Source organism: Eumetopias jubatus, unplaced genomic scaffold (genome assembly GCF_037043125.1).
Source record: "Eumetopias jubatus isolate StellerSeaLion01/CBP00866 unplaced genomic scaffold, mEumJub1_p1.0 scaffold_1, whole genome shotgun sequence".
Classification (NCBI taxonomy): domain Eukaryota; kingdom Metazoa; phylum Chordata; class Mammalia; order Carnivora; family Otariidae; genus Eumetopias; species Eumetopias jubatus.
Window position 1 is genome coordinate 162,525,155 of NW_028274807.1, and position 142,516 is coordinate 162,667,670.

Below are 142,516 nucleotides of genomic sequence, written 5' to 3' on the forward strand. Positions count from 1 at the left end.
GGAACCCTTAGGTTTTCAGATTTTAACTGCCTAGAGTCTCTTAGCTGATGAATCTGGCCTTATAAACCTTTTCTTGGCCCACATTAATGTGTTATAAATGATTTTTAATTAGGTGGAGAGCATCCTATTATAGGTACCATAATAGGAGTTGTCAATAACAAAATAAGACCACACTTAAGAAAAATTGGAATCATAAGAATGCTCTAAACAGACTCAGAGGTGGTTTGACGTTTTCCATGTGATTTTTAAAAAATGTTTTTTTGCAAAGCAGTCATTGCATTTGTAATGATCCTGGCAGTTCATTGGAAAATTTTCTCGTGCTTTCAAAGGTAATATGATTGGAGTAAAATTGCAAAAGAACACTTAGATCTTGCAATCTTGTTCTAATTAGTGCATTTACAAACTCAAACGCTCAGTGAAAAACGTTTTTGGAAAAATCAGCGTTAAGACCAGGGATTTGGCTTCCTGACTTTCCCCAGGGTTCATGGGCTGAATTTGATGATGCAAGATATTTGTGACATCATCAGAGCCCATCAACATTTTGGCCAAGGGAACTTGGGATGTGGGAAATATGAATTTAAAATTTATTTTTCATGTATTTTTTAGAAAGGCAATGATACTCTTCTCTAGGTATCAACTCATGATTTCACAAAGTCCTGTCCATCCTTCTAGCCAAATGTCCTGTCTAATGGCTGTTAATATCTATGAATCAGTTTGTCTTCCCCAGTATTTTAGAAGGGTCCAAAATCCTTTAGGCCTTCCACATGCTAGAGAAATATACATCCCAACTCTTTGCATCTTAAGGAAATCCAAGTAAGCTACTCTCTTCTAGAATGATCTAGAATGATCCAGAGAAAATCGAACTCTGGACTAAGCAGGCTGAACTTAAACCAGTGCAATATCCATGATCATAAACCTTTACACCATGGTACTTACACCTCACCCAGCAGGAGAGTCAGTGTGCCCAATATGCTTCTGTTGCAGGAGGTGTGCAGGCGGGAGCTGGGAATCTGCCACTGTTCCCTGCGCTCTGGTGGATCCAGCGCAGGAGGCCCATGGACCACACTTTGAGAAGCAGCTATTTGCAGCTCCTGTCTGTTTTTCCTTCAGTGCTAGGTGCACCAGTGACAGGATGATTTATGACTTTGTGGGTCACCGGAATGACATGCACACAGACATTTGTGGAATGTCATCGAAGGCATTTTCATGGAGACCCATCATGAAATGAAAATATGCACGCTAGTGTGGTAACACTAGCCCCAGATTTTAATGAAACCCCAGGCAGCCCTGTCTTGATTATTGGAGTTTTATTACCCATCCTGGCGTCTGAGAAGGCAAGTTCTTTTGCATCTTCTTCAGGCATGTCCTGGTTCTTCCTGAGTTCCGTGTAATTTTTTGTGTGTTATTTATGCTTTTAAAAAATTGCTATACAATTCACATTCAATAAAATTCATTTTAAAGTATACAATGTGGGCTCTTTCAGTATATTCACAGGCTTCTGCAACCACCACCACAATCTACTCCTCCAAATAAACCCTGTAGCTTTTAGCAACCACTTCCCATTGTCCTTTCCCTCAGTCCTACTTTCAGTCTCTATGTTAACCTATTCTGGAAATTTCTTAGAAATGGAATCATGCAATATGTGACCTCTGTGTCTGGCTTCTTTAATGTAGCATAATGCTTTCAAGGTTCATCCGTGTTGTATGGTATTTTAGTGTTTCATTCCTTTTTATGGTTGAATAATATTCCATTATATGGATATGTCATATTCTGTTTATCCATTTATCAGGTGCTAAAAAATTGGGTTGTTTCTGGGCGCCTGGGTCGCTTGGTCGATTAAGTGTGTTTGCCTCAGGTTGTGATCTCAGGGTCCTGGGATTGAGTCCATGCGGGCTCTCTGCTCAGCGGGGAGTCTGTTTCTCCCTCTCCCTCTGCTCCTCCCCCTGTTCATGCTCTCTCTCTCTGTCTCAAATAAATAAATAAAATCTTAAAAAAATTTAAAAAAAAAGAAAAATTGGGTTACTTCCACCTTTTGGCTCCGTGAATGGTACTGTTATGAACATTCATGTGCAGACTTTTTTGTGAACATGTATTTTCAATTCTCTTGCGTATATACTAGGAGTGGAATTGCTGGGTCATATAATGACTATGTTTACTTTTTAGGACCCTCTATGCAGTTTACCACAGCAGTGGCACGGTTTTATAGCCCTACTAGCAAAATCTGTCTGCATTCTTGCCCACACTTCTTGTTGTCCCAGTGGGTGTGAAGTAGAATCTTACCGTTTTGGTTTACTTTACCTTATGACTAATGATGTTGAGCATCTTTTCATGGGCCATTTTAACATCTTCTTTGGAGAAATGTTTATTCAAATTCTTTGCACATTTTTAATTGGGTTACTTGTCTCTTTATTTTAAGAGACTTTTATTTATTCTGCATATTAGACCCTTATCAGATATATGATTTGCAAAGTTATCCTTTGAAGCACAAATGTGTTTATTTTGATGAAGTCCAATTTATCTATTTTTCCTTTGGTTGTTTATGCTTTAGATGTCATTAAGGAACTGTTGCCTAATCTAAAGTCATGAAGATTTACACCTATATTTTCTTCTAAGGGTCTTACGGTTTCAAGTCTCATACTTAGGTCTTTGATCCATTTTGAGATATTTTTGTATATGGTATGAGGTAGGGGTCTGAATTCATTCATTTGCTGTGGTTATCCAGTTGCCTAGTACCATTTGTTGAAAAGACTATTATTTCTCCACTGAATTGTCTTGGCATCTTTGTCAAAATCAACTGGTCATAGATACATGCGTTTATTTTGGGACCCTCAAGTGATCCATATGTCCATCCTTATGCCAACATTACACTGTCTTAATTACTGTGGCTTTGTAGTAAGTCTTGAGATTGAGAAATGCGAATCCTCCAAAAATTTTTTTTAAAAATATTGTTTTGTCTATTCTGGGTCCCTTGCATTTCCACATATATTTTAGGACCAGTTTATCAATTTTTTTGGAAACAACCTATTTTTGTATATTGACCTTGTTTCTCTTAATCTTGCTGAACTTATTTATTGGTCCTAATAGGTCTTTTGTGTGTGTACCATGTAAAATTCATACTCAACTTGTCAAGGTTTCCAAAGAAACCTGTTGAGATTTTGATTGGAATTGTATTGAATCTATAGACAGTTTTGTGGTTGAATTGACATCTTTGCAATATTTAAAATTTCTTATCCATTATCTTTCCATTTATTTAGGTCATCTTTAATACTTTTTTGTTCAATTTAAATTTTCTGTATACAAGTCCTACACAGCTGTTCTTGGATTTATTCCTAGGTAGTGTGTGATTTTTTTTTTTTTTGCTTGATATTACAAATGTATCTTTAAAAAAATAATGCTTTGGGGGCATCTGGGTGGCTCAGTCAGTTAAGTGTCTGAGTCCTGGGATCGAGTCTTGCGTGGGGCTCCTTGCTCAGTGGTTAGCCTGCCACTCCCCCTGCTTGTGCACTCTCTCTCTCTGACAAGCAAATAAATAAAATCTTAAAAAAAAAAGCTTTGAAGTGTTTTTTGTTGATACATAAGCTACAATTGCCTTCCATATATTTATCTTATAGTCAGTCACCTTGCTAAACTTTCCCATTGTGCTTACTAATTTTTCTATAAGCTCTTTGAGTTCCTATTAGTCAAGGATTAAAATTAGTCTAATTCTAGGCATTTGGGGACTGAAAGGAGGGAAAGAGCCAAACCTGATATCAACTTAAGTAAAATATTGTTTGTTTTCTGATGGTATCACATTGAACTTTAAACACAGTCAACCAGGGATGCCTGGGTGTCTCAGACGTTAACCGTCTGCTTTTGGCTCAGGTCATGATCCCAGGGTCCTGGGATCGAGCCCCACATGGGGCTCCCTGCTCGGCGGGAAGCCTGCTTCTCCCTCTCCCTCTGCTCCTGCTTGTGTTCCCTCTCTCACTGTGTCTCTCTCTGTCAAATAAATAAAATCTTTAAAAAAATAAAATAAACACAGTCAGCCATACAATAATATGGTCTAAGCTATGAAATCTTCATCTTTATTGGTTTCCTTATTGATCATGGGCTTGGATATAATTCAAAAGGTACAAAGGCTATCTTCACCATGGGTGGAGATGAACCTCACATACAGGAAGCTGGACAAGAAGAGGTGAAGCATTAGTGGCCCTGAGTTTCTCCCAGTTAAAGTTGCAGGGGGACAATTAATGGTGTGAAATAGGAAGTGTCATGGTACCAAGCAATAGGGAATTCACTTGCAGTTAGCACACAAGCACTAAAAGACTCCTCCTCACATCTGTTGAAGACAGCTGTCTGTAGGTGTGGAGATTTTAGGGGCCATTGACCACAGCCATGGCCGATTCTGAATGAGGACATCCTTCTCTACTCCTCAAGCTAAGCCCCAGAATGTCTGAATCTGGGATCAGGGCCTGGATGGAGGAAGTGGATGGGGCCACTGCCTTGCATAACTCCAGTATGTTCTATCCACTTTGCATTCCAGAATTAGCATTTGCTGGACACTTCCTCTCCACCCAGCACCCCTTACTTAATCCTCCCCACAACCCACCATATTCTTCTTATCTCTGTTTGTATGGCGAGGAAACCGAAGCATGGAGAGATGAGAGAACAGGGTTAAAGTCATCCAGCTGGTAGGTGGCAGAGCAGAGGCAGATCTCAGGATCTCTGCTCTCAACCGTTATGTCATCTGTGCCTTTCCAGTCTGGAACAGAGATGTGCTCCAGAGAGAAGAAAAAGAGAGAATCGGCTCTGATTCCCTCAGAATTTCCAGGTCTTGGCTGCTTTTACTGATCAATCCTTCCAATAAATCACTTTAAATTCTACTATTTATTTATTTATTATGATTTTGCCTAGGCTCTCTCAAAGGGAATTCTATGACCTTGGTCTAGATATTATATACGGAAGCTTAAGGTCAGGGATGGAATTCTTTTGTATCTTTGTAGCCCTACACAGGGCTTGGCATCTGGTTGAGGCTGGGAATATTTATTGGAAGAATGAATGACTAATTCTCACAGGGATACTACTGAGATAAAACCAGCCCACAGTTTTTTGAAAGTTTACTCTGCATCAGGGATCACTAGTATTTAAAATGCAATAAACCACTTAGTCCTCACAACAACCCTACAATACATTACGGGTACATTATGACTTCCACTTTATAGATGAGGAGATTGAGACCCAGAGAAGTTCCGTCCATGCCTGAGGTACCAGCCACGGTAAGGCGGGGGCGGGGCCTGAGCCAGAATCAAACTTATGCAATCAAATCTGAAACCTGGCCTCATATCGTAAGACTCTGTGTCGCCTGAATCTTCCTCTTCCTCTTCAGCAGGGTCAGCCAGCCACTGCTTGATGTCTCCAGGGACGGAGGGCTTAGTACTGTGCAGGCCTGCCTCTCCTTTCCCACACTGGTTGTGCCCCTCCCAGCCCCTCTGCCACACTGACCTGTGTGAAGTTCTCTGAGGTAGAACCTCGCTGAGTCCTTTCTCTACCCACCCTTCTTCATGGAACTGCTTTCTCTGTCTGAACTGTCCAGCCACATTGTCTGGCTAGAAAATGCACTTCAAAATCTGGTGTATCATCAAAAACTAATGATGTAATATATGATTAACATAACAATAAAAAATTAAAAAAAATCTGGTGTATTCCTCTGACTCTAAAACATCACCGATTGTAAGATACACCTTTAGTTTATGTTCACTTGAGAAAGAAAAATTCCACCAGCTAAACTTTGACATAATGCTTTCTTATCACTTGGAATTTTTATTTTATTGTTATTGAAAGAAGCTCATTAGACAGAGTTTATCATTTATTACTCGTGTGCCTAAAAAAAAATAAGAGAAATAAACTGGGTAAGTTAGTCCTAAAACGTGTTCACATTCAGAGTCTGACTGTTTTGAATAATTTCCGACTTGGTCATTGATGCCTGTGGTTTTCTACGTAATGTTGTCCTCTGTGCCATCAATACCAAATGACACTGCAGCTTTTCTGGAAAGAGTGCTCCTTTGTTGTCCCTGAGGCTCTCTTCCAAACCTCTGACACCCATTCTGTGAGTTCTGAGTCAGGTGTTTTCTTGCTTGGTGTACCATGGTCAACCCTCTTGCATGTATCGCTAACAGAAAGTGACAGCTTCATCTGTTTGTATGGATCTTGGGACCCTAGAACATTCAGTGGCTGTTTTGCAAGAAAATATGGTTATTCCTCCGATGATAAACATATGTCACCTTTGTACTCTGTTCCCATGTCTTATTGCACACACATAACTTCTCACTTCAACGCTAAGTCCTGGTGTAATCTTGTTGAAGACATTTTAAATGGCAATTAAATGTAACACATGTCATTCCAACAACACACAGACCTCATCAGAGTAGTGACAAATGAACAGCCATTGACAAAGTTCACACAGGCTGAGGCGGTGACAGCCGTACCCCGCTGCCGCCTGGTGACCAGGATGGTGAGCTGCTGTGCCTTCTCAGAGATATCAAAATGAGAAGAACAAGTGTTTGAGCTCCCTGAGGCCAGGATGCCTCATTCCTCTCTGTAACCCCAGGGCCTGGCCCCAGGAAATTTTTTTTTGCCTAAACAGATGAATTGAATAAGACACAAGGCAGCTGGGGAGAGTAACAGTGTAGACGGATTCAGGAAAACATTAAAACACAGAGGTAAGAACTCAAATCACAGAAGGCTGGGGCCAGGTAGTTTGGGGGCAAAATGCCCACTTAGCCAGAGGTAGACCCTTGAAAGTATCACAGCTTCCTGGCACGGGAAACAGTTGTTCCTGGATGATAGAATATCAGATGTGACAGGGTCCTAAGAGATCTTGTTCAACTCCCAACAGCTAATTTATGGAGGAGCCAAGATTCAAACCTGAGGGGGTGTAGTCGCAACCATGAAGCCACCCTGCCGCCCCCCCTTCCTGCCAGGATGGGTTGCCTTGGGCAGCACAGAGCTCCCTGACACTTGAGGTCTATAGGGAGAAGCATGAAACTTGGAAACTAGACCCTGCTCCACCTCTGACAGTAAGGAAACAGGCTATGAGATGACCAGCATTTGGGAGCTTTGCCAAATCACCTCAGCGCAGTCTGATTTACGGATGAGGAAACTGAGGCTCATGGATTTCCTTTAGGACTCCTGTCCTTCCTCCTCCAAATACCTCTCTCTGTGCCCCAAGCCACTTGCCACCCTGTTAGCAGAGTGTGCCTGTTTTTCTGCCTTCTTGTATCAGTTATTTGTGTCTGGATTTATCTCCCTGACCACAAAATAAGCTTAGTAAAGATGCCATCCACTTAGGGTGGCCACATGATCTGGTGGAGGGAGGGTTGACTTTGAACCACTCAAAAAACTGTGGGATATCAGGGATGTTACTTAAAATATCCGTGCCTCAGTTTCCCCAGTCCATAAAATGGGGATGATGAGGATATTACCTGCCACATCTGTGGCTGAGAGGATTAAATGAGATATGGAACGTGTGCTAAGCTCCCAGTAAATGTTAGGTTTGAATGGTCATCATCATCATTATCGCCTCCAAGCCTTCTCCACGGTGCTAAACAGATGTTTGTGAATTCAAGGAATTTGTGTCAGTGTAACATCTCTACGGCCCTGCTCCCCATCCTCTGGTAAATGCCCACGGTCCTGGTGGGCTCCCTGCTAGCTCCCTGATCTTGGTCCATACCAATCTGTGCATCACTTCCCCAGCCACAGTGATTGGCTCCGGGGTTATCACATGACCCAGTCCTGGCCAATCAGAAATAGGAAGACCCAATGCTCGGTCTTCAAGCTCTTTGGCCCCCAGGGACCTAAAGCTGGCGAAGTGGAGTATTGACCCCTCTGCATTCCTCCCTTCACCCCAACAGGGGAGGCTGCCGGAGAAAAGAGCCAGCACAGAAGGGGTAGGTGAACCCCATAGAGGAAGAGAGAAAAGGGTGCCAGTGACACAATTTGACCCCTGCATTAAGCTATGCCTGAAAGCAGATCTACTCATTGCTTTTTTTTAATTAGTGAGAAAAAAATTCCTTGTATGCTTAAGCCAGCTTGGGTTAGGCATCTGAAAGGGTCCAAAGCAATAGTTACTCCAAGCCTGTGTGACATACAAATTTACAGATATTCCTAATAGCATTTTTTAGAAAGAACTTATTCCACAATTGAAGTCAGTGCTGAAATCATGATATTTGGCCTTATACATATAAATGCCTGGCTTCACACAGCCTTTTGAAAACCTGTGGGTTTACCAGCTTCCCTCCACGTCTTCCACACAGTCTGAGCCCGCCACCAAGCTGTGTGGGGCCAGCAGGGCTAGGGCCAGCAGTGGCTAAGCATGTCCCACTCAGTGTTTTCCCACAGCTTTCTACAGTGTCCCGGGGGAGAATTATTATCATCTCTCCTCTTGCATCTCTTTTTAGTTAGCAGCTCAGCTCACTTCAGGCAATTTCCTTAGACCTACACATGTTGCCCTTCTCCTTGTCCAATGCCTTCTGGAAATCACCCCCTCCAAACTCTTGCTCTGCCCCTTCTGTTTCTCTACCTGTTTATGGATCTCTCGCCCCCAAAGAAGCCCTACCCTTGTCCTTATGATTGTGAGGGCTTAAAAGTGCTAGTGATGTTGGTAGGGTTGTGATTTTGGGGGGAGCTCACTCCACCTCTCCCAAACCCTATCTCTGCCCCATCTCTTCCATTGACAGTGACACTCTGGGGACTGAGTAACCATCTCTGTTTCTTCCCCACCTCACTGACAGAAAGCCTGTCAGGGAGGAGACCCGAAAAGTGTTTGTCAAGGAAACACACCCCAAGGGCTTGGCTTGTGGGCTCTGTCTGATCCACATGCAGTGAGCCTTCTTCTGGGCTGACACCCCATGGCTTGGAGCTCAGACCCAATGCCGCCTCTTTCAATAAGTATATTGCAATGGTTCCTGTCCTCTCCTGAAGTCAAATTCATAGCTAACATTGCCTACTTGCAGCCTATGATTTAAACAAATCAATATAATGTCTTAGTTACAATATTACAGAGAAGTAAAAGGGAAATAATTTGTAACGAATAGCACATAGTTCATTACATGAATGCTTAAGGCGGGAACTACGCCAGAAGAGAGGATAAAGTTGTCAAATTATTGTGCCTATTTACAATGAATGTGTTTAGATTTAAGAGAAATAAGACACGCTTTAACGTTAATACACTGAAATAAGGGCTAAAACCTGTATTCACACACATGCATAGAATGTACCACGTATGCACCTGCAGACTCACACAGGTGGGGGCTGCAGGTGATGTTAGGAAAGAGTGGGCAACTCTTAACTCTTGGGAAAGTTCTGGGAAATAGAAAGCATATCCTTCCCTTGATTTACACAGTGGTTCTATTGTTGGCAAGTTCATGAGTACGCAAACACCTTTCGAAAAGTAATCAAACCACTTTTTGTTTAAATGCAAAATCGGGTGTGATCCTAGACTCTGTTAGTCACAAAAAGGGATGCTGACAGTTCTTGCTGGGTGGGACAGTCCTGCACACTGAGATGTCCAGTTTCCAGGAATCCTGTCTGCTGAATGGGAACAGCTCCACCCCCAACTTGTGGGATGAACATAAACACCTCATAAAAGTCCACATGCCCCTGGGGTGACAAAAACCCCTTTGAGAAACCCTAGTTTAGAAAAGAGTCTGGCAGCTTCAGAGCCCAAGGTTGACTATATCCGCGGGTAAACTGCTCCCTGAGGCTCAGTCTTCTCCTCTGTTAAATGGGGCTTTTGATGTTAGGTAACATGGCACATGGACACATGGCAGGTACTCAATGGGCAGGAGCTCTTTCCTCCATTGCACACATGCCTCCCCAGTCTTCTGGCCTCCAGCTGCGGCCCTCCAATCCATCCCTGACACCTTCTGCCAAAAGGACATCTTCCACCAATTTACTTGTATCTTTGTTCAGCTCTGCTTAAACCCTTCATGTCCCCAATCTCCTGCCGAGCTTTTAGATCCTGGGCGACTTGGACCACTGTTTGTTCTGGCCTCCACCGTAGGACTTCCTGCCCATACCCTGTGGTTTATTCATGTTTTCATTCAACACATATTTACTGAATACCTGCTGTATGCCACGTCCTGCCCTAGAGGCCAGGCAATTAGTAAAACCCAGGCAGAGAAATTCTTGATCTCACGGAACTGACATTTTGGTGGGGAGGTAGACAAGAAAACCCAAAAACATGAGATGACAATTGGAGTTAAGATCAGATAAGAAAAATGTAGCAGGGTCAGGGGACAGAGAGTAAGGAAGGAGTTTTCTTAAATATGTATTTTAAAATTTAAGGGTCTATCAGATACCATTTTGTCCTTCCTGGCTTAAAAAAAAGCCTATGATTTTTAATTAATCCTATGATCCTATGACAGTTTTGTGCCTAATTCTGAGGATGAATTTTGATTGGCCTCAGCTGATCTTGCCCGTCCCACTCCCTTTTGCCAAGGATTGGTCCAGGGATGGGCATGTGACTCCATTTTGGCCAGTAGTATTTAAGGGAAAGACCGCCAGAAGTGTCTGGGAATGCTTTTCCTAGGAAGGGTCATGCGGAGAGAAAGCCCTTTTTGCCATATCTCCCCTTTTCGGTTGAGCGGCTTTCATGAGGGGATGTGATGTTGGGAGCTGTGGCATCTCTCCTGTGGCCATGAGGGGCGATAGAATGGCATGCCAAGAGTGGCAGAGTGGAGAGTGAACCCTTGAACAAGCACAGGGTCCTTACTTTAGAACTTTTTGTTCAGTCAACACTAACATTTAAGATAAAACGTCCTATCGGTTGGTGTTACTGGTTCTCGGTGTGCTGCACTATGACTTCCCCCAGCCTCAGGCAGCTGAGTGGCTGGAGCTCCCAGGCTTATAGCCTCTGACCTCAAGCAGTGCCTTCTACTTCCCACAGTAGCCAATCCATGCCATCATTTCTCTGTATACCATGGAGGGGTGGGGTAGAGGTTGGGTATTCTTCACTGTTCCCCAGACTTTCCAGATCCCATCTAGCTTCATGCTTTGTACCTGCTGTTCTCTGCCCAAATGCCCTATCTAGAAAACTCCTACTCACCCCTCAGAGCCCAGTTAGAGATCAAATGTCGCTTCTTCTATGAAAGTTCTCCAAGCCCCCAAGCCTCTGCTCCAGTATCTCTTGTGTGTTTCCTTCTGCTCTACCACTCACTCCCATTGGCTGATGGGCTCTCCTGCTATAGACTGGACCTCCCACAAGTCCAGGAACTGGGTTTTCATTTATATGTGTGGTCCCCATTCCTAATGCAAGGAGCGGAGGGCTCAGAGCAGGGGCTAATGATTTTCGTTGGTTAGCTAAATGAGTAGGGTGAGGGCGTGAATGAATGAGTGAATTTTCCCAGCTTCCAGACTGAGGGCGGGGGCCAGATGGGCCTCTCCTCTCTGTGGGGGCACAGTGCAGAGGTGGTGCTGGCCCGGTGGTTGTTCCAGTGATTTGGAGGTGACTCTCCTCGAAGGTAGACCAGGTGGCCCTGCTGCTCACAGGGCAGGTAGAGGCCTGCCTGCTCCCAGCCCTCCCGCTTCCCCTAATCTCTGCTTCTTTCCCTCCATCTCAGGCAGGCAGCCACCCAGGGGCCAGTCCCACCCTCTTTCTCCCCCAGGCCTCTGCCAGCTCAGTTATCCTCTCCGCCATCTCCAGGACTCCCCGATTAGCAACCCCCTTCCTTCAGGTGTGCTTGGGGGCTGGGGTGGGACGCTGGAGAGTGAGACGGGTGACAGTCCTCGCTGCTCTGGGGAAAATTAATTAGCCTGGGTTCACAAATCACTTTGAAGATTAAAAAAAAAAAAAAAAAGCAAAAGCAAAAGAAAATACATGCACCAGTCCCTTATCGAGACGATTATTACCTTCAGGCTTACCTCTCCCCTTTGCTAGGGCAGGGTATGTCCCCATTCCACTCCATACCTGTTTTTCTAGAAAATCCAACTTCTGAAACTCAGGCGCTTTGGTGCACGGTGCAAGGAAAGGAGCATTTTGGCCCTTTCTGGGCAGGGTCCCCACGGCCGAAAACCAGTTCCCAGTTGCTGCTGGGATCTGGGGCTTCAAGATGTGGGTTTGGATTGGGACCTACCCTCTCTGAGCCTTGGTATTTCAGCAAAATGAGAATAGGTAATGCTTCCCTCGGGAAGGAGCATACAACAGGTGCTCAGGAAACAGAGCTCCTGCCTGTCTTGGGACAGAGCAGACAGAGTCCACACAGCCCCCAGGTAGAGGCTGGGCCTGTTGTCTGGGCTTGGTTCCCCAGGTACCTCCCCAGGGACCACCCAGCCAGCCTGCCCGCTACGGGGCAGACTCCAGCTCGGAACCGCAGAGACAGCTGACAGCTGCCGGGATACCGGCTTCCTCCCACAGTCGGAAGGGCCTCCCAGGGCCACGGCGGGCCAGGGGCAGGCCACAGAGTGGACCCTTGGCGTCACGCCCCCCAGCCTGCAGTCAGCTCCTTGAGATGTCCTGGAATGTTCCCGTTGCCCTTTCCTGGAGAGGAAACTGAGGCTGTGAGAGGTCAGTCTCTGGTCAATGGCTACCCGGCTGGGCTTCCTGGCTTCACACCTCAGCTGGGCTGGGGGAGGGGGTGGCTGACAGGCAGGCAGGTGAGGTTTGGCAGAGGGAAGGTCTGTGAGCTTTTATGGGGCTTCAAAAGTTTGGCATGGTTCAGCTTGAGGAGGGCGACGCTTCCTTCTGGAGGACCCCTCCCCCTCTCGGGTCCTGGCATACCTGCCAGGCAACAGGTGGGCCTCAGAACCAGCTCATTTATGGCTCCAGGTGAGTGATCATGGGGCCCCCCACTGAGGGGTTGGGGGAGGGGTCCTCAGGCTCCAGATGAAAGGCCAGAGGTGCCCCCCCATCTCTACCCTTCCCCACCTGGGGCCCCGGCTCCCGACCAGCTCTATCACCTGGAGCTCAGACACCTGAGGGCAACCTGGGAAACCAAAGCGCTTCTCCTTCATCCCCCTCCCCATGCGGGCCCCTGTCCTCTCCAACTGGGTCCCCTCTGCCTTGCAAGATGGATTACAAGTGCCTAGAAGGTGCCAGGCCTGCGGAGAGAATGGCGGTGTTGGCCGGCTTGCTCTAGAGCGGGTGCCTCCCCTCGAAGCCTGTTTCCTCTTCTGTAAAATGGGTAGAAGAACGGCCTCTGTCGCAGGGTGGCAGAGGGGAATACATGAGCTAGAGAAACAGCTGGCGCAGGGGGCTCGCACGTGTTGGTTCACAGCAGCCATGGACCCACTCTGTGCAAGCCACAGGGGATTGAGGGGGGGCCAGTGAGGTTGGGGACGCCATCTCCTGAGGGCGACAGGACCCTGTTGTTGGTGTCTACCTGCCGGCAGACTCCTAGCTGATCTTAGCCCTCGAGGAGCTTGCAAAGTAAGATGGGAGATGAGACAGAGATGGTGAGGATGATGGCAAGGACTAGCATCTATTGAGCACCTACTGTGTGCCAGCCCCTGTTCTAAATGCTCTACACGTTTTATCTCATCGAATGCCTCCACCACACCATCCCAGGAAGTTGGTATCTTGTGGCCGTTCTCAATTTCAGGAGGAGGACCTGAAGCACAGAGGGGTCGGGGCATGGCCTGAGGACACAACACACAGCTAGGAAGTGGCTGACCAACAATCTGAACCCCCAGGCTATCAGCCTGTAAAGCCACTACTTTTGACTGTGGAATTGTGCTGCCTTCCCAAGAATGCTGAGGATCTTTACAAACAAGTATAGGATGAATGTCAGAAAGGAGAAGGGGAGAGGAATCTGGAAGATGCCCCACTGGTCTTCCCAAGCTACAGCTGTCTTCTGCTCACACATCATCTGTGGCTCCCCAGTGCCTGCAGGACTGATGTAGGGCCCTCGGTTCCCTAAGCCCCATGTCCTCCTTACTTCCCACCACCCATGTCATCTACTGGCCACTCCCTGGTTGGCCTCATCTTCCTGAACATCTTTCTTCCCCCACTGCCCACCCTGCTCTCTGCCCTACCCTTTCCTCCCTTTCCACAAGTCCAGCTCCTGGCCTCCAGCTCCCATGCGGCCTTGGCTCCCTGGTCTGGAGGGAACAGTCACCCCTGTCCTGCCCCAGGCTGGCGAGGTCCTGGGCCTGCCAACCAGACACAGTTGCTCCAGGAGTTTCTAAGAAGTGCTGGACTTTAACACCATGATTGTTGTCACATTTTTGTTTTTTCTTTTTAAACCCCTGAGTGTACAGTAGAGATGTATGTACTGCAGAAAGTCTGGAAGATAGAAAAGCAGAAGGCAAACAAAGGCTCTTAGAATCCTGCACCCCACCCCCCTCCTCCAAGAGATAGCTGTTATGAATGCCTATGGGTCCTGCCAGCAGGCTTTTCTCTTTATGCATGATTTCAAAGCATTTATTTAAATCGGGAAGTGCCACGTTTTCCTTTCATATTTCAGGCTCTGTTCCTCAGGGGGTCAGTAAGTCCTCCTGCATGTAGCCTAAATGCCTCTCACAGGGTTCATCACAGGTCAGGCCTCCCAAAGCAGTGGACCCCTAAGAGACTGCCATCCTGGGTTGCAAAGGTGGGTGAGAAAGAGGGTCTTCACTGGACTCTGGTCAGAGGTTCTGGGAGCTCCATCAAATAAGGACTAGGGGGTCGCTAAGTAGCCCCAGCAACCTGGAAGGCCAGCTCCACAGGGCAGGTGCCTCTGTCTGTCTTGTCCACTCCTCTATCTCCATGACCTGCACAGTGCCTGGCCCAGAGTAGGTGCGCATGCTTGTGGAATGACCGTGGGAGTAAGTGCCATGTGCAGAGGTGGGGAGGTGGCACAGACCAGAGAGAAGAAAGCCTTGCGTACCCTCCAAGGCTTGACCATCAGAGGCTGGGCTGTTCCCAAGGGTCAGGGGGAGGGGAGAGCCCTGGGGCCAGGATAGGGTGGAGGGGCTTCTTGGCAGGGTCAGGAGGCCCCGCCCAGCCACCCGCCCACCGCTGGGGCACAGGAAGTGGAGGCTGCCATGTCCGAACCCTGAGGGCAGCCTTGCTTTGCAGCCATTTATCACCTGTAGCAATTCCAGGAATGCGGAGATAGAGGGGCCCAAGTCGGAGGGAGGTACCTTGGGGGGGCCGTCATCCCACCTTTCTCCAGGAAGCAGGGAACCCCGACCCTTGGCATCTGGGAAGGCATGAGTGTCTCCTGAAGACCCTCACTCACAGAACACTGGATAAGATGCCCCACTGGTCTTCCAAAGCTACAGCTGTCTTCTGCTCACACATCATCTGTGGCTCCCCAGTGCCTGCAGGACTGATGTAGGGCCCTGGGTTCCCTAAGCCCCGTGTCCTTACTTGGCTTTTAGGGAGGGCCCACTGCATGCTGGGCACTGTGGCAACCCTCACAGCAGTAGGTGCTGTTACAGTCCCCAGGGTCACACTGCTGGGGACACGCAGAGCCATGATTCACACCCAGCAGTCTGGGGCTAGAGCTTGCACACTGATGTTAGAGTGCTCCTGTTAGCATCCAAGCCAGGCGTGGTCCTGCTGTCTGCTCAGCACCCTGCATGGCTCCTACCTACTCGGAGGAAAAGCCAAAGTCCTCATGGTGGCCACAGTGTCAACTGAGCCAGTGCCTCTCTTGCCTTGCTCACTCGGCTCCAGAGGCAAACATGAGTTTGCACTTGCTGATCCCACTGCCTTGGGATGCTTTTCCCCTATTTAGATTCTTGGCTCACTCCCTGGCCTCCAGATCCCTGCTCAGAAATCATCTCCTCCAAGAAGCCTTCCCTGACCACCCTTGTATGACCTGCTCCCTCTAGACGGCTCTGGCTAGTACAGCAGCCACCAGCCACATGTGACTCCTGAGTACTTGAATCAATGTGGCAAGTCAGAATTGAGACGTGCTGAGTGTCAAATACGCACCAGATCTCCAAGACCTAGTATTAAAAAAAAAAAAAAAAGTAAAACATCTCATTAATAATTTTTTTGCATTGATTACATGTTGCCAAGATAATATTTTGGATCTATTGGATGAAACATACTCATAATATTAATTTTATCTTTTTCCTTTTTTCAAAGCAACGAGGAGAAGATTTAGAATTACATGGATGGCCCCTTCTCCCCAATCTCTCTCTTCCCGGCACTCACCCCACCTGGCACGTTACAGATTTGCTTGTCTGTGTGTCTGTCACCTGGGCCTCCCCAGCAGGACCGGGATCCCTGTTCCCACCGCTCTACCCAGCACACGCAGCGGTAGCTGTCGAGTGAACGAAGTGCCTGCTCTGTGTCCACAGCTGAAACTGGGCTTTGTTCCTGAGCATCTGAACTTGGAATGGGGGTGGGGAGTCAGGGGAGAAGTGTTGGGGTCCATGGCAGTGGGGGGCAGCACACTATGGGACAAGTGAGATTTGGATTTGGGTGCAAACACTGCCTCTGGCTCACTTTGTCCCTGTACATTTTACTGCCTGTCCTATGAGGATCTAGGTCTCTGCCCAGAGGTTCTGATGGGCTCCTGGAGGTTGTCCCGTGAGCCCCAGCAGGTGGGAGAGGCTGCGGAAGCTGCTGGACAATGAAAGAACCGCGCCCTAGAGGGGGACCACCACATCTCCCATGGCCTCATGGGAGGCAGTGGAAATGGAGGAGCGGGGCCTGGCTTGGGCAGGAGGTCCAAGTGCCTTCTGGGGCGGGGGAGGGAGCCAGCGGGACCTGGGGATGCACAGAGGGACATGGCATGGTCCGTGTCCTTGATAGGGATCTCAGAGAATTCCAAAGAAGCGAGGTAAAATGGCAGAGTTGGTCAGAGAGGGGCGTGGGATTCTAGAAGCAGAGGCGAGGGTGGGTGGGAAGGATTCCCAGAGGAAGTGGCATCTGGCCTGGGAGGGGAAGGCTGAGTAGGGCCTGCGCACAGCTGTGCAAAGGCCTGGGAGGTGTGGGGTGGGCCAGGGGATGGTGAGGCTGGAGCGATGGAGACCCTGGTGGTAGTGGGAGCTGGGCCAGGGGGCTGTCAGACCCCGGCCTGCCCCGGGCCTCTGCACTCATGGTGGGGTGGTGGCCGCTGCTCAGGTCTGCTCAGAATGGGACCAGAGGACCTGGGGCGTGCCTGCTGAAAGGATGCTGAGAAGTCAGTCAGCAGCCGTCGTCGGTTCATGCCTGGTACCCCGTATGGCAGGGCAGCCACTGCGGGCACATCTCCCTGCATGAGGCCCCCGCTCCTTCCAGGCAGCTCAGGACCCATCAATGTTCTCCAGGGGCGGAGCTGCATTTGCCCCTCCTGTGACCACTGCCCCCTCCCCCAGGTCTCGGCTCAGGGACACAAACGCTCCTGCTCTGAGTGTTCCGGAGTGCCCTGAAGAGCCTGGGCATGGTGACCCGGCCCCTGGTGGAGGCTGCTCTCTCCAGGCTGGACCGCTGAATTCTCTGCAGCGCCTCACGGCCCCATCTCCAGCCTCCCCTGCAGGGCCACAGGGTGCCTCTCCCCCTGACTTGTCTGTGACCTTGAGCACGTGATGACCCTTCTCTCAGCTTCTGTCCACTCTCTCCTCTCTCCAGCCTTTCCGCCTCTGGAAAGCAGGTATGTATCCCAGAGCTTGCCTCGAAGGGTAATGGAGAGGCCTGGCCCCAGTGGTGGCTCACTGGGCTCCCCTCTTTCCCAAGGAGCTGGGTTCTGAGGGTGAACTGCCAGGCGGGTAGGCAGGCAGACAAGCAGGCAGGCCTGGCCCATGGCAGGGTGGGGGGGTAGTGGTTAGGTCTGGCTGGCTCTGGAATGATCACACCCCTGCTGTCGGGGGGCGGGGAGGGAGGTAGAAGGGGGGGCAGCTGAGGAGCCAGGAGTGATTTAACACCTGCACATAATTACCAAATGATCCGCCTTCTGGAAATTATTTTTATCTTAATCTTTTATTTGGTTCCAAATAAAATGAGAGAGGGACCAGCAAAGTCTAGGAAAGGGGCAGCAGGGAGCTGCTGGGCTACCAGGAGGTTACCACCCTCACTGTCACCCGGCCCTGAGGCTCGCCTGACCATTGCAAGAGGATGTCCAACCACTCTGGGGCCTGCAGCTCACCTGGGGAAGGTGGGAGCCCAGCTGAAGGCAAAGGAGACCCTATACTGCTGCTTGGAGAGTGCGTGTGTGCACGTGTGTGTGTGGGGGTGAGAGAGAGAGAGGGTTGACATAGTACTGGGAAGGACTGGGTATGTGACTGAGTTTAGATTGGGGATATATCTGAGCAGATGGGTATGCATCTGTGTGTATCTGAGTGTGTTTGTCAGGGCAGTGTCTGTATACGTGTGTGTGTGTGTGTGTGTGCGCGTGCATGTATCTGAGTGTGTCTCGGAGGAGGTATAGCATTTCTTGGGGGTCTGACAGCAAAATCACAATGCAGAATCCTGGGCCCCACCCATCCCTGACGGATCCAATCCAAAACCCTGGGGGACAAAGTTCACGAATCTTCATCTTGGGCAATCCTAATTTTTAACTTCCTAATAGAAGTGGCCCAACGACTCGTATACATCTTGAATTTTGAAAATCACTGCCTGATTCTAGCATTGTAGAATCTTTGGCAGTTTGGGAACATTACAATGGTCAGATTCTTTGGCCTGTTAAAATCTTCAGAAGTCTGGAATATCCTGATCTTAGGGGGAAGGGAGAATGTTTAGAATTGTTACAACTTCCAGGTGTTTTCAGTTTTGAAGAACCATTCAAAGTCTAGAATGTTCCAACGCCTTAGAGCAGGGTGTTGCAAATGTCAAATACTCCTATACCTCTTCAAAACTTCTGCCTTCCCCACATCACGCCTATGTTTTTCTTCTTTTTTGTTCAGTCAGTTACCATTTATCTTCTTTTTTAAAAAAATTATTTTGGAGTAACCTAGACTTACAAAGAGAGTACATAGAATTCCTATGGAGGCTTCACCCAGCTTCCCCTGATGTTGACAATCTTGAGCATGAGTGCAATTGTTAAAACCAGGAAATGAACACGGATAAAAATGCCATTTACCATCCTGAGGACCTTAAGTGAATTTTTGCTATTTTCACTCCCTTGTCCCTTGTCTGGTCTGGAATCTGATTGAAAATCCCATATTGCTGTTAGTGGTCATGCCTCCTTCCTCTCTACCAATTTGGAACAGCTCTTCAGTCTTGTTGTCTCATTTCTGGTTTGTTTCAGGCTTTGAAACAATGCTGAGCAGTTATTTCGTCTAATACCCTTCAGTTTGGGTCTGTCTGGCATTTGTTCTCTAATGACTGGAAGGAGGTTATACATTTGGGGCCAGAATGCCACAGGAGTACTCCTCGGGGCATCATATCAGGGGGTACATGTGTCTTTCTACTCTCTGCCTCTGCTGTCATCTGTGTTTTTATTTAAACAGATCCCCTTTTTTTAGTTCACTACCTGATTTTATCCAACCATAAAAAAACATATCCCCCTGGTTGTGATAGGTTTGACGCTATAGCTACTAAAATGGAAAATCACCTAAAATCATATCGATGACCTCCAGGACTTTGTGCACCACTTTTGACAAACGTTGCTTTAGATTGTGTAGGATCTTTGGGACCGTGCAATGCTGATTTGGTTTATTTTATTATTATTGTCCTCAAAGAGTCTTCAGAACCATCAGAACTCTGCCTGTTGATCCAGTCCATCGAGAATTTTTGGAAGATAAGGCCCAAGTCCTACATCTCTGCATTCCAACCTGGCTTCCTCAGCTCCCTGATTGCCTGGGGGGCTGTGGCTTGTTAAAACTGCAGATTTCTTGGGGCGCCTGGGTGGCTCCTTCGGTTAAGCGTCTGCCTTCGGCTCAAGTCATGATCCCAGGGTCCTGGGATTGAGACCCGCGTAGGGCTCCCTGCTCAGCGGGAAGCCTGCTTCTCTCTCTGCTCCTCCCACTCATGCTCACGCGTGCGCGTGCTCTCTCTCTCAAATAAATAAATGAAATCTTAAAAAAAAAAAAAAAACCTTGCAGATTTCTTGGCACCAAGAAGTCTTAGCTTATTTAGTATCTTTGGGATGAGGCCCCAGACTCTGCCACTTTATCGGGTCCCGCACGCATGGATGAGACCGCCAGCCATACTGAAGTAGCCATGTCCCTCTGCCAACCTGCAGACGTATTTATCACTTCTCAGCTGATACATGAGCCTCCATATAGGAAAAGCACAGAAGTCTGGGAAGTTATGGGGTCTGGCTCCCCAAAGTACACCGCAACCTGGGATCCACCATGTCAGCACAGGTCACTGCACCTGTCCCTGCCACGCCCTGGCCACAACTACTCTGCTCCTCATCCTATAGGAATACCACCGGCTGGAAGCTCTTCACCACACCGGGCAGGGAGGGGATCCTGCAAAATACTGTCCCCAGACTTTGTGGTGTGCTAAGGTGAGCAACGGGCAACCCAACACAGCTATGTTGCGTCCAGTCAACATTCTAAGGACGCAGTTTGACCATATTACCTTTGGAATAAGACCATGACAACACTGCATTTATACCAAACCCAGGGCAACTGCCCTTCGGCCCACTGAAGTCATGCTCTGCCTGTCCCCCAAGGGGGAAGCAACATCTCTGATGTCACCGGGTCCCTTGCAGCGGGGCCGCATGCCTGTTTGATGCTGAGATACGGGGTTACCGCCGTCAGTGTACCTTACGCCTTGACAGGATGGAGATGGGAGAGGAGGCGGAGAAAAATAATGACTTACTATGTACAAGTATATTCATATGAAAGCAGAAGAAAATACACAAATTCTACAGTCTGCCATTAGTCACGTGGCCTCGACTGCATTTATAATTCCTTCTTCCCCTCCTGAGCCCATTTCCCCTTGGTCCTCACCTGAGCTTGGTTCCTGGCCTGGGGGCTGCATTCCCGAAGGGGCTGTGCTGTTAGTGGTTCTACCTATGTGCGCTGCTACAGTTTTCTGTTCGCTACAGGACACGGGGTACCCGGCAGGGGAACCCTGATCTCCAGGGGCCTGCACTGTGACTCTGCTATCAACATGCCAGGAGGCGCTCAGAAACCTCTGTTTTAGGGATCCCAAGGTGCCATCCCACTTGGCCCAAGGGGCAGGGACCAGCCCGACCTGGAAGGGGTCATATGGGAGCAGAAGATGGGGCTTTTTCTGGTGGGTGTTGAACAGCAGCCCAGCAGACCCCATCGGTGCCAGGTTGGAGCCCCAACTGCTCCAGGGGCTGGAGGGGGTAGACGGGGGTCTCCGGGGACTCAGTTGAGCCTCTTTTATCCCACCGTACCCCTGAGCCCTGCCCAAGTGCCACTCAGGAAGTGGGGCCAATTCTGGGGCTGGAGTGTGTGGGGAGGGCAGCCCGGCACGGCCCGCAGGAGGCATGCGCATGGGGTCGGGAAGGAGCCAGGGCGCGAGGGCAGGCTGTAAGCAGTGCAGGGCCCGGGCATGCAGCAACAGGCTGTGGTTGGAGACACAAAGCGCCCATTCACTGTCTCCCAGGGCAGTGGCGACTCGCAAGGGAATCCCTCAGCAGCCTGGGGGTGTGGGGAATCCAGTTCCCAGGAGACAGCTCCATGCCCGTGTGGCATGACATCTTGGGTGGGGTGAGACTCATTGGACCTCCCCTCCAAGACTGTCACACCCAGAGCCCGCAGCCTAAGCCCCTGCCCCGAACAACAGTGCCAGGCACTACTCTCAACCCCTTACCTGCGCTTAGCCACTGAATTTTCACAACAACCCTGTGACCTGGGAACTATTAGAAATGGGTGAAACTGAGGCGCAGAGAAGCCAGGACTCAAACCATGAAGTCAGGCTCTGAAATCCACAAGCCTGACCCACTTGCTGTGCTGCCTCCATAAACCTGGGTCTCATGGGGAAGTGAATACTCATGCATCAAGGGCCCGAACTCCAATCCTGCGCTGGAATTTGCTCCCCGGCACCCCCGCAGGCTTCCCTCTACTCCTGCTTGCATTCCCCTGCACCACTGACCCACATACCTTAGGCAGCCCATTTAATCCCTACATAGCTCTAACACTAAGGATGTGCTTTCTTGCAAGGAGCTGGAGTCTGACTCCCCGTGACTTCCCTTATAGTCCTGGCTCCTCCCAGGCTGGGGTCTCCAGCCCATATCCTCTCCTTTTCTGAACATGCTTTAGGATATTCCTGCTTCACCTTCCCAGTGGGACTCAGTTCCTTCCAGGAAGACTCTGCATAGTACAGAACAGAATTGAATGATCACCTCCCTTATGCTGGGTATAGGTCTTTGTTCATATGACCTCAACCAGGTACTTCCTTCTTTATAGGCACGGTCCCGTTGGTGATTTCAATTAGTTCTCAAGGAGGCCTTAAAATACGTTTCACTTGACATAACTATGACTTCTAAGTTTTGAGAATTTTCCTTTTGCCTCTTTTCAGCCCCATCATGCTCAAGGGCATCAGGAGGGCATCTTGGGGGTGGAGGCTGGCTCTAATGACTTCACCACAGTGATAACCAACACCAACACCTGCTTTTCCCACTGGTATCTCATGAACACCCCACAACCACTACCCTGGGAAACTAAGGCTCAGAGACATGGAGGGACTCCCCAAGGTCGGTCACATAGCCAGAGAGGGGCAGAGCTAATGGTAAAGCTAACTCACACTTTAAAAAAAAGATTTTATTTATTTATTTGAGAGAGAGTGAGAGAGCACAAGTGGGTGGGGGGGGGGGGGCAGGCACAGGGAGAGTGAGCAGGGAGCCTGACTGTAAGGCACAAGTTTCGGCTCCAAAAATGATGCTGGGTCAGGCTGGTCCCCTTCAAGGCATGCTTTCTTCACTGTGATTTGGGGATAACAGTATCTTCCCCATGGGGCTTGGGACAATATCCACATGGTGTTGGCTGACCACTCAGCGCAGAGCCCAGCACTCAGGGATAGAGAGTTTACAATGAAAGAAAAAGAAAAGAAATGTTTTAAAAGCCTTTTTGGAGTTAAGATTGCCTCCCAGGTTCCTTCCAGTTTATCCATTCATTCCTTCAACCAATATTTTTCAAATGCCTGCCAAAGTCTCCCTGGGGCCTCCAAGCTCCCATGATCTGGAAACTGTGACTTGCCTCACCTCATCCCCTGCACTAAAGCCACATAGTCTGCCTGGCTACTCCTTGGCTTTACCTGGCACACTGGTGCCCCAGGGTATTTGCATCAGCTGCTCTTGCTCCTGGAAAGCTCTTTCCCCAGATGCCCCTTTGGCTCACTGCCTCATTTCCAAAGACCTTTCATTTCTCAGGGAGACCTCTGTCTACCATGTCTAAAATTTCAACACGCTCTTCCACACAACATGTCACGTCTCCCATCCCAGCTCCATTATCTCTCTTTAACCTTTATGGTGCTCTAAGACACCACATACGTTACTCATTTTTGTGATTATTGTTCTTTGACTATCGGCTCCTCCGGAGTGGGGATTTTTGTCTGATACGTTCACTACTGTAAGCTCAGCACCTAGTGAGTGCCTTGCACATAGAAGGTTCTCAATAAACACATTTGGAATGGAGACACACTGTGTGCTTGGAGTAGATCTAGAGGAAGCCATCTTTGTTCTCAAGGACCTGACATTCTTGTGAGTGATGGCAGATGCCCACGCTGGTGACCACCAACCGGGAAGTGGTAGAGCCTCTGGCTGAAGCCAGCCCAGGGCCTCAGAAAAGCCCAAGTAGGCCTTGGGCCCGAGGCTGGCGGGAGAAGGACATCAGAGTTGGGGGAGGGGCCGAACGTAGAAATTTGACATTAATACCTCAGGACCTAATTCATAAAAACATCTAATTACAGGGTGCCAGTGTTTAATTGTCATTTAGGTAATGACCTGCAACTGCATACAAATTATAGGGTAATCAACTCAAACGTGCTTACAGCTGCTGTAAATGCCATTTAATCTAACGTGGAGCTCCCCAGCCAGTGTCTCCAGGGCTCAGGCAAGGGCAGGGTGCTGGGGACATCCTCCCTTTGGCTTGAAATGCCACAACGAGGTGAATCGCGTGATGCTGGGCTGCAAATGAGTTTCTACCCACCCCCCACCCTGCCCATGAACGGTGGCTTCCTCATAAACCCCAGTGTGAACTGCGGCAAGAGGAATTGAGGTTCCTGAATCTGTAAGGGGAAGGTCGGCCTCCTGGTTGGCTTGGGGCAGGCGGGGAGCCCAGAGAGGGGGCATGGCTGGTTTGGCTCCCTCTCTACCAGCAGAGATTGGACCCAATTAGAGGTCAGATACCGATGGCCCCTGTTGTGTTTTCTCTGGGCCGCACAGGGCTCTGGAAGAAGGCATCTGAGAGCCTCAGACGGGGCTCACACCCTCCTGTACCTACATTCCCTGCTGTTCCCTATCACCTCCCCTGAAACCCACTTGCTTTCACCTTCCCTTGTACCTTTACCACCTGGGCGCTGTTGGCCCTGAGTTGCCTGCCCCGTTCCAGAAGCAGGTGCCCGTGGTAAGAGCAATGTGGGCTTTGGAGCCGGACACCCAACGGTTGCTATCTGTACTTTGTCCCTTTGCCAGCTGCGTGGCCTTGGGCAAAGGGAAAGCATCTCTCTGAGGCTCTCCACGGGCCAGAGAGACTATGCACATATATAAAAATACGCAGTTTGCAGGGTCTGGCCCACACATTTTCCAGCTGCAGGAGACAATACAATGTACTGGTGAAGAGAGTGGGCTCTGGTACCGACTGCCCAGGTACCCAACCCAGCCCTGGGACCTGTGAGCTTCCTGAACTTGCCTACACTACTTTACCACTTAAAGTCCTTGCTTCTCCAGCTGTAAAATGGGCGTAATGTAAAGAGTGCCACCTACCTCCTAGAGTTCATGAATATGAAGTGCTGAGAATAGTGCCCAGCACAGAGTGAGCACTCGAGAAGTGGTAGCCACGAGTACATACCCCGTGCTGAGGAACTGTAGATAGAGTGGAGGGCATTGTAGCCCAAGTTCCTGCCCACGTACACACATGCACGTGCACACATGCACACACATGCACATACATGCACACAATGCATGCCATACTCTCTCTCCTCTCCCTCGCCTTGAAAACTCTCCCTTGCTGATCTGTCTGAAGAACTGTTATTCATCCTTCAAAACCCAGCTGGCTTCTCCTTCTCTGGGGCAATATCTGGTAGATGCTAGCTGCTCTTGGCTTGTCTCTGTCTCCGAGTGGGAGTGTTTGGGGGGCTGGCATCATAAACACCCAAGGCACGGCACTCAGAAGAGCTTCCTAATGTTGGGTAAACTGATCCTATTGAATCAGCAAACAAGGAGGACCCTCGGAAGAAAATATATGTATTTTCATGGGGAAAATAAATATACAACAATAAAAAAGTACCTAGGGTAAAAGTAAAATTTTTCCTTTTCAACCTCTTGAATTTTCTAGAGGTAGCCAATGTGCATAGTTTCTCATACTGTGACGCAGGTATATTCTATGCATCTACACACAGTATATCTTTATCTCCAAATGGACCCCTTTGTCTGCATCTCTTTTTACACTTGCTACTGTTTCTCGAACATCCTTCTATTTCAAATTTCGCAGACGTCCCCCATCTGTTTTAGTGGTGCATGGTGTTCCAAGGTGTGAATGCCTGCTGATTTACGTAGCTGTCCCCTATTTAGAGGCATTCGGGTGGTTTCTGATTTTTTGCTAGTGCAAGCCAGGCTGCACAAACATCTTTGTGCACACACCTTGGCATATGTTTGTATCTGCGAGTGGTGACGTGTTCAGTGGCCACAAGCTCCCCTGAACTAACTAGGCCAGACCCCCCACCACGGGGCCTTTTGGTTGCTTCCAGTCCTTTGACATTTGACTCGTCTTTTGGGTGCTGAGTGCTAATTCTAGACTGCTTTAGAAAGAGCCTTATCCTGAGGGCTTCCTGCCCCTGTTCAGGAGCTCCAAGGTTTTGCTGGGAAACAGCATCAAGAGTGAGAAGACAGACAGACAGGCACCCTTCTCTGGCCATTCTCCGCCCCTCATCACCCGCCAACCAACTCTGACAGCTCTTCTTTGCCCGGTTTTCTATGGATTTTTTATTGTGAATGTGAGTTTCTCAGCTACAAAACCATGTCCAAAGGCATTTGTTTAGTCAGGGGCCCCCTTCCCCCCCATGTTGAGATCCAGGGAAACTGAGGCCCCGGGACAGGTGCTTTGTGCATGTGAGGCCCTGCCCTGGCTGGGGCGGGCAGCAGCCGACACCCACCTTTCCCGGGCGACCCCCATCGGGGGCCTTCAGCCCTGTCCCTTGGCCTAATCCCGTTTTCTGCCCAGCTGAACAGTGAAGGAGGCTTATTTCTCATCCCATTTTAATGCAAAGGAGGCTGCCAGGCCTGGCTTGTTCTGAGTGTGGTGACAGTGGCCGTGAATGGGGACCCCAGTAACGGGGACAAAAATGTGACAGGGCCCTCCATCATGGCATTGTCTGACAATCGGGACATTATGGTTGCTCCTTGAGCCCTCTCCGGGAAGGGACAGGGGCCCCCGCCTAGTATGCTAAGCAGACAGAGGCCAGGCCTGCCTTGGGCCACCCGGCCTTGGCCTGGTCAGTAATTTCATTGTGTCAGGCGCTTGGACCTGAGCAATTCAAAGCATCCCCCAGCTGCCTTCCTCCCTCTACCTCCCGCCACCGAGGCCTGGACGTCTGGGGTGTGGGTGGAGGGGCTCCCAGACCCCGCCTTGGGGAGGCTGCTGGTCCCACTGCCCTGCTGCGTGACCCCAGGACAGGAGCTTCCCTCTCTGGGCCTCAGCGGGTAACAATAGCGATGACAACAGTGACAATCACCCACAACGCTGGACATTTCTGTGTGTTCGCTGTAAGCACTTGACAGGCATTCTCTCTACTAATGCTTACAGTAACCTTGGGACGGAGCTTGGCCCACCCCTAGCGTACACCCCGAGGCACCCTGGGAGAGGTAATCAGGCCCAGCGGGGGAGGGAGCGCAGCACAGTTTGGCCGGGGGACCACAGGACTCAGCAATGCGAGGGTGACACGGTGCCACCCAGCAGAAACACAGCCACATATGTTAAAACCAAGTTTTCTGGTTGCCGTGTTAAACAATGTAAAAAGAAACAAGTGAAATGAATTTTAATAATATAATTTATGTGCCTCTACCCAAAATATTATCATTTCAGCCTATAATCTATATTTAAAATACTATTAATAAGACATTTTATATTACTTTTCTTCGAACTAAGCCTCTGGAATTGGGTGAATAGTGGACACTCACAGCACACCTCAATCCAGACTTGTCATATCTCAAGTGCTGGGGGGCCACATATGGCTGGTGGTTGTCGTGCTGGACAGCACAGCCAGCTCTACAGGGGGCCGACTGGCCGAGTGCTTCTACTCAGCCTGGGCTGCTCACCTGCTCTGAGACCCCAGGCAGGGCGCTCCACCTCCCTGGGGATCAGTTTCCTTCTCTGAAGCTCCCTTCACAACCTGGATGATGGAGAGGAAAAAAAGTGATGCCCAGAGCCTTCCCTGGCTCACGGTTACTTGGGTGTCGGCACTCTGGCAAAGCCTCTTTGGGACCCTGGATCGTTGGGCAGCTCCCCAACAGGGCCCTTCTCCCAGACCCTGGCTGGGGCAGCCCCTCCTCCTTTCAGGCCCAGCAGAGCCCACGCATCTTCTGGGCATCACCCCTCTGGAGTACTGGGATGGGGGCCATGGGGTATGGCTGGTGGGGGGTGCACTAAGTCAGGGGCAGTCCCAAGACTGGTTGCCTTTACTCAACCTCCCCATGCTTAACCCATTTTGCAGAAGTGGAGACAAAGGCCCACTTACCCAAAGACACAGGGAAGCAGTGGCTGAGCTGCATGTTCACCGGCCTCTTGCAGAAATTTAGCTAGGAGAGTCCTCCCCACTCCAATTTCTCCAAAAATCTATGAGACCCTTCACTTACAAATGAAAATGCCACTCCCCAGAATGAAACCCACGAGAGGCAGCTGGGAAGAGTCTGTGGTCAGGAACTGGGTCTGCCCAAACTTAGTTCCGGCTGGCTCTGTATGATGAGCGACTTGCAGTAAATCACTTACCCTCTCCACTGGGTTTGCTCACGGGCGAGTCCAGGGTCTCTGCATCAAGGACAGGAAGGTGGGCCCGTGCAAACGGTTCCAGGTCAGGGGTGGAAGGGCAAAGGGAGCGGGCATAGAGACAGCTTCTTTCTCTCCCCCTACACCACCTCCTCCAGACCCCATTGATCAGAGGAGGCTCCTGTCCTCAGAACCACAGGCCGGCCAGCTCTGCCAACCCCCGGCTCCTTTCCATTTGCGACTGGACAACTTCCAGGGCCGGAGTTGGGACAGGCAGTAATGGACCACAGAGTGAGTGATGGAGCCCGGGGAGCAGACTGGGGGGAAATGGGGGCTGGGGTGGCAGAGGACAGGGCCGTGGGGGCCTCCGTGCAGCTCAGGAGCGGTGTGCCTCCCGTCCTCCCCTTCCCCCATTCGGCGCCTCCCCCATGTCCCATCCTCCTCTGAGCCTCCCTCCAGCCCTCTCTGGTTGGCACAGCAGCTCCATTTTCCAGAACTGGAGACTGAGGCCTGGAGAAGAGAAGGGGCTTGCCCTCGGTGACACAATAAGTGAACTCTAGAGTCCCAGAACCTTCTTCTGCTGGTCCAGAGGTGCCTAGGGACCCTCCCGGCAGCCTGTGCCATGAGTCCTCCCTATCTGCTCTGGTACTTCGGGGTCCAGCCCTGAGCCTCCCAAGTCTGCTCACTCTCTGGCCTGGGATTGGGTCTGCCCGATTCAGGATGCTGGTTGCTTCCCACCTTATGTGCCACGTGACTTTGGCCAGGCCACTTCTCATTGAGTCTCAATTTCCTCATCCACAAAATGGGGAGCAGGGCTTTTGCACCTGTTCCCAGAGCAGTTGGGAACAATGTGAGAATAATTATTAGGGCCTTGGCCCTTCAGGACATGCTTGTCTGAGCCTTGACACTGGGGCCTCCTGTATCCTGGAGCCCGCATTCAGACTAGGGGTCCTGATGAGGCCTGGGCTAGCCCCGAGAAGGATGAACCTGCAGCCCCTCCCCTGAACTCCAGAGCTTCTGGGGCCCCGACCATGGAGTTGCCTCTTACCACAGAAACTTTGTGGGCTCTGCTGTGCCTGAAGGGAAGAAAAGCTGCCCTAGCCATAGCATGGGGGAGAGGCCCCTGGTGGGGGTTGCACGATGAGCCAGTGGTCCCAAGAGAGGCCCTGCCGGGGTGCCTCCACCTGAGCAGCCACGAGGCAAGGCTCTAGGAATCACTTTGCTCCTCTTCATCACCAGGTTGTGAAGGGAGCCTCAGAGAGGAGGGGGGAACTGATCCTGAGAGGGGCAGAAGGCGGGTGAATGGCCCAGGCAGAGTGCGAGTGCATCCCCTGGCCCTGATGCTGACGGTCTGACACCTGTCTGCAACACATAGGGAGGATGTGGGAGCCACACACGCGTTCTTAGAGCATTCACTGAGCACTTGCTGCGTATTGAGCACCAGGTGTTAGGGTAGACCCAGCAAAGCAGTCCCAGGCCTGCTCCCAGGAACACCCAGCCCACTGGGAACCTCATCGAGCACCTAAGGATAAAGGAACAAAAGCTGGGGAAAACCTGCATCAGCGATAGAGGAATTGAAAACCATGCAGGGGTAGAAAAATCACTGAGCTTGGGTGGGGGGCAGTGGGGTGCAGGGGACTCACCCGGAGCAGCTTAAAGAGACCCCTCTGAGAGGAGACTAGAGCTGACTCAGGGCAGCATAGCTGGGAGAAGCATGTCCCAGGCAGGGCGAACAGCTAGGGCCAGGGTTCCGAAGGAGGAAGAAGCTTTGGGGAGCCCAGGAGTAGGAAGGGCCGGTGTGGTTGCAGTGCAGGGGTGATAGGAAGGGCAGGAGTGATTCTGGGGACTCAGTGAGGCCCAGGTGAGGAGTCACTGGGGCAGGGAACATTGGGCTGTTCCAAGCAAGGTAATGACATGTCTGATTTCTTGGTGGGAAGAGAAGCCAGGAGACCCGCCAGGAGGCTCTTGTAGCCACCGGGACAAGAGCTGATGGTGGCAGGTCCGGGGGGGCGGGGGGAGCAGTGAAGGAGCAGGGGAGCAGTAGATGGATGCCAGAGCTATTTAGGAGTGGGAACAGTAAGCTCAAGGATCAGGCATGGAAGATGAAGAAGAAAGACAGGTGAGGAATGATGCTGAAGTTTATGGTCTGAGCAGGAAGATCTGGGATGGGGGATAATCAGGAGTTCTATATTGGCCTCATGGAATTGCCTGTGAGACCTTAGAATGGATAGGACACAGGTGGTGGGATGCCTGATTTTGTGGGAGTGGATGTTTCATACCAGTGTATGTTCACCTGGAGACAGACACAGAGAGAGCAGGGAGGTTGGGCCCATGGTCAGGCCAACTTGACCTTAGGTCCTATTAATCAAGGTCTATACCTAGAATGAGGGAGGTGACATTTGTGCTTTATGCTGCTCAGACTCTTCCTGGATCCTGTGCCTGGGACTGGTTGAGAGGAACCAACCAGGATTGGGAAGAGTCTGCAGACACTATTCGGTAAGTGGGACTGGGGAGATGCCACGCTTCATCTTGAGTCTCTGCAGGCTGCCCCAGGCAGGGGCAGGAGGTGGCGCTTATGGCTCCAGTGGCCAGAGCAGAGAGAGGCAGGCTCCAGTGTGATGTGAGGGAGAATTTCCTCCCAGACAGGTTCCACAGACATGGAGCAGGCTGACCAATAAGGAGGGAGCTCTGCGTTAGGGGAGCTATGTGAGCTGGGGATGGACAGCCTCGCAAGGAGGATGTTGCAGATGGTCTCTTGCATTGGGTGGGGGTAAGACTCTGGGATCCACAAGGCCCCTCCTACTCAGCGATGCGGCCTCCAAAGGGGAACAATGTTCCCAGGGAGCAGCAGAAACCACTACTGATTACAAATTGCTCTGTGATTTTTCTCTCGTTACCAGGGCGACGGCAGGCTGAGCATCTTAAGCAGCAGCAGGATGCAGCCGGCTCTTTTAAAGCCATAGATGATTTCCCTTCAGGGTTCACTTTCTTCACTTCCTCATCCTCCCCTTCCCCTTGCCCTCCTGACTTCTTCACACCGTTCCCTCCCTCCCTCCCCCCACCCACCCTGTGCTTGGCATTAGGGATCATACCTGTTCCCTACTCACTTTCTAAGTAAGTGCCTTCTTGTAACTCATGCCGAGGCTTCTCACTCACAACTTCTCTGGGCCTTGGTTTCCCCATCTTCGGAACAGGAAGGACATAAGCCTGGATGACCCTACCCATCCCCGCATCTGCAAATCCAGCTCACCTGTGGATGTCCAGTGCTAATAGTACCTCTGGCAGGAAGACGATTGATTCCCCCGCCTGAAGCATGTTTGCGTGCGTGGCATGCACTCATCAGCCAGCACCGGCCAATGCCATCGCCACAGGCCACAAGGGACTACCGAGCCCTTGACATATGACCGCTTATGTTTCACGCGCTCAAACTTTTGAGATGTATTGGGTTAAATGACATTAAAGCGAATTGCACCAGTTTATTTTTACTTTTTTAGAAAAGCTTGTAAGGACCTACGTGGCTCGCATTCTATCTCTATTGGAAACGACATTAAGCGGACATTTGTGAATGCGGAGTCTCGATGACAATAGCAGCTGCTGTGGACAGAGCTCGGTGCCTCATCTCATCCTGACAGAGCCCCGTGACATTCTGTTTGTTTTCCTATTTAGTATTCCTATATGATGGGGGGAGAAACAAGAGGCCTGGAGAAGGAGCCCCGTGTCTGAGGGCACACGGCTCAGGTGGTGGTGGTGAAGCCCCCCAGTCTCCGTGGGAGGCTTGAGGAAATCCAGCTGACAGGCATGGCGATTGAGGCAGAGGCCAGGAGGTTTCGCAGCTGGATGGGCGGGTGGCGCAGCTTCTCGTGGCGGGCATTCAGGTTGCTGGCAATGGCCAGATGCCATCCGGGCGTCCAGGGTGTCAGGTCGTGGTAAGCCCTGAGGGGTTCATCACCAAGCCTTTAACCCCCTCTCAGTGCATTGCCCTGAAACTCTGGCGTCACCACTCCATCCAGGTGGATCTGACATTCAGGTGCCACCTGCCATACTGCCCACAGGTTACACAGAAGTGACGTGGCCCCACACCAGCGTAGCCCCATTGTAGCTTGTACAACAGCCTGGTCTGTAAGCGTGCCTGGTCCAACGTTTCTGAAGCCACAGGTCTGTAAGATAGGGAGGGAGTAGGAGGGCCACAGCCCACCCCAGTGGGGGCTGCCACCCAGACTCAGTCTAAATAGCTCCAGAGATCTTGGTCTTAAACACCCTGACTGTTGCCCACTAGGCTGGCTGTTCTTCTTACCCTACCCCTTTCACTCCCTGCCCTTCTCTACCCTGCTCGGCACCCAGAGGCTGACCTCTGGGGACCCCATCATCCAGGTTCTGTTGCCCACCTGCTCCCGCTGGGCTCGGCCGGTGGAAAGGCAGAAGAAGGGCATGGGTGCACTTAGTCCCCATCTTTCTCTGTCCAGGGTCACCGTGGCTGCCTTTCTCTATAGCTGCAGCTCCAGGCATGAGGCCCCCCACCTGTGGCTCCAGCCCTTTCCTGGGAACCACTCCCTGCCCCGCCCCCAGGTCCAGGGTGGTGTTGGCACTCCCCTGTGCCCAGCCCTGGGCGCTGCTCCGACCCCGGAGGTTCCCTGAGTCCTGCCCAAACCCTGTAAGTCAGGCCTCCATCCGGGGCTCTTCAGGCACCCTGCTGAGGGGACATCTGTGTCCAGCCCGGACCTGCGTGAATCTACCTGGGGCTCCTCCACAGCCCGGAGCTCGGCTGGCCCCCTGGCTCTGGCTCGCTCTGACTCCTGCTGCAGTCCAGCCATGGCAGCCCCATCTCGCTCTCCCTGGCCCTGCAGACATCCCCCTACATCTGCTTTGCTGCACATTCTGCTTCCTCTTACTTCCTCTGCGTCTTGGCCTCTTCACTGGGTTCTGGCCTCTCAAGGCCTACAGCTCATTATCGCTCAGTGACAGGGTCCTTGACCCAGCTCAGGGGCTTCTAGAGACGTGGCTCTGCATCCAGTTCTTTCCCCATCGCCTTTATCCAAGGGCCTGGCACGCAGGTGACCCCAGTACATTTCGTTCAATGGCTGAGTAAATGAAGTAATACAGAATACCCACAAAGTCTGCCAGCAAAGACAGATACATGTATGTGTATGTGAGTGTGTGTGTGCGACACATATATGTATGGACACACGTATCTAGTGCATATATACATGTCTGCATATACATGCATATTCACACGCAAACATACACATATACACATTCACATATATACATATGTATATATGTATATAAAATGTCGTCAAGGACATCTTCAATTTGTAAAACCATTTTAAAATGCCATGTAAGTGCCAGACTCTGGCAACTCCGCACCCTGCAGATGCCAACTGGATGCCTAGGGGGTAGAACACTTTCTGCAGGCTCCACATCTTCTGTGGTTTACTCTGTCCAGCAGAGCATCTAGCGTAGGGCCTCCTGCACACTCAGCATGAAGAAATGGTTGGTAAATGGACAAATAGGCCCTTGCTAGATGGAGGCAGGATATCCTTGGGACTTTGTGTCATTTCTGTGGCCATGCCAGGCATGAGTGGTCCTCAGGCAATGCAGCGAGCTAGTGGCCCGATGGGAAGCCTGGGTAGTGCGTGCACTCTGCGGGAGCCCAGGCTCTGGCATTCACCAGCTTTGGGGAGACAGCAGCCTGCCTATTCTCCATAAGCCCCTCCAGATCCACTCAAGGGCCCTGCTCTGTGCCCTGGGGGCTGACCTTGAGTCTGCGTCCATGGCCTCCCAGCCCACTGGCTTCACCTGGACTGAAAGGGATCAGAGGGTGAGGGGGCCCCCTGGCCCTCCTGCTGGGTGGCAGGTGGCGGTGGCTGCAACCCCCAGTGCCTGTGGCTCCTGTCCGGCAGCCACCCGTCCAGCTGCAGCTGCCCGCAGCAGGTTCCTGGAAGGGCTGTTCTGTGCCCCAGGCCCCAGGAGGGAGCAGTCCCCCACTGCTGGCAGTGTACTTCACGGTCCCTGGCTGGTTTCTCTGACCCTGCCCACGTCTCTGTAACCGGCCCCTTCATTAATTACCCACTTAACTGCTGTCTGTTCCCTGCTATGACCTTGCCTCATTTTCCAGGCATGTCACTTCCCAGAGTTGAGTCTTGGCTTCTGTCAAATGGGAGCAGCCTCCAGATAGGGTGGTTGAACAGGTTAAATGAGAGAGCTCACCTGGGAGCATGGCCAGCTCATTGCTAGTGCACAGGAAATGGCTGTTATTTCACCATACTAAGGGGGGCAGGGGGAGCAGGGGCTGGGGGCAGGGTAGAGTGGTGCTTAGTCACACAGACTCTGCAGTCAGATTGCCTGGGTTCAGATCCCAGCTCTACCCCATCACAGCTGTGTGACCTTGGGCAAATTACTCAGTCTCTCTGTGCCTCCTCTGTAAAATGTTACTATCTATCACACGAGGGCTGAACACATTAACAGCACAGAATACTCCAACAGCAAGGGCTGTGACTGCCACTGCCCAGAGGCCACAGAATCCCCACGTGTGCTGGCTAGGAGGTAAATGTTAGCGGTGGGCCCCGGCAGGCTCCTACCAGCGCTTACACCAGGGCCATTGGCAAACACTACAGATGGGCGTCTCTTCCGCTCCCTGCGCACGGTTTAATTTTCCCACATTTTCCTGGACTTCGTCTTTCGTGTTGACCGTTGGACGCATGTGGTCAAGCAGTTCTGCACAGCATGTTCGTGGCCTCTCCCGACGGAGTAGGGGGGGTGCCCCATGATCCCTGACACCCAGCACGCACCCCCGCGGCCTCACGGTCCTCACCCTGGGCGGATCACTCCACCCCGTGTGCCGTGGACATGCCGGGGGGGCCTGCAGCCGGACCAGCAGCTCCGCGGGCCCTTCCCGGCCCGGCGCCCCCGCACCCCACCCCGGGCCTGGCTCTGTAACTGGAGCCGCGGGCGGTGGAGCTGCCCCCGGCCGCCAGATCGCACAGGTATCGGCTGACCGCCCATGTCCCGTTTTCCTTCACTCGAGGCGCAGGTAACAATGGCCGACAGTCCTCACAGGGGGCCCGGCCCCCCCAGGGAGAGGCCCCGGTGTGCTATCGGGCCACACGATCTCACCCCTTAAAAGGCCTGCCCTCCCCGCCGACATACCGCACAAACGGGGCCTTCACTCGCTGCCAGCGACCGTCTGCCGCCCTGGGAGTGTGGGCCGGAACCCGGGCCCCCGTGCCAGCTGGGCCTGCACCGCTCGCCCTTTCCCTCCATGTGAACCTGCCTCTCCATACACCTGACCATTCTTCTCCCCTCGGCCTGGATTACACCCCGTGAAAGCCCTTTGTTCCTCTGCCCTGGTCGAAACTGGGTCTGGCCCCACGAGGGGCTGCCCTGCCTCTTGCCAGTGTAGCCATCTGCCGGTGGGCAGCCCCCCAGGGCCTGGGCCTCTGCGAGCCCCAGGCTGGGGAGGTGGCCTGGGGGTGTGGGCGGGGCCGGGGGTCCTGCTTTTGTCTCTTCCCTGCCTCAGGCTGCCAGGCTCCTCTGCTTGCCAGATTGCTGTGCAACAGCACACAGAGGCCTGGCCGAGTGGTCTAGTTCTGCCCTGCTTTCCTGCATGGACAGGGAAGCCTCTGGCGCTCACGGAGTCCTCTCTTCCTTATCTCTAAGGTGGAAATAATGAGACCCACCTCCCTGTGTTATTGTGAGGACCGAATGTCCACAGCTCGCGGTGGGCCTTCCAGGATGCTGGCTGGCATGGACGTGCAGGCCTGTGAGAGCTGCGACAAGGCAGGCCGGCTGACACTGGGCTAGAGACCATTACAAGGGAACCCGCACAGAGGGGTGGGGAGGGGAGGCTAAGGAGGCCCAGTTTCAGGCCAGGTCTTGGGGTTCTTGAGAGAGAATTCAGCCTAAGTGAAGTCACACCAGCCATATTGGAAGGACTCCGTAGCCACGTTTGGCCCGTGGCTCCCACGCGGGGCAGGGCAGCTTCAGAGCATTTCCAGCACTGCCGAACGTTCTCTTGGAGGGCGCTACTGTAGAGCCTGGTGGGTGACTTAATTCAGCACACACTTGTTGAGCCCCTACAGTGTGCCAGGCCCCACCCGGGCTATCCACAACCTACCAGTCACAGGGGCCCTCTGAGCTTTCACTGCTTGATCTTCCCACACACATTAATTGGGCGCGGACCGTGGGCTGCCACCAGAGGGAAGGGCATCTGCGTTCTGCCCTTGGCAAGCTCGCAGCGGGCAGGGGAGGGAAAGCTTGGATGCACATCCCAGGGACACAAACCTGGGTGTGAGAAGTCCCCTGAGAGCCATGCTGAGGGAGGGCCCTGCTGGTGAAGTCACCCCCACTAGAACAAAGGATGCTTCCATTTCTCCATCTAGAAGCGTGCCAGAGTGTCTGAGAATAAGCTTCTAGGTCTTCAGATTCTGAGTTAAGCACCCATGACTCCCATTGCCAAGGTTTTGAGTGGGCCTACGATGTGCTTCCATACATCCAGGGGTGGGGAGCTCATTATCTCCACTTTAGCAAAATTTAGCCTAACCTACTGGTGGTAGGCAGGATAATGCCCCCCAAATATGGTCATGTCCTAATCCCTGGAAACTGTCGGTGGCAAAAAGGATGGTGAGCATGCGAACAAATGAAGGATTTTGAGATGGGGAGATTATCCTGGGTTATGCGGAAGGACCTAATGTAATTGTAATGGTCTTATATGAGGGAGGTGGGAGGGGGGCAGATGTGATGACAGAAGCAGAGATTGGGGTGATGTGGAGCAATGTGCTCTGAAGACAGAGGAAGACGTGAGCCAAGAAATACAGGTGGTACTAGAAGCTGAAAAGTCAAGGAAAGGGGTTCACCTCTCAGAAGTTCCAGAAAGATCCAGCCCTGCCAACAGCTCAGTGTTAGCACAGTGAGACTGATTTCAGACTTCTGACTCCCAGAACTGTAAGGGAATAAATCTGCGTTGTTTTAAGCCACCAAGTTTGTGGTGATTTGTTACCGCAGCCAGAAGAAACAAATATACTAGCATCGTGGTTAACATCATGGATTTTAGCACTGGACTGAAACAGGTTTGAATCCCAGCTGCTACCTTTTCTAACTGGATAATCTTGGGGAAGTAGCTCCATTTCACTGTGCCTCAGTTTACCTTCCCTGATAAATGGGGCTCATGAGACCCACCCAATAGGGTCACTAAGGGACTTGAGAGAAATCATGAAAGCAGATTATTCAGAAAGTGCTCCCTGGTGCTATCATTATCATGACCTCTTGAAAGGCAATGTGTGGTTTACTGAGAGTGTAGTGACCAGAGGCAGACCATCTGGGCTGTAAAATTACTCAATCCTGCCTCCGTTTTTTTCACTTGTAAAATTACAATAGTAATGGGGGGGGTGTTACAAAGATGACGAGAAATACTCTGCATACGGCACTGAGAATAGAGCTGGCTCCTGGTAAGCTTTTAATCAGCACTAATTATTATTATCGATGTTATTGTAATCGCGGCCGGGGTGCCCCATCCTGAGGACCACCCCCCAGGCCTGGCCCCCCAACAGTCAGGCCTGTAGGCCAGAGCCCAGGTTGCGGTCAAGTAGGCTGCATGGCAAATGCCCTACGGGGGGCATAGGCAGAAGGGGCCTGCGACTGGCCAGGCCAGGCCAGGTTCTCTGTTGCTCCACTTTCTCTGCCCCCCACGCCCCTCAAGCTGTCCAAACACGGGCCGGGCGCCTGAGGAGGACTCCCAAGGAACAGCTCTGGGAAAGGTTGGCTGTCCGCAGCATGCGGCTGGAGGAAGTGGCCCTTGTTTGCTTTCCTGCGGCCCCAGGAGCTTCCTTCCTTCTGCGTGTTTGCTTTGCTTTCCAGCAGCTGCCTGCTGTGGAGGGCTGGTCGCCCAGTGGACCCTGGTCCTGGAGCCCCAGACACTTCCAGACCTGGAGAAGCAGCTTAGAACAATAGCCCAATCCCTGGCCTCGGCTCCCAGAATCAACACTCGGACTGCCAGCCCTCGAAACTAATGGAAGAACAACGACAGCCAGCATTTGCTGAGCACTCACTGTGTGCCAGGCCCCCTTCTCAGCCTGAGTATCCACGTGCATCAGCTCCTTGAACCCTCGCTGAGACACTTTGGGCCAATACCTTGCTATCTGCATCTACCAGCCAGCAAACTGAGGCATGGTGCTGGCAGGCAGTGCGCCCAAGTTCTCAACACTCGTAAGAGTTGGATTGGGTCTCCAGGAGCCCCGCTCCAAAACCACCTGCCCTGTGCACCGCTTGGAGCATTAACACAGAATCAGAGGCTCGGAATCACGACATCAGAGCATTTCAAAACAGAGTCATAGAATGCAGGCACCAGATCACAGAAATTCTCATCAGTATTACCGGATCTTGTAGTAAAATCAGAGATCCTTATTCTCAGGCTCATTACCTCTCATTGCCGGGAGACCCTAAATGTCCTATGCCCCTCCTTCTTCTCAGTCCCTCCTAAGATGCATTTTCTTGCGCACCCCCAGTGTGGGGCTCTCCTGCCTCCCCGAGCCTGCCCATCCTCCCAGCAGCTTCCATCCCCCCTCCTCTCCCTCCTCCTTGCCTGCATCTATTAACACCCCTGCCTCTGAACATCTGGTGACAAACAGTGGCACTGATTACAAGGCTGCGCGTTTCTTGCGCAGATTTCACAGGACTGTCCCAGGGGAAGATGGGGGAGTTGCATCCTCAAGCTGGGGGTTGGCGGGAGGCTGCTCTAGCTCCCCCAGCAGGCCCCCAGGAGAGGGAACTTAAGACTGTGGCCATGAAGGAACCTCATACGATTCTCAGCCAGGATCAGCCCCAGAACGTTTGTACGGAAATAAAACATGCTAGTGGGAAAAAACAAGGGTTGTCCAGGGCAACCCAGAACTTGATGGAGGAGTCCCCTCTGCAGCACCCTGGTGGGTGCTTGTCTAAAGCCCCTGGGATTCCTCCAGCAAAGGAAAGCTCCCTACCTCCTAGGTTTTCCACGGTTTATCCAGGGTCATCCCGCAGGATGATCAACCCCCTTCTCGGGGGAATCCCTCAACATGTAAAAGCCAACACTGTTTGACCCAGAACCCCCACTTCTAGGAGACAAGAAAACTTTGCAGCAAGACTCACACCAGTGCTGAAAGACAAATGTTCAAGGACCTTTGTTACCATGTTGTTGGTGATGGTGGAAAAAACAACAGAATCCTTGTCCAGATCCATCTACAGGAGGTTGAGGAAAAAAATTGGGGTACCTCCATGTTATGAAATCCTCTATGACTGTTGAAAACAATGAGGCAAGTCTACTTATGTGTAATGTGGAGTTGAGGAAAATACCTTGGGGAAGAAGCATGTCTCTGGAACATATATGTATATGTTCGCATTCACATACACCAAGTGTGGGCCTAGAGGCTCCCTCTGGGGAGCAGGATTTTGGAACATATTTCTATCTTTTACTATAGACACTTCGGTATATTTTTAAACCAGGGAAGGTGTAATGCTTTTGTTATTAAAAGCTATGAAAGAAGAAGACGTCCTTCTTTATCCCGAGGCAGCATGCCTGGAGAGAGCTCCAAGCAGGAAGGACGGGCTTACCAACTCACATCTATCAGCTCATTTGCTGAGACTTTGGGCTGGACACCTGCCTCTAGCTACAGATGGACATGGCTCCAATTTTACTGTTCTAGTTGGTAATTCCAGTTGCTCTACCAGCAAAACCTGGGGATCTCAGTGGCTTAATGCAATCGAAGTGACCCCTTGCATTTCAGCGGTCTGGAGTGGGCGTGTGGCAGGAGACAGGCCCAGGCTCCTGCCACCTTATGACTCCTCTGTCAGAACCCACCGGCTTCTTCCCCACGTAGGCCTGGATATGATGCATATCCCCTGCTGCTCCTGGTTCACTGGGGGCAAGCGGTCCTGCAGAGCTGTCTCCTAGACACAGGAGGGCTGGGGCCCCCAGGAGGTGGCTCTGCTCTGAGGCAGTGAGCACAAATGCTCCGGACTGCTCTGCCTCCACCACCAATAGCTCTTCTTATGCAGATTAAGCGCCTTGACTTCGAAGCAGGCAGTGGGACTCAGGAGAGAAATTAAGTGGGTTCACCTGAATATCCAGGTGGATCTGAGTTAAAGCTGCCCCAGGAGCTATGTCTGAGTGGTGCTGAGGAAGGTGCACCGGGTCTGTTTGGAGGTTCCTGCCAGGGGCTACCCTATGCTTGCTATGGGCTTGGCATGTGCCAGCTTCTTCACCTCTAAACACCACTGAACAAAAACATGGGGGCGCCCAGGGGGGCGCAGTTGGTTAAGTGTCTGCCTTCAGCTCAGGTCATGATCCCGGGGGTTGAGCTCTCTGCTCTGTGTGCAGCCTGCTTCTCCCTCTCCCTCTGCCTGCCACTCCCCCTGCTCATGCTCTCTCTCTCTTTCACTCTCTCTCTCTCAAATAAATAAATAAAATCTTAACAAAAACAAAAAAGGAAAACACATGCAGCGGAGTGACCGGTGTCAGTAAGTGCTGGCAAGAAAAATAAATCTGGGTCCAGGGTTACAGGGCATGAGGTAGTGGTGCACTGGTATCTTAGGCGGGGCTGTCTTGTCGGGGTGGCCTCTGGGTGGAGGTGACTTCTGAACAAGGACCCTGCCTGCAGGCAGGGAGCCATGCGGCATCCCCGAGGTTGTGGATGAGCATGGCAGTTCAGACCCGGCCAGGAAGTCTTCGCTTGAGCCAGTGAGCCAGCCAGGACATCAGCAGAGGTCAGTGCAAGCTGATGGTGTGGACCCTCGGGCTGGCCATGGTGTTTGAATCTTATTCCAGCTGTGCTGGGAAACGATGGGTGAATGAATGAAGCCGGAAAGTCACAGGGTGGGGAGAATGCAGCACAGACAGGCCAAGTGCAGGGAACTGCAGGTGTCCCCGGAGCCCTGTGGATGTATGGCTGTGCAGGCTTCCTCAGGACAAGATGCCTGTGGAGTGGGAGGGCCTGGCCAGGTAGCAAGCTCAGAAAAGTCTTCCCAGGTAGTGGGCCAAAGACATAAATAGACCATTTACAGACGAGAAGACCGAAAAGGCCAAGAAGACCACAAAGAGATGAGCAAACTCATTAGTAGTAACCAGAGAAGCCCAAGGTATCACTTTGTGATGATTAGACTGGCAAGAATTGAAAAGCCGGGTACTGCCAAGTGCTGGTGTGGGCACGGGCAGAGAGGACCCCCGGTGCCCTGCGTGGGGATGGCAGCTGGTGGAGCCAATCAAGACAGCCACCTCCCAGGGCTCATGCAAATGAAATCACACCTACCCCAGCCTCCAGGACACAGCAATTCTGCTCCTGGATACTTACCCGAGATGGTCTCATCCAGGTCCCTTAGGCGACATTTGATGTGTAAGGAGGCGCCCTGCAGTGCTATTTGGGGCAGTGGGCTTTGCCGTATGGATGCCCACCTCTCAAGAGTAGATGGCCATGTCCTGAGCGCCTATTTGCAAGACACGGTGTGGCACACTTGACCTCATTATTTCATTGCAGAAAGAGTCCCTTGTATCCCTGTTTACTGCTGAGGAGGCTGAGGCTCAGCAGGTGGAAGCCTGGCCCGAGTCACAGAGTTCGCAGCTAAGGTCTGTGTCACTTTGCCTCCCCCAGAGTCAGCTGTCCTGGGTGATTTCGCTCAGCTCCCTATTAAAGGGGCAGCTCCTGCAGAGATGGTGGCCAGGAGGCTGGGCAGGACCTGGTCTTGCAGGACACATCCTGGCTACCGTCAGGAGCCCGGCCGTGTGAGTCTTGGCTCTGCTTAGAAGGCCCATGACGTCAGACAAGTCATCCCTTTGCTTGGCATCCTCAGGCTTCACACTTGTGAAATGGGTACAGTGAGACTGACATCAGAGACCTTGGTGAGGCTTCTCAGGCCAACGTTTGCTTCCCTTCTCCCCATCACCCAGATGCATAGGGGAAATCTCTCATCACCATGCCAAATTTCAATAAAGAAGGCTTCTCAGAGGGGGCGCATCTAATCATGGAGGCTGGCTTTGCAAAAGTTAGATCCAGGCAAACCGAGCTCTCATTCCTGCTGTGTGGCTTTCTCTTAGGGCCCGTCCCTCCCCCGTTGTTAAACCAGCTGGTCCAGGTGAGCAGACACTCTGACCCAAGCACTGCTACTTGGTCAGGGGCCGGGAGCTCTGGGGACTCTTTGTGAAAGGGCCTGGCGTCGGGGAGAGGCTGAGCCCTCAAGGAGTGTGGATGAATGTGCACACTGACGCACGGTCACGCTGAGGGAGGCCCCCAGCGGCCAGAGGCGGCATGCTGGTGCCCGCTCGGCCCCCACTCCTTCTCTGGTCAGCAGACCCTCTTCCATGAAACCGCCCTAGCTAACATACTCGGAGTCCAGCCTCCCCCTACCATTGGCCTGGACCCAAATATACCAGAAAGGCCAGGCATGGAGCTGCACACCTTTCTCGTGGGGCAAGCTGGCATTCGGGATGACAGTGGCTGGGGCCTGAAGGCTGACAGAAATGAGAACAAGAACCATCTGAGGCTTCAAGTCCCGGCCCTGCCCCCTCTCAGCGACCTGGGCACACTATATCACCTCTGTACCTCCAGTCCCCTGGGGACAACAGTAGTGCCTACTCACTGGGTTGTTGCGCCCACACAATGGGACAATCAAGGGGCATTAAGCACACAACCCTGATAAGCCACAATCATTGTTATCCTGGCAAGTCCAACCCCTCCCAGAGCAGAGGGGACTGAGCCCTCAGGGTAACCCTCGGGCTGCAAAATCCCATTTGTCAGGACCCTCAGTCAGGTGAGGGTAAGTTATGCTGCTGTAACAAAAGCCCCAAATCCCACTGGCTTAATACAACAAAAGTTAATTTCTCACTCATGCAAAATGTCCCAAATGGGTCAGCTGTGGCTTTGTTCGGTGGCATAACAGAGCAGCAGCCACCGTGGGGAGCACTGCCCATCCCTCTGGCAAGGGGACAAGGGAGGTGGGAGGTGCGCCTGGCTCTTAAAGTGTCCGCCTGGACGTGAGACACATCACTGCCCCTTCCGTTCAAATCGGCCAACACCAATCCGAGGCTGACCCTAAGAGGGTGAGGAGTGCGACCCTACTATGTGCCCGGAGGATGGAGAGACAGAACCTTTGTAAGCAGAGTGTCAGTGACTGCCGCACCGTCCAACCTTCTTCATTACTGTTTGTCATTGTTATTATTTTAAATATGGGATCAAGGAGTCAGCCCAGACCACAGGGCAGTCATCAGCAGAACAAAAGCCATCCCCTTATTCAACAAGCACTTATTGAACAGCTGCTATGTACCAGACACTGTCTTCAGGATTGGGGAAATTATGCAAAATAAGAGAGTCCAAAAGCTCTGTGTTTAAAACTTTTTCTTTTTTCTGGTGGTAGTGGAAGCACAGATAAGAAACAGTCAACATAGTAAATAAGTGGATGAGAGAGTAAGTGAAAAGGTAGAAATAAGAGCAAGGGTAAAAAGGTTGGAGTCCCAGAAGGAAGAAGCCCCTTTCAGTCTTAAATAGGGTGGTCAGGCCTCATTGAGAAGGTGACACACGAGTAAGGACTTGAAGGAGGTGAAGGGGAAGCCATGGGGATGTCTGGGGAGAACATTCCAGACAGAAGTGGCAGCAGGCACCAAGCTTGTTTTGTTATTCAATCAACAAACATGTACTTAGGGCCCACTCAGGCTGAGCAGGTGCTGAAACCTTGGCACACAGAGCAGAATGAAATAATCCCTAACCGTGAAGACTTCAGAACCCAGCAGGGAAGAAGGGAAAGGCCTGGTCATTAGTGAATTAACCACCCATCCCTCTATCCATCTCATCCATCCATCCATCCATCCACAAAGCATTTATTCAGTGCCCACAGAGTGCCCTGCCCTGCTGGGGCCTCAGTGCAAGATGAGACACAGTCTCTGTCCTTGAGTTGTCCCTGTCTGGTGGGGGAGGCAGGCCCCAACAGGCAGCTGCTCTTTAGTGTGAAGAGAGAGGCACAGTGGTCAGGGGAGCCCAGGAAGAGCTGGGAGGCCAGGGCCACAGTCCTGAGGCCTGAGTAGGGAAAGGCAGTGGGGGCGATCTTTAATCAGAGGCCAGACATTGCGAATTTTACCTTGTTGGGTGCTGGATGTTTTTTGTGGTCCTGTGAACTGATTGCTGGGCTGGGTCCTCGGGCCCCCCTGCAGATCTGGACGACCCTCTCCTCTGCCGCTCTGCCCTGTGAGCCATGGCTGCCTCGGTCTCTGTGGACCCCAGGGAACTCTAGGCGCTGCAGCTCCCTGTCCCCGTGCCCCAGCCTGGAAACCCTCAAGGCAGCAAGCCGAGCAACCATCGAGCTGATTTCATTTGTTCCCCGTTTTGCAGGGATCATTGTCCTGTGTGGCCTGAAATCCTGTGCTTTGACAATCACCAAATCCTGTTCTGTTTCGTTGGTTTTAGGCAGGAGGGTAAATCGGTGGCCGTGGCTCCATCTTGGCCAGAAGAGAACACCCCCAATAATTCTGTACCTTCCTCACCTGAATTAAACTAGATTCTTCTCTCCTCCATCACCTCTCCTTCTGCTAACTCAGACTGATGTGTGCTCTGGGTCAGACCCTTCACCGTGCCCTGAGGGAGGCCACACGGAGGTCAGAGAGCCTCGGACCTGGAGGGGGCCCAGAACCCAGGGAGATGGAGGGAAGCTTGGCCCTGTAGTGCCGTCCAGGTGTCCGGCAGCACATACTCAGAAGACATCCGGGAGCCCGGAGGAAGCTTGCTGTGATGTCTAGAGAAGGCCTGTCATCCTCCCCACCTTGAGAGGAGAAGCCCCTCCCAAGGTCACATGGCACAAGAGGTCAGAGCAGGACTTGAACCCAGGCCTGCCAGACTTTGATCTTAATAGCTAACATTTGTTGGGTACTTTTTCTGTGCCGGGCGCTGTTCTAAACATTTTCCACACTCGGCTGTGCAGTCCCTGGCACAGCCCCATCAAGCAGGAATGCCTGGCTCAGTTTCCAACAGGCAATGCTGCTGAGGTTTCAGAGTAGTGGGCTGTGGAACCGAGGTTTGAATCCCACTTCCAGCTTTTGAAGCATGTGTGATCTTGAACCCATTACTTAAACTCCTTGCCTCAGCGTCCTTACCTATACCCAGATGTTATGGGTCAAATTATGTCTTCCCTGCCTACCCAAATTCATATGTTGGAGTCCTGAGATCCAGGGCCTCAGAACATGACCTTATTTGGAGATAGTGTCTTTTAAAAGAGGTGATCAAGTGGAAATGAGGCCATTTGGATGGCTCTAATCTGGTATGACTGGTGTTCTTATAAAAAGGGGCATTTGGACCCAGAGAATATGGAGGGAAGACAATGCGGAGAGGCTCAGGGAGAAAGCAGCCCTCTATGAGCCAAGGAACAGACTCTTTCCTACAGCCCTGAGTAGGAACCAACCCGGCCCACGCCTTGATGTTGCACTTCAAGCCTCCAGAACTGTTGAGAAGTCAGCTTCTGTTGCTTAACACCCCCGCCCCTGAGTCTGTGGGACTCCTCTACCAAGGCTGATATCAACGCCCATCTCATTTTGTGAGGATTACATGAAAGTCTGTGTAAGGTGTTTGGGAAAGGGCCTGGCACACACTAACACTCAGGAATTGGCGAGGAAGCTGAGGCCCAGAGAGGTGAAGCAACTTTCCCAGGATCACACAGCTCGCGGTGACCGGACCCAAACCCTATGCTCTTGACGACTCGACCGGCCTGCCCGAACTGCCATCTAAGTTCTCTCCTAAGTGCACTTTGCCAGAGCTCCTGCCACGCCATGCCTCCTTTGCCTGTAGTTGGTGCTTAACCACATTCATCGATCATCCTTCCAGAGGTCAAAGGGGAAGAAAATGAAACAGCAGAGAAGAGGGCCAGGCTGGCAGAGAGAGGATCTAACTCAAGGAAGTCATTATATATTAAGTGAAAAAGTCGACTGGCATGCTCACTGACTTAGCCGCGCCCCATCCCTGATGGATATGCGGCCCTGGCTGCCTTCCAGTGGCAAGAGCCGTGTCAGAGTATCTGCTGCAAGTCATGCCTCTGCCACCGTCCAGGTGTGCTGGCTAGCAGGTGGGGGCTGCCAGGTGGGCTGGAGGCTGTGCAGGGCAGAAGAAGACATTCCTGATGGAGCAGCTTGGTGCCTGACTGAGTGCTAAATGACGGGCGCTGGGAGCCGAGCCTCAGTTTCCTTGTCTGTAGAATGGCCATCACTGGGATGGGGGAGCCCAGGACCTGGGGGTGTTCAAGAGCCTGTTGCTGAGTGGCAACACCCAGCCATGCCTTGTTGGAGGCCAGAGAGGGTCAGGGTGAGGCTGCAGAGAACATAGTCCTCTCTGCTCACCCACTATGGAGGAGGGGTGCGGGGCAGGGGGTGGCGTGTGGGGGTGTATGAAGGGAGCAGTTAGGCGGGTATTGAAAAGACTTCCCCAGGCTCTGAATTTGAGAGCAGATGTTACCAGAATGAAAAGTACCCAAGATCATCACAACCCAGCTCCCCCAACCTCTCATCTCTGCCCTGGGGGGGAGGGATCATAATGCAGACCAGAGAGGGAAGGCGTGATCTCAGGGTATACAGCCAGAAAGTGGTAGGGCTATGCTGCCCGGGGCCGACATCCAGAACATGGGGGCCCTCAGCCCCCAGAGGCCCCGGGCACAGTTTGGGTCACCAGATTCAGCAAATAAAAATATAGGATGTTAGTTAAATTTGAATCTCAAATAAACAATGAATTGTTCTTAGTATAAGTATGCCCCGTGTTAATATTTGGTACCTACTTGCACTAAACTTTTTATTGTTGCTTATCTGAAATCCAGAGCTAACTGGGCCTCTCGTGCATCACCTGACAGCCCTAGGCATGAGGAGGGGCAGGAGATGGCTGGGTTTGGGGAAGGTGGAGCCCTCAAGTCAGACTGCCCAAGTTTGGGTCCTGACCCCACCACTAAACTAACCCCACAACCCCATTTGATTGCTGGAAACTCAGCCTGGGTTTTCTCCTGTCTTTATAGTACCAACCTCATGAGACTGGTGTGGGGAGTCCACAAGATCCTTCTAAAGCCCTTAGATTGTGTCCTGGCACACAGTCCAGGCTCAATATATGCTCCCCCTTTGTATTATGGACTGAATTGGGGTGAGCAGAGGAGCTATAATCAATTGCTAGCCATGCATGTAAGGCAGCCGGTCTCAAACACCGGGATATCAGGACCCCTTAACATTTAAAGAAGTGATGGCAGGCCCCGAGCTTTCCCGAGTGTGTGTGTTTTATCTGTCTATCAGTTTATCTATCAGTTGTTTTATCTATCAGAAGCTGAGAAAAAAATGTAAATATCTATGTGTTCATCTTCAATGATGAGCCCCCTGTTACATAAATAACACATTTTTAAGTGAAAATAGCTCTATGTTGTAAAACCAATAAAATAAAACAGTGAGAAAAGTGGCATGTGTTTTACATTTCTGCCCATCTCTCCCGTGTGGCTTCATCAAAGTCTGCTGCCTTCTCACATCCGCCACCGCATCCGGCCTCCTGCGCATCATCTGGCCTCTGGAAAAGCCCACCTTACACCTGTGAGTGTGTGAGGGTAAAAAAGGCAAGTATCTTAGTATTACCATAAAAATAGTTGTGACCCTGTGATCTCCTAATCCCGAGGGAGGTCCGCGGATCACGTGTTGAGAATCCCTGTCTGAGGCCCATCTCAGGCAGAGGCCCCTAGACGCCCCGGAACCGCCCGCACGTCCCTGCGGCAGGGACAGAACTTGGGCTGGCATGAGACAGTGCTGGTGCGGTCTTGGCCACGATGTCCACTCCCAGAGCCACGAGGAGCCCACCTGTGGTTAGAGTGCACTTTACAGCGAGGTTGCTGAGGCTCAGCGCCTAGAAGGGCCCTCCTGGCCCAGTCCCTCCACGGTCAGAGGGGGCAGAGCTGAATGGAGCCCAGGAGCATCCTGGGTGCCCTCCAACTTGCACTCCCCTGATTCCCGCCCTGCCCCTGCACCCAACACACACACACACACACACACACACACACACACACACACACACACACACACACAGTGGGGGCCTGACGCCAAGCAGGTGCCAGGGATTATAGGAGAACAGTGAAGGTCAAGCCAACGTCCAGGTAACCTAGGTTGCTCAATCTGTGAGCGGCCTCTGGGTGTACGTCTTATGAGTATGACCTGGTACCCCTTGGCGTGGCCTGTGTGTGTGTCCCTCAGGGCCTGCCAGTGAGGTCTGTCTGGGGCTCCGTTCATGGCAGATGTGGGCCTGCACTTCCCCTTTGTGAGTGCTTGGTCCCTCCCTTTGCCCCATGCAGGTCCCTTTGGGTCCCTCGCTCAGTGTCCATGTGCTACGTGGGTCCGTGTGCACGCCCACAAGCCTGTGCCATGACGCTTTCTCTGGGTCAGGGGTGGCTGGGTATCTTGGAGGCAAAGCTGGAAGATGGCAGCAAAATTTTGCTGTTGCCTCCAGCACATTCTTCTGGGGCCAGGAGCGTCGTTGTGGCAACCAGTGGCCACCTTGTCAAAGAGTGGATGTGTCTGTGATCACGTTAAAAGAGCTGGATCTGTCTCTGCACTCCCGGCTGGCCCCTGAGCACTCAGGACCCGCCAACTCTCGTCCCCCAGCTCCTTAGCTCTAGAAGCTCGCCCGAGCCCAAGCAGGAGCCTGGCAAATCTGAGAACAGGCTCCACGTCTTCAGTCATTCTGATTCAACAAAGATTTATTAACCCCAACTATGGGCTGGGCACTGGAGACCCACCCAGTGCACCAAAGACAGATGAAGTCCTACACTCATGAAACTTAATAAATGTATTAATATCCAAGCCTCACACTTCCTCAGCCCTGACGGTGTGCCAGGCACTGCGTTTTGCAGTTTGTGTGTGTTAGTTCAGTTAATCACTGCACTGATTCTATTACTGTCCCCATTTTACAAATGGGGAAATGCAGGCACAGGTTAGGTTACTTGCTCTAAACTACACAGCAGAAAACAGCAGAGGCAAGTTTGAACACAGGGCATCTGGCCCCATGTTCTTCACCGCTAATCTGCACAGCCACTAATAAATGAGAAATACCATTCAATATAATGGTAAATGCCACAAAGAAACAAAAATAGTGGATATAAGGTGTTGGAAGCCAGGGTCGCTGGCATTGTACTATTGAAGAGTTGGCATTGGAGTTGAGTCTTATTAACTAAAAAGAGCCAGCCATGCAAAGGTCAGCAAGAACAGCAGATGCAAAGGCCCAGAGGTAGGACGGAACATGGCACATTTGGAAGAACAGAAGGAAGGCCACGAGCTGCAGCCTCGTGAGGGAGGGGCTCTGTGCTGTCACAGATGAACTGCCAAATCTCAGCGGCTTCCACAACAATATGTATACTTTTGCTTGTCAGTGTTCCTGATCAGAAGGTGGCTCTCCTCAAAGTGGCCATTCAGGGACAATTCGGAGCCCTTCCTTCTGTGGTTCCATTGCCCATACTCTATGGCCTCTGGGTGGCTGGGTCAGGCTTGTGGAAGACAAAGAGCATGCTAAGTGTTGATGGGCTGAGAGTGGAGCACATCACCCCCACTTCGTGGTCCAGAGCCCAGCTCCCCGGCCACTCTCAACTGCAAGGGAGACCGAAGCGTGCTCCAGCAATATGACCTGGAACAAGAGGACCCCAGCATGGTGCGAACGTAGCCAGACTCTGCCACCAAAGTCTGCTGGCTGTGCCGACAGAGAGCGGTCAGATTTGGGTGTATTTTGACGTAGACTAATGGGATTTGCTGATCGATGGGGCGTAGAGGAAGATAAGACCCAAGACTGAGTCCCGGACCAGACAGCTGACAGAGGTGGAGAAGGTGAGGCTCTGGGACAGGGGAGAATGGGAGGATTTAGGGTTCCCTGGGCCAGCTGCCGGGGCACCCCCTGCAGGCCTATCCCTTCGGGGCCCTCGGGAAGGCCCAGATCCTGCCCTGTGGAGCCTTGGACTAGGTTTAAACTTAAGTCCAGAGGATGCGGGAATGTGTGTGCACACACCTGTGTGCATGTATATGTATGTCTGAACAACAAATAGGAAATTTACCCTTCCCAAGCCCCCTCCAAACTGTTTTGCGGCTGCTAGGGTGCACCGTGTTGATGAAAGGCCTTTCCCAGGAGGCACAAGTCCTACCCTTGGTCTTCTTTCTGCTAGACTTGCTGCGTGCCCTTGCATAAAGCCCTGCTCCTCTCTAGGCCTCAGTTTCTCCATCTGTAAAATGAGAGTTTTCGTCCAAATCAGAGGCTGCGTGCTGGTGGTCCAAAGGCCGAATTCAGCTTGCAGCCTGCACCATCCTCATGGTGTTTGTCAAAATACCAAAAAGGTGGGGGATTTTACTTAAATTTTTGATTCAGTCTCTTAAGATGTGGGCCTTTTTCCTGTCCGCTTTATTGAAAAGCCATTTTAGGAATAAACCAAAGAGGGGGAAATAACTTTGCCCAAGACAGTGCCCAATATTTTTTACCATTGTGTTTGAAGAATCTCGTCATTATGGAAAGAATAGTATTCATTAATAATAATAATATTTATCATTCATCCATTGCTCTGCAACTCAAAGTGCCATACAATCACCACTAGGAGGACCCCGTGATGTAAATATTATTATCCTACTTTTACAGATGGAGAAACTGAGGCTCAGAGCTCAACTGAGCTGGGGACATCAGAGAGGGAGCAGGCCCAGGGTCAGGAACTACAAGTGTGCTAAGGGGCCAGGTGACAGGCTGGCAGGCAACCTGGCCATTCTTCTCGTAGGCCTCGCTGCCCTCAAGCCAGACACACTCTTCATCTGACTAAGGTCATGGGGGTAATTTCTGGTATCTGGGGAGGCTGGTCAGAACCTTCCCAAATCTTGGGCACCATGAGGCCAGGAACAGAGGGACTATAAGCTTGGAAACTCTCTTTGCTCATGGTAGACTCTGGTTTTCTAAGACAGAGACAGACTGTAACATGGGATCTATAAGAAGCTTCTGTTTATTTTCTCCTCCCTTACCTACCCACCTACCTACCTATCCACCCATCCACCCACCCACTCCCCCATCCAGATATCCACCCATCTACTTACCCACCCACCTACCCACTCCACCATCCATCCATCCATCCATCCATCCACCCACTCACCCATCCATCCAGCTATCCATCCATCCACTCATTCCTTCACATCCTTACCCATCCTGACACCCAAGTAAAGAAGAAATAAATGGTCCAATGGAAGAAATCAACCAACCATCCAGCCATTTTATTTGTCCATGCTGTGATCCAGGCCCAGTGCTGACATTGGGGAGTCCAACACAGCCTAGACACTGAGGGGCTCCCAGTGCGTGGGGCCATCAGGCTGTGGTCTCAGAGGTATCTGAGTTTCACCAGTGTCTGTGGGCACAGAGTTCAGAGGTGCCATCTCTTGGTGGCTCAACACAATCGCCAAAGGTCCCTGTAGTCTGCCTCACACCACACCTCACCCGCAAGCAGAGACACCTGGGGACCAGCAGATGCACAGGCACACACCCACATGCACACACCCCCCTGAATCTCTCAGGCACATGGAGAGAGACACACACATAGCTGGGTATATGCAGGAGAACACACAATGTAGGCACGTCAGCACCCCAGAGGTGCTTGAAGGTGCAAAGTCACGTGACTACCCCAAGACTCCCGGAGGTCTCTCTCACACACACACACACACACACACACACACACAAACACACACACGTGCACACAGAAATGCAAACGGACACATATTAGAACACCCACAGCCTCTTGGAGGAGAGCTTTGCAGGTTGGCAGGCACTGGATATAGGTGGACCCAGAGCAGAGAGGCCTCATCCACAACTCTCTGCCGGTCTGCTCTAGAACCGTGACATCCAGGAAGCCCTGCTGAGCTCTGCTGCTCATGGGACCCCTCACCCCAGTTTTTCTGCTCCATAACTGAGGACTGTGCCTCACCTGTCAGGACACACGGCAATGGGAGGGGCATCCTGGTGAGGAGCGGGCTTCCTGAGCTGATTTTTGCCGTGTGGTGAACCATCAAGCCCTCTAATGGTCACCCAATGCCAAGGGCATGGGCCTGCCCGCCACATGGCTCATCATGGTGACCTTGCTCAAAAGGCGTAGGCTGGGGATCTGATTCTTTTCTCAGGTAATACCAATGACACCCCAACCCAGGCATCCAGGGGCCACTTCTGCCCGCGTGGCCAACAGAACTCGAGAACCCAGCTATGTGAGGGTCCCTATGGGAACCAGGCCTCGCTCCTCCTTAGCCCAAAGCAAGTACCAGAATTAAGAAGAAGCACAGGCCATGGAATCATACAGGCAGACTTGATATAAATAAAATATTCATATAAAAATAGTCTCTTACAAAATATTCTCTCTTATCCAGTGGCTCACTTTCCAAAAGATGGAAACTGCTGGGAGTTTTATTATTATCTTTCCGCTCTCTCTGTATTCCAAACTGGATTCTTCTACTGGTGTAAGTTTGAGCTGGGGAGGACTACAGGATGGGAATCATAATCTGGGAGACGACTCCAAATCTGGACCAGCTTAAATTTCTGGATAAGTAGCAGCAAACAGCAAAAAAATATAAACGCGTGTGTATATATATCTATATATGTATAAAGGACGTCTGCTCTTAAACATCTAGTGCTGCAAGGGGGGGGTACTTGCAAAATCAACTAGTAGAAATATCTGCATAAAGGATAATTATGTACAGTTCTACTTGACTCCTTGTCCTAGCGACAAAATTATCCCGCAAGGAAAGCAAGCAGTCCACTTTGATTGCAGAAAACGGATCCCGATGAGGTGGGAGGATTCTTTTTTAATTTAATAAATTAATATTATTTTTTATCAGAATAAATTGTTAAATATTGCTATGTTGAGGCCCCAGGGCCCAGAGCTCCTGGTGCAAAGGGCTCTGCTCCAGCCGGGGAGGCCCCCCCAGGCGGTGTGTGGGGTGGGGCGGAGCAGCACTGGGTGTGGAAGAGAACAGTCCAGGGCTCTGGGGAGATCTTTCCACCGGGCGCCTGCGGAAAACCCAGGAGAGGTGTCCCCACAGCAGAAAAGACAAGCTCAGCATTCCCCCGCGGAGATCCCAGACGAGACCTGCCAGGTTGACTGCAGCCGGAAGCTGTCCGGTCCCCCCTGCAGTCTGACTTGTGGCTGGAAGCACCCAGCCGCCGAGTCGCGGGCTCACTTGCACGTGTACACCTCGGTGCGCTCGCTGCAGGTGTTGCACTTGACATAACAGCACCAGTGGAACTTGCAGTTGCACTGCCACACGCGGGCGTACTGGTGGGTGTTGTAGCCGCGGCCACAGCACATGAGGTCGCAGCCGCTGGCCTGCGGGGCGGTCTTGTTGCAGGCGCGGCCCTGCGTGCCCACGCTGCCCGTCACCGGGTCCTCCTCGCAGTAGTTGGGCGACTTCTCGATGTACACCAGGTCTGTGTCCATGGGCTTGCGGTACGACAGCGGCTTCTTGATCTTCAGGAAGGTGGGCCGCTTGTTGCGGCTGGCTCGCACTGGCTCCACGTGGACAGCCTCGTTGTACTTGTCCTTGAGCACGTAGCCCAGCTCCCGGAACTGCGGCAGCGTGGTCCAGCATGTCTTGGTGGTGCACGAGCCGGACACACCGTGGCACTTACATTCCAGCTTCATGTTCTCCTCCAGGATCTGCAGGGGTGGGCGGGAAAGAGCACAGCACACGTCACTGCACACTGCACGCAGCGGCCCGGGGCGGCCCCCAACCCGGCCCAGCCCCGCCCCGCCCAGCCTCGCCCAGCCCCGCCCAGCCCCGCCCAGCCTCCCCGGCTCGGGCTTTTGTGGTTCCTTGTAGTGGGGGGAATCTCAGACCTGGATTCAAATCCCTCTCACCCCTGGCCTCTGTGCTGTGCTTCTACCTGGAGCTCACTTGCTCTCCCGGCCCCTCCCAACTCCTATCTGGTCCTTAGATTGGTGCTCAGGTCAGTTCAGGCCAGTCCAGGGCACACAGAGGGTTCTCTTTGACCTGCACAGCTTTATTTATTTTTTATTATTTTTTTAAAGATTTTATTTATTTATTTAAGAGAGAGAGATGGAGAGCAAGAGCACAAGCAGTGCGGAGGGGCAGAGGAAGTGGGATAAGCAGACTCCCCACTAAGCAGGGAGCCCCACGCAGGACCTGATCCCAGGACCCCGGGATCATGACCTGAGCCGAAGGCAGACGTTTAACCGACTGAGCCACCAAGGCGCCCCTGGCCGGCACAGGTTTAAAATAATTTTTGAACCAACATTTAAAAACCGGCAGATAGACTTCCGGGGTTGGTTGGTTGGTTGGTTTCTGCGTTTTGGCAAACAGAAAGGGCATCTGGCAACTCTAGGGTGAGATTCAAATCGTTTACTAATGGGTACAGCTGAGGACTGACCTACGGGGAGGGCAGCTGGCCACCAATGGCAGCATGGCAGTCCTGCTCCCCGCAGCCTCTGCCAGCACTGTCACATGGCAGCAACACCTGGAGCTGTCCCAGCAGCTGCCTCCTTCCCAGGCTGGCATCCCTCAATCTGTCACAGTACCCACCACTCCATATCGCCTCCCTGACCTCGAGTATGTATTTTCAGAGGTCATCTGCTTTGACCACTTATGACATCTGCCAGGCACGGTGAACACCCGAGGCTGGGAACCCTGGCTCTGATTTAGCCTTCCCTGGCAGCTTTCCCTGACCTCCAGGCTACACGGTGTGCCTCTTCTTCTGAGTTCCCAGTTCCCCTCAGGCTCCCATCGCCATAGCACTGAGATGCAGCACTATACGGTGAACCCCCGGAAAGCACAGATGCTGGACCCTGGGTTTAAATCCTAGATCTAACACCAACCTGCTGTGTGCCCTTGGGCAACTTCTTGAGTCCTCTGTGCTGCAGTTTCCCCGTATGCAAAACGGGGATGGATGGTAATTGTAACTAACTGTAATCATACAATGAAGCACCTGACTGCAGCAGAAAAGAATGAACTAATAATACACACAAAAAGAACAGATCTCCAAGATGTAATGCTGAGTGAAAGAAGTTGGATGCCAGAAAGAACTGACTGTGTGATTCCACTGATACGAAGTTCAAGGACAGGCAAAATTAATGGCTGGTACACGGGCAGTTGGCCCGTGAGCCATAGTTTGCTGACCCCTGCCTTGGAATATCCCTGCAAGCAAAGAAAGTAACATTTACCAAACCCCCGTGGTACTGGATATTTAGGTTGTTTTCAGGCTTTGGGGTTTGTTCTTCTTAAAATCTTTTCTCTCCCTGCCTTCTTTCTTTGTTTAAACTATATTATAGAAGGAAGTATCTTTGGAACTAAAGCTTCTCTTCCTTTTTCATCATCTTCAGCCCGATTTTATTCCAACAGACATTTATGAAGCTCCTACTGTGTACCAGGCACTGGGATGGGGATGTATTAGTGAGCATAGTTTCTGGGTCACAGTGTATGAGCATTTTCATGGTCTTCATCTGGACTGGCAAATTAACTTTGCCTGTTATAGAGTGAAAAAAAAAAGTGGATTAATGAGTAAATGACTGAACATTTATTGATCACCTGTACACGCACTGGGCCCATGTTTTCGTATGTGGCATTATTTAACTCTATGAGGTTAATAGGATTCCATTTTACAGGGGTAAAAACTGAGGCTCAGCTAAGTCCTGGAGCTGGTCTGTGGGGCATTCAGAGGCAAGGGTCTTACTGCTGAGGGTTGTGAATCAACTGCTTGGTGGCTCTGCTGACTTGCTTTGTGACCTTGGAATTGTCACACCCCCTCTCTGGGCCTCAGCCGCCTTCACTGAAACATGGAATGAAGTCAATTCCATCTTTTCTTGGCAAAAGCCAGCGTGCTGGAACAGAATCAGACATTCAAAAAATAGTCATTAGCTCTGCCTCTGGGCCTGGGCCGGTATGGGTGCTGGGGACACAGAGGTGACAAGATAAGTTTCCTGTCTCCAAGGATGGGCTCCTGTTCAGGGTCCTCCCAGTCCTGGGAGCTCTGCTTCCGGGAGGAGGTGACCAGTGCTTGGGTCAGTGGACTCAACGGGAAGGGAGCACCACCCTGTTTCAACCACAGTATCTGGAATCAAATGAGCCAGCAATGCCACAAGCATCCAGAATGTTCAGGGACAGAGATTTCAGTTGGCAGAATGCTCTGATTCCAGGACACCTAGTGTGACAGAGCACCTACTGTGTGCTGTCGTCCTCATACGACCTGCACACACGCGCAGCTGCTACTGAATGAGCAGCCCCCCAGATAACACAGATGTCCCTTCTGGTTGTCAGTGAGGAGATAGTTCCTAAGCGTCCAGCCCTCCTCCCCGCCTGGGCCTGAGAAGCGTGGGAAAAGAGCAAGGCTCAGGGGTGTGGCGATGCGCTTTGGGGGCAGGGTTAGGCAGCAGGTTCCGACTGACTGGGATTGCAGTGCAGTCAGAGATTTCAACACACACGTGCTGGGGGACACTCAGAACGGATTCAGACGATACTGAGGATGCGGGGCACCTAGAACCCTCAGCACGGCCGGCGGGTGTGCCTACACTGCACGGTGTCTAATAAGATATGCTGACCTATGGCACAGAAATTTCACTTCCAAGGCATATACCTGAAAGAATCATATGCTTGTGTGCACAGGAAACAGGTTCAAGGACGTTCATAGCAGCAGCATTGAAGGACATGTGGAGAGTGCCCAGTGTGGTTTCATGGTATCTTCACACTGGGCACTCTCCATATGTCCAGCCATGGTGGGATGGATAAGCTGAGGGGTGCGCTCAGCGGGACACTACAGGACAGTGACAATGAACAGCTACAGCAAAGCACACCAACAGAGGTCAAGCTCAGAAATACGGTGGGGAGGGAAAAAAGCAATTGGAAAAGACGTCCATGGAATGAGTTCATCTATAACAAGTTCAAAAGTAGATTGTATTGTTCGGGGGCACCTACAGAGGTGGAAAGTTATAATAAGAAGTCAAAAAATGAGGGTCACAATAAGAAATCAAGAAATGAGGGTCACAAATATCAAGACGGTGGCTGTCTCCGGGGTGGGGTGCGAGGGGCTGTGGTTGACAGGGGTCACCTGGTTCTGGGGTGCCGGCAATGTCTGTTCCTTGATACAGATGCTTTATAATTCTTCTTTTATTTTTTTTAAAGATTTTATTTATTTGACAGAGCGAGCCACAGCGAGAGAGGGAACACAAGCAGGGGGGGTGGGAGAGGGAGAAGCAGGCTTCCCGCTGAGCAGGGAGCCCGATGTGGGGCTCCATCCCAGGACCCTGGGATCATGACCTGAGCCGAAGGCAGATGCTTAACGACTGAGCCACCTGGGCGCCTTATAATTCTTCTTTTAAATCAATGTAAGTGTCCTGTGTGCTTTTTTGCACAGAAGCTATATGTTACAATTAAAAAAATGCAGTGGGTACAACAGTCACTAAGCACATCAAAGGATGCTCATCATTAGGCATCAGGCAAATGCAAATCAAAATAGCCACTTCACACCCTCTAGGATGGCTGACAGAAGAAATACAGACATAGCAAGTGTTAGCAAGGGTGTGGAGAAATGGAAACCTTCACACACTGCTGGTGGGAATGTGAAATGGAGCAGCCCTGTGGAAAACTATCTGGTAGTTCCTCAAAATGTGAAACACAGGGTTATCGTATGGCCCAGTGCTATGACCTGAATGTTTGAGTCCCACCCCCCAAATTTATGTGTTGAAATCCTAACCCCCCCAACCCTCCTCCCCCCGGGGAGACAGTAAGTGGGGCCTTTGGGAGATTCTTAAGTCATGAGGGTGGAACTGTCGTGAAGGGGATAATGCCTTATAAAAGAGGCTCCAGAGAAACCCCTAGCCCCTTCCACCATGTGAGGATACAGCAAGAAGGCACTGGCTTTGAACCAGAAAGAGGGCGCTCCCAGAAGGCGACCATGCTGGTGACTTATCTTGGACTTCCAGCCTCCAGAACTGTGAGACATAAATGTCTGTTGTTTATAAGTCACCCAGTCTGTGGTACTTTGCCTCCTAAAAAGACTAAGACACCCCGCCAGCAATTCTGCTCCTAAGTATATACTCAGGAGAAATAAAAACATACACCCGTAAAAACTTGTAAACCAATGTGAACAGCAGCATTCTTCATAATCGCCAAAAAGTGGAAACAACCCAACTGTCCTTCAACTGATGAATGGATAAACAAAAATGTGGCACATCCACACAATGGAACATTATTCAGCCATAAAAAGGAATGAAGTGCTGACACATGCTACAACATGGATGGATCTTGGGAGCATTATGCTCAGGGACAGAAGCCAGACACAAAAGACACAAATTGTGTGATTGCATTTATATGCGATGTCCAGAATAGGCAAATCTATAGAGACAGAAGGTAGACTAGTGGTTTGGGGAGAGGCTGGGGGAGATGAGTGACGGCTGGAGGGCACAAGTTCCTTTCTGAGGTAATGAAAATACTCGAAAATTATGATGGTTGAACATACCTAAGACTATGTTCGAGAGTGCGGAACTGTACGCTTTCCATAAGTGTACTGGGGATGGTGTGTGAATTATACCTTAATACAGTGGGTTTTCTAAAAAGTCTCTGGAAGGTTTTAGTGAAAAAGCCTTAGGTTATATTTTTGAGGCTGTGACACCAACTGTTTTCGTGTGGCGGATGCTGGGCCAGGAGCCCCGGTGCCGGAGGTCAGGCTCCGGGGTCAGGCTGGGTGCAGCTACCACTCCCATTGCATGCAGCCTCCCGCACATTGCCTCCCTCTTCCTGTGAGGCCACAGCTGGCCTGAGGCCATGCTAGTATTTGTGTGGGCCCCTAATCAGATGATGTCCAGCCTGTTAACCCTGCAAACTCTGCATTTTCAGAGCCTCAGTGATTGCATTATATCCGCGCTAAGCTGGGCATAATCACAGCCGCCCTGGCCAGAACTGGCCACCCAGACGGGCATCCGGGTGGGCACCCAGCCCTCTCCCCGAGGCAGGGGACAACAGCAGAGGAAACAAGTGTGGGACAAAGCCACATTCTTTGCACCCCCGCTCCCAGCCCCGGAGGCCAGGCTGACTACCAGCTTCTCAGCTGTCCAGAGGGACTTCAGGATAAGCTTCCTTTTACACTGGGAGAGTCTGGATTGTGATTCAATGACACGTGTAGTTGGAGGGTCTACGGGCTCTAAGATGACACAACCCCATGCACTTTCCCAGTGCTTGGCACACAGCAGGAGCCCAGGAAATGCCCAAAGGTAAATTCACCTACAGGGTGCATTCAAACTATTCCACGACCAGCATGCAGCGAGCCTGAGCAACGCGCCCTAAATGTTCAGGGTCTGAGAGGCCCTTCCTGGCTGGCTGGAGGGGAAGTCCGGAGGATCCCGGGAGCAGCTATGATGCGGGGAGGGGCGATCAGAGGGCTTGGAGCAGCTGGGACGGACCCATGTCAATATTTTATGGCCCTGGTGGCACTACTGGGTCCCAGCTTACAGAGCAGCCACATACGACTGCTTGGGGGCTCCCATTTTACCATCCTGTGATGCAGAGAGGCCTCGATGCAGCAGGAAAGTAAAGGGGAAAATAAATCTGTGAGGCTCACGGTCTGGTGTCTCAGAGGGTCTCTGGAGAACACGGAGTTCTCCCACCTCCCACCCCACCGGTGGCCTGGGGTCTGAACACAGCAAGGAGCCTCAGCTTAGCGGGCTGGGGGGACTTCGGGGGAGACGAGAAGTGGCTGCTACAGGGTCCACGTTTTACCTGATGAGGGGAACACGTTCCCTTCTCTTCTCCACCTGTGGCCGCTGGTCGGCTAGGAGGTGGGATTTTATCGTGAGCGGACAGGGAAGCCAGCGGAGGCCCGGAACTTGAGTCAGGACTTACAAGGACCTCATATTGGTTGCAACAAATGTGTCTCTCTGGTGCAGAGAGACTTCGTGTGTGGGGGGCAGGGTGTTTATGGGAGATCTCTGTCCCTTCTTCTTAGTTTTGCTGTGAACCTAAAACTGATCTGAAAAATAAAGCCTATTTTTAAGAAAACGATCTCAGAAGAGAAGCTGTATGCAGGGATGGTCTCCAGTGCTGAGACTGGGCTGAGTCTGCTGCTGACTGGCCAGGTACCCTCGTTGGCCCTCAGTTTCCCCATTTTGAACCCAAGGGTCTGAACTAGATGATTTCCAGAGCTGCTTCTGATGCTGTCTCTCTGTCTTCCAACTCTGTCTGTCCCGGCTTTGTATCCATACTCCTCTAACTGATACAGTGTTTCCGGAGCCCTGTCTGATCTTCCTGACACTCCCTGAGAGATGGACGTTATCATTCCCATTTCACAGGTGAAGAAAGGGAGGCTCAGAGAAAGGGAGAGACATAAGCAAGATCAGAGTGTGCATCCGTAGTCTCTCCAGACCACTCCCCATGCTTCTGCTTCCTGCTTCACACCTCAAGGAGACTACACGGCCCCCGACCACTGCTACTGGTGATTGGTTGGTTGGGCCTGGTGCATATCAGTCATGGGACCAATGGAATGCAGCTGTCACCTCCAGGTGGGTCTGACCAGTGGAAGCACTAGTGGGGGATTAGAGGGCAGGAGGGAAGTCCTGAAGGGTACTCCTCCTGCTCGCTCCCCCCCTGGGCCCCTCATTCTCATCTCCCTAGAAAGACACTCCTTACCTGTTAGGGGTCACTCCCTATTTCTCCCTTCCCCTCAGTCTCAGGCAGCCACTAACTAGCATTCTGTCTTTATGATTTGCCCATTCTAGACATTTCACATAAATGGCTTCATACACTAGGTGGCCTTTTGTGGGTCTAGCTTCCTTCATTCAGCAGAAGGTTTTCAAGGTCCATCCGTGTAGCATGGTGTAGCAGGTACCAATACAGCCTTCCTTTCCATGACTGAATAATACTCTGTCATATGGATATGCCACAGGCTGTCCCTTGTTCATCAGTTCTTGGACAGCAGTCCCTTCCTAAACTCTCCTTAATTTCCTTGTCTGAGTGCACCCAGTGTACTGGCCATGACCCCAGCGGCCGCATGCCACTCCTCTGAGGCGAGCTGAGAACAAGCCCCTTCCTCTTGACTGCCATGCCCGTCCTTGTCCACCTCTTGGCTCTGGCTCCCTGTTCCTTACCCAGTTAATCTTTACTGCCATCTCAGAGGCTCAACCCAACAATTCCACCACTGGATATGTACCCTCTGGGGAGGCTCACGTATGTGCCAAATGACCAAGTGCCTCACGGAGGCGTTATCTGAAATATCAAAAGGCCGAGAGAATCAAAAGATCCGCCAGTGGGGACTGGTTATATAAATTCTGACACTTCTGTAAACTGGAATGTTCTGCAGCTGTTAAAGAGAACCGGGCAGTTCTGTACTTACTAATGAAGGCTGATCTGCAAGAGACACGGTGAAGAGAACAAAGCATGGTGCAGAAAAGTATGCAGAGCGTGAGCTCATTTGTGTGAGGAGGAAAAGATGTGGGCATGGGTGTTAGTAAGAGCACAGAATAATATCTCTGGAGAATACATGAGAAATTGGTAAGAGTAGCTACTTCTGGGGAGGGCACCCAGTGCCAGGGATCTGGGGAGAAAGGAGCCTTACGTATGGGATTGCTTTTTGTGCCTTTTGAATATGCTATCATGTCAGAAAAAAGTCACCTCATCCGCGAAGGCTTCCTTGATTGTCAGTGACTCCCTCATGGTCTTTATGACTGTCTTGGGCTATTGATACCTGTCACCTTCGCCCTGTGAGACGATCCACCTGTCAGCATCTCCCATCAGGACAGTGGGTCTTTGTGGTGGACATGGAGATATGCCATTCAGATGCCCCTTCAAGGGAAGTCTTATATCAAAGCTGCAGCTAGTGATGTACTAGTAAATTTCGGGGGGTGGGGTGGGGGAAGACCTTTTGTGCCTTTTATAGTGTTTGCTAATTTCTTTGGGATAAATGTTCCTATCATGGCTGATTTTAAGCTACAAATGACTTAACAACTGGCTCACAAATCCCTGAATCTTTAATACTGGGTCTTGTGAGCCCATAGGAGCCAGCTCCAGCACGTCCTGGGACCGGGGGTGGAATCAGCATACACCCCCAGCTGTCAGATACTCCAGGGCCTGTCCCACCTGCAGAACTGCAGCCTTCGCAGGTGGGCGGCAGCCAGGGGCTCAGAGAGGCAGGGGTAACAGGTCTGGCCAGTTGGATGGGCAGTACCTGCCCCAGAGTTCTTTCCAAGGCTTTGTCTGGCCAACATTGCAGCACCACCTCAGCTCAGCCCGGCTCCTCCCCTTTCCCTTCGCTGAGTCCTACTCAACAGCTTGGACCTGAAACTCCATCTCAGCCTCTGCTTCTGGAGAACCCCACCTGTGACATTCCTCAGAGGCTGGGGCCCGGCCATTCACCTCCACCTCCCTAGCCTCTGGCAGAGAAAGCCTGGCATGGAGAAGGTACTGACCAGTAGGAAGCGGAAAGAAGGACCTAGTGTGTGTCTATTCATGTTCATTCACTGACTCATTTTACATTGAGCACCAACTGTGTGCTATTCGGTATCACCCCCACTGCAGGGGCCCTGGGAGGACCGTGATGCAGGGAGATGCTATCCCTGCCTTCTCTGGGCCTACAGATCCAAGCCAGGAGCAGCCATAATAACCCTCTTGAATCTGTAAATTTGGTGCATTCTATGAAAGAGTGGAACAGAATGCAGAGAAAACTTTTGACCCAAGAGTAGCTGCTCTTGTGTGCAGCTTCAGGAAGCCTCCCGCAAGAAGGCAAAGGCTGAGCTGGCAGCCAAATAACAGGAAGGATCAAATAGAATCAGCCAAACTTAGCAGGATGGGAAAACAGCATTTCAGACCAGGAAACAGCACATGCCAAGGCCCAGAGGTAGGAGGGATGTGGCCTGCCCACGAAAGAAATGGGAAGAGGCAGGGGGGCTGGCCACTCAGGGCAGGGAGGAGCCTGGATCACCTGCAAGCTAAGGAGTGCCACTGAGGGCCTTTTAGGCAGGGGAGTGGCGAGGTCTGAATGACACCTTTAGAGATCATTCCAGACAGAAAGGAAATTAGGTTAGAGAAGGTCAGAGTGGCAGGGCGGAGATGTGGAAAGACACTGTCCCCATCACCCAAGCCAGAGACGACAGTGGCTCTGACATAGGTGGTGGCAGGAGGGGACAGGAGGGGAAAATCAGCAATACCTGGTGAATGATCCATGGGGAGTTTGTCGGGGGCCCAGGGCAACTCACAGGCCTCTCATGGATAAGGAGACTATGCACTGAAACAAGGAACCCAAAGAAGGACCAGGCTAGAGGAAGAGCACGCATTGAGGGCATTATGGGGAAATTTCTGGCACAGTGAATACCCCGGAAGAAGGGCATCGGGGGAGTCTTTTGGTGCCACTGAAATCTGGCCCTAGTCAGCATGGATGCCCACAGAAGATAATGTGACTAGAGCCCCAGTCAGGATTCAGTCACTTCCACAGACTAAAACATGTGGTTGAAACCAGCCAGAAGTGAGGTAAACCCCTATAATCTTTGGTATTAAAAAAAAAAAAGGTTACAAAAGCACAGGACAGGAGAGTCTGAGAAAGACTGAAAGCTTTACATGACCACAACTTCAATATGAACTAATAAGCTGCTAAAAAACCTGAGGTCATATTAACTGAGGTCCGGGGCCCACAGTAAGGGAGGAGATTGCTATGTGATTTTCAGAATTGAACTACACCCCAGCAGATGGACAGAGACAGATAGAGTATGTATAGGGGAAAGGGCTGGAGACCCCATACCTAAGGAGCTGGAGCTGCTCAGCCTAGAGAAGGAAGTTTCTGGGTGTCCTTGGTCACTGCCCCATCTGCTCTGCAGGCCTATCCTGGGGCAGGGTGAGTGGGAGGGACTGTGTGTCCATCCAGAGGGCAGAACGGGGACTCCAGTTGGAAAGGAGTCACAGGATAGCAGATCCCCGCTCAGTGAGAGGCCAGCCCTTCCCACCACGCGACCATACCTGGATGGGGGGCTGTGGGGAGGTGATGAGCTCCCTGTCCTGCAGAATGTGGCAGCAGCAGCTGGGGTCTGTGGTGGGGATTCCTGCACAGGGTAGGGCGGGGCTACTCTCAGTCTGCTTCTCTGCCCCCCAACCCAGCCCCAAACCTGTCTGGAGAGCAGGAAGAATTTTCCGCACCGCTGGAGGGAGAAAAATCAATCTCTTTCTGACAGGTCCCCCAGGAAGTGCCAACAATGTACCAGGTGCTGCCCAGAGCCCAGAATTACCCAGGGCAGGATTCTTGGGCCTGGGAGGGGCCTTGGGAGAAACTTGGCTCCAGAAAATTCCTTGAATCGTAACACCAAATAGATGCTATTGAAGTTGGCCTCCTGGGCCATGGCAGACTCTGGGGCTGCCCAGAGGATCTGGGGGGGGTGAACTTCTGGGAGGTGGAAGGGGTTCTGAGGGGAGTGAGGTCAGGCAGCGACTTCGGCTCCCACCCAGTCCATGCCGCATGGCACTCCTGTGACCGGGAGTCTCCGATACCCTCCGAAGCGTTCTGAGTGACGTCTAATTTTTAAAAACCAAAAGCTGTTTCTCAGCATTGACTTCCACTTCTTCCTCTCACAGACTCTCCCACATTGAGACCACTGGGAAGAACATGAAGCCCCCACACAGTCCAGGAGGATAGCCCACCCCATGGCGGTCCGAGCCTCCTGCCACGCCCTCCTCCAGGTATGCAGCTCCATTCCTCCCTCCATGGTCTAACCCCCCCAACACTTCAAGGGCCGCCAAAAATGGCCCTCTTCTCAGAGCGTCCCGCCCTGCGCACCGAACGCCAGCAGGACTCGGCCAGCACAGATTTCTCCCGCTCCCAGGGCCCTTCTCCAGTGCCCTGCTTGTTTCACGGCAAGGCTGGTGTGGCCTTTGGAGCTCTGCAAACACTGACTCCTCAGTGAGGCTTTCCCACAGCCACCCTGACTGCAGTCACCCTGTCAGCGATGGCTCCCAGCTCCTGCCAGTCAGCCCTGCCAGATCCCACTGCTCACCCCTCCCAGTTCTCACTGCTCACCCCTCCCAGTTCCCACCAGTCAGCCCTCCCAGTTCCCACTGCTCATCCCTCCCAGTTCCCATTGCCCATTCCTCCCAGTTCCCACTGCTCACCCCTCCCAGTTCCCATTGCCCATTCCTCTCAGTTCCCACCAGTCATTACTCCCAGGTCCCATTGCTCATTGTTCTCAGATCCCGCTGCTCATTGCTCATGGTTCCCAATGCTCATTGCTCCCAGATCCCACTGGTCATTGCCAAGGATAGGATCTTGACTCAGGCCAGTCAGGGCCAATCAGAACAAGTCCTGAGGATTCAGTGTGAAGAAAAAATAAGAACCTTTCTGGTTATTTCCCGCCAGATGTGAAGAAGGAATGCAAGGGCCAGAGCTATGGATAGGCATCTTGCAATCATATGGGTGTGAGAATGGAGTTAACTAGGAAAGCAGAACTGAGGAAAGAAAGAGAGGATGATGGGTATGTGCAACTGGTTCCTAGGAATATCTTCTGCATCCTGGATCAAGCTGGACTTGAATGCATTACCCCAGGACCATTCAGTTCCATGAATTGATGAATTTCCTTTGTTTTGAAGCTGGTTTTCCTCTATCTTAAAATATCCTAATGGATACACAGCTCCCTTTATTTATAGGAGAGATGCTTTCTGTAAAGCTGATAGCCAGTCCATGGGTTTTAAGTCACAGCATGGACTGGCTAAAGACTGGTTTGCTTAAAAGGGCCTTGGGGAGGCCAGGACCTTGATGGCTGGAGACTGAGGTTAGCTGGGTATCTGCTGCTTCCTTTCCTTTGACCCCCCCACTGTTGGCCAGCCTGGCTCCTCTGCAGGAGGGGTCAGTTCTGGACCATTTGCACCCCAGGTAATGAGCAGTGACTTAGGCAATCAGAATCGGTCTCTACATGACAACATGTTGTAATGGAAAGCAGCCTAAAGCTACCTAGGAAGCCCCAAGAACCCTGGTTCAAATCTTACCTCTGGTCACCACATGCCAGTGATGACAGACATGACCAAAGGGAGCAGGGCACACTTCCTGTCTGGCTGTCCATTTCCTCATCACAACCAGCCTGCCTCTGACCACAGAGGCTGAAAACCCAAGACACCACTTGATAAAAACAGAGGCCTGAGAGAGTGACTTCTCGTTTCCCATCTTTGGATGCTGTGATGTGAGAGTGTGATTCCTGGAGCTTAGGCAGCCATCTTGTGACTAAGAGAACCAGAGGCTGACAAGGGGACAATGGCGGACCAGCAGGATAGAAACCCAGGTCCTCGAAGAATTGTTGAGCCTCTGAAAAAAAAACTTCATCCAGACTTTATTTTGCAAAAAAAAGCCAACTCCTTTCATTGAAACCACTTCTAATAAGATGTTTTTGTTACTTGTAACCAGATGCAACCTCAGTGATTTGCTCTTTCTTGTAAAGCAGGAGCAAGTCGTTCCTCAGAAGAGACAGTGGGGATTAAGTGCGAGGAGGGCAATCGGGGCCTGGTGCAGGGCATCTCACACAATAGCCCTAGCCTGGTGAGTTTTCCTATTTCATTCATGAATGCTGAGATGTATGGGCACAGCCCTGGAAGGACACGGGCAGAGGAGCAGCGATGTGGGGTGGAAGACTAATCGGCTGGAGGTCCTGGTGCTGCCTCTACACAGCTGTGTGACTCTAGGCAAGTCCCTTTCCTTCTCTGGGCCTCAGTTTCCCCCACCTGTACAATGAAGGGGTTAGAGAAAGATCTTCAAGAGAGAAGACAAGGACACAGAGGGCCAAGGAGGACAGGGGTGGGAAGGAGAGCAGTTGGCCGAAACCTGCCACATTCTCCCAGATGTCCCCAGGGTATGTGTCAATTCCAGTGTGGTACAGTAGCCACACAGACGCAGAGGTCATTGTGAGTGCCGAGTGAACCCTGCTAAAGAGGCTCTGGGCCTTCATCCTCCCTCCCGCCCTCCCACACCCAGGCCGACTTGCCCCAGAAACCTATGCTGTTGTAAACACCCCAGCCCAGCTCCTGAGGCTTGTCCATATAGCCGGCACCTGGCTCGGGAGCCCAGGGTATCTTCATGAAGCCCCCAAGCTGGCCACCTCTTCTACCCGCACACCGCCCACTCATGCCTGCAGTGTCTCCCCCCATCCCTGTTACCACTGGTGCTTGCTCCCACTCTCAGATCCTAACCACCCTCTCCCCAGCAGGACACCTGGTTCCAGAATCTTCTGTGGACAAACCCCACGTGAGCTGGATCACATGGGAAAGCTGGCCATTGGTCAAGGAGAGGCACAGAAAGCAGGGGGTAGGTCTGCGAGGCGCGGAGGCCTCATCTCCCTAGGGCTGATGTTTGGTTTCCCCAGAAGGGAGGTGACCTGAGCAGGATGGTCACCCAGTCCTGCCGGCTTCCTCTGCTAGGCCTCCATGCCCTAGCCACCCCAAGTAGCATGTGACCCAAACCACTTGCACCAGCCAAGCTGAGCACTTGCCCCTCATCCTGTGTGTATGATAAGGGGTGTCCCTTACCGCACTTGGGCCACTTCCGGTGCTCCTTACCTCACGGGCACATTCCCAAGGAGCCTGACAAGATGGGGGCCCTGCTGGTGTCAAGGCTGGCTCCGTCGCTCACCTCCCGTGAGAGCCCAGATGTGCTGGGCAGTCTGTCTGCCCCCTTCTCCAGCCCGGAGGCTCACGTGTGAACACTACGCCCATAGACCCCCTACCCCCCAGCCTCTGGTCAGGTCCAGCCAGTGGGAGACCCCGCAGAAGACTGGAGGGCAGGAAGAAAGAGAGGCTGGGACACTTAGTCCCCAGACTCCCTCTCTGTGGGGCCATATGGTGGCTCTCACTGCATTCCCCTACCTATAACCACGGCTCCTAAATCGTTCCTCTCCTCCAGCTATACTCTCTCCAGTGACATGTTCCCTTCCCTGCCCCTTCAGGCCTCCAGGTAGTAAGAACTCCCCAGTGTCGCCAACACTCGGTGCTACAACAGCCCTCACAGGATGCCCCAAATGCTGCCCACACCCCTTGAAGTAATCCCTCCATTACACTCTCTTCTGTTACCCCAACTGTATCATCCACCAGACCCTGGCCGGGACACTGGTGGGCAAGGTACGCCACCTCCGTGAGCCTTGGTTTTGTCCCCTCATTCAGTGGAACTCACGCCCTGGTGGCACGGCGAGGGCCGAATGACCAAAGGTATAGTGCCAGGCCGAAGGAGGCCCTCGGAGATGTGGCTGTTGTTATTCTGACCTTTAAATTATTTACAGTGCTGCGTGACGTTTTTGTGTTGGACTTGGCTAAGAGTAGGGACAATTTCTCAGAAATGAGCTCTGGGCTGGCTTCTCGCCCAAGCTTCACCGGTTCCTCCCACCAGACCGTGAGCCCCATGAGGGCAAGAAACCATGTTCAACCCCAATAAAAGCCGCTCACTTCGTTCAGCCACTGTTCTAAATATTCCACACAGAGGCAGATTTATTATCATCATCCCCATTCTACAGCCGAGGAAGCTAAGGCACCAGGGAGTCACAGTTAGGAAGCGTGGGGTCTGGTCTTCCGCCACAGGCAGTCCCCCTCAGGAGCTCTGCGGGCCAGCTGAACAGAAGGAAGCCTGAGGGCCCGGATGGCCTTGTTCCCTTAGGCTACAGTCTCGTGGGCTGGTTTGTGTAGTGGACACTGTGGTGTCCGTCCGGGTCCTCCTCCAGGACCCACACTCACTGCCCCACTGTCCGGGGTGTGGCCGCTGATCCTCCAAGGCGGGGTCCTCCTAGGAGCTGCTCTGCCAGCATGGAAGCCACCTCACCCAAGGTCCTGCCCCTCCTCGGGGCAACTCCAGCCAATGACCGGTTGATGCTGGCTACCAAGACCTGGTCTCCCTGCCTCAGCTGGGGACAACTCTAAAGGGCCGTTCCAGCCCCAGAGCATCTCGTGGGACCAGCTGAAGCCTCTGTGGGGGCTACAACACAGCCCCTTCTCTCCCTTGCTTCCTTACAGGTCTGTCTCCCCAGAGCCCTTCCTGGAAATGCCCTGCATGTGCATTTCCACATCAGGGGCCGCTTCCAGTGGCCCTGATCTAGGGCAGCGTATAACCCAGCAGGCAGCTGGCCCTGGGCCATGCCCCCCAGGCACCACAGGTGTGAGCACTGCCCTGGCAGGAGAGGCTGCAGGCTGCCAGCCCAGAATCATCACTGCCTGCCCCTCCTCCTGCTGCTCCTCCCCCCTCCCCCCTCCTCCTGCTCCTCCCCTCCCCCTCCTCCTCCTCCTCCTCCTCCCCCTGCTCCTCCTCCTCCCCCTGCTCTTCCTCCTGCTCCTCCTCCTGCTCGTCCTCCTGCTTCTCTACCTGCTCCTCCTTCTCCTGCTCCTCCACCTGCTCCTCCTCCTGCTCCTCCTGCTCCTCCTCCTCCCCCTGCTCCTCCTCCTGCTTCTCCTCCTGCTCCTCCTCCCCCTGCTCCTCCTCCTGCTCTTCCTCCACCTGCTCTTCCTCCTGCTCCTCCTCCTGCTCCTCCCCCTGCTCCTCCTCCTGCTCCTCCCCCTGCTCCTCCTCCTGCTCCTCCTCCCCCTGCTCCTCCTCCTGCTCTTCCTCCACCTGCTCCTCCTCATGCTCCTCCTCCTGCTCCTCCTCCTGCTCCTCCTGCTCCTCCTCCTCCCCCTACTCCTCCTCCTGCTTCTCCTCCTGCTCCTCCTCCCCCTGCTCCTCCCCCTGCTCCTCCTCCTCCTCCTCCCCCTGCTCCTCCTCCTGCTCCTCCCTCTCTTGCTCTTCTTCCGCCCCCTCTTGCTCTCTCTGCTCCTCCTGCACCGCCCCAGCTCCCCCCCTCTTGCGTGTCAATCCATCATGACCAGAAAGCTGCATGTCATTCAGCTGCAGCTGTATTCCTCTGGGCAACTCAGATGAAAGAGAGGAAAAGGCAGCTTTTTTTGGTAAACATTTGGAGTATTTTCTTCTCAGCCACATTCTTTAAGTCATATTGGATGCACTGACTTCAAGCAAATATTCCTGTCTGCCTCAGGTGGGGACGGCAGGGGGAGAGCCGCGTTCCATAGAACAGAGCCCCTGGAATGCAAGCAGGTTAGCCCCGACTGCAAGGCGGGTGCAACGTCCGGCCAGGGCCTCAGGACAAAGAGTGTCAACCCAAACCAGAGAGAGACGTTTCCCTGTCTAGACTGGGCCCTTCTGAAATTCAGTGCTGGCCAGGTTACAACTGCTCCAACACCATCTATGGCTCCCTGTTGTTGGGGTTAAAGCCCAGTCTTTTGTCTGGCTCTCCAGGCATCCACGAACTTGGCCTCTGCCCAACTCTGGGGACTTGAAGGAAGCCATGTCTCAGGGACAAACACCCCCTCGCCCCTAGACTTATCTCCTTCTAGGTTCCCACTGCCCCCAGGACACCTGTCTGCCCCTGCACACAGTCATGTCCAAACACACCCCACGAGTCACATGCACACGCATCCTCCCCATATGCATGGCCCCCAATGAGCCCCATGCTGTTCACACCCTCACAATCATCACCACACACTCTGTCACACATGTGCTCACAATCGCCGGCTCCCTCACTCCCAGTCACACACGTGTGTGCAAACTCACATACACGACCTCACACCACTCACCCCTGCTTAGCACATGCTCACATAGTCCCTCACCCACCCAGACACACCACATACCCTCCTGTGCTCAAACGCACACGTACACACACACATAGAGCCCCCCACATACTCACACACGGACACAAACACATACACCTTCCCATACACACACATCATACACATACACCCCCCACACTCTCACACACTCCATACACACATCTACCCCTCACATGCTCACACACATATATACACATACACTATATACACATACACGCACACACACACTCACACATGTCAAACACACAGACACCTCCCCACACACACACTCGCATCCATACAACATGCATACAACCCTCACATGCATGCTTGTAGGCATCATACACACAAACCCCTTGCACACATGCTTGTACACATACACACAGACACCTCCCCTCACACACGCTCGCACACAGGATACACACATCCTCAGATGTGAGGGAACCCAGGTGGTGGAGGCCAGCAAATGGGCTCCCCTGCCCTTCCTAGCCAGGGGCCCTGGGTCAGGCCTCAGCTTTGCTTATCTATAAACTGAGACTCGCACAACCCATTTGAAGGACTGTGGGGGGCATTTAAGGTAGAAACCCCATTTTAGAGGTGGAACAGACAAGCTCCAAGCAGGGCAATGGCTGATCACAGTGCTGCCTCCTAACCCCCGCCCGTCTCTCCCAGACACACTCTGTCTGCTTCTTTCCCGTGAGCTGACTCACCCAGAGGGAGCAGGGTTGACCCAGGGAGGGGGGCTGCCTCCGACAGCGTCGGCCCGAGAGACAGGGTCTGGGTGGGGGATGTGGACTGTGGCCCGGAGTAAGGTAGTCAGGTGACCCCAACTATAGCATGAGGGGCAGGGAAGCCAGCAGGAGGGCGCTAGAACCACTGAACCCACTTGTTCCTTCCAACTTCCGGAGCATCAGTGAATTGGCCTTGGCATGCATTCGTTCTTTCATTTAGTCATTCATTCATGTATGCATTCATTCTTCCATTAATTCATCCTTCTACCACATGTTCATTTAATCCCTGCTCTGGGCCGGGCCCTGAGGTTGATGGCCAGGTGGGCAGAACGAGGCAAGCCCCCTGCTCTCTGGAAGCTTACACTCTGGGAGGAAGGTGACCATGCATCCAACTGTGCCACAGGCCGAGGTCAGCCCCCACCAATGGTGGCTCTGAAGGAAAGCACACACCTGCCCCTCCTGTGGTCCCAGACCCCAGCCGTTCTCCTCCCACAACCCGACTGGAAAATGTTTTTGAGACAATGGAGGAATCTGAATCAGGTGGGGTATCATACAGCCTTGAGGAACTGTTCATGTTGTTCTGGGTAATAACAGTACCATTGTTATGTTTTTTAAAAATCCTTACTGACTAGTGAAATAAAATGATGTCTGGAATTTGCCCTAAACTGTTCCAGTTTGGGGGATTTGGGGTAGACACTGAAACAATGCTGATGGCTGTTGGCCAAATGTTGGGGTTGTTGTAGTTGAGGGTTGGGTATGTGGGGTTCATTATACTGTTCTCCCTCCATCTACCCCCATCATCCCCTGCTACCTCTGACCTCACCCTATGCCTTTGTCCACTGCACTCCAATTATAATGCATTCCTTGCTGTTTCTCCAATATACCAGGGATGCTCCTGCCTCAGGGCCTTTGCACTTGCTGTCCCTTTGCCAGGAACACTCTTCCCTACCCTCTCTATATATGGTTCTGTCCCTCCCTTGACCTTTGCTCAAATCTCTCCTTTCCAAGAACACTTTCCCTGACCCCTGTTTCCCTGGTTCATCTTGTTCCCTTGCGTTAGTAACTGACATAGCACACATTTTCTTTGTTTGGTTTCTCTTGTCTCCCACTGGAATGTAAACTGCTCAAGGACAGGGACTTGGTCTGTCTGCTCCTGGCCGTGTCTCCAGCACCTAGGCCTGTGCCAGGACTATAGCCGGTGCTCAGAAAATACTTGCCGAACGAATGACTGAGAGCAGTAATGGTGGAGCCCGACTAGAGTGAGGTGAGGACATATCCTTCTGCGCTGAGAACTGACGTTGAGGAGCATGAGGCTGGACAGGAAGGAGGCAAGGACAGGCCGGGCAGAGAGAACAGCATGGGCAAAGGCCCCAGGGCAGAAGAAAGCGGGGAGCAGTCAAGACAGGGAGAGAGGGCCAGCCCGGCCTCCTGATGGGACCGGGGCAGAGGACCGGGGCGGGGGCTGGGGGGCTTGGTATTTGAGAAGCCCCCTCAGGTCATCCTGTGGATGACAGCCCAGAGGCCTGAGCAGGTGCAGGAAGCAGGAAGGTGGAGCCTCAGCCAGGCGGAACCGCAGATGAAGGGCAAGGAAGCTCACAGAAGCTGGAGGACCGCTTGGCCATTTTCCAGAAAAAGGTCCCTGTGAACCTGCTTTGGTGGCGAATCGGCCACAGCACCTGCTGCCCTTGCTGGCCCTGGCCAGCCCGAGGAGGATGCAGAGCCTGAGCTCCCAGCAGCCCAGTGCCTCTGTCTGTCCAGACCCTCCTCTCCTCACCCCGGGACCTGGGCTCCTGCAGGGACAACTCTGAAGACGGAGAACTTCAAAGACCCCTGGTATCTAAACACAAGGACGGTGCAAGAGCCAGACCAGAAACAGGCATCCACACAAAACCTGGATGTGAACGTTCACAACAGCACTATTCTCAGGAGCCCCAACGTGAAACAAGCCACGCATCCCTCAGCTGATAGGTGGATACACAAAATGGGGCATATTCATACAATGGACTATTTTTCGGCCATAAAAAGGAATGGAGGATTGATAGAGGCTCCACATGGATGGTCCTTGAAAACACAATGCTGAGTGAAAGAAGCCAGTCACAAATGATCACCTCGTGTATGATTTCGTTATATGAATTGGCAAATCCACAGAGAAAGAAAGCAGATTAACGGTTGCCTGGAGCTGGGGAGCCAGGAGTGGGGACTAACTGTTAATTGCTAACAGGTACGTGGTGTCTTTGGGGGGTGAGGAAAACATCCTAAAATTGTTATGGTGAGGGTAGTGCAACTCTGAATCCCTTCTGTGCGCACTTAATGCCATTTCTGAACCCCACAACACCCGTGCCACCTCAGGGCCTTTGCAGCTGCTATTCCCTCTGCCTGTGACACCCTTCCTTGGGTTCCTCAGCTCCAGCTCTGCTCCTCAAAGTGACCCTCGCTGGACAGCCTCTCCACGGTGCCCCGTACGCTGTCCCCAGGGTAACCCCCTGTCATAGTGCCCTGTTAACATCCTCCCAAGCCCTTGGGGCACTTGAAGATGACTGATTTGCCTCTCCCCTCCCTGCCTAAATGTCAGCTCCAGAAAAGCATGGCCCTTATTTGCCTTGTTCAGGAGGCATCTAGAAGAGGCTCGCCTCTTGCATCTCCTCAGCCAGCATTTGAATGCAATGCAGGAGTGACTGCGTGAGCATAGGAATGAGTTCATCCTGGATCAGGAGCCTCGCCGGCCACTTCCTTCATGGTGGGATCTTGTAGAAGAGGCCCTGACTTAGTCCATAGAAGAGCAAGGTGCCCAGGTGTCATAGAGGGGCTCCATGACAGGGGACATAAGGGATGCATGCTCCGGAGCATGGAGGAAAGACCCAGGAATGAGGTCACACTGGCCGAACACCTTCTGTGCCCCCAGCCACCCCGCAGATGAACTGCCCTAACTCCAACGAGGCCCTGCCCGGGTGACCAGGTACCAATGAAGCCCTTTGAACCCTTATCCCAGAGCAGAGGTTCTCTTGGTGTTGGTGTCCAGGCACAAGAGCTGGTATCTGGGAGGGTGGGCTAGCCTGGCCTGAGGTTCCATGTTGCCCCACACATCCCAGAGGACATGGGCGCAGGGACACCTCCCCTGAGATATGCTTTTTCCTGCCCCTGATGGAGTCGGGTTTTTTCCAGCCAGGCGACTAGGAAAAACACCCTGGGTTATCTCTGTGCCAGGGCGGTTTCCAGAGAGGTGGGGTGGGGCCTTCTCCCCCCCCCCCCGGGTGGAGGAGGGCCATAGTTGAGGAATAAACTCCTCTGAAGCTACAAGGAATTGCCACAGGAGCTAAGACCCGAGGGCTCAGAGGGACCTGGGGCTCTGTCCCAGCCCTGCCACCAAGAGCTGTGTGTTCGGAGGATTGTGAGTGGGCCTGGAAGAGCCTCTGAAACCACGTCACACCAAAGGAACTGGAGCATCTTAGAGCAGAGAGAGGAGTTTTCAACGTCCTGACTGGGAGTCCTAACTCTGCTGCCACCTTGCATGGGAGCCACGCACCCGGCTGGGCGACCACAGGAATATCGCTTGACCTCTCTGAGCCTGGTTCTTCAACAAGAAAACTGGGGGTTAAGAACAACAACAGACACCATCTCAGGGTCGTTAACTGAGGCAGAGTAGGTGAGGTTTCTTGCCTCTAGAGGACAGGGCTTCAAGGGGACCAGGTCGGTGCCGCCAGATTCTTGCAGGACCGCTTTCTGCAGAGGATGCCAATAGGCCTGAGGACCTGGGGAGCAAATCTGGCTCTTCCTAGTTGTTTTGGAGGGGCAGCTCCCAACTGAGAGCCTGCAGGATGGGAGTAGGCTTGGAGGGAGAGGGTTCCCTCTCACCAGAGGTATGCAAGCCAGATTTAGATCTGTACTGTCCAAAATGGCTCGGCCACATGAGCACTCAAACTATGGTTAGTCTTAACTGAGATGTGCTGTGCAAATGCCAAGATTTCAAAGACTTCTTATGGGGAAAAAATAACGTAAAGTATCTCAGTATTTTCAAATTGATGACATATTGAAATGACAATATTTTAGGTGCATTAGATTAAGTGAAATATATTAATAAACTTCATGTCACCTTTTTAACCTTTTTGATGTGGCTACCAGAAAATTTAAATTACATACACGGCTTGTATTAATTTCTTTTGGACAGGTAGGCAGAATCCTTGCTGCTCAAAGAGTGGCCCCAGGACCAAAGAGCATGGCCTTGTGGGAGTTTGTTGGAAATATGGATTCTTGGGCCCTACTCCAGAACCTACAGAATAGGAGGCTGCATTTCCACATGCCCCCTAGGTGATCTGTGTGCTTGTTTAAATTTGAGACACCTTGCAGACGCCTTGTTTGGAGGTCTGGGGGAATCTCCCCTTCAGGTAGGGAGTCGGAGCCACAGTGACCTGAAGTCCAGCCTGTATTACGTGAAATATTAATTGATGCCTTTGTCCTTGAGTCATATACTTGGTCCGTAGTGTCCTTTAAACCCCGCTTTCTCACGCCAGGAAGCAAACATACTTTCAAGAGAAAAGGGTAGCTTCATGAGGGACTAGTCTGTCTTCAAAATGAACAGTATCCGGGCGCCTGGGTGGCTCAGTCGGTTAAGCATCTGCCTTCGGCTCAGGTCATGATCCCTGGGGTCCTGGGATCGAGCCCCGCATCGGGCTCCCTGCTCCATGGGAAGCCTGCTTCTCCCTCTCCCACTCCCCCTGATTGTGTTCCTGCTCTCACTGTGTCTCTCTCTGTCAAATAAATAAAATCTTAAAAAAAAAAAAAGAAATGAACAGTATCGGGGACTACACCAATGGTTGGCATCCTAACTTTTTAAAGCCTGGGACATAATCTCAGAAAATAACTGAAATGTTATGTGTTAAAAAGAAAAAAACCCCAAAATGTAACCAACTCCCCCTAAATTCCTCCCTCTTTTTCTCTCCGAAAACTTGGCCCACAGGCATTAAGTGGCACTAAATATAGAAATGGTAAGCAAGTAAATCACTCAGAGGTGCCACAGGTTGCCCAGGGCCTGTTTTACGGTTGAGTTGTAAACCATTGAGAGCTGAGAGCTGTAATTAAAATGCTGACAGCCTCCCAACTGTGAACAGGACGGACGGGAGGGAGCAGACTGGGAACCCGCTTGGAGGGAAGCGGGGAGGGTGGTGCCTTTCCAAATGCACATCAGCCCAGGTTCAAAGTCCGCCATTGGCTTTCCAGGACACAACCAAACTCACGCTCCTCAGCTCACTGAGGCCAGGAGGTGCTGTGCCCTCCCTCCTCCCAGCCCCACTCCCAGACCCAACCGCGTGACTTCATTTCCTCTCGCTCTCGCTCAGGGAGGGACACGCTGCTCTTGGCCTCAGGCTTTGTGCCTGTGCTGTTCCCTGTGTCTCAAATGCTATTCCCCACATGGCCCACTTCCTCACTTCCGGCTCAGAACTCGCCTTCTCAGACTACCCTGACTACCTAATATAAAATACCCCCTCCCGTCCTCCCTGTCTTCTCATTGTGCTCGATTTTTTCATTATAGCACTTATGATTCTCTGCCAGTAGATTCTCTTTATATTCAATGATTTGTTTGTCCTCTGCTTTCCCTCTGGAATGTCAGCTCCATAAAGGCAAGTATCATCTAATCCCAGAGCCTAAAACGGTACCAGAGACATAAATAGGTGCTTAATAAACATTTGTTGAATTAATGAATGCATGGATTTCCATCCCTTTCTTTCAGCTGGTCTGGTGATCTCACTGGGAAAATGTCCAACTTGCCAGCAATGAGCTCAGCTTTTCACCCATCCATTCAACCAGCCATCCTTCCCAATAACTATCCATTCATCCATCCATCCATTCATCCACCTGTCCAACCACATAACCATTCATCCAATGATCCTTCCAAATACTACCCATCCATCCCTCTATCCTTCCAAATACCCATCCATCCATCCAACCATCTTCTAATATCTATCCACCTAATCATCCATCCGTTCATCCACATGACCATCCACCCACCCATCCAAACCAACCCCCAGATGGTTAGACCTCCTATCCTGGGGTCCTACATTCCCCTTTACCAGATCCAGTTCATGCCATCATGAACACATGCAGTTACTCACCATTTCCCTCTGTTATTACGGTGTAAGAACGTCAAAAGCAGGAATTGTGTGTCTCATTTATCTCTGATTTCCAGTGCCTAACTCTTAGCAGGTGTTATTGAAGGTTTCCTGAAGGAGTATTTTTTCCTTTCCCCTTATTTACTTGTTCTGCATTCCCTAGCAGCCTGTGAGCTCCCTGATGGCCAGCACCATTTTTCAGTCATCTGGGGGTCTCTAAAATCTTACACTGGACACAAAGAAGACACGTTGTAAATATTTAACGAATGAGTGAATGAGTGAATGTGCAGAAGAGAGGAATATAGCAAGAGTATAGACTCTGGAGCCAGACTGCCTGGATTCAGATGCTGGCTCTCTCTCTATTAGCTGTGTGGCCTTGGGTGAGTCAATGAACTTGAACACAATGAACACTGGAACTTGAACACAAGGAACCCTCATTCATAAAGGGCAGATAATAATAGTCCTTACCTCACTGGGTTCTTAGGAGATTTTTATGAGTTAATAGATATGAGGAACTTAGAATAGTGTCTGGAGTAAGACAAAGGCTACATAGGTGTTTAAAAATGAAATCTCCATTTAAAGCTGGCCCATAGGAACAAATATCCACAGCACAGAGTCTTGAGTTTAAAAGGTGGGAAGGAAGCGTCTGTCTGAGCTTGCGCTGTTCCCACAGGAGGCCTGCTACAGCAAACACTTTAACTTTTTCCAGCCACACTGGGATCATTTTGCAAACTACCAATATTATGCCAGGTGGTCATAAGTGCTATGTAGAAAAAGAACACATGGAAAGGGACAGGAAGTGGTGAGGCAGATGGGACTGCAGTTTCAAATAGGGGGGCAGGAGAGGACTCAAAGACTTGAGAAGGTGAAGGGGTGACTGTCTGGAGGGTGAGCATTCCAGGCAGAAGAAAGAGCAAATGCAAAGGCCCTGGGGTAGGGATATACCCAGTGTATTTAGGGAACAGTGTAGGTGGAACAGAGTGAGTGAAGAGGAAGTAGAAGGAGATGAGGCCAGAGGGTCACAGGGGCCCAGGTCACAGTGCTGGACATTGTGAAGACCTGATGTCTACTCTGAGTAAATTGGGAGCCGCTGTGAGGTTATGAGCAGAGGAAAGATGATTTCACTTATGCTTGAAAGGACTGCAGGGGCCCAAGGTGGGAGCAGGGAGACAAGTTAGGAGGCTATTGTACTACTTCAGGAAAGAGATGACGGTAGCTTGGACCAGAGGATCACGGACACAGGTTGTTACAAGGGGGAAGATTCTGGATAGATGTTGTAGGTAGAACCAACATGTTGGATGTGAGCTGTGAAAGAAAGAGTCAAGGACAAATCCAAGCTTTTTGGCTTGGGCAACTGGAAGGATGGAGCCACCGTTTCCTAAGCTGGGATGAAGGACGCAGGAGCCCATTTATGGGAGCAAGATGAGCAAGGAGGTTTGGGACAAGTGGGGTTTCCCACAGACATCCCAGAATGGGGAGCAGTAAGCAGCTGGATGTGTGAGGCTGGAGCTGGGGTAGGAAGTCTGGGCAAGAGACGGTACTGGACAACTCCACAGATCCTGGAACGTGGCAAGTGCTTGTGTGCCTGTGTCATGGGGCCAGAAAGGACAGGGGCAGGACCCTCTCCGGAGGTGGCTGCTCGGACATGACTGACAGACCCAGATGGACCTCCCCTGTCACAGAGAGCTCAGGACCAGGGTGGCATTGCAACGGCTGGGTCCCCTGGCAACCCTTTCTGTTCAGTAAAGTGACAAATCCCGATGACCTCCCAGACATGTCCTTCTCCCGTCGCCCATGCTAGTCCTCGTAGCATGCTGCTTGTCTGGTACGTGGGAAAAATGGAGCTTGAGAGCTAGAAAGACCCTTAGGAATAGAATATAGGAATTAAAACCTTACTGTAGCTTTAAAATGACTACTATTGCTACTAATAATAATGATATTCATAATAGCAGCTACTGTTTGCCCAGCACTCATCATGCAGGAGAGCATGGGACTCAGCACTCTGGGAGCATGATAGCCTTCAGTCTGCACAACGGCTCTGGGAAGTACCGGTCACTGCCTTTCTCCCGGCGAGAAAACTGAGGCTCAGAGGCAGAGGACTGCCCAAGGTCACGCCACGAACAAGTTGCAAAGTTGGGATTTTATTGCAGCTCTTTCCACAGCCGTATCATTCCTATCTCCCAGAGCGGAACAAAGCCCAACATCCCTTCGTGAGTCAAGGGCACAGTGTGGCTAGGAGCCCCCTGCCTGGCCTCCCTGCCCCGGACCCTCAAAGCCCAGGAGAGAACAACTCCCCACAGAACCACCCTCCCCGCAGACTGAGCGGCATCCAGCCAGACCCTCAGTTGCCTCATCTGCAAAATGGGCACAATTTCACCCCTCCCTTGGAGGCAAGGTCTGAGCCTTAACCATCGAAGTGTTAAAGAAAGGTTTTGCAAATGTTATTGTTAGGGGTACCTGGGTGGCTCGGTCGGTTAAGCATCTGCCTTTGGCTCAGGTAATGATCTCAGGGTCCTGGGATGGAGCCCCGAGTCGGGCTCCCTGCTCAGCAGGGAGTCTGCTTTTCCTTCTCCCTCTGCCCCTCCACCCTGGCTCATGCTCTCTCTCTCTCTCAAATAAATAAATAAAATCTTTAAAAAACAAAACAAAACCCCCCAAATGTTGTTAGAATTATTATTTCACAATACAACCAATCCTTCCAGGTTTACCCCCCTGCCAAAATATATATATATGTGCACGCCTACAAAGGCAGATGGCCAGGAGGAAATCTGACTCAGATGCTTTCCACCTGAGCAACCTCAGTGTACCACGTAACCGGTCTGTGCCTCAGTTTTCCTCATCTGTAAAATGGGAGTGATCACATAGGCCCTACCCTGCATGGTCATTTGTGGAGAGCACTTGGAATGCGCTGGCACATGTTGTGTCAGGCCTTGCGAGAGGCGCACAGAGCAGCTGAGTGCTGCTTTCCCACTGCCTGCACCCTCCTGGCCCAGGGCCTGCCCCCCACCCATGTCCTGGGGAGGTCCTGAGTTGAGGTCACTCATTCTGCTACCGCTGGCACTGCCCAGGAGCCTGAGACGCTGCTCAGGTCGCCGCCTGGACCTCAGCTGTCCATCTGTGGAATGGAGTTCACGAGGATTTCCACCTCCTCCCCATTCCCCGGGGGCTGTTAGGCCAGTGAAACGGATAGACTGGGTGCTGGGAGGGAGCGAGCCCTCACTGCTGTGAGCAGTGTTTATTATCTGCATCTCAAAGACACACTGCAAGGTCCAGATTTAAGGAAGCCCCTCTGTCAGGCAAGGAGCCCCTTTTCAGGACACACTAGCATGTGGATTTTTCCTCAAAGGACATGCAAGTGTTCAGAATTAGGGAAAATGACCTGCGTGCTCCCCTACATCCCTGGACCCCACCCCACTCTTCCCTCCTTCCCTCCAGGACCATTCCTGCCCCTCCCCTCCCCTCCCTGTCTTCCCCCAACCACTCGGCTCCCCCTCCTCTCATCCCAGCAGATTTGATAACACCCAGGAGTCCCAATCCACCTCCTGAGGACAAAGGCAGCAATTGTCCCTGGTGGGCGCCTTTTGACTCGGTCTCACCACGGTGAAATCGAGCCCCCGCGACTTCACCTCACTGGGGAGGCCCCGCAGGGCCCCCTCCTCACCTCAGGTCGGTTTCAAATGAGCCCCCTGGCTGAAGGGCCAGCAGCCACACTGGGAAATCCTTCCAAGAGAAATCAGATGACCACTGTTTGAGAACCCCTTGGGCTGGCGAGGGGCCAGGAGGTGAAAGGATTTGCTGCCACTACTGCCAAGAACTTCCCGAGTCCCCTTAATAACACCACCAATGCCCGTGCCCACTGCCGCCCTACGCTGGCGGGTGCTGTCCAATAGGCCTCCCTGCAATGATGAAACCATCTGTACGGTCGCCACGAGCCACACGTGGTTCCCCAGCCCGTGACATGTGGACTGCAGAGCTGAATGTCTCTTACTCGTTTGTAATTAGTTTGAATGTAAATAGCCACACATGGCCTGTGGCAACTGTATCAGATGGAACACTTATAAGCACCCCATGTCACTGAGAGCACCTACTGTATGCCAGGCCCCATGCTGGGCTCTGAGAGATGCCAAGGTGACTCTCACAACTGTCTGGAAGGATGAGGAGAATTTGGCAGGGGGAGATGATGTGGCCCTCAGGCTGCCCTCACAGGCTGAGCAAGCCCAGAAGCCCCGTTAAAACAGAAGGTGCCCCAGGTCCCTGCACAGGTGTGGGCATTCCTGGGCATGGCCAAGTCTGGGCATCTCCTCAGGCAGTGGCATCCTGAGCACCCCCCCATGACACCCCAGAGCCCCTCCCCATGGGGAGGGGCAATGTGCAGAATTCTCTTCACACAGCCAACTCCCCTCTGGCCTGAAGTGTCCTCTCCCAGGCAGAGGACGGTAGCCCAGGATTGGCCCAGGGCCATGGTGCCAGAGTGGGAGAGGATTCACAGTGCCTGAGGGGGCTGAGGACTGCAGAGTCTCCAAGTTCCCCACAACAGGGGATCTGAGAATCTTAGAATCACAGTGTGTCAGAACTGGAAGTGAGAAGAAATGCATCCAAGCCCAAGAACCTCTGAGGCTGGTAAGACAGTTCAATGGTTAGGAACTGAGTCTGGAGCCACATGGCTTGGGTTCAGATCTGAGGGTGGCACCTGCCAGCTGTGTGGCCCTGGGCAAGTTTCTTAACCTCTCTGTTTCTCAGTTTTTCCATTTGTAAAATGGAGACAACAGAGAATCCCGACCTCATAAAACTGTTGTGGGATTAAATGAGTACATGCATTTCAAGAGCTAATATTAGAATCATGTCTTTATTCTCCCTGCAAACACACACCTGCCCACCAGCCGATCTCACTTTCTGGTAGCCAGTTCTTTCTCACCAGAGCTGAAATTTATATCTTCCCATATTCTTCCATTTCATGAGTCCTGGTCCTGTCTGCTACCCTACCACCATTACCCCTAGCCCATCCTTTGTGACGGGGTGGGGGGGGGGGGGGTCAGTGACAGCTCCATGAGGCTGCCCACTCCAGGCTGAGCCTGAGCTCTTCCCAGGCCAGAGTGGCCAGCCACCTCCTCTGGGCCTACCCTGGGCTACCTGTGTCTATTCCCAGGTCAGGGCGGGGAGGTGGTCTTCGCAGTTTACCCAGAGCAAAGGAGGCTGCTGGAGCACCAGGCTCCACGGAGCTGGGGACCCAGAGATGTTTGTCTTCCATGCGCTCTTCCCCTGCTCCCCATCCCTGTAGCCTCCCCATCTTACCACCTTCCTTCCCCAGCACCATCCACAGCTACCACCAAGGCATCAGTGACTAGACCTGGCTGGGCCCTGCCCTTGCTGTGTCATCAGAGAAAACGGGAAAAACCTCAGGCCTCGGGGATTTCCTCCACCCAGGCCTGGGCTGGTTTTCCTCTGACCCCTCCTCAGCAGCTTCCACTCCAGACCCGTCCAGGCTCCCTCCTCTGGGCCCGCACACCCCAGCCTGGTCATACCAGGGAGCTGTGCCTGACGGACCTCCCGGCCCCCACATCATCACCTCAGCTAGCCCATCTCCCACCTGGGCCAGCTGGGAGTCAGGCCCCAGGTACACATCCTACACCTCCGATCTCCTGGCATGTGTGTGGTCTTGGCAAGGGCTCTCTACATCTGGTGTCAGTCTCTCTTCTATTAAATGGGCCCAAGGAAGGGATCGTCCCAGTTCTAAAATGATTCTAGAATTCTCCTCCACTGTCCTGAGGCCACTGTCCTTCAGGGAGCAGTAGGGGCTGGGTAGGATTGCCAGGTTGCCAGGTTGAGCACATCGATGCGCCAACAAAATGAGCCTTGACCTCAAACACACACCTTAAACAAAAGTTAACCCAAAATGGATCGGAGAACCTTGAGGACACTTTGCTCAGTGAAATAGGCCAGTCACAAAAGGATAAATACTGCATGATTCCACGCATGCAGTCAGATGCATAGAGACAGAAAGTAAGATGGTGGTTGCAGGGGAGGAGGAGTAGGGAGTTAGTGTTTAACTGGGACAGAGTTTCAGTTTGAGAAGATGAGGAAGTTCTGGAGACGGGTGGTGGTGATGGTTGTGAAACAAGGTAAATGCACTTATACCACCAAACTGTACATCTCAGAATGATTATGATGGTAAATGTTATGTATATTTTACTGCAATTAAAAATAAATAAATTTTATGGGGTGCCTGGGTGGCTCAGTCAGTTGAGCAGCCGACTGTTGGTTTCGGCTCAGGTCGTGCTCTCAGGGTCCTGAGATCAAGTCCCGTGTCAGGTTCCACGTTCAGCGCAGAGCCTGCTTCTCTCCCTCTCCCTCTGCCCCTCCCCCTGCTTGGGTTCTCTCAAATAAATAAATAAATAAATCTTTAAAAACAAACAAATAAATAAAAAATAATTTTTTAAATAAGCAATTGAAAAAAGAACTAAGCCTTTGTTGATTTAAAAACAACTAGTTAATTAAAAAATGAATCACAGACTTCAATGTAAAATAGAAAACTACAAAAGCTTTTAGAAAAAAACATTGGGGAAAATCTTTGGGGCCAGGAGTCAGCAAGTTCTTGGCCACTACCAAAAGCAGTATCCACAAAAGGGAAAATTGATCAATTGAGCCTGATCAAACTTTAAAATGAAAAAGACCCTGTGATGAGGACAAATAGACAGTCTATAGGCTGAGGAAAAAAGATTTGCAAACCATGTGTCTGACAAAAGACTAGCATCTAGAATATAAAGAAATCTCAAAATCCAACAGTAGAAACGTAAACAACGCAATTAGAAAATGGGCAGAAGACATGGACCACCATCCCACCAAAGGGGATCTACAGATGGCAAATAAGCTCATGGAAAGCTGTTCCACATCATCCACCGTTAGGGAAATGCTCACAAAGACTGCAGTGTGATATTGCACACACCCACCAGAATGGCAAAAGCAAAAATAAGTCACAACACCCAGTGCTGGTGAGGATGCGGGGAAACTGGTTCCCTCGTATATTGCTGGTGGGAGTGCACTTTCTTATAAAACTCAATATATGACTACCCTACATTCCAGCAATTTCACTCTGGGGCATTCATCTCAGAGGAATGGAACCTTGTGTTCACCCCAAAACCTATACACAAACGTTCAACGCAGTTTTGTTTGTAACAGACCCAAACTGGAAGCGACCCAGATGTCTTTCAATAGGTGAATGGTTATAAAAAGACTGTGGCACAGGCACACCATGGAATTGGTTATAGAAAGTAACGGACTATGGATAAACACAACACCTTGGATAGAACTGGAGGGAATAATGCTGAATGAAAAAAGCCGATTCCAATAGGTTAGATACCATAGGATTCCATTTATATGACATTCTTGAAATGATAAAATTGTAGGAACAGAGAACAGATGAGTGGTTGCCAGGAATGAAGACAGGGTTATGGGAAGGAGGGAAGTAGATATAGCTCAAAAGGGGTAGCACGGGAATCCCTGCGGCGAAAATCTTATGTGTCCTGACTGTACCAATATCAATATCCTGGCTGTGATATTGTTCTATAGTTTTACAAGCTGTTGGAGAAAGCGGGGCAAAGGTACACAGGACCTTTCTGTGTTCTGACCACTGCAGTTATAATATGTTGACATATGAAATTTAATTTAAAAATACAAGAAACCAGAAAGATTTGGATTTGAGTTAAACAACAAATAGTTTTTTAGTGTAAGTATGTCCCACATAATATTTGGGACATACTCATACTAAAAAACAATTTGTCATCTCGAATTCAAATTTAACCGGGAGTCCTGTATTTTATCTGGCAATCTTACTTCTGGGAAATTCCCCAAGATAAGAGCAGATACTTGTCATTTCATTCACATTTCTCAACAAATACTTCTTGAGCACTTACTATATGCCAGGCACTGTTCTAGGCACGGGAACACACCTGTGAACTTACATCACCCCTAGCCGGTGGTGCCGACATTGTGGTGGAAGAAGACAGGCAATAAAGACATAATTTTTGTGTAAGCTGTGTAAATAAGATCATTTCACATGGCAGTGTTATATAGAAAATAAAGCAGGGTAGTGTACAAAGAGAACTAAGGTGGACGTAGGGGACGGAAGTCAGGGAGAAGGGCTCCCTGAGAAGGCGACATCTGAGCAGAGACCTGAAGGAAAAGAAGGAGCTAGTTATGCAAAGATTGAGGCAAGAGCATTCCAGACAGCGGAAAGAGCATGTGCAAAGGCCCTGAGGCAGGAACAAGACTGGCAAACTCCAGGAATGTGTAGCTTCAGACAAAGTTGGTGTCCACTGGTCCTAGGAACCCTGTGTCTTCCCCTTCCCCACGTGGCAGATCTGGAAGACCTTGGAAGAAACTGAAGCCTGGGAGGACAAGATTTGCCCAAGGCCGCCACTGGCCCATGTCCCTCAATTTTGGCTAGAAGCCTTTCCATCTGAGAAGGTGAGAACCCACATCTGCGCTTGGATCTGGGGCAGAAATGGAGGGCACAGAGGCCTGAGGGGAACTCCTCACAGCCAGCTTCAGACCAGGCAGGGCTTGGCTCCTTTGGCCCTCAACGTGCCACCACGGACCACTCTATCTGGTCAAATATGCAAGTGGCCTTCGGGACGGTGCAGAGGAGCATAGCTGAGTAAACCTTATCTGGGCCCCGCCCCAGCTGCCAGGGGCCAAGTCCCCGGTGTCCCCTGACTCACAGGCCCGCCTGCAGCCAGGGCATGGTGGGAATCCAGCTCCCAGGAGCACCCAGACCAGACAGGGCAGGGCAGGAAGGGACAAGACCAACCCCCCTCCCTCCCGTGAGCAAGAGGCTGGGCAGGGACTGGAAGGTGACTTCTCACTCTGGTGGAATTCCATCCCCCTGAGCTCACCTCCCTTGGAGCAAGCGGCACATTCCAGCAGGGCCAGCCCCGTCCCAGCTGGGCCCCCATCCCCAGGGCTGCCTCTCTGGGGCTCAGTCACCACACTCCCAGGAAGGGATTGCTGGGGGCCCCTCCCTCCCTCAAGGCCCCCAGAGCTGCCGGCACACTTCCCTTTGCACAGCAAGATCTCCGACAGCCTGCCCTGCCAGGTGCAGTATCTTTGTGGAGGCTCTGAGAGGTGGGGCCCCTAGCCGCCTGGCTGGGGTTCCAGAGCTGGGACCTGGCAGAGGCTGGGCTTCTCTGCACCCTCGTGAGGGGCATTCAACCCATGCAGGGGAATGCATCTAGAAAGGCCCGCCCCTGGCTCTCCTTCCACTTCCACGACTGCTCTTTTGCTCCCCGGAGCCCTCCTGCCCAGTGCTCATTTCCCCAGGGCTGTGCCCAGCTTTCCTGCTTTCCCACTTGAATCCTCCCTCTGGACAAGCCTACCAAGCCCAGGCTTCTGTTACTGCCTCCTGCTGGTGGCTGCCGGGAAGTGGCTCCAGCCAAGACCTTTCTCCAATTAAGATCCAAGCGTCCAGGATGTCCCTGAGCACCCCCATTTGCAGCCCACAGGGTGTCCCCGTCCCAAAGTCACCCTAATCATTCCCCCCGAGACTGGTCTTCCCCTACCCCAGGTCCTGACCCCAGTGAGAAGTGGCATCCCCCCATCCATCCCAAGCACAACTCAAGATGGGTCTTGTCTGTTCTACTTCCTTTTTTTTTTTTTAAAGATTTTATTTATTTATTTGAGAGAGAGAATGAGAGAGAGAGCACGAGAGGGAAGAGGGTCAGAGGGAGAAGCAGACTTCCTGCCGAGCAGGGAGCCCGATGTGGGACTCGATTCCAGGACTCCAGGATCATGACCTGAGCCGAAGGCAGTCGCTTAACCGACTGAGCCACCCAGGCGCCCTCTATTCTGCTTCCTAAATGGCTGTCCCTCTGCACTCCCCCGAGGCCCCCACTAGGTTTGGGCACATGCTGCTGCCCTGCCCCTTCACTCTGTTCTCCACTCTGCCCCAGAGAGGGCCAGAACCCTGCCCACACACTCCCCGACCAAAGCCCCTTCAAGAACCTCCTACAGAAGGGGAACGTCTTACTCCTTGAACTGGCATTCAAGGCCCTGCATTTGGTCCTAGCTCCCTGTACAGCCTGTACATCACCTATTACCCCTCTCTCCCGGACACACAGAGCACCACACCGGCCACCCGCACTGCCTGAACTACCCTCCTCCTTCCCACCTGCCTTGTGAGTAGGACACTTACTTATCCTTCAAAGCTCTGCTAAAGAGTCCCTTCTTCCTAGAGGTCTCCAGACTAGTTCATCTCCCCAAAAGGCTGGAAAGAAATCATGCAAAGCCAGAGACTCCGCCATCCAAAGATTTCAGCCCAGCGCTTCCGACACCTCTCTCCCTCCCAACCAAAGATCCTATGATTCCAAACTCCCCGTGTGAGGATGTGAACCAATATCCTACAATCTGAACCTGAACGGTCTGGGATTTCAATCCATAAATATTATGGCCCTAAAATGCCAGTAGGCAGAGACTGTAATTGTAAAATCACCTCCCCAAAAGAGCTGTCGGCACCCCACCTCTTTCTTCTCACCTGACCACTCTAAATCGACCTTGCGGACCACACAACTGCATGAGACGGTGTAGGGAGGGAAGGCCCTGCTGGCCCGCAGCGGTGCCCCCACCTCCCCAGGCCCAGGCCCCACATCTGCAGGTGAGCGCCTGGCTCTGCCCGGGCTCACGCCCAAGCTGGAGACCTGTAAGGGCAGGGCGCCCCATGGCCTTTATTCTCCCTCATCTGCCAGGTGAGGCGGTGGGCTGCTCTGGGTCTCCCCTCACGGGGCCTGCCACCACCTCTGCCCCTTAGGACACATACCCCTTCCCCGACTTCCTCCCCCTTTTCTCTCTCACCATTGCCGACAAGCCCAGAGCCTGCGGTCGGGTTGAGTCTTGTCTTCTCACAGCAAGAGCAAGGGAGCAGTGATAAACACATCTGTGATCCTTTCCAAGATGCTCAGCCAGGAGCGGCTGTGGGCTGGCCCCCTCTCTCCTGTCAGCTCCCCACCTCTGCTGTGCGTGGGGCCCATGGAAGCCTATTGTGGGGGAGGCCCTGCGGTGAGACCCCACGCTTTTGAATTACAAATAGCACATTGCAGGACCCTGTGGGCATCTCCCCCTGGGGCCCTCGCATGGCCCTGACCAGCACCGGGGATCAGATGGCCAAATGGAGGCTTCAGATAGGGATGGGACCCAGAGCTGATATACACCGAGCCTTACTAACTCCAGGCTAAGGGGCTGTCCTTGCTTTTGACCACTTGGATGTGTGCCTGGGCACTCAGGGTGCCCTGTAGCAGGGTGTGAGTCTGGCCAGCACAGGGCTAGGCTGGGAAGCTGCCTTCCCACTGTGCTCTGCCTGAGTAGTAGGGCCACTGCCCTGGGTGGCCTCCATTTGCACCCCACAAAGGGGCCAGACTGGTGGTTGCTCGGGTCTTTCCCTGTGTACACTGGGAAGTCCCGAATTCCACCTCGGCTCTGGAAAATATACAGTGCCTGGGTGAATGGCTACCCCAGGAAGACAGCCTCACGGGTCCTCCCAAACCAGAGTGGGGTTGGTAGGTGTGGTAAGCATCCCTTCAGTTGCGTTTCCCTGAGCTAGGAGAGTCGTTCCTGCTCAGAATCATCAAGTTGGACCCAGCCTGCTCTCTTCCCAGACCCTGTTCCTGACCCTATCCAAGGCCTCACTCGGCCTCCCCCGAGTCTGTTTCTATGACTTCTGCACCTCCTCTGCTCCAGAACCATCAGTGGCTCCCCAGTGACCATCCGGTACTCAACTCTTCACTCCGTGTGTATGTAGAATGCCTCTGTATGCCAGGCTCTGGTGTGTAGCCATGCATGAGACACACAGGGTCTCTGTCCTCATCAGGCTTATGGTCTAGGGAGAGGAGGAAGCCCCAGAACAAGGCAACATCTGAGAAAGGCTAGGAAGGAATTGAAAGGGAAGCTTCTCTGGGAAGAGGATATCTGAGCTGAAACTGGACCAGTAAGAAGAAGGCAGCCACAGGAAAATCTGAGGGCAGAATGCAAGGCCCTCACTCCTTAGCCTGGCAAGTGACCTTGCAGGCTCCTCAGCTGCTGTTACACCTTCTGGGACCCACAGACCAGCCCCTCTGGGCCCCTCGACTAGCCCTAAGTCTCCACCTCTGGGCCTTTGCCACTACGTCCCCACACCAGACCTGGGTTATCTTTACCTCTTTTCTCTGTCTAGCCAAACCTCACTCATTTGGGGGGCCCATCTCCTCCAGGAAGCCCACTGAGGTTGATTTTATGACCTCCGACAACTCCCAGCATCTGCATCACCCAAGAGCCACCTGGAACAGCAACTAGGGCCCTCATAGCTGCTCCAGTGATGTGGCTTCTAGACCCTTCTCCCGTGTGATATACACAGAACTTTTCTTACCCCAGGCTAAGAATTCTCTCCTTTAGTTCTCCCAGGGGCCCAGCCAGGTAGGCACAGGCCGGGAGAGGGAAGCCACTTGCCTTCCTTCCGTCCGCCTCCAGGGAGTGAGAGCTGCTAGGGCAGGAGGGAGCCTGAGAGCTGTGACCTCAGCCCCAAGGAGTGATCTGACCACAGAAACAGGAAGGGATGAACAGCGGAGAACCCTGGAGGGGGGTGCTGGCCCCAGGCAGGAGCTCCCAGCCATGGGACTGAATAAGCAGGGCCTTACGCTTTACCCCAGGACATCATCCTGGGGCGGGCCAGGTGAGCAGCTCTGCCCATGTGACTCACCGAGGCTGCCTGGGCAGCTCTGACACACGGGATGTGGCAGGAGGCTGGAGAGGAGGCGGAGGTGGAGGGTGGGGGGCCTGAGGGCAGCAGGAAGGGCCGGCTGGCCTGTCTCATTCCTCTGCACCCCAGGGGGGCTTGCACCTCTGCAGGTGTGCAGGCTACCCCCAACACCACTCGCCAGACTCCCTCAAACGTGACACACGTTTGCACAACTTGTGATCACACCCAACCTGTGCTGGGCAGCACAAACTACGTGCCAGGCCCTGGGGTAAGTGCTCTCCACCTCAGCCCTGAGGACACTCCTGAGAGCTCTGCTTCTTTCCCGTGAAGGACAGAGCCAGAATGTGAACCCAGGCGGCCCGCGCTCCGACCACCAGGCCGCAGCCATGCGGCGAAGCAAATAGGCCAGCCGGAGAGCCAGATGCGCTGGGTTCGAATTCCGACTTTGCTCCTTAGCCGTGGGAACTGCTGCGTGTGCTTCACGGCTCTGTGCCTCCACGTCCTCACCGGTGAAACAGGGACAATGACAAGACCATTCACAGGGACGCCTTAAGGACTAAGTGAGCTGATACATCCAGAGCCAGAAGACGGCCATTCCACGGTCGCGTTCTCACAGAACAAGATCCGTGCCACATCATCATCTGTCCCCAGAATGAGCAGCTCAAGGCCCACACTCTGCAGGAGATGGAGGTGTCTGAGCCTCTGGTGGTCTTTCTTTTCATCTTTTCTGTAATTTTTAAGCGTTTGCCGGTGACTACCAGTTCTCAATGCCAACACTTAAAAATGAAGAGATTACACGTAAACCCTGAGTCTGGCCACGGCAGGCTGGCGTTCCTGCACGGCCACAGCAGGTGGGAACCAAGCTGGAGTCTCGTAAATGGGGCCCAGGTTCCTTGGTTCACCATAGCGCTGTGCACGGTCTCCCTTGCTCTTGTCACTCCTGCTTCTGCCCGGCCCCTGTGGCCTCCGGTGGTGCCTACATGTGTCTCGTCCCTACAGTGGTCCATCCCCCACCCAGGCGGCATGGAGCCCCCCTCCCTGTCTGCCCTGGCTCACAGGGGCTTTGCCATGGAGCTCCAACCCGTCCCCAGAGACTTTCCTCTCCCAGAACCCCCGGGGCCTGCAAGCTCCAGGGTGGGCTCCGAGCACCTTGGCCTTCACAGGCACTTCCGGAACCGATTCCCAACCTCAGGCCTCTGTCCCGGGACACTGCCCACACCAGGCAGCACTAACCTGGGTGCCCCGAGATGCCTGGTCAAGCTGCCTATACTTGAATACCTCCTGAGACGGGGCGCTCACTTTCTTGATAACTCAATCTGTTTCTCAGTGGCTATAGCTTGTCCTCACACTGGCAGGACCTGCCTCTCTGTGACCTCAATCCTCACGGGCCCTCACTCTGTACTCTGGGCCTGCTGACCCTTGTGCTCCCTTGCCTTGAGACAGCCAGCTCCTCATGGGACAGTGTCCAGCCTCCTTTCTATTCCAGCCACCTCCACTAGAAATATCCCAAAACATCCCTGACTTTCTTCTAAGCTGAGCCCAGAATCCAGGAGGATCTGAGGAGGCAATAAAGATGGAACAGTCACCTCCCTTATTTTAAGCTCCAGATCTTGATTAAGGTGACCAAGGACATTTTAGTGGCCTTGGCAGCTGTTCCACAGGGATGATTCCTACTGAACTCACCTCAACTCGTGCCCATGGTCAGAGTTTTGTATGGCTGATTTTGTGGACCCAAGGATAAGACTTCATATCCATCCCTCCCTCTTTCCATCTTGCTGAGTTACATCCAATTGATTTTAACAGAGATTCAGTTATTCAATCTCTCCAGTAACTGACATGCTTCATGCCATACGCGGATCCTGACCAGCAGCAAATGGACAACAGAGTCGAGCAGAATGAGGCTGTGGCTCGCCACCAGATACCCAACACCAGCCATTAGGGAAAAGCTGTTTTCCAGCACGTCTGCAAGAGCTGCCCGGCTCCCCTCCCTGGCTGCCTACCTTTCGGCCTGCCTCGTTATTGTGTAAGTTCATGAGAGTCCGGGCATTCTGCTTGATCTCCCGGGCATCCACAAAGACCTTGGCGAAGCCGATGCCGTAGCGGATGTCGGCAGAGCAGCCACCCCACTTCCAGCCCTCGTCCCGCTGGTACTGGCCTTGCTTCTCCTTGTCGCAGCCACAGTCACTCAGGTTGCCTTGGGTGCAGGCGGCTGTGATGGCGTGGGCCACGCCGGCAGCGATGATGGCGTACGTGAAGGCAGCCTCCCGGCTCCCTGTGAGGACAAGAGAGGGAAGACGGGGGTCAAATCCAGGGCACCCCAGGAGAAGGCCAGGCCTGGCTACGAAGGGGGAGCTGGGCTCACTGAGCACCGTTCCTGACCCCCCGGAAAGCTCCATCGTGGGCTGATGACACTGCCTGACACCCCCCCTCCGCCGCAGGCACACACCCACCCAATCCCGTCACCGAATGCCCTTGGGGCGTCAGCTGGGCCATGCAGGGTCGGTCGTCCGGCCTCTGGAAGGTCGGATGAGGGGACCCCTCTGTCGATTCCCACCCACGTCCCACCACCCTTGATGTGGCCGTGTAAACTGCGCACACGCACACGCTCACAGCATCCGGCAACACAGCACAAAGCAGCATTTCTTAAACACCTACGGTGTGCACAGGCTCTGGGGCTAGGGGCCTGGACTTAAATCCCAGGAACATCAATCCCTGGCTCTGTGACTTTCAGCCAACTGCGACCCCTCCCTGTGCCTCAGTCTCCTTAGCTGTAAAATGGGGACAGAGCAATTGTACCTTTCTCAGAGCAATGACAGAGAGCAGTAAGAGTTTGTGTGTGTCAAGCTGTCAGCTCCGTGCCTGGCTCATGGCACCTGCCTGACACAGCGGGTTGTATGCTCACAGTCCCTATTATTATTGTTGTGCGTCACCTGCTGTTTATAGGTCCAGCCCCTCCTCTTCTCCATGGCCCACTCACTAGACTGTGAGCCTCTCCAGAGAAGGCCGGGACCTGGCCCCCATTCACGTCTGTGTCCTCAGGCATCAGTCTGATACAGAAGGCAAGGGCTGGGGAAGGGGAGAGGGACTGCCCAGTCAGGGTGGAAAGGGGCAGGAAGGAACCTGGACAGGAAGGTTCAACAGGGGGAGGGTTGGGGGAGCACTGAGGCTGTGCTTTCCCACAGGTCTTCCCAGGTATTTGGAGATGGTCCTGCCGGGAGGCTGGGAGCTGCCAATAAGGATGTGCAAAGGTTCTGCAGGATGGTGCCAGGGCTTTAAATGGGAGTGGGAGGGTCCTGAGTAGCTGGGCACGGTGGCGCTGCCACCCTGCCTCTTAGCCTCTCTGAGCCTCAGTCTCTCCATCCGCAAAATGGGTTCGAGAGCAGTGTCTGCTGTACAGGATGAAGATGAACCCAGGCATGGGAAGCCCCAAGTGAGCCCTCAGCAAGTTCGCTTTCACAGTGGGGTAGGGTGGAGGTTCCGGGAGGGCTCCCGGGAGGAAGAGGCCCTACATGCCCGAGAGCAGGCAGATGAGGCAGGGCTGACCATTCAGGAAGGGGCAGGGGAAAGGGTTCCAGCACGTTGGGATGCAGATGACCTCATCAGTGGGTGAGGAGTGGGTGGGGCAGCCTCCAAGCTGCTTCAGGCCTCAGGTCACGCTGACCCACACTCAGGTAGAAGATTTCCCCATCCACCCGTCATCCACCTCCAGGCCTCCCTCACCCAGGTGGCTAAGACACAAACAACCTGCCCCCCTCCCAACTCCTGCTCTCTCCCTCTCTGCAGATGTGCAGGCCTCTCCACCTGTCAGATGGCTTTACTATACCAGGGTCCTTTGCTTTGACACTCCGTGCCAGCCCATCCCTGGCACCCCTGTTCACATACGGCTTCCAATCCCAACTCCACCATTTCCTGCCCGTGGCTTAGGCAAGTTCCTCGGCGGCTCCCGAGAAGTTACAGGAGTGTGTGCGACATGCTTAGCCCAGTACCCAGCTCAACAAACACCCCTACCCTGGGCACTCTCTCCTTTTAACTGCATCCCAACCTCGGGGGTGTGGAGAAGGGCATGATTTGAGCACCTACCATGTTCCTGACCCTGCACACATTATCGATCGTATTGGTGTTAGAAACCATATGTGTGTCACACGTGCCCTGCAGAGGGCTGGGCACAAAGCAGCCTCGATAGGAGGCAGCCACAGGGTGGACACATGCACAGACTCTACCTCCGGGCAGGCTGGGTACCTGACAACACTTATGTGAAATGAAGAAATGCTGAATAAGATCTTCCAATGCATGGCTGGGCTCATGGGAAAGCAAGGGAACCCATAAGGGCCACGTGTTGGAGACAGAACTGATCACCAGCAGAGTAAGAAGGAACAGAAGGTGGTCATCTCGTGTGGCTGGGCTCTGCAGAAAAGGGAGCTGACAAATTAAGGCCTCAAGGACCAGTGATTGGGCCTTGAGTCCCACCAAGGCAGGACATTGGAAAGGAGCTAGGACTTGATGGATACCCCCGAAAGAGGGTAGATTGGGAAAATCACCCCCCCCCCCCCCACACACACACCCAGCAAAGCTAGACAACAAGCAAGCGGGTCTGATATGGCCAGAACAGGAGGTGGGAGGGTGAGGGGTGAGGAAACCAGAATCTCCTAGGAACTGGGAGCCTCGTCCCTGCCTTTGCGATTTGGCTCCGACTTGTCCCTCTGCATGCTCAGGGGCTCCCAAGTCAAGGGGGAAGACTGGCCCCACGCTGGTGATTCCCTAAGACCCCTGGAGAAGCAAAGACAAAGCCCCCAGATACCAGCTCACAGCACAGACAATCACACAAGAAAGTAATATACTGGAGACAGCCAACAGTGAGATTAGACCCTCGGTGACATCAAAGAAAAGAATCATCAGATAGAGGGTATGCAGAGAACAGGGTGAGGGGCCCAGGGTCATCCCTGTCCCTGCCACTTCCCAGCTGTGTGACCTCAGGTGAGTCACCTAAACCCTCTGCGCTCCAGTTCCTCTGCTATAAAATAGGGATGGCAACCACCAACTTCCTTCGGGGAGCTGGGAGGATTAGAAAAACTAACAGGTAAAGCATTTTGTACAGGGCCTGGGATGAAGAAGGGGCCCCAATAAATATCAGATTTATTACAATTTCTATTGATGACGGTAGTAACGGTTCTTTATGAGAGGTTGGGAAGGTAAAGAGTCGGAAGCTACATTGATCTTCATTTATGGTTGAAGGAACCGAGGCCAAGAGAAAGGTCCGGCTTGTCCAGGCCACCCAACCGGTAGGCAGCAGAGCTGAGCTGCAGACTCGGCCTCGAGACACCCCATACAGGTCAAGAACGATCCCCGGGGATTAAATGACTTGAGGTGCAGCGGGCACCACCGGCAGGCTCCCGAAGCTGAAAGGAGACTGTGTCCCCTTTATCAGACCAAGAATGGAGTATGCAAATTGAGGAGGAGGCGGGCAGCCAGGCCTGTCATCTGAGCCCTGCCTTTCTTCCAGACTCCTCCCTGGGGTGGGGCCAGAGGCAGGGTGAGGAGGGGCAGGACCAGCACACTTTGCGGTAATTTTGTGTGTAGCTACTCTACTCCATGGTGGGTGATGGTGCCCTGGTCTCTCCGAGCCCCCTGAGCAGCGCACGGTGATGCAGATGATGCACGTGGTGAGGGGCAGACAGCTAACTAAACATGGCTTCTGTTCCCAGGCACACTCCCTTCGGTTGGGGAAGGGCAGCTGCACCCTGACTCATGTTAACTCCCCTGAGTTCAAGGTGGACCCCCCCACACCAGAGTGAAGTGCCACCATGGGCTATGGCCTTCCCCTCCCTGCCAAGCTGGCCCTCACCTCAACACCCAGAGAAGCAAAGCCTGTGGCTTCAGAGCTCCTGGGAACCCAGATACTGGCTGCTCAAGTCCAATGCCTCTGGATGCTAAAGGGTCACTGTGAACCCCTGCCATTGACCTTGACATTGGGCTTGCCCACCAACATTAGACTGGCCCTGCCCAGTCCCACCTCCCTTTCTCCCCCACCGCCCACCTGACCACTGAGGAAACTGGCCTGGGCATCAGGCTGGCTGCATAGCTCACGTCAGGTCTGTTAACCTCTTAAAGCCTCTGCTGCTTCCTCTGTGAAATGGGCACAATGACAGCATCTATGCATCATGGGCTACGCAAGTAGACTGAATCACTGAATGAGGGGAAGGTGTGAAGCACAGAGTCCAGCACGTAGTAAGAGTTCGGGAAATGCCAACCATCGTGGTTGTTTTTGTTATTATTACTACCGAGTCCCATTTTGCCTCACGGTGCTCCATGATGCCCTGGAGGACAAGACAGCCTCCCACAGAGGTAAGTGCATAGGGCTGATCCAGCCCAGTCTGTCTGTCTGCTCAGCCATGCTTCAGGTTCACAAGAGGACAGGGACCATGTTTGTCTTGCTTACTTTTTTTTACAGCTCCCATCACAAGGTGTGAGGGATGAATGAATGAGCAGGCCTGCATTCCAGCTGCAACCCTGCCAGAAGCTGGATGACCTTGGGCAAGTCACTTAACCTCTCTGCCCCTCCATGTCCATGTCTGTTAGTATCACCTACTCTGTAGGAAGAAATATATACCACCAAGCACTTAGCTGGTGCTTAAATAACGCTAGCAAGTGTTACAGTGATTATAATTGAGGAACTTACAGGCACACCGTCGAGAGGTACAGAAACTCCCTCCACGCCCCGATCTAGTTTTCTCCATAGCCCTCCTGCCATTTTAGATTTATCTGTTGGTCGTCTGTTCCTCACACACCTACCACTCCCGCTGGAATATCATTTCCTTGAGGGCAAGCATTCTGTCATGTTCCCCACTGGGTCCCTGGAGCCTGACACATAGTAGGTACTCGGTAAATTCTGTTGCCTGAATGGATGGATGGATGGATGGATGGATGGATGGATGGATGAATGGATGAATCAATGAAGGCTCCAAAGAGTGGCCAAGGACCACATGACCTTTATTTAGGGCTTATTTGCCAGGCTCCCTGCTAGGCACTTCGGAAAAATATGTTCACCTCTTCCTTAGGAAAACCACCCCAGGTGAGGTTCAGAGAGGGTCTGACGGGCAGAGGGGAGCAGTGGAGAACTCGGTCCTTTCAGCCTACTTCCCCCAGGGTATCCGCAGAGTTAGCCAGAGGCTGAGGGGTGGGGGGGTTTGCGGGGTTTGAGGTGGGGGGAGAAGGGTGCTGAGCACCTACTATGGGCCAGACCCACACGTGGCTATCTGTGGTATCTCACAAAAGCCCCATTGGTAGGCACCATGCTCCACAGTATTACAGATGAGGAGACCAAGACTCTGAGAGGTAGACATGATTCACTGAGGCCACCCACCTACAAACTGGCCAGAACTGGGACTCCAGGCCCAAGCGTCCTTTCTCAGTCCCACCCACCTCCCTTCCTGGCTCCTCGCTGCATCTGAAAGCCCACGGGTAACAGAGATTCCTTTGGCTTAAGGCATGGATGCTTATCAAAATGCCTTTATTTCTGTCAAGAGATGCCATTCAGTTATCAGTTAAAACGTATCAACAAATAATTTATAAGACCATTGAAATCAGATGGCTTGCTAAGCTAAGAACAGGTTTTGATGGCAAGAAGAAGGTAGAAAAGGACCCCCAAATCTTTTTTTTTAATTAAAAAAAATTATTTGAGAGAGAGAGAGCACTAGAGAGAGAGAACGAGAATGAGTCGGGGGCAGAGGCAGAGGGAGAAGCAGACTCCCCACTGGGCAGGGAGTCCGAAGTGGAGCTCAGTCCCAGGACCCCAGGAACATGACCTCAGCTGAAGGCAGTTGCTTAACCGACTGAGCCACCCAGGTGCCCCAAGGGTCCCAAAATCTTAAAACCTCAGACTCTCAGGGTGAGATGCTATGTTACACTCCATCTATTCGTGCCTTCTGCACCCATCCCAGATGAGTAACAGCTCCTTATTTTGAGGCTCAGAAAAGGGACTTGCCCAGGCAGAACCAGGATGCAAACTTGGAAGTCACCTGCTGTCTCCAACCACTCCAGGGGACTGCTCTAGACCCTGACCATGCTCGGGACTCCCAGCACAGCCCCTGTCTCAGCTGCCTGAAGAAGCCCCTCCAGTTGGGTAATTTCCCGAATGCCACTTTGCTTGTCTCTTATGAAACATCTGCAAGAGTGTGTCTAGGATGTCTGTTTTATTGCTGCAGAGACTATGCCCAATGGCACAGTTCATAATAAGCAAAGTCATAAAATGCTTACTATTTTCGAGGCTCTCCCCTAAGCACTCAATATAGATCAACTCAATCCTGGCAACTGCCCTATGAGGTGTGGACCATTACCATCTCCATTTTATATATGGGGAAACTAAGGCCTAGAGAGGTGATGCAACCTGCCAGGATTTAAGCCCAAATTGCTCCACTCCAGAGTCTAACCCACTCTTCTTCCCCAAGGTCATGATGCCCACTCAGGCCTACTGACTCCAGCCCAGGCTCTTTGTTGGGTCCCCACAGGAAGCCAGTGAGCAGCCCACACTGGGCTTGGCCATTGCTGACCATGTACCCTCCAAGAACAGACCTACCCCCTCTCTGCCTGGACTGCCCATCTGTCCCTCCTACCCACGAGCAGAGGAAGAACCTCCATCAAACCTCCTTGACCAGGCCATGTGCTCTGTCTTCACTCCACAGATATTTCTTGAGCACCTACTAGGTGCCAGGCACTGTGCTGGGGGCTGGGGCCACCGAGAGGAGAGATTCAGACATGATCTTGCCTTCGTAGGGGGACAGACAGCAAGATCACATTACTCAGTGGCAGCTGAGGACTCAGAAGAACATAAAACAGGGCAGTGCTGAGAGCAGGGGGCACCTGGGGTGGTGACTTTAGAGCTCAGAGGGCAGCCATGCGGCTCTCTCTGTGGGGAGAGAGGGTTCCAGGCCCAGGGGTGGCCCATGTGATGACCCCGCCGTGGCCTAGCCAGTGGCAAAAGCAGGCGAGTCAGGGGCACAGGGGAGCTAAAGCTGGCTCCACTATCCTGCCCTGCACAGAGGCCTCACATGTCCCCAGAATCAGAGAATAGACTCCCAGAGCCACAGACATAAAGCCCATGGGTTCCTCTTGGAATGATAGGTTCATGGAGACCAGGAGACTTGCCCAAGGTCATCAGTGACTCGGTGAGACCAGGGGGACTAGAACCAGGCTCTCCTGGCTCCCAGCATGGGGTCCCCACTCTCACCTCCACCCCATCCTCCTTAATTCTCAGTGCAGGTAAATTTTCCATCCAGAAGCTCAGGTGGCTGGCTTCAGCTCTACTCCTCATTCAGCTGGGCGACCCTGAGCAAGGACTCTGCCTCCCTGAGTCTCGGCTTGCCCATCTGTGAAATGGGAACCACGAGGAGGACACTGCCAAGTTGCTGTGCAGAGTCAGTGCAACCTCTGGGTAAAGAGCCCAGACCCCGAGAAGGTGCTCAGTAAAGAACCGTGTTATCACTGAGGAGAAAATGGGGAGACTGGCTGATGCCCTCCACACAGCCCAGCTTCATAACGATCCAGCGGGTACAGAGGAAATAAACTGATGAGCAAGCCTGCCCGAAAGATTCCATTCCACCGCCCTGTGCAATCGCTGTAAATGGCTTGCACCGGAATATTATCTGGGTGTATTTACGGTATCTTACTGGAAACCACAAAGTGCATTGTATTTTTTTTTCTTTTGCTATTTAAAGCCAGTGGGTCAGAGAGTGAGCAATCTGCAGTGACACGAGCTGAAATATATGATGATTTGGAAAATATACAGATGGAAAAAGGTTGCTTTTGCCAGTCCCGTGGCATGGCGGCTCACAGCCCTTCTGGGCTCAGAATGCCACAGCTGGCTGTCTCCATCCAGAGGAAGCAGAGAGCCTCTCGATGAACAATCGGAAGAATTGGGGGTGTAGGGAGTACCTGTCTGGGCTCAGGCTGGTTAAGGTAATAGGCCCACAGTTCTCCCCTGTCTCGGCTCCAACCAAGGGTCTCTCTTCCCACTGGGCAAAGCCACACACACACCGCTGACCATCCACAAAGGGTCAACATCTGCCCCTCCTGCTTCCATGCCTTTGTGCATGCTGTTCCCTCAGCCTGGACATGCCCTTCTTCCCACCTGCCTGCTGAGGGGCAATGTAGCCCAGTGGTCAGAAGCAGGGCCCTGGAGGCCCTGGGTTCGAATCCTGGCTCCACTGGCCAGTGGCAGGGCCGTGGGTGAGTTAATTGACCTCCCTAGACCTTAGTTTCTTCCTTTGCAAACTGGGAATACGATGACCTTCTAAGGTTGTTTGGATGGAAAAACCAAAGCACACGACAGACTCGGTCCACACCAGGTAAGGGATCAGTAAACCGTAGCCCTTCCGAGATGCATGCTTGTTTAACCCTATCCTTCAGGGCGCAGCTCCAGCGTCCCCTCTCTGAGGGACCTTCCTGATGTCCCCTCCCTCTGCTTGTGGCCCGGCGCCTTCACTTTCCTTACTTTGTGCTGAACTGAATTCTGTCTCTTCCCACTAGGTTGTGGGGAGCTGGATTGTTTCTCTGCGAAGCCTCCACAGTTGACCAATGAATGACAGTGCATGTAAAAGCGTGTGAGCATGTGAGTGCGTGTCTGTCTGTCCACCATATGAAAGCTGGAAAGAGAACATTAGAACAAAAGACTCATCTCAAAGAATAGCGTCAGGAGAGCTAAAACCCAGGATGAACGGAGGCTTGCAGAAAAAATGCAAACGAGACAAAAAGTCCTTTGTTAGCTGCGTCCTAAGCAAGACTAGGGAAAGAATAGGTCTTTCGCTCTGGCAAGATGGCGTATTGTTAAGAAAGGGCAGAGAGAAAGTGGGGCTGGCCCGCCCCTTGCTTGGGTCTCTCTCACTCCCTGGAAAGCCTTCGAATCCATCCCTCCAAGCAGTCATTAGCTCACCACACATGTGCTCCAGTCTCTTCCACTGCCCGAAACGGGTGAAAAGATGGAGCCATTTGTATGAGGCGCGGATTCCCAGAGGAGGGATCCGAGGCCCAGCAGATCACCCCAGGGAGACAGGGGGAGCTGCTCAAGCGACCAAGCCCTCAAGAAGTGGTGACAAAAGCCACTGGAGCGGAAGTCCAACAATGCTTCCAAGTCAGCCAGTTTGCAGACACAGGAGGGTGGTAATCCTCTCCCCGGGCCTGAATCCTAGGTCATTTGTGCCCATCCCTGGAAAAATTCCGGCGGGGGAGTACCAAACAGGAGGTCGTGAGTATCTGGAAAAGAATGCAGCAGTCCCCAGGAGCACACGGTGGGAAATCACCATTTCTTTGTTGACAATGATGCTGGGGACATTGCAAATTTCTATATGTGCTAAGAATGTGATTATCTTCCCACATCCTGTCTCTCCCCTGACACAGGGGAAAGAAATTCTTCCGACAGCTCCCCTCCCAGGCAAAGCCCTGCCGGACTGATACACGTCCACCTCTCTCTGCAGCCCCTTTCTGCACTCCCCACACCCTAGAGCCCAGGGAGCCTGGGCCACTCTGGATACCCTGGCTCCGGGCTGGGTCACACCTGCAAGCCTCTCTTCATGGCTTCTCCCCTGCCACAGCCTTCTCTCCCTCGGTTGTGGACCAGCCCACCTACAGCCTGCCTGCTCCTCTGCCCACTGCCTTCTCCTCTCCTATCAGATCCCAGAGCACATTTCAGCCCCGGCCTCACTGCCTGTCCCCACCAAACCGTGAGCACCCTGAGGGCAGAGCCTGTGGCCGATTCATCAGTCTACCACACAGAAGATTCTAGGAAATATCTGCGGGACAGATAAATGAATGAATGGGTGGACACACGGTGGGGCAGGGGGCGCTTGTGGTGTGTGATCCCATGAGCATTTAAATTATATGAATTCAACCAAAAGCCCCTAAAGGAAAATAAATGAAAATACTGTATGCGTGAGGGCGCCTGGGTGGCTCAGTTGGTTAAGCGGCTGCCTTCGGCTCGGGTCATGATACCGGAGTCCCAGGATCGAGTCCCACATCAGGCTCCCCGCTCAGTGGGGAGTCTGCTTCTCCCTCTGACCCTCTCCCCTCTCATGCTCTCTATCTCTCTCTCTCTCAAATAAATAAATAAAATCTTTTAAAAAAAAGATTCGTTTAAAAAAAAAAGAAAAAAGAAAATACTGTATGCGTGGGAATGTAAATTTGTGTAGCCACTATGGAAGAGAGTATGGAGCTTCCGCAAAAAGTTAAAAATAGAATGACCATATGATCCAGCAATCCCACTTCTGGATACATACCCAAAGAAAACGAAATCATTCTCTTGGAAAGAGACCTGCACTCTTGTGTTCACTGGAGCCTTATTTGCAAAAGCCAAGATGTGGAAACAACTTGTGTACATCAATGGATACATTGTACATTAAGTGTATATTAATGGATAAAGAAAATGTGATAGATAATGGGATATTATCCAGCCATAAAAAAGAAGGAACTCTTGCCATTTGTGAGAACACAGATGGACTTTGAGGACACTATGCTCAGTGAACTAAGTCAGACAGAGAAACACAAATACTGTATGATCTCACTTATATATGGAATCAACAAACAAAAGAACTCTAACATGTGTACTTATAATTTAGACGCACACCCTTCCTTCTATACTGTGCATTACGACCTATACATTATACATTCATATGAATGCTTTACAGTAGAAAACCAAGTATTCTGAACTTTGTGGCTGATTTAAGGGACTTTCAAGGGTAATGCTGACCAGAATATGTTTCACTGTGCATGCCAATGTCAGAACTAGGACTCTGCTGGAAAGATGGAGGATGTGGTGAGTGAATACACCTAGGTCAATTCCTGGTTCGTTCCAAACCCACGTTAGGAGCATGGTCAATCTGTGAGAGTCTCCAGAGTGGTGGTGGGTTTTGGTGTGGGGGCCTCTGAAGAGCAGCTCCACCAGATGGTCAGTGAGTCCAAGGTCAGAAATGAATGGTCCCTCCAGAGGAAGCCTAGTCAAGCTGCTCTCCTGCCCATAAGACTTTTCAGAGCCTTTAATATGTGGGTGGGCATTCTGGCTGACCTTGAGCAGGGAGCATAGCATTCTGAGTTCCCCAATTTATCATCCAACAAACCCCCTTATGTTTCTCCAGAGAAGCTGCTGGAGGGAGGGAGGGAGAGAAGCAGAAGGGAGAGAGGGAGGGAGGGAGTGGACCCTACCGTTCTACAGAACAGACCCTGGGAACAAGTCCTCTTGAATCATGCTGTGAGGAAGGGGTCTTCCCTAGGCCTTGACCTAATCAGCATTTGTATCCCATTTGAAGCCAATGCAAAGGTGGAAAGGAGAACCAACAGAATGCCAGGCTAAAATGGGTTAAAATGGAAAATGTGCAGGAATGAATGTTCAGTCTTATATCAGGGTCAGAATGAAAAGCATTCACTCACACAACGGGAGGGAACAGAGTGCTTCCCGTGAGCGTGGTACAACCCAGACCTGGGAGTCAGAAGAGAAATAAGACCCAGGCCTTGTCCTCAGGGGCTCAGAGCTACTGCTAGCACACAGGGTAGAGAGGAGCTTCAGGGTGGTGCATTGCTTCATGTGTTTCCTGAGCTCCTGCTGTGTGCCAGGCCCTGGGGGTGCCCCAGGAGAAGACGAATGACAGGCCTGGATTCCATGGACACCCCCATGGTCAGGGAGAAGACTGATATTGGACACATCCTTGCAAAAGTAAGCAATGTCACTTCTGAGAATGGTAAGTGCTGTAAAGACATCAGCACAGGTGACCAATCTTGATGGTCAAGGAAGGCCTCCTAGAGGAGGTGGCATCTGAATGAAGACCTGCATAACGCTGGTATATGCAGGTTACCTGCTATCTCTTGTAAGCTTCTCCCTCTCACCCTTCTCCATGTCCTGCTCCAGAGGGAGTTAAGGGCAGGTACCTAGTATCCAGGGAAGACCCCACAGCCTCTGTGCCCATCTGTGGTCAGCCATGCCCTCCACGTGCCAGGTGCTGTGTCAGAGGCCTCTGCTTCCTCACAGAGCTGCCTTCTGGCCCAAGAGATAGATGACAGCAACACCCACAACTATCATTTCTGGAGCACACCCTGTGTGCCAGGCACAGTTCTGAATGCTTCGTGGGGAATAAATGATCTCAACCTATGGGACACAGCCTACGGAACAGACACTATCATCATTGCTGTTTGGTCAAGGTCCATAGCTAGAAAATGGGGCAGCTAGCAAAAGAACCAAGAAGGTGGCCTCAGGGCTGAATTGTCACACAGTGCTGCACAAATGAACAAATAGAGAATATGCCCTGAGGTAGTGAAGTGATAAGAAAAATCCAGCAAGGTAAGGGGCAGATAGGGGTGGGCAGTCTATGCCCAGGACACAGGGGTGTCCTGAAAGCTTCTCTGGGGAGGTGACATGTGAGCCAGGAATGGAAGGACAGGAGAGCATCCAGGCAGAGGTGACAAGCCAGGGCAAAGGCCTGGAGGTGGAAAGGGCTTTGGCATGCTTGAGGAGTCAAGAGAAAGGCAGAGGGGCTGGGGTAGAGGTGATATGGGGTCTGGGTGCAGATCACCGAGGTCTATAAAGGACCAGGGGGCCTGTCCGTATTTTATTCCCAGAAGAATAGGAAACCACAACAGGATTTTACACAGGGGGCTGCCACGATCAGAACAATGCTGGGAAGATGTTACGCTGGATGACTGTGTGGCTGGGGAGGCAGGGGTACATGAGGAGGCTGATGTAGCTGTCTGGGCAACAATTCTCTAAAGATGGAGGTTTTGAACAGGAGGTGGTGGTGGAGGTGGTGAGAAGTGGACAGACTGGCAGACACATTTCATAGCTAGAGTCAAAATGGTGAGCTTGGATTAGCAATTTCACCAATAGCATCTCCCCATTCTTCTCTACATCTCCCCACTATACTGCACCAAGAATAAAGTCTAGTGCATGCATCCCCAATTCCTTGAGCTCATCTTCATCTAAGATGGGCACATGAGCCTCCTGGGAGGAGTGAAGTGATGCTTTCTGATGGCCCTAATCTATAGGTGCCAGGGTCTTAAATCCCGCACAATGCTGGCACCTGGCACGGTGGGTCATGTGACTCCCCCATTCTGCAGATGGGCAGACTGAGATAGGAAAGGTGAGGTACTCTCTCAGAGTCCTAGTGGTGGGACTGGGATGGAAACCTGGCCATGTGACTTTGATACCAATGCTCACTTGGCTGCCACATGGCCCAACAATAAGACAAGGTTCTCAAATACTTGTCAGCTTGGAGAATCTGAAATCTGGCAGGCTCACAAAAACAGAAGAATCTTCCAGCAGCAGGGAACTCACTACCCATCTCAGCTCTGCCACAAAACATCCATGTGACTTTGGTCAGCCTCCACCTCGCTCAGAGCCCGAGATGGAGTAGACAGACCTCCTCTTGTGGGGACAGATGAGGTTATATGTGAGAAAGGGCTGTCACAGTGCCTGGCCTCTGTGGATCCTCAATGAAAAGACAAGAAGGCAGGAGAGGGAAATCCCACATGAGCCACCACTCCGGGGGTGCTTCCTGATCCAGCCTCCCTCCCCTACACCACGACTCAGTACTACAACCACGATGGCCAAACCTGAGGGAAGAACACACAACTGGATGGAAAAATGGGCAAAAAGCATGAACAGGCAACTCACAGAAGACTAAACAAGTACAGCCAGTAAATATGGGAAGAGAGTTCACCTGAATCACTTCTCAGGGGAATGCAAATCAAGACAGTGGTGAGAAAGCATTTTATACCTGTTCCCTAGGCAAAAATGAAGTCTGGATAATGCCAAGTGTTGGAGAAGCTACAGATCAACACTGCTGGCTGGCAGGAGGGGCACTTGGCACAGTCACTGTGGAAATCAGGTTGACATTCATACCCTGTGACCATCAATTCCATTCCTCCGTATACACCCAAGAGAAACGCGCACACATAGGTGCCAGGAAACATGCACAAAGGGGCCTGTGGTGTCAGTGGGACAGCAAATATTTAGAGACATCCCAGATGCCCCACAACCAAAAGCGAGGGAGCATAGACTTCAGTCTATGCTGAAGGAGCAATGTAGATGGGTTTTATTGTTAGCGAGTGACAAAAGTAAATCCAAAAGATTGCATATAGGGTGATGTCTTTTCTTTATAAAATTAAACACAACTAAACCAAATAATTTACTTCTGGGAACTATATCAGTATGATAAAACAGACATAAATGAGCAAGGAATGGGAAATCCAAGATTCAGGATAGAGAAAGTGTGGCTCGGGAGGGAGAGGCAGGGGGTGAATAAGGGATGGTCACAGGAGCGGGTGTAAATTACCCATTCTTTTTCTAGCTGTTGTGTTGGGTGGTGGATTCAAGGGCAGTTCATTGCATTATTTAAGAAAAGGAAAAGGCTGAGGGGGCTGAATGCCTTCTCAAGCTGCCAAGGGCCACAATGGGTAGCAGGTGATAAAGCTGATGTGGAGCCATACACCACATTCTAATAATCCCTGGTGTTTAAGACCCCTAAAGAGCTGGACTACAATCTCATCTGAGACTACTGACCCCCTGCCTCCTGAGGCTGCAGACACCTGTTCAAGATCCTCTTAGCAATCCAACATCCATGTCGTTGCCCCACGGTTCCCTCAGCCAGGGACCCCATTCACTGGTGAAATTCTTCCTACCCTTTAAGACCCGGATCAAGGGCCCTCTCTACTGTCTAGCCCACTTCTCGCACCTTGGGGTTTCACCTCTGAGCACCCACCACATCCTGTATGCCTTTCCCTAAAGCACAGAGCCATTCTGCTCTTTGGTTGCTCGTTGTTATGGACTGACTTATGTACACGCCCCCTTCATATGTTGCAACCCTAACCCCCAGTGTCTCAGAATGTGACAAGGGACATTATGTCTTTGGAGGTATGACCTGTAAAGCAGTGATTAAGGTGAAATGAGGCCATTACGATGGGTTCTAATCCAATCTGACTGGTGTCCTTGTAAGCAGAGGAGATTAGGACACAGAGACATCAAGGGCATGCACAGGGGAAAGACCAAGTGAGGACACAGGGAGAAGGTGGCCATCTGCAGGCCAAGGAGAGAGACCTCGGAAAAAATCAAACCTGCTGACACCTTGATCTTGGACTTCCAGCCTCCAGAACTGTGAGAAAAGAAGCATCTTTGTCTAAGCTGCCCGGCCTGTGGTTCTTTGTTACAGAAGCCTGAGCTGGCTAATGGACTCATGAGCAGGCCCTCTCCCCTGAGACATAGTCTAGGTGGGGCTCCCAGGTCTGGCCAACAAAAGCACTGCTGCCCTTGGCCGCTGTGATTGGTTTGGGATGGACACATGACCCAGAGTCAAGCCCTGTTAGCTGATCCAGTCGGGATGAACCTTAGGACTTCTGTAGGGGTCCCCAAAGAAAGGCTAATGATCTTTCTTGCAAATTTAGAACCTGGAAGTTGTGGTTCTGGCACTTCCAGAGCCATCCCGCCACCCCAAGAAGCAGGTCTGGAGTTGGCAGAAGCCATTCCAAAAGTCAGCACCATCCCTGTCATTTGCAATGACTTAAGCAAACATAAATGCCCCTTTTTGCCTGAGAGGGCTTGGACTGGGTTTCAGTTTCTAGCATCCAAGAGGGCTTTGTCTGGTACATGTCCATGGCCTTCTCCTGAGATCTAGACAGTAAAATCTAGAACATTCAGGAGGGGAGACAGAGCCATGAAACACAGAGCCGGAGACAAGATCGGAGGCTGAGGAGGCAGTAGAAGGTGAGCATTTGGGTCTCAGCATGAGATGGATAACTATGCCAAGGGCAGCTGCCCACTACCCCAATGTCAACTTTCCCCTTCCTCCTCAGTCACAGACCCTGAGCTGGTCTCAGAGCTACTCTGAATAAAAGACTAGACTTCCCAGCTTCCCTTGCAGCTAGGTGAGGTTATGTGACTGAATTCTGGCCAATGAAATGTAAGTAGAAGTATGGGGTTGGGGGATCAGGGTCGGGGGGGGCGATGTTTCCTGCCATCCAGAGTGTGGCCTTGATGGCCAGGGCTCCTCCCAAACTCAAAGACTACACTCTTGATGCCTCACCTACAAGGCAGCCTTGCTGGTTGGTCATTGCCAGGAAGAGGCAATCCTATGAGGGGAAGAGCATTGAGGGCACTGAGGAAGAGCCTGGGAGCCGAAATCTGAGGCTTGCTTCTTGGTGTCCTCAAGAGGAGATGTTTACACATGAGGAAACCAAGGCTCAGAGGGCAAGTGACTTCTCAGACCCTTGGGGGTCTCATCTGCACCTCCTTGTCCTCGGCTCTATCACCACCACCTTTCAGGTTCCGGGCCTCCTTCCTAACTGGCCTTCAGGTCATCAGTCCCCCTTCATCCTCAGCATCACCTCCAAAGCAGATCTGCGCTGCTATCTCTCAGGCCATAGCCAGTGTCACCGACTGGCCCCTGGCCCCTCCATAGTTCATTCTATTCCCGGCAGCTAGAGCAAGGCTGCTAGATCCAAAGTCAGATCCTGTCATTCCCTCGCTCTCCATTCACTGGAGGAAAACCCAAATCCCTGACTTGGCCTGACAGATGTCACACTGTCCAGCGCCTGGCTTCTTCTCTGACCTCTGAGACTTCCTCTCCCCCTGCTTGCTGTACTCCGGCTACACCAGCCCTCTCACTGGTCCTCAAACTGCCAAACACATTCCTGCCTGGGGGGCCTTTGCACATCCATCCTCTTTGCATGCCCTTCCCCAGACATGCCCGTGGTTCACCTCCCTTATGAATCCAGAGGCCTTCCTTGACCAAACAGGCTGCAACAGCAGCCTCCAGCCATGGTGGGCACTCAGTAAATATTTGGTGAATGTATAGTTAATGAATGACATAAATAAACAAATGAATTTTATAGCCACCCTTTAATGAGCCTTCCAAAATTACTATTAGGCTGGATCATATGATGTTGCCATTTTTGCAGGTCAAAAATCATTAAATAGTGGCTGTTTCATACAGTATGACCTTACTTTGGCAGCTAGGCCTTTGCTCAAAATTCTCCAATTGCTCCCACCACCTAGTTTGAGTTCAAACTGCTCAGATTGATGCCATACACCTCCTGGCCCTGGCTCCCACTCACTTCCAGGCCTGTGGACCTGTTGCCCTAGCATTGCTATGCCCCGGGTTTTCTTAGGCTCCTCTTTTTGCTTGGATTCCCTAAGGCCACTCGATGTGCAATAGATTCCCTCGATTCTACAACTCTGGTCAGCTGGGAGGGCTGCTGGACAACAGGGACTCCTGGCCCCACAGCCCTCCACTGCACCCCAGCACGCACTATTATAATGCCAGGCTATGGGCTCATTCTCCAAGGCTGCACGCAGGCTGTTCCAAGGCTGCATCAACCCAGTCCTAGGACACCCTGTCACTCACTTTCATTGACCTCTAACCAGTCCCTTCTGAGCCTGTTTCCTCATCTGTAACATCTCATATGTCAGCAACATACAAGTTTAAAGTAATGCCAGAGCCCAGGCCTGGATCCCACGGACAGGGGACTGGGGATGTGAGCAAGAGAAGGCAGAAAAACCACGGGTGCCAACAGAAGGCTCACAAGATGGGAATTTCAGGACCTAAATTGGACTCGGCGTTGATGCCACCTTCCCGTGTGAGCCAGGGCAGCCCCGCCCTCTCTCTGGGCCCCCATTCTCCACCTGAAAAGTCAGCCCCGAGGCTAGAAGAGGGAGAAGGAAGGGCAGGTGGTACAAGACAAAATTCTAACCACGAAGATGTCAGAAAGGGCATGCATGTGAAGAGAAGTTCTATAGAGGAGGCTGTCTCGCCCCCTGCCAACCTCACCATGAAGCTGGGGTCTGTCCCCCTCAGGTGTGAGTAAGCAAATGCCTACAGAAGATGGTGACCAAACAAGACCTGCTCAGGACCGAGATGACCAAGAAGGAGGAAGGAAACATCCAGTGATGAGTGTGACGGGGAGCCCCAACTCTCATGGAGCTGGCATTCCCAAGGGGTGAAGAATGAGTCACAGTGCCAAGTGCTTGGCTGATGGGCTGGAGCTTCGTGATAGGAGGGGGATTTAGACCCAGGTGATCAAGGGAGGCCCAGAGGCCCGAAGGCCGTGAGGGAGAGATGTGCACAGAGAACGGGGGACTCTGGGGTGCTGACTGTGAGAAAGGATCTGAGGCAGAAGGAATGTGCAGTGCTGGGGCCCCAGGGCAGGACCCAGCCTGGTGTGTTTGGGAAAAAGGACAAGCCTGGGTGGGCAGAGGGGAGGGGGAAGATGGGAGCAGATGGGGGCAGAGGTCAGCAGCACTTTAAAAATGAGAGGAAGCCTCCACGGAGTTTTAAGCAGGGAAATGACATGATCTGATTTTCATTTACAAAGGAGGACCCTGCCTGCAGGAAGGTCTGCAGAATAGCCAGGGGGCAGCAGGATGATGGGGGCGCCAGGGAGCCCAGAGGCGCCAGCTGTGTGACCTGAGGGGGAGGAAGTAAGGAGACATGGAGAAATGGTTGGATTTGGGGTGGATCTTTTCAATATCCACTGAATTTACTGATGCTGGGGCTGAGGGAGAGAGAGAACTCAGGGGTGCTTTTAGAGCAGTTCAGCAGGCCGGGTGAACCACTCCATCCCAAAGAGACCTGAGGCAGACTTATTTTCAGGGAAGTTCACAGCTTGGCAGCAAGCATGCAGACTTCCTGGCCCCCCAGTCCACACACACACACAAGCAGGACACATATCATGGCCTTTTCCACAAATATTGAGGCCTCCCAATGACCAACCCCCTTTCCACCAGGTTTTCCTCACAGTTGCTTTGCAAACCAAAAGTGTGACCTGATACTTTGTGCATGTCTGTGTGTCTATCTCTGGGTGTGCACGCACACACACACATGCGCGCGCATGCACACACACACAAACACACACGGACGCACGCCCGTGTATGCATGTCCGAGCAACACACAATTCCTACAAAACAGGGGTTGCCAATTCAAATGCCCACAGTGGCCTGGTGAGTCATAAAAGGGGACTGGGCGATAAGAGGGAGCGGTGGGGACTGTGGCAGTGGCTCCATCTTAAAGGAAGCTTCATTCTCAGCTTGACCCCACTATAACTACGTAGGCACATATGAAAGTTACGAGTAGATCTGCCCATTTTTAAAAAGAAGCCAAAAATTCAGACTTTTAGGTATAAATGCTATTTTTTTAATTGGACTTCAATTTAAGAAACATCAGTGCTATATCAGCCAATTAGCATTTAGGCCACTGGTTGCTGATTTTCAACCTTGCCATAAATGGTTGGAGTGGTCTGGATTTGAATTAGAGATCTGACCCTCCCCAGGAGACCTGATTCAAGTCATGACACCTGCAGATCCCATACAGGGGAGCATTCCAGCATGGGGCAAGGGAGAGGGTCACAGAGGGATCCTGAGGGTATTCTGGTCTCCCATAGCCTCTAAGACCTTGTGTAAGTTGTCCGGGTGAGCACATACCCACTTTGAGCTCCTTCCCGAAGACGGTGCGCTCCCCCAGTGCTGAGCAGTTCCAGCGGCCATTGCGGAACTGAAACTGACACTCGTCGAGGCCCATTTGTGAGCCTTCTCCTATGACGATGATGGCGTCGGGTCGGCTCTGGCAGATCGCCCGCTGTCTGGGAGCCAGGCCTGGGATCTTGTTACAGATGATGCTCGCGCCCAGAGCTACCACCGAGGAGAAGCCACTGGAGCAGGGGACACAGAGAAATGGAGTGTTAGTCCAGCAAGGTGGGGGGCATGGCCTACAGGCCCTCCCAGGGTGTCTGATGCTGTTGTCCCTACTCCCCCTACACCCCTACCCCCTGTTGCTCCCAGCAGAGGTCTCCCAACTTTTTTGATACGGCAGCCCAAACCCACATTTATTCATTTTGTATTCCATATCAGTACTTGTGTGGTATGTATATTCAATATTAGTGAGCCTTGATTTTCTTTTAAGATACACACAAAAAAAGATGACATATGTCACAAATACAACATTTTGCACAAAGCAAGTTGCCTTCGGATTTATGGTAGAGTTCAACTGAGATGAAATATTAAATCATGCAAACTAAAACCCAGTATTGTTTAGGAATCGTGTCTATGTGATAACTCTGCAAAGGCAAGCAAGGGGATGAGAACCTTAAAGTTTCCTGCAGCAGTTGCCATGAAAGGTTGTGGGTACATGTTAAAAAAAAAAACAAACCGCAACTGCTTCTATATGTTATATATACTCTCTGGTATGTATGTATATGTTGTTTTACAAACAAAATCTTTTAAAAGTAATTGTAAATAGGTCTAGTATTTTCTCTCTGCGTGCCAATGGAGCGTGTGTACCCCACTCCAGAAATGACCAGGCTAGAGGATGCCTCTCACTCTTCATATGGTTCCTACCTTCCTAATTCATTCTCTGTGCAGATACGTACTGGACACCTATCAGGTGCCAGGCACCATGCTGGGAGAGAGGCAAGGGCCTGCCCTCCAGGAGCTCTGGAGGGAGACTACACCCATTTCACAAATGAATAATAGACCATTTCAGACAGTGGTGGGCACTATGAGGAAGGTAAGTGAAGAGGCCATAAATGAAGAAGGTGGGCTTGGGAAGGAAGAGAGAGAGGCCACTTTAGCTGGGGTGGTTAAGGATGGGAGGTGCTGTGCAGCAGGGCCTGAATGGCTAGGAGCCAGTCGTGGGCAGGTCTGGGGGAGAGTGATCTGGGCAGAGGGAACAGCAGATGCCAAGTTCTCGGGGGTGGGGGGGGCAGCAACCTTGGGATCGCCAAGGAACAGAAAAATCCCACAGAAGCTGGTGCAGGGCTCAGGGAGGGAGAGGGTCTGAGGAGAGAACCTGCTAGAGGGCTAGAATTTTCTCAAGTGCATCAGGGAGCACTGAAAGGCTGTAAGCAGGAAACTGACAGGATCCCATCGCGCCAGCCCCATGGGAGAGAGGAATGTGGGGCGCCAGAGCAGGAGCAGGGAGAAGGGACAGGCAAGAGGGGGTGGTGGCTTGGCCTTGGCAGCAGGAGGGGTGGCTGCGGATGGAGCTGACCAAACTTGCTGATGGACTGATAGAAGGGTGGAGCTGAGGGGAGGGATGGGGAAGGGTATGAGGGAAAGACAGGCGTCAGTGTGACTCCTGGGTATCTGGCCGAGGGTGGGGCCATTTCCTAATATCAAGATAACCCCAAACAAGCTCCAGTGGCAACCCTGATGGTTCAGGTAGCCCTCCCTTTACACAAAGATGGTCCATGCATCTGGAGCTTTTAAAGAGAAGACCTCACCCCTGATGCCTCACTCTGGTTATAATAATAAGAGCTTCCATTTACTGAAGGTCACAACCAGCCCTGGGCAAAGTGCCTCACACTTTCCATCCTGGGACTCAGCTACAGGAAGTTGTTCTGGAATTGGAATTTCTTAAAGCAAGGCTCTGTGTACCAACAGTGCAGGAGACGAGGTGACCCCACTGCTCTCCAAGCACATTACTGACCGGTCCTACCCTCTTTCCCTCCACTCCTGCCTCACACCAGCCCTCTTCCTGCCCCGGGCCCTTTGTCCTTACTGGTCCCCTTCCCTGGGATCTCTCTCCTCCCATGAGCTTCACAGGCTTGGCTTCTTGCCATCATTCCTGTGACTCCATGGGGCATCTTCCTTGACCACCCCAGCTAAGGGAACCTGCCTCCCATCACACCCCTCATAACTTTGCATCACAGTCTCTGTTTTGTTCACGTAATTCTCTGGATTACTCAGTCTTCTCAAGTATTTTAATGTACATGTTTGGTTCTGTGTGCCCACTTTGTTTATCACTTGTCCTTCTCATTAGACTATGAGCTCTTTGGGGGCAGGAGTGATGTCTGTCGGTTCACTAGATGGCTACTGAATGAATGAATGAATGAATGAATGAATGAATGACGAACTATGGAGTTTCCAAAATATCACTCAAGGTAAGTACCTATATGACACAGCAGGTGCCCCTCCCCAAATATGCCCTGAATGCATCAGTGAACTTTTGCAGCATCCCTACCATGCCAAGGCAGTATAGCAGGTATTGCTGCAAACATGAGATACACGTGACCCTTCTAAACAGCCCTGGTGGGCAGGAATCACCCTTTTCACATATGTGAAAATTGAGGCTCACAGAGATTGAGATCTGGAGGCTAGTGGGTCACCGATCTGAAACAGAAGCCTCTCTAGAGCTCTCATTCATTCATCCCAGCCACTGAAAGAGAGTCTAACACGGCTAGAGCTAGAATGTTTGAAATGTTTGAAGAAGAGGCGGCATGGAAAGATTGTCAAGCAGAGATGTTGTGGCCACAAGTCAGGGGGAACCTGTGAATGCTTAGCTTACCACCAGGGAATTCCTACCCCAACAGAGTATAATTGATACATTAGAGGCAAAAATTCAGAGGAACAATAATCTGGCAGCGAAAAGGTCAGGCCTAGGGTACCATCGAAGCTTCCTTCACCTACTAGCTGTGTGGCCTTGAGCAAGTTACATCCCCTCTCTGTACTTCAGCTTTTCCATCACTAAAATGAGGATATTGATCATTAGTCCTCATTTCACAGTGTTGCTGTGAAAATTAAATGTGTTAAGACATGGAAAGTGTTTAAAAGGTGTCAGGCACCTAGTATGTACTCAATAACTGTACTGCAGTTGTAGTTTTTATTATTATTGGATTTGATTGCTACGGCGGGGGGGGGGGGTAGTGCTTGAGTCACTGGAACTATCCACATTAAATAAGAATACCGCAGATGCCCTGCCATCAGCCCTGAGCAGGGAGGAACCAGGCACATCTGGGGAGCTGCAAGGCTTCTTAAGGACCTTGGAACTTTACCCCTCATGCCCATTTTACAGATGGATAGCCCGAGCCTCAGGGAGCAGCAGGGCCCGGGCCAAATTCACCGTTCAATTCCTTTTCCTGACCTGGACCTCTCCCCGCCCCAAAGGGCGACTGCGGTGCTGAAGGCCAGCGCCCTCTGTAGCTCCCTCCCTCCCTCCCGCCAGGGCAGCTGGGCCCCGGCGGGGCCAATGAGGTCTCCGCGCGCCGGCGGGAGGTCCGGCAGGCGGGGCAGCCAGGGGAGGTTATTTTCTGTTGTTTTCCCTTTCTCTCTCCCTTCCCCAGTCCCTCCGCCCCGATTCTAATTAAAAAGAAGATAAAGCCTCACGGAGCCCACGCCAATCAGCCCGACCAGCTTCCTGGATGCTGGATGCGCGCGAGGCGGCGGGGCGCGGGCCAAGATGAAGATTAAAGCAGGGAGAAAGAGAAAAGCCTCCCAGACGCGGATGAATCAATAACACTTAAAACACACCCGCAGGCAGACAGCGCGCGAGCCCCGCAGCCGCCTCTCCGCCTGCGGTCGCCTCTCGGTCCGCGGTCGCAGCGGGCGGCCGCCTGGTCCGCTCTGCGCGCACCTGCTTGCAGCCGCGGCCGTTCAGCTTGCGAAACGCCCGCTACGGAGACGCGGGGTGGGGAAAGGGGAGGAGTGGTAGTGGCAAAACACAAAGGCTCTGCCACACACACCCCCTCGCCGCAGGCCCCGCAGTCTGCCCTCCTCCCCAAAGCCGAGCTGTGGGGAGGTACCCCCCTGGAGTGGGAAAGCAGGTTGTGTGAAACCTGCCAAGGTGGCCCTTTAGCGCCAGAACCTCTATCAATCCCTCAAGCCCCCCACCCCCACCCCTCCGTGCTTCACACGCATTATCTCCTAAGTACAAAGGGTGACTGGCCCTGCAAATGCAGTTCCAAGACGCGTCCTGAGCCGCCCCCTCCCACTTTCCAGCCAGAGCACCGCCCCAGGCCCCACCTCCGTGGAAATGCTGGAGTGCAGCAGGGAGGGCTGCTCCGCAGGCGCGCCGGCGGACTCCGGTGCCCAGTTTTAGGGGGCGGGGTGGCCCGCCTCTCTCTGGCGCTGGCTCTACGAGCTTGTCTCTCTGGGTGTCTAGGGCTATCTCTCGTCCTACCTTTGTGTGTGTTCGTTGGGAATGGGAGGCGCTGTCCCCTTGGCCCGGGAAAGGGCTCGGGGAGTATTGAGGGTTCTTGGAAATCGGGTGGTGTCAGGGATCTGAGCAGCGGTTTGTGTTTTTGCCAGCGAAGGTCCCTCCCTCTAGGTACCTGTTCCCCGTTGAAAGGACCGGCCCCGCCTGCCACCCGGGGACTGCCCTGTCTCCAGGAGTGGCTGTGCCCGCGCCTCTGTGTACAGAGTTCCTCTCGGGCTCTTGGCGCTGAGCTCCTTGGGAGCGGCTGTCGTCCTGACTCCCGGCTCCGGTGTTCCTGTGGGACCTGCTGTTCCTATGCCCTATGCTTGGGTCAGAAGTGTCCCTAGGAGAGGCTGACCTTCGCAGCAGCTAGTTCTCCTGAGTCCCCCAAGCCGGACCGTCCCTACTGGTTGTCTCTGTTTCTGGGGGCTTCCAGACTCAGGCATCCTCAGGATGGCCGGACCTCTGCCCAGTGTCTAGAGCTGTGCGCGCCCCTGGGGCGCCCGCCTGCGGGGGGTCTTTGTGCGCCCACAGCTCCAGCACCGCGCCCACCCAGCCTCTCTGAGGGGCCGAAGAAGTTGGTAGCCGGCGGCCGACCCCCTCCCCGGGCCACGCCAACTTTGCCGGGACACGCGTGCAGGGGATGCGAGCGGCCCTTACCCGATCCGGAGGTAGACCATGCCCAGGCTGAGAAAGAGGTGGCCCAGGCAGCGCCGCGCTTTCCGGTTCATAGTCCCCGCTGGCCGCCGGGGCCGCGGGCCGGACTGTGCTGATCCCGCGGGCCGGCCCCGGCGGGGCTATCCACATAGCCCGCCCGGGAGGCGCGGGCCGAGGCGTCCCGGGGGCCGTCTGTCCGTGCGCCCGTCCGCTCGCTCGGCGCCTGAACCTCGCCGGGAGCGCGGGAGCCACGGAGCGGGAGGAGGGAGGGAGGAGCGAGCGCGGCGCGGGGCGACGCCGGGCTGCGCGCGAGCGGCCGGTGCAAGTGTGTGAGGCGCGGGGAGTGCGGGGGCGCTGCTGCCTCCCGCCCCCGCCCCTCCCTCCCTCCCTCCTTTCTCCCGCCCCCTCCCCCGCCCGCCTCCCCGGAGCGCCCGCCCCGCACCCCAGCGCCCGCGGGACAGGGCCGCCAGCTCCAAGCGCGCGCTCACGCCTTGCCCCACGCGCTCCCGCGGCGCCCCCTCCCGGCTCCCGGGCGCGGAGCCGGGCAGGGGGCGGTGGGAGTCCGCTCGACCCCCACGGGTCGCTAACTCGCAAGTTGCGGTTGAGCTGGCGCCCTGCGACTGCCTGCGGGGTTGAGAGGATCAAGGCTCAGTCGAAAACCCCCGCACCCTGGCTTGCCTCCTCGTCCTCCCTGCCCGGCCGAGCGCTCAGAACTGGGCGGGGTGGGGGGGTGTTAGGTGACACCCGGGTTCCCCCTTTCCCCAGGCTTCCGAGCCCAGCTTCAGAGGAGGGCGCCCCCTTCCGCGGAGCGGGGATAACTGGCTCAGTATATTCCTTCCCCACCGCGGTCTATTCGAGGGGATGCGGCAGGTGGGTGCCCAGGTAGGGCAGCCTCTTTTGGAATGCCGCTTCTAGCGGACAGTCGGAGTCGGGCTGAGGCCAGGATGCCCCGTACGGGACCCAGACGTGGGCCTCGCGAGCCGCCCGAGGGCGCCTGGCGCGACTGGCAATTCAGCGCGCGCTCGCGGCGACCCCTGGTGGGCGCGGCGGGTGCTGTAGCTCAGCATAGCTCCCCGAAACAGGGCGCTCTGAGCATTCTAGCTGACTAGAGGGGCAGATCCCTTCCTATGATGTACACCCCAGTCCAGTGAGCTAGCGGCTGTTGGACTCACGTTTCAGTTGAAGAAATTGAGGCTCAGAGACGCGAAGGTGTTTTCCCAAAGTCACCAGCTAGTAAGTGGGAGAGCCAGATTAGAAACAGCCCCCCCACACACACACACGAGCATTCACCACCACCTCGCCAGGCCTGCCTATCCTTTAGAATTTTTTTGAATCGCCCCTGAAAACCGCTGTTCATGGCTTCATTCACATCACACAAATGTCTGTGCCAGGGATCATAGTGAGCACAAAGGATATAAGGAAAGAAGGATCCAGGACCTTCTCTCTTGGAGCTAGTGAGGGAGACAAACCAGAGGTAAACAATTATGTAATTTCAGACATCTCAGGGAGGGGTGAAGATAATAAAACAGAGTAGTGAGAGAGACAACATTGGGTGCCCGGGGATTATTTGAGATCTGAGGAGGTGGCATTTGAGTTGAGACCTGAAGGACACAGGATCTGGGGTCCCAGCATTTCAGGAGGGAGGACAGCAATGCAAAAGCTTGGAGGTGGGCATGAGCCCCAGGAGGGGATGTGGGGCTGTGCTCAAGAACGAGAAAGAAAGCCAGTGCGATGGATGGGAGGAGATGGGGGTTCACAGATCCCACAGAGCTATGTAGGGAAGTCAGGGAGCTTAGATTTCACGGGGGAAGTTCCGTGGGAAGACATTGGAGGGATAGGAAGAAGGGTGACTCATCTGATGTGTGTGTTCAAAAGCTCCCCCTTGGCTGCCCCGTGGAGAATCTGGGGAGGTGGGGGGTGAATGGTAGGGCTGGGCAAAGTGGAGCCAGGCAGACCAGAGAGGAGAATACCCCATGGATTCAGGTACAAGATGTGGGTGGTTTTAAAATACAGCCACACACGCTTCCCATTGAGAGGTGGGCTCTCTGTGCTCTCCTTGCTTGAATCCGGGTGGGCTTCTGTGTGGCAGGAGTGATGCTGGAAGGCTTTCAGGCTAGGTCATAAGAGGCAATGCAGCTTCTGCCTTGTTTTCTGGAACACTCCTGCTGGAGCCCTGAAGGAAGGAGTCTGGAGGCTGCCATGATGTGAGGAAGCCCAGTCCACAGTCCCAGTTCAGCATTGGAGTTATCCCAGCCCAGGTGCCGGACGTGGGTGAAGGAGTCTCCAGATGATTCCAATTCCCGGCCTCCACATCATCCCTCCCTTTCAGTCTTCCCAGCTGAGGCACTGTGGACAGGGGCTTCTGCGGTCATCCCCGCAGGGGATGCCCTGTCTAAATTCCCAAGCCCCATAACTTGTGAGTATAATGAAATGATTGTTTCATGCCGCTATTTTTGGGACGGTGCTTGTTACACAGCAATTGTAACTAGAACAACTAAGGTGGGGTGTGGGGTGTGGGGAGAAGAGAGGACGATGGGCCTGGGTCACAAGCAGCTCTGACAGGACTTGGAAGGTCCCAACTGAGAGGGGGGTAGGAAAGAGAGAGAGAGAAGAAGGGAACGAACAGTAATCTCTAGGCTGGCTGGAGCTCTCCCGTGGATGGAGGTAGCAATGAATGACAGTGGTGGGGAGAGCCTGCAACAGCCAGGGGCTTGGGAGGGACAGTCACAAAGTCTGTCCTCGCTGTCTCCTTCCTCCTGTACCCCTCCTCCTCTCCCACCCTCAGATGGAGTCAGCACCTAGCTCGGAGCGGTTTTCCTCCAAGCCATCACCCAAACGTGTCCTCTCTTTCCTGTACGCATTGCCATCCTCTTCGACCCAAGATTTATTCACGTCACAAATGTGCGGGGACGCTCATGACCAGGACATTGGGGCAAGTGCTGGGCTGTAACAGTGGGTCAAATAAAATCCAGGGTCTGCCCTCCTGGAGCAACTCTTCTGAGGGCTGATTTGGTGATCAGTCCCATAGGTGGCACTCACTATGTATCAGGCCCTGTCATCAGCACGCTGACTCATTTAATCCTCTAACAATACCGTGAGGCAGGTGCCATCCTTTTTTGTTAATGTTTTTATTATTAACATAATTATCATCACCTTATAGAATGAGAAGGCGAATCATGGAGGGATTAAATAAAATCCCAAACTCCCACAGCTGTACGTGGCGGAATTGGGGTTTGAACCTACGGAGTTTTGACTTCAGCATCTGCTCTTAATCCTTCAATTATGCCTCCCGTCTAATGGAAAAGAGAGGCGGGGCCACTACGATAGAGAAGGAGGTATTAGGCGTCAAGGCGGGAGATGCGCAGAGGACCGTGGGGACACAGAGAAGAGGGCTCCAAATGGGTGGGTCATGGAAGGCTTCCTGGAGGAGGTGTTCTGAAACTGGGATCCAGAAGGAATGAGTTGGGGTTCACCAGGCAGAGTTTTCAAAGCCAGAGGAAGCAGGGCCCATGGAAGTCTGAGGGGCCTGGTGAATGGAGCATCAGAGGGAATGGGGGTAGGGAGGGTCGCAGAGATGAGACTCAACAGGGAGTCTGGGGACACAGGGCATATTACTAGGTTTGGGCTTTATCATAAAGGGAAGCAGGCTGTCACACGATCAGATTCATGCTTCAGAAGGCTCATGGCAGCTGTTATGGGGAATTGAGAGAAGGGGGCAGCACATGGAGGCAGGAGGTGTCAACAGATATGCAGGGCAGGAAGGCCCAGCCCACACAAGGGTGGTGACAGGTGGCAAGGAGAAAAGTGGACGGATTGGAGCGCTGCCTTGAAAGCAGAATAGACAGCATGATATGTCCCCAAGGACAAGATTCTGTCCTGGAGGCACTGTGGCTGGTGAGGACAACACAGAGATGGGACAGGGAGAAGCAGGTCGGAGGGTGATGTGTCTGTGGTCAGTGAAGGGGCGGTTGAATGAGTGTGCTGGCGCTCAGGTGGGTGGATGTGGGCTTTCGAGGGTGACGGTCTCCACAGCGAGAAGTGCGCAGTCCTTCAAACCCAGGCATGGCTGAGATTCGGGGAGGCCGAGAAGGCTGGGTGTAGACGGCCCAGCACAGAGCCCCAACTCAGCACGACTGAAAGAACCAACTGGGGAGGGAGAAGTCAGGAGTGAGCAGGAAGTTTCTCAAAGAGCTAGAGAAGGGCCAAAAGAGTTTGCAGGATCAGACCTCACAGGGGAAGCAAGGACTGAAAAGGGTCCAAACTCATCAACTCGAGCATCCAAAGATCTTTACAGTCTGGCTCCAAGTCACCTTTTCAGCCTCTAATTTTCCCAAATCCCCTGTGTCCATATCACAAAAAATTAGTGGGTGGCCACTAATATTTACAGAATGGAAATAGACCAGAAAATAACAGAGGGCATTATACATAATAAGGCTCCAATTGTGTGTGTATACTGTGGGTTGTAATAAAAACAAACAAACTTGAGACTGTTACTCCATCCTGTTATTCCTTTTCATATGTCTGGAATGCCTTTCCCCTCTTTTCCACCTGGCCAACGCCTCTCATCCTTCACGGTCCTCCCAAATGTGAACTCACTGAAAAGCCTTCCCTGATTAACTTTGCCTGTGTCCTAGGCACTTGGTCTCTTCCTCTTTCATTCAACCATCCATCAAACATTCACTGAAGATTAAAGTGTGCTGGGTATGGGATCCAGCAGTAAACACAACAGACATGACCCCCTCCTTTGAAGAGAGCACAATTTAATGCATTTTTTTCCTTTGTACTCCATGGCCCTTTAGCTGATCCTGGCAGAGCCCTTCCCACCAGAAGGATGTCTGGGCTCACGTGCCTCCCTTTTCCATTAGAACTTGAGATCCTTGCAGACAGGACCCTCTCTCACCTCTGTATCCCCAGCACCCAGCGTGACTGAGGACCACCATGGCTTGAGAAAAAGACCATAGACTTTGGCGTCAAAAAGGCTTGGGTCTGAATACCAACTCTGCCACTTAATAGCTGCAAAATCCAGGTCAGTTTTTTTTTTTTTTTTTTAAGAGTTGTTGGGCTTTCTCTGGGGCTAAAAAGTTTTCACTTGACTGAGAGCTCCCCCAGCAGGAACTGTGTCTGATTCATTGCAAGACCCCGAACCAGCTGTGACTAACTGTTTCCTGACTCAGTGAGACCTACTGCAGGAAGTTCTTCTTTGGCAGAGCTATGCTAAGCAAGAGACTTTCCTCACCGTTTGGCTCTTTCTGCCTGGATCAAGGGAGAAGGGTGTCTCTTCAGCAGGTGCTGCAACCATAGGAAGCATGCCTGGGGCAGGGGCACAGAGGACCCTGGCCTTTGGCTCCCCCTGCTGGATACAGAAGGAGCGGCTGCCTGGGTCCCAAGGACAGTATTGTTAGGAATATGCCGAGTTCTGCTAGTTACCAGACCCTATTGTAAATGAAGGCTCTAGAGTGGTTCAAATTCTGGCTTCATTCTGTTATCTCGGTGACCTTGGGAAAGTTACTTAAATTCTCCTCCCTTCAGTTCCCTCATCTGTAAACTTGGGATTATAAGAGTTTCGCCCTCCTAGGGTTGTTGGGAGGTTTGAGATGCCACATGTCAAGTGCTTACAATGTGCTGTGTATGCGACTATAGCATTAAATTGATGGAAAGGCCACAGCCACCACTTGGTGCCACCACTGATCAGGATAGGATGTCCATGTTTAAGACAGTCTCCATTCTCGGATTCCTGGGGTTCGGGTTGTAGAATCTTCCCATGTGTATTTGCTTCTTTTGTTTCTTCATTTGTGCTTATAAGAAAACTGTAGCAACACAAGCCAGAGAAAAAGTTTCTATAACTCAAGTATTTAGAACTGCTGGGGAGCAACTGGGAGGAGCAGAGATTCCCGTGAACCAGGCCCCCTGGTGATGGGTGTCTGGGGAAGGCTGTTGGAAAGGTGTGGGTTTTTCAGCCAGGGGGAAGTCTGGGACCACGGGGCATGGAGCAGAAGCTCTTTAAGGAAGCCAAGAGAATGAGGTTCTCCCCTCCGCTTTGTGACTATCCTGTGTGGGCTTTGAGAAAGTCCCTGAAATGTCACCCCTCCGAGACACCTTCCCAGGCCACTTAGTCCACAGTAGCTGCACCTCCAGCCACCTTCCCTCCCTTCCCCCATCTAATCCCTTCACAGCACTGGCTACTGCGGGGACCCTGCTTTTCTTCCTGTGCCTTGTCTCCTTCTTGTCTGTCTCCCTGTGCTGGAAGGGGGATCTCCATGAGGTCAGGGGCCAGCACGGGGTCCTGCTCACCATCACAGTGCAGTCTTAATAAGGAGCGTGAAAGAGAGTGGCTTGATGGGGCCTCTCGGCCAATGTGGCCAGAGAAGACCTCTTCAGTGAAAACCGAATGACCAAAACGCTTTGAGATGCAGTTCCCCTCCTCCGGAAGCCTCCCTGGCAGACTCCTCCACCAGGGATATTAATCTCCATGGGGCCCCGCGCTGGCCCAGTCAGAGCAGAGAGCTCGCTGTATCACCTTGACTTGTGTGGTGGTCGGCCCCCGTCGCCTCACGTGAGCACTTCCAGAAGAGGGTTCACAGATGCCATGCTCGGGCGATGTTCGCAGGACCCAGGGTGTCCAGCCCGCAGAGAGCCACGAGCTGGGAGGAGACGGGGGGCGGGAGGGCTGGAAAAAAGGTTGCCAAAGCTGCTCAGGAGTTGAGAGGAAAGGCCTGTAGACTTCGTTCTGTGGATGTGCGAAGCCACCGGCCATGACCCAGCCCTGTGGAGGTTTTCACGAGAGAGGGAGCCTCTATTATCTTGTAGCTGTCCAGCGTCCAGCCCCCCGTGTGACTGGCACCGCAGTCTCCACTTAGGAAAGCTCCCACTGTGTGTCAGGCTGGTGGGCGGTGTGCATGCAGCCTTTCCCACAGAAGCTCGGCCTCCTCCTCCTGCTTGGGGCTGTCGACCTCCGGGCCCATTCTCCTGGGGTGGGGGCAAGGGGGACGAGAAGGGGGTGCCTGCGGGCCACATCCCCACAGCTAGGAAGCAGCAGCAACACAGAGACACCCCCCCTCCCGGTAAAATAAGGAACTGTTCCCTCCCTCTGAACTATGATAGCATTTACCATTTATTGAGCACCCACTGTGTGCCAGGCTCCCTGATGGGCTCTTTTAGTTCTTTGCTCCCCGGAAACGCTCTTCTCCCAGGTACTTTTATCGGTGGTTCCTTACTTGATTCAAGCAGCCTCTGACCATCCATCCTGTCCCTTCGCAACACTCTGCACACATCTCACCCTGGCTTTATTTCACTTCCTAGCATTTGCTGCCACTCTCTCCAACTTTACACGAATGTGTTTCTTTGTTGACTTATTTTTATAAGTCTGTTTTCCCGGCTGCACTGTTAGCCCTATGAGGGACAGATACTCATCACCTCGCTGCTGCATTTCCTAGAATGACGGCTGGCATGGCACATAATCAGCCTTCAATGGTTGATTGTTGGGTGACTGAGTCATTGAATGGGCCTCATTTACTCCTCGTAACCACTTCATTTTCCAGAAGAGAAAACTGAGATGTTGAGAGGTTCAGGTGCTTGCCTGGCAACTAGCTGAGTGTCCGGCACACAGTGAATGCTTAATAAAAGTATCAATTCCCTTTCTGTCTTCCCCCACATCTCTCCACCCCTGCCAACAACGGGGGCCTCTGCACTGGTTTCAACTCCATCCCAGCCCTCCCACTGCTATGTGTGAGGTCCGCTCACTCCAGGTCTGTGATTCAGCGCTTAACACAGTGGGGCCAGGATGAGCAGGGCCAAGGCATCCTGACTGGGAGGAGTTGGAACTTGGGCATCAAGGCTGGAAAAGCAGCGTCTCACGCCTCCTGCTGCCAAAGTCCTGTTAACTGCTCAGCTGGGCAGCAAACCCAAAGACCTGTCTGCAAATTTGGGGCAGAGTGTGAAGGGTGCAAAGAGACTGTCCCTCCCGTAGATGGGGAGACTGAATCCCAAAGCAGGTGCTGGAGGCTCCCAAAACATGGCTGGCTTGGGGAAGAGTCACATATGAAAGGGTGCTAAGCCCACCAGAGCAGCAGATCCAGCCTTGGGTCCCGGCTCCGTCACTGGCTGTGCTATCTTAGGAAAATGATTAACCCCCCTCAGCCTCAGTTTCCTCCTCCGTAAAATGGGGATAATAATGCTACCTCTGAGTTACACACAGTCATATATGTAAAGCATCTAGCAGAGTGTCTGGCATATATCAGGCACTCAGCATAAGTTGGTATTTGATGATGATGGTGGTGGTGGTGGTGGTGGTGGTGGTAATGACATATATTGGAACCCAGCCTTTAGGGCCAGAAGGAATCTTAAAGATCATCCCTGCCAGGGTTTCTCAAACTTCTTAGTCCATCAGAATGACTTGATTACAAATACAGATGCCCAGGTCCCCTCCAGATCAAACAGGGCTTCCTGGCATAGGGGGAGTCGCTTTTCTGCCTCTAAGCAGCTCTCCAAGTGCCAGCAACGTCTGGCTTCATTGGAGGAGAGGCTGTTGAGGATCCAAATACTAGTGCAGTGCACAGACCCGTGGGCTGGGAGGCAGGAGCCAGATAGAGCTGGCCTCTGACTGACTTACTCCGGAATCCTGGGTAAGCCCTTTGCCCTCTCTGAGATCCATCCTTCCCATTCATACCTTGAGGAGTTTGAAAAAGTCTAGTGCCTCATCCAGAAGCAAGCCTGAGACCTGAGGCCGGGCTTGCCATTAGGAGTAGAGCCCAGCCATTTTGTCTGTGAGACTCTGGATCCACACAGGGAGCAAGTGGAGAGGGAGGGCAGTCCTAGGCTTAGCGCCCCGCTCTGGGGAGGCCTGCCGGCTGCAAGGCAGGCTCCCATTTCAAATCCCACCTCAGCCACGTGACCTCAAGCGAGTGACTTAGCTCCAGAGCGCCGTTTTCTCGTCCGGAAAAGTGGAAATGCTCATCCTCATGGTATAAGGTCTCTGATAAGTCACTTTGGCAATGCATCTGGAGCTCGTGGGCCTTCTTAGATACATCTGAGTGTTCTCATCACACGTGGCCTGGCTGATCAGTGGCCAGCAGACCACGGGATCCTGGTCACCTTGGGAGAACGGTGCTTATCACAATTCCACCCCCAAGGTCTTCCTCAGGATAATCTGTCCCGGGTGATTCATCTCGTGGGCCCGGCCCTTCCTCTCAGGCCTGAAATATCTCCCTCCCTTCACCATTCCTGGGTCAGGCCTGTGACCCCCGCCATGTGACTTCCTCTGGGGACTGGCCCTGGGCCCCTGCCTGCCTGCCAGCCCTCCAGTCCCTGGCTAGTGGCCCATTCCAGGCCTGACATATCAGGCAGGGCTCAGCTAGGGAGGAGGAAGCCCGCAGCTTGTTGTGCTGGGGAAAAAGTGCATCCCCATGTCCGGCCCCCACCCTGGCCCAGCCACACCTCTGCCTTCAGCAGGCTGGGCTTCCGCCGCACATCCTGGCATAACCCAACCCGTTTATCACCCAGCTTCCACGTGGTTCCCTGCCCCTCAGGCACACACATTCCCATTCTTCTGGGCTGGCTGGAGCAGAGAGCTTGGCCAGTGTACCCCACAACTTAACGGAAGTCACCTTTCTCTGGAGCCAAGGACAGCTCTTTAGAGAAGGTAAAGAGATGTGGACACACATCCCAGCTCCACTGTGGACTTGTTGTGTGACTTTGGGCCAGTGAGTCTACCTCACTGGATTGTAGTTTACCTAATTTTAAATAGAGAGAAAAATACCTCCATCTCCAGTTGTTGTGAGGATTAAACAAGATAATACAAGCTTAGGGATGCCTGGGCTTCACCTCCAACCAATTAAATCAGAATCTGAGGGATAGGTCCCAGGCATTGGATGCAGCCAGGGATGGAAACCACTGGTGTGAAAAAATTATTCAGAGCCGAAGCTTTGGAGGAGGCCAACATGGGTTTGGATTCTGGCTCTGTTATATAATTATGGACCTTTGAATAGATTATTAGCCTCTCACAGCCTCTGTTTACTTGTCCATAAGATGAAGATAATAATACTTAACTTCCCCGTGCGGTTACAAGAAATAAAAGGAGTAATACATATCATGTGCTTTGCACATAGTGAGCACCCCAAGTGACGCATGTGACCAGACCCTTGTCACTTCACCACCGTACACACAATAGTGAGCCCTGTGCCTGAGCCACATTTGGCACTTCCAACAAAGATCCATAAACGAGTAGGTGTAGCTGTCACTATCATAGCTTAAAAAGCAATGAAGAAATGTCTGTTACCATGAGACGAAGCTTCTGTCTTTTGACAGACTTACAAAATGACATAGCCCAGCACCCGGGGCTGCTAGGAGAGGCCAGGACTCTGTTGTGGCCAGAGATGTAGGTGGAAGTCCCAGGTTCTTAGTCCATTGAATTTCCCCTTCTTGGTGGTCCTCTGGCTGCCATCTTGAAAAGAAGGGCAGAATGGAAAGCAAGAAGGACCCCGGGGCTTGCCAGCGTGGATGAGCTGCCACTGTAGCCCAGACTGCACCTCTGGGCTTTCATTTTTTCCCCGAAGTGAAAGGAAAATAGACTTCTTTTTGTTTAGGCTCCTGGTTGGGGAATTTTTGTTTCTAATAGAAGGGAAACAGATGCTTTGGGCTTCCCTATTGTTCTACTGTCTTTTTTTTTTTCTTTTAATATGGAATGCTTCACAGATTTGTGTATCACCCTTGCGCAGGGTCCACGCTAATTTCTGTATCATTCCAATCTTCGTATATGCGCCCCCAAAGCTAGTACACTCATTGTTCTACTTTCTGTCCATAGTCGTCAGACTCCAGATAAATCTATGCCAAGAGGACCAGCAACCTGTGTCATTAATTCCTTCCTCAGCCCTCTCGGAAGCACCACAGAAAGCCTGCCCAGCCCCGAATCTAACCCCCCGGATCAGAGTTAGCTGCGATCCTATCCAGGCTCCTCTGGCCTCCCTAGAAGGTTCCAGAAGAGAGAGTACCCGTACTCCTTCACCCCAAGACTAAAAGCTCGTGGCTCCCATTGCTCTCCTGAGCACTGTCTCTGGAGTCTGGTGAATGTAGATGAGAATCTTCGACTCCTGCACTGATTGGCCATGGGCAAAGTGTCTTTGAACAAGCCTGATTTCACATTTATAAGTGGGACTATGCCAACCAAGAGATAAATTTAGACAGGGAACTCGGAGAGGGAAAAGGCAGAGTAACAGGACCAGAAGTAAGCAATGCTTCCAAATAAACCCAGAACTAGGTCTAAACATCCAAGGGAAGGGAGGTGGCAGAGTAAATGTGATTATCACAGACCTTGGCATTATAAAAACAATAGCCCAGCAGCCGAATGTTGGGCGTGGGCAGGGAAGAGAGTGTGAGGGACTTAACTTTTCTCATTCTTCACAGCAGGGAAAAATAGAGCTGAGTGTGAAACACTTAATTTAAACAAACACATGACCCCCAACTTCTTAATGTTCTTTATAATCTTAGGGAGTCTTGTAGGAAATAATATCCGATAACAGTAACAAAACAATGAGTAAAGTTAGCAACTGTTCTTATTTCAATTAGATTCTTTTTCTTTCATTAAATTTCAGTATAAATCAGCTCCATATTTTATTTTTAAAATTTATCACACAGACTAAGAAACAGGTGTATTGTGAAGAAACATCATAAACAAATGCAAGCGAGATGGATGATTCATTCAGCAAAGACTTTTGGAAATGTACCTATCGAAGCATAACTAAGCAATGAACTTACAACATACTAAAGGGTTTATTAAAGATTTTAGTGTAAGTAATGGAACTCTAAAATACTAGATGAAAACAGATGTGTCTTTTTAACTGGTATGAAGGTAAAAAGGAATTTTCTAAGACAAAGGCAATGAAAGAGATCACAAAGGAAAAAATGATGTAATAAAGTTAAAATTTCTGTACATCATAAAAAACAAGCACAAAGCTATAAACAATATAAAAGTAAATATTTAGTTGGGTAAAAATAATTTTGACAAGAGGTAGCTATCCTTAAGACATAATAAGAGGCTCTAAAAATCACTATGACTCTAATAAAGAAGAACATGAATAGACAATTATGGATTGAAAAACATTAATTACAAAAATATATAAAAAATTACCAAACTCATTGCTAGAGAAATATGCAATAGAGCCACAATAAAATACTATTTCTAATCTGTACAATTGACAAAATATACTTTAAATGTTAATTCTCAGTACTCACTAAAACAGGTACTCATGCACTATTTGTGAGGTTATAAATTAATACTAACTTTAGGAAAGCAAACTGAGAATTATTTCAAAAATATTCATAGTCTTTAAATCAGTAATGCTACTTCTAAAGAAATAATCGGAGATAGGTTCACAGACATATATACAAAGATGTTTACTGCAGTGTTATTTATAATAGTGAAATTATAATATAATATAATAAATAGTTATTTATAATAGTGAAAATTAGCAATAATTAAAATGTCCAACTATAGATAAATAGTAAAATAAATTATTATTTATAATTCATGAATTTGATAGAATATTGTACAGCCATTATAATGCTGCTTCCAAAGCATATTTAAAGTCTTGGAAATTTTTCATGATACAGTGTTAAATGAAAATTCAGGACTTAAACTTATATTTGTGTAATTATTAAAATAAACATTCCAAATGGAAATAAACAAAAATTAGCATGCTGAGTGTCATCCCAATTTATAGTTCTTTCTTTTCCTCCCTTCCTTCTACCCTCCCCACCTTCCTTCCACCCAAGCTTCCTCCTTCCTTCTCTCCTTCCTGCCTCCAGCAATAGATATACCTAGAAAGATATCTGGAATGATGTGGCCTAATATTAACCCTGGATTCTGGGTTACTAGACTATGTGTGAAGCCTACCCCCCTCATTTTTGTACCATTTTGCTCTATAGCTTGAATCCTTTATAAAAGCATTTAACATTTTTATAAGAAAATTTTCCAAAAAATTAGTAATACCTATTTTTGTAGGGTTTTTGTGAGCATTGAGTAAGATGACTGGCACAGTGTGGCAAGCGGAATTCTGAGTTGCCCCAAGATTCCTGCCCTATGCTGGACATGCCCCGGACATGGAGCTCCTACTCGGAAGGTCCCCTTCCCTTTTCCTTTGGCAACTTTCTATTCATCCTTCAAAACCTGCTCAGGTCAATGTGAAGAACGCCTGGACACCTATGCCCCATTAGCAGTGAGAGTCCAGTCAGACAGCAGAAAGGGTTGTGGTGCCTTCATATAGCAGTAGTGTCCAAGATTGTTCAGAAGTTTGGGGCACAAAACCACCTGGGACAGCCCGGCTCCTTCCTGCTTTACTGACCCTTGTCTTCAGCCTTCCCTTATTCCACTATCTCCCTGGTATCCTTCCAACAATTATTTTTATTTAAATTAATAAATTCCGTTTCTGCAGCCTGCAACTCAAGTACCCAACCGTTGCCCTCTCTCCCCATCTCTGAGTTCAAGCTATTTAATGTTTCTGGAATGAATCTTAGTTACACGAGGGTTGTTACGAGAGGCTATCCTTGACCCAACCCAACCTTCTGAACAACGGAGAATGGGACTGACACCTGGGCAGCCTCATTCTGAGACGTCTTGGGCTGGAGGGGGAGGGCAAGCGCAGATGGTTGTTGCTTGCGAAAGGAGCTATTGCCTGCCTTAGGGAGCGGAAACTTAGGGTTCAGTGCGTCTAGGTGACGTGCTCAAAGCCACACAGCTAGAGCAAAGCAGAGGGCCTGGTCTTCTAAAACACACCCTGTTTAGTCTTGTGTGCTCCTGGAGGATGCTGCGCCAGGATCTTTTCTGCGTCCACACTCGCTCCGCACACAAATGGCGCTCAACACGTGCTCACGGGCTCCCTGGTCCTCCCACTAGCCCCAGGAAAGCGGAATTATCCACAGCTCCATTCTGCAAATAGAAACTGAGACTCCGAAGGGAGAAGTGCCCCCCAAGGTCCTCCAGTGGCGATGTGGAGGACCTGGACGCCACACCAGGTCTACCAAATGCCAGAACCCAGGACTGTCCCTCAGTCCGCCCAGCCTCCGCAATGACGGAAATCCTGGGACACCCCTGCGGGGTCGTGTTGGACTAGCTCCCCCAGAATGCCTGGTAGGAGAGGAGCTGGCAGGTGTACGGGGGGCTTTGCGTGTTACTGAAGAAGGGGACGAGGAGGTACGCGCGGTGGAGCCCGGCTGTGCCCAGCATGTGGCCCTGGGGCCGGATGGGGCAGAGGTGAGAAGATACTGCGTTCTCCTGGCTGAAAGAGGCCAAGCACGTGGGCCGAGTGGGGCCGGCTGGGGCCGGCTGGGGCCGGGTAGGGCTGAGTGGGCCGAACTGGACTGAGCGGAGCCAAGCTGGCGGACGGAGCGGGTCAGGTGGAGCGGAGCGGGGCCAGGCGGAGCGAGGGGCGGGGCAGAGCGGATGCCCGGGAGCCGAGCAGGTGGGTGACAGGACCGAGGCGCAGTGGGTCGCGGCTGGTGGAGGCGCTGGGGGTGTGCAGAGGTGAGGCTGCTCCGGAAGTCCTGTGGCGCATCGCCTCTGGACCCCTCTTTTCTAGGACCAGCGGGTAAGCCGCGCGCTCCGGTCTCTTGAGCCTGCGAAGTAACTTTCAGAGAGACTCTCTTCCTTTGGTGGCCTCAGGTTCCCCATTTGTAAAACTAGAGCAAATGGAAGGAGGCAGAAGACGCTGGTGTGTGCAGCCTCTCTTAAGCCCTCCCCTTCAGGGGATGATACAGACTTTTCATATTTTCTAGTGGGACTGAATTTTGCCTCTGTCGTTGGGGTTCGTCCTGGGGAAGGTCACTTGAAAGACTGTTTTTCTGGAGCTGTAAATGTCCCTCACGCTGTTCAGAGAACATTTCCCTGGCGTGCGGTAGATGCTGTAACCTGGCAGTCCAGCGGGTCCGTGTGTGACACCGCTGACACACAGCTAAGCCTTGCCTGGTCCCAAAGTACATGAAACAGGCAGCAAGGAGCTTTCTAGGGTCTGAGTAGTGAAAGAGTCACAGATGGGGAGAGATCCTTGCCCCTTAGCAGGGCCACCTCACTGAGCCTCCTTGTTTTCATCTGTAAGGTCAGGAGAGTGATGTCTGCCCATTGGGCTGGTGTGAAGTCAGAGTGTATCCCTTATTCACTAAAAAGGTGCTTTAGGGATGGATGGGGTAGGGGATCTGCATTTTGACAGTATTATCATGTCATCTTTATATTGTAAAATATGCCCCTTTTATTTTTTGATAAAAACTATCATGTACCCGGCAGTGTGGATAGAAATGTGAACAAATCAGCCAATAATCCCTGCTTATATTCTGGTAGAAGGCCGTTCTTCCTATGATCTGGCCCAAGAATTGAGACAGTAAGCATAGTCTTGCACGTGCTGACCCCATAAGCACCTGAAGCCCATGCCTATATGCCTACAGCTGAATTGTTCTAAAACACACATCTGATGACATCACTGAGGTGCTCACCCCCCTTCAGTGCCCATGAGATAAAGCCTTCCTTCAGGAGCTGACCCCAGCCTACTCCTCCAGTTGCATCTCCCTTCCCTCTCTAAATTTTCAGGAACACCTGGCTACTCACCCCTCCCAGAGTAGATCAACTCCTTCATACCTCTGCTCTATGTATTTGTTTCCTTGTTTGGACGTGCTGATCTCAATACTAGACACGAGATGGCGCCGAAACTGTACTCAAAGCTTTCTCTAGTAGCCACTGAGTACTGGCTACCTGTAAACTGGCTTGGTTGTTGGAACTTTTAGAAAGCCCCTTAACAACTTGTTTTATAAACAGCTTACGTATTTTTAGTACAACTCTTGATGAATTTTATGTATCTAATTAATGTTCCAGATATACACAGGGATGGGAGTAATGAAACTTACCTACCCAGTGTTTCAATACTATCATCCATTCTTGGATAGCAAACCACATAGTTGCACTCAGAAGCTAGTTCAGGGTCTGAATTCACACGCAGCTTCTTCCTCCAACCTTTGTTGCCTGGATGCTTCAGGGACCTTGGCCAGGGTTAGGGGGACATCCTCTTCTTTTTGTCAGGTTCTGTTTTTCATAAGCCAGGAAACAGAATTCAATCAGCAGGACTTTTCCCCCAAAATCTCATTTATTTTCCACCCAAGTAGTATTAGGTAAAAATCAGGGAGTATTACTTGCACTGGTTTCTCAGTGAACTTTCTAACATTTCAAATGTGTGAAATTGTAGCTCCCCCCCCCCACCGCCATCTTAGGAGGGGCCACAAAATGGATTTTCATCAAAAAGTGGTCATGACCTGGTCTCTGTTGCCAGGTCACGAGGGGATATGCCATCCTTTTATAGAAGAATTTGCACCAAAGACAGTCCAATAAAGTGGAAGGAAATATTAGGGTGATTTCAAGAGCTATGATTTCGCCTTGCCTTGTTCATATTTCTATTTCTGGTCATGTTATATAATGCATATAAGAAATCTTAGTTGTATTCATCAAGCCTGTGTTTTGCAGAGGGCAAATGGCCAAGAGTCTCATTGGTTTGTCCCAAGATCTTTTGGCCCGGGGGGGATCCCTGGAAGTTGAGAACTGCCTCTTGGAGAGTTTTGTCTTTCTCCACCTCTCAGCCTCATTTCTTCATCTATGAAATTGTGCTTATAATCCCTATTCCAGAGAGTTGTGAAAATTCAGTAAGATCCTACAAACCTTTTCAAAGGTTTTGAGAACTGTGGTGTTGGGGGCAGGATAAACCAGGCTGCTGTTAGACTACACAGCACATTTGGGAAGGTGAGAAAAAGGCATCGCTTTGCTTTCTCCTGGCAGACCCAAACCTGTGCCAGGGTGCATGGCTTGGTGGGTTGAGCTTGATTGGAATTCAGCCCTATTTGCCCTTGTAGCCAGGCACCCAAGGACACAGTCTATACAATGGTTGGGGCAGCCCTGTGGGTGAAGTCCAAATTCATATGGGGGCGTCTGCCCAGAGTGCCTCTCCCACGCACACCCCCTGTGTTTCTACCAAACTGAGGCCATCAGTGCCTTGAAAGTAAAGGATCATTTCACGCAGCCTTGCATGCTCCTTCCCTTACTCTTGCTGTCTCATTGAGCCCCTGCTCAGCCATGAAGACCCACCTTAGACAGGTCTTCTTTAGGTGCTCCTGATTTGATCACTTCTACCTTTGTGGCCTTTCCCCTTGATCTGAGCACACACCACTATCCTAGCCCTGATGCGGTGATCTCTTCTGTTCCGCCTCTCTCCTAGCTTTGGACAATGATGAAGAGACAGACCCAGAGAGTGGGCTCCCTTGTATCCTGGACAAGTCCCATCTTTAGCCTGTGAGCTGGTTAACGTGACACGGAGTGGTCACTCTGAGGAGAAATTGCCAGACTGTGGGAGCTTCCCAGGATCGAGGAACATGACTCATTTATCTCCTAGTGCCCAGTTTGCAGCAGCACAGGGCCCAGGGGAATTGGTGCCAGTAAGTGTCTGTTGACTGATTCACCGACTGTGTCTCATAGTTCCTTTTCTTCCCTAGCCCTGAGCCAGGGCCATGGAGCCCAGGGAACCATGGAGGTGAGCTAGGAAAGGACAGTTAGGGGATAGAGTTTTCCAGGAGCAGAAGGAGGGGAATGCGGGGATTGTCTTTTAAATTTGTTACCCACACCTAAAATCTATATATTCATTATCCTTATGAAAATAAAAACATTGTAAATTAGGCAGAGGTTCTCCTTGTCTGATGCACCCAGTTCAAGCACTGTCACAGAGATATCTACTGGTCCAAGTGGGTCCATCTCTACATGTGCTTTTTGTATGTGTCCTTTAGGGTACATGCTGGCTGCAGTGCCAAAAATAAGCTCCCAAATCTCAGTTGCTTACTATAGAAAAGTTTATTTCTCATACTGCATAGTGTGATGTGGTTGAGAGGCAACTCTGGGAGGCAACCCCAGAAGGTGTTTTGGGGTTTGGGGTGGAATGACTTGTGACTGCCAACTCCTCGACCCCTGCTTCTAGCCTCTGAGAGGCCGATTGAGGGGGACATTTTAGGCTTGAGGCAACATATGCTACTTGTTTCCATATTCCAGCAGCACGAACTCAGTCATCTGGTCTGAAGTAACTGCAAGGAGACTGGGAAATGAATCTTGTTTGAAGAGGATTTGTGAGCACCTAGCAGATCTTGCCACCACAGAGATGGGTATCAATAGAACATATTTTGTATTATATCACACCATGTGACTAGGTGATAGAATAAAAGTGGTTGGATTTGGGGTATATATTATTTTGGCTCTAGAGAAGGCAGGGTTTGCTGATGGGATAGGTGTGATGGATACGGGAGAAAAGAAAACTAAAGCTGATTCCTGAGCTTTTGGCTTGGGCAACCATAGAAAGCAAGATGGAGTCACTCATGTCACGCAGGGGCCTGCATCAAGCAATGACACGAGCAGCTAAGTGGACTGCAGCTACCAGATACTGCCGAGAGCAGCGCCAGCTGACGACACCCCAGGGACTGACCGCAAGCGGAAGAGGTCTGCAGGGGCCCGAGACTGATTAAATCTCTTTAAAATGGGAGGATTTTTGCAGCAAACCGTCAGACTCCTCAGACATGGACCCCTCTGTCTGACCACTTCAAAAAGATAGCTGCGGCTGAAGGCTCTCTGCCTGACTGATCTCCACACAGAACTGAGATCCTTCACTGAACATCAGAAGCAGCAAGTGCCGAGAGCTGATCCGGACCAGACCGAGGCCTTATCTCCACTGCGTGTCCACAGACTGACCTGGCGTTCGCTTCGTTCACTTCCTGCCCTCCGTGTTATCTTGTTTGTTGTGTGGATTGTCTTATGTTCTGCTTTGTGTGTCATGTAAGAAGCCAAGTTAATTATGGGGTGAAATGTCATTGAGTTTGGAATCCTGAACCTGCTTTATAATGATGTTAACCTTGCTTTGTGACTCAATAAAGCTGATGTTGTGGGAAGATACACCTCGTGTGTGCGCCTTCATGGTATGCTCATGACAGCCACCGAGAGGGTTCATGTTGCCTGATACTACTGGACAGAGAGGAAAAGAGACTTGGGGCAGGAAAAATAGGGACAGTTTTTTTCCCCAGGGCAGGACAGGGGACAGGGGGGACTTCTGCGTTTGCATTGTTAAGTATGAGATATATTAGATATCCTTGTGGAGAGCACTCTAGGTAGGAGGGAGACAGGAAGTCATGGGAATTGGATCATATTTAATACCATGGCACTGAGGGTGCAGACAGAAGTATACAGACCTCACCCTGAGTCCTGGACCCACTAACATTTAGAGAGAAGAGAAACAACTGAAGGAGACATAGGAAAGGGTGTACAGTCAGGCAGATGGCAAAGCAGATAAATGCAATGACGTGGATTTCAGAGAAGAGCTAATTTCAACAAAGGTGAAGCCACCCTGTGCTGAAAACCCACTGAGACTGAACAGAGAGACCCAGAGGGGATGATTAGATTTGGCACATGGGGGTTACTGATGCTCTTGGTGTCTGTCAGGTGGTACAAACAGAAGCCAGTTGGGTGAGCTGATGGGAGAATGGGAGTGGAGGTAGTAGAGGTCACAACCATAGGTAATATTTCTCTGATTGAGGAAAATGAGATAAAAGGATACCTGCCCAGGGTGTTAACATTGCTCATCTTGGGACTGAGGGGCATGACTTTGACACTACAGGGCACTAAATAACCCTGTCTTAGCCTTGGCTTCCTGCTTGCACAAAGCATCATGATCAGTCCCAGGGGAGAGCTCAGGGCCTTGTCACGTCTTTCCTAGCATACCTGAAGCCCTGAGTGTGCACAATACCCTATGTGTGCTTGTGGTTTTTAGACTCCCTGGAATTCAGAGCTCTCTCCCCCCGCCCCCGCCCCTGCCGCCCCCCCCCCCCCCCCACTGACAGCTTGTTCTCCAGATTTTACTTTCTAAAAGCTTTTGGTTAACTTGATTTTTACCCCACCTATTATCACCACCTCAGGGAGCTCAACTGCTACTGATAGTTTTTGACAGATGGCCTGTTGACAAGGCTTTTCACGGTGGGTAATTCCGAGTAAGGGCAAATGAAGAGAAGGCCTTTGAGTGGGGTTATCTCTGGAATTTCCAGACAGGTAAAATAGTGACAGTTCTCTTGGAGGGCTCCAACCCAGTTCTTTCTCCTCCATTGGCTGCTGGGCTGTAGATTTTCACCATGACTGCTGGCTCCTGATTTTCAGAGATACCCACGGACATTTTCAAAGATACCCACGAACCAGGAAAGAGAGGAGACGGATAGAGCAATTTCAATGCCACAGAACTTGCTGGGCTTACCCACATTCAGCCACATTTCTTGAATAAATGCTCTCTTACTACAAATCTTTGGTTAATTTCAAGAGTCTGAAAGGGTTGTTGTTTTTTTTTTAAGATTTTATTTATTTATTTGACAGAGAGAGAGAGAGCACAAGTAGGCAGAGAGGCAGGCAGAGGGAGAGGGAGAAGCAGGCTTCCCGCCGAGCAGGGAGCACGACGCGGGGCTCCATCCCAGGACCCAGGGATCATGACCTGAGCCGAAGGCAGCCACTCAACTGACTGAGCCACCCAGGCGCCCCTGAAAGGGTTGGTTTTGACTATTTTTTTCCAGTGTCCTCATTGCTTTTGGGAAGCAGGGTATTGGAAGTCCTTACTCTGTTATTCTCCCTGACATCTCTCTAAGCTCTTCAGTTTCTAGTAACTCTCCAGTCTGTGCGCTTTATCTTTCATTCTCCTCTGCTTACTTCTTGTGTGTGCCTTATGGATTTTCTGCATTATATAAGATTATATCTGAAATAATTCCCATGTCGTCTTCCCCACATTGTCCATTTTGGTACCAACTGGCTTACGACGGGGACTTTTTCGGATAGGGCGGGGACCATTTGCACTTGAGCTCTTTTTAGTTCTTGAAGAGTAGACCTGAAACCAGAGTCTCAGACACACAACAGGACACTTCTGACCAAGAATATGCCTAAGTAGATTATAAAAATATTCACAAAGAATAGTTATCTATACAATTTATGGAAAAGGAAAGTTCAAGCCAGTTGTGTTCATTTACAATAAAGCATTGACTGTGGAGGAAGGACAGGAATATGGTAAAAGTGAAAAACCAATTTCATCTGAGCTCAGAGCTTATTCCTCTAAGAAAAATACCCCATCATTATTTGAGGGCATTTCAAATGTAGTGTAGACAAAAACAAGAGAAGCTGCTAGCATGAATTCTTATGAACATAACGATTGTGGGAAATTATTCTGTAATAGCACAACCCAGGCAGGAGTAAAACTTTTAAAATGTAATCAGTATGGGAAAACCTTCAGTCATAACAAACCTCATAAGCTCTCACGGGATTAATAGTGGAGAGATTCCCATAAGTGTAATAAATGTAGGAAGGCCGTCACTAGGGAAGGGAGCAGACAAGTCATACTGTAAAGAATTCCTCTGATTTCAAGGAAAGCGAGAAGCTAGAGTGCCAGGAGTTAAAGCTCCTTAGCCACCAAAATTCTGCAGAGATGATAATCCTTATAAATGCAATGAATGTGGTAAAGCGCTCCTCAGTGAGTCACACTTTATTACACATCAGAAGAAAACCCTGGTAGGTTTCTAGGGTTGCCATAACAAATGACCACAAACCGAGTGACTACCTAGCAATGTATTTTCAACATCGTAGAATATAAGGTTGGCGTCTGTTGATTGTGTTCCTCCCTTAGAATTGGTCACATTTTCCTGATACTTTGTATACTGAGTCATTTTGTATTATATTTAGACATTGTGAATGTTATGTTGTGCTCTCAGTCCTGGTATATGCCTCTTGAGATGTTGCTTTGCTGTAGAAGGCAATCGACCTGGTCTGGGTCAGTCAGCCTATACGACTAGTTGAGATTCTGTGTATTAGATCAAGTAGCTCTATTGTTTTATATGTGTGCCATATGTGCTCAGGAATTAGGCTGGGACACCTGCAGAGATCCACACAGAATTAGGACCCCTTTTCTCTCCTCTGGAATTCCCTCCCACACTCTCTGGCCCTCAAAGGCTCTTTTCCTGTATCCACTAGCCAGAGGGATATGGTTTCTATTACTACTGCCAGGCCAACTCAGGAGAAAAAAATCCATGACAGCCGAGAAATGGGAAACTCACCCTCATGCATATATATCTGGTTTCTTTTTCAAGTGTTTTTTATCTTTGCTCATGGCGTAAGTCTTATATTCATGTCTTTAATATTTTCAGGCTTATATGACTGACATACGTGGTTATTATAATATCTGCACTGTTGGTTATTACAACATCAGAATTCTTAATTTCAACAGAAATTAGGTTTATGAATGTTCTGAAAATAGATTTTTTTCACTCATACATAGCTGATCTTACTCTTGGAACTATTTTATGAATGATTATTTGCTTCCTTCTTGTTCTTGAGGAATAACTAGAGAATGTATATTCTGAATCACACACATTTGTAAAATTTGCAGTCCAAACTAATATGAAGGAAAACTTCTATTACCATCAGATCCATATGAAAACTACAAAAATAAAGTGAAAACATTTTAAGTTGAAATCTAGTGGAAAATTTCCCGTTCTACTCTGGTGAAACCTGTTGCTCTTGCTAATTACAGCTAAAATCTATCCGAGAACTCTCAAAAGTGAAGGAAAGCAGGCCAGTTATGGAGTGAGCCAAAACTTGGGAGATGCATCCTGCTTGAGGGTGAGTTCCCCATTTCTTTTCTCTCATGAAGTACTAATAGAAACCACGTCGTTCTAGCCAGAGGAAACATGGGAAGGGGACTCTGAGGGTCAGAAGGAAACCGTGACACAGGCTACAACTTGGACGAACCTCGAGGACATGGTGCTCAGTGAAATAAGCCAGTCACAAAAGGACAAATACTGAATGATTCTACTTATTTGAGGTCCCTGGAGTTGGCAGATTTAGAGATGGAAAGTAGGCTGGTGGTCGCCAGGGGCTGGGCGGAGGGACAGTGGGGAGTTATGTTTCATGGAGACAGAGTTTCACCTACACAAGATGAAGACAGTTCTGGAGATGGACGGTGGGGATGGTTACCCAACAGTGTCAATGTGCTAATGCCACTGAGCCACGTACTTAACCATGGTTAAGATGTTACAATTTATGTGTTACGTATTTTATACCCATTTTTAAAAAGGTAAACAATTCCTATATGTATTTTATCTGACATTAGAACAGCCACCTGAGACATCCTCTGCTTACTTTTTATGTGGTGTACCTCTCACTACCTATTTAAAGTATTCCTATTTTAGAAAACATACAATAGGGACTTGTTTTTCTTAAATCACTCTCAATCTTTGCCTTTATTTGGATTGTTGAGATTATTAACATTTTGTATAATTATTGATACAGTTGGATTAAGATCTGTCATTTCCTTATGTATTTTCTATTTGTCTCTTCTGATTTTTATTCTTCTCCTCTCCAGCTGCTTTCTTTTGAATTATCTTAATAATGTTAATATTCTAATTTAATTTATCATGTGGCATTTTGGCAATATGTGTTGCTGCCCTGAGGATTATAACATACATATCTAACTTCTCACAATCTACTTAGAATTAATACAGTACCATTTTATGTAAATCCTCAAAATTTTAACACCATCTAACTTCATCATGACACCATTGCTGCCTTATGTGTTACACATACACATAGTGAAACCGCCACTAATTCGTGTTATAAGTTTTGCTTTAAACAGTCCTGTGCATTTTAATGAAAATCTAGGAAGAAATAAAAAGTAATATTTCTCACTTACCCAGCTATTTGCCATTTCTGGGCTCTCCTTTAATTTCTGACGTACCAACTTTCCCTCTGGATCACTTCCCTTCAGGAGGAACTACTTCAGCATTTCTCATTGAGCACATTGGCTGGCAAATAATTCTTTGAGTTTTACTTTAATTGAGGATTAATTCCTTTTACCCTTATTCCTGAAGGATATTTTTTTCTGGATATAGAACAGGTTTGGGAGGTGTTTTTTGGGGGGGTCTTTTTTTTTTCTCTTGTATTACTTAAAGATATTTTTTCCACTGTTTTTTTGACATCTGTTCTTTCTGACGAGAAATCCATTGTCATTCAAATCATTGTTTCCCAATATGGAATGTACATTTCATCTCTAGCTTCTTTCAAGATGCTTTTATATTCAGGTTTCAGCAGTTTTATTATGATCTGTCTAGGCATGGTTTTCTTTGAATTTTTCCTGCTTCTGTTTGCTAAAATTCCGTGTATTTAAATCACAATTGGGTAGTTTTATGATCATTATTTTAAAAAATTATTTCCCCCATCCCTTTCCCCTCTCTTATCATGATAACCAATTACATGTATTTTAGACCTTTTGATATTGTGTGACAGGTCACTGAAGCTCTGTCCATGTTACTCACTCTCATTTCTCATATTCCTCAGTCAATGTGCTGTCAAGTATGCTGACTGTCTCCTATCATCTCCATTCTGCGATTAAGTGGGGAGAGAGGTCTTATTTCAGGTATATAGTATTTTCTAGTTCTAAAATTTCCATTTGCCTATTTTTGTAATTTCGTTTTCTCTACTGAGAATCCTATCTTCTGTTCCTTTTCAGTTATTTTCCTTTACTTTATAGAGCATAGTCATAAAAGCTTCCTGAAAGTCTCCAGTAATTTCAACATCTGTGTGAACAATGGGTTTGGCCTCTGTTGAATGTATCTATCCCTTAGAGTTGCTCACATATTCCTTATTCTTTGCATGGCGGGTAATTTTGCATTGTGTCTTGGACTTTCTGAATATTCTCCTGTGCTCTCAGACCTGCTATGGAGAATGGTGTTTTTGTTTTAGAAGACACCCTGGTCAGTTTCAGTCTGTAAATTCTGTTTCATCTCCTGCGCCCCGTGGCTAAATCTCCGCTCTGTTGGCTCATGTTACCCAAACATGTTCGGGGGTTAGGATGAGACCCTTGCTGGGACAGGTACAGAACTGGAGAACCCCTTCTCTGGTTGTCTCATCTCTGGCTTTCCCTCTCATACCCTCTGTCCCCCAAGGGCTCCTTTCCTTGTTTCTTTTGGTCAGAAGGACATGACTTCCATTACCTTCTTCATGCCATTTCATGAGAAAGAAAAAAATGCTTTATAAAAAAGAAATGGGAAACTATCTTCTTTGTAGGCTCTATCTCCAGCTTTTGGCTCCCCCCACAATTGACTTTTTGTTTCCTTTTGTGTCCTCAGATGGTTTTTTAAAAAATATTTTGTCCAAATATATTAACTATAATCAGTGAAAGGTTCCACCATGGCAAAAGTAGAACTCATGCATGAGTTTTAATTTCAATTTTAAAAATTTTCATTTTATATCTAGAATTTGTATATTTACTTTTATGAGACTCACTTTTACTTCGTTTTTACTTTTATCGTCCTTTTATCTTTGCTCATGTTTTTAAATCCCTTTTTAAATAAATTTATATTGAAGAAATCTGGCAGATAAAGGGAAAGGAGATGTAGGATAGCTAGATGAACTGTTTGCTCAAGAGAAGGTTTTTTTGGGTAACAGGAAGACTTGTTTATATTTTAAGGCAAAGAGGAAAAGGGTCAGACTGGGATGCAGGGGAACTCTGGCAGGGGTGGGGGGAGTGCAGGAGGTCTTCCCAGGTCTGGAAATCTGGTTAAGTCCCTTTTTAAATTTCTTCAACGTTTGTCAATATCTTCAGTATTGGAGACCTAGTTCTTTGCTCTTCAATTTCTATCGAATCAGGTTTTGGAATGCTCTGCAACTTTATATATATGTATATATATATTATTACGTTCAATTAGTCAACATATAATACATCATTAGTTTTTGATGTCATGTTCAACAATTCATTAGCTGCGTATAACACCCAGTGCTC

The 142,516-nt window shown here is 51.4% G+C and overlaps 1 protein-coding gene and 1 non-coding gene across 2 annotated transcripts; both read right to left on the reverse strand.

Moving 5' to 3' along the window:
- Positions 1–53,130: 53,130 nt before the first annotated feature.
- On the reverse strand, positions 53,131–116,740 carry WNT7A (Wnt family member 7A). The gene is made up of 4 exons (XM_028101850.2): positions 116,670–116,740; positions 111,524–111,750; positions 92,085–92,356; positions 53,131–53,610 (listed from the first exon to the last, which is right to left on the reverse strand). The coding sequence occupies exons 1-4, from the start codon at positions 116,738–116,740 to the stop codon at positions 53,131–53,133; spliced, it is 1,050 nt and encodes a 349-aa protein (XP_027957651.1).
- A 10,593-nt stretch (positions 116,741–127,333) lies between these two features.
- Positions 127,334–127,437, reverse strand: LOC114207828 (U6 spliceosomal RNA). Its single transcript, XR_003608925.1, has one exon. It is a non-coding gene; the product is annotated as a U6 spliceosomal RNA (small nuclear RNA).
- Positions 127,438–142,516: the final 15,079 nt, after the last annotated feature.

What these genes read in the sequence shown, in the direction of transcription:
- WNT7A (XM_028101850.2), bottom strand. Translation starts at nt 116,740, where the DNA reads ATGAACCGGAAAGCGCGGCGCTGCCTGGGCCACCTCTTTCTCAGCCTG. An exon ending in CGGGAAGGAGCTCAAAGTGG is followed by an intron (nt 92,357 to 111,523) that starts GTATGTGCTCAC and finishes TTGTCCTCACAG; the next exon opens with GGAGCCGGGAGGCTGCCTTC. An exon ending in ATAACGAGGCAGGCCGAAAG is followed by an intron (nt 53,611 to 92,084) that starts GTAGGCAGCCAG and finishes CCACCCCTGCAG; the next exon opens with ATCCTGGAGGAGAACATGAA.